Genomic DNA, 140,359 nt, shown 5'->3' with positions numbered 1-140,359 from the left:
CTACAATTGCTAAAAACGGGTAAAATAGATGAGATGAACGAAATAGTCAAAACTGCTGAGTCAGCTATAATGGCTTGAATAACTTATACAAGTTTTGGTAAATATAGCAAAAACTATACAACTGTATAAACGGTTATTCTCACAAAGCCAAATCACAGTATTTACCACACCGGGATAAATGGTAGCGAATAGCTAAATGTGAAAACGTTCAACTCGGAAGACAAAACTAACAGAATTTGTATGTATATATTTACATCTGGCTGCATTACTAGTAACCATTGACCTTGTTTCTTTCAATAAAAAAAAAAAATCTCTACATCTGTTTATGTTTGAGCCAACGTTCAGTGTCGTTGAGGTTTCCGACCTGAAACTGTAAATATGAGATGAGAGGACGAGCGCCGGTTCCTCCGACTGTCCTCCCGGTCCAGCAGTGGTTACGCAACCACAGCAGTGTGTGTGTGTGTGTGTGTGTGTGGAGCAGGAACGGTGGTGATGCAGCTAGAAGTGAATGCAGACTGCTCCGAGTGACTGATGGAGGTGTTTGGTCGGTTTTGTGTCTGGAGTCCATGTAGGGCCTGTTGCTAGGAGTGCGGCTCGGCTCACACAGGAGGGGCAGGGAGGCGAGGTAGGATGTGGCGAGGGAGGGGGGGGGGGGAGAAACCCTCAATCTCAAGAAGAGGGTTTGCCCCCTGTTCGGAGCGATTTGGACAACCTTCAAAAGAAAAATCCAGCAAGAACACAGACCTGTCGAGACATCTGCAGTCACAGTTTGAGAAGCAAGCAAGAATTTATGGAATTTCCATTAAAAAAAAAAAAACCTCAAGCTTGAGTAAACCTCAAGGTTTACCTCGTTCTGCTGGATTACGACAGTCCACATTTTAGCTGAGCTGGCTAAGAAGCTGAGCCCTCGGTTATCTGGGTCTCTGGGCTTGATGATAAGTAACTTCTGCATCATGCACGTCCTGCAGGGTGTTAGGGCGAAGGACAGACATCATGTAGAAGACGAGGGGGTTCGCCTATCACTCCAAGTTGCTTCTTTTGTTAAAGACTCAAAAATAAAGTCTTCAGTTTCTTTCGTATGAATTAACAAATGCCATTTTGAAATGTTGTACGGCGAATGTTGCATCCAAAGACCATCAAGACTTTTTTACCTCTTCTAAAAACAAAAACAAACCCACTCAAAACACTTAATAGTGATCACATAGGTCATACAGCATCTTTTGGGGAACACAGACTGGCTTGACATACAATCTGCCAATGTGTAAAAGGCAGATAATATCTTCTGATGATAATATGGGGAACTCCCTCTTCACGTAATCCCTGTAGCAGTGGAGATAACACAACACCTCACTACTATCTCACCTCAACATAAGTACATTGTAAAGGATCACAATGACCCGTCTTCACCAAATTAAAATATACGATGAAACAGCCACAGGAAATGATCAATGACGTTCTTAAAAGAATCCAACTGAACCACACTGAGAGCCATTTCCACTGGTGGACTGTGTAACGTTGGATATTTTGTGATGTGCTGCGTCATGTTTTCTGATGACGGTCACCCTAATCCATAAATTGCTGTCGGGATTGAATCAAAGCTGCTGGAATGCTCAACGCAGCCCCAGGAATTTCACGGTTTACCTGTCGGGGGCGAAGTAAAGCCAGCAAAGCCTTTCCTCCAGCACCACGGTGGCATTATTTGACACGGTTTATGCCGTCCAGTAAAGAATATTCAGAAGATTCAGAAGCCCAATACGTTTGTCAGAAATTCCCAAATCCACATTTGTTTTTTCCATTGCATCTCAAGGGAAAGTCGCTCTGAAGTGACATTTGCTGAATAATTTCCATATTGGTCAGCATGCTAGTGTGCAATCATTAAATGGGTGAAGAGGAAATCCCCAAGCTGTGTTTCCAGTCAGGTATGTGAAGCTGGACAAGAGACAAAAAAGAGACGCAAGAGCGGTGACGGCGGGACGAGAAAAGAATGAAGATTAATGAACAACTATTGGTGAGGAGCTGTGTTATCGCGCCGCATTCTCTTCTTTTCGTCTCGTATCCTTTTATGGCCTCTTCGCCCCGAACGGAGCAGCTGCAGATAATGGAGGTCCGACAATAACACAAGTCATGGAAAAGCTTTCTAACGTCTCCAAAAAGAGTAACGGGAGAGCAAGAGATGTTTTGCGCGCCGTCCCCCATTAAAGTTTTATTAAATAACACGGAGAGAAGACATGTGACAGGAAGGCACATAGCAGCCACTCTGGACCCTGTGCAGAGATCAGATGAAGGATCCTGACGAGACTACTTTTCCTTCAAATGACTACAAATTAGATATTTAATGAGATACATGTGATATGTAGGCAGAATGACTACATTGATAGCAAATTACTCAACAATCAGAAAAAATTGCTCACTCTTAAATTTGGCCATAATTTGAAACACTGCAGGTCTATGCTCGAGTTTATTGTTGCTAAATTTAACCACGACTCCTTCAGCTCAGAAATAAACATTGAAAAGGTGTTTGTAGCATTTCAGCATTATGGTTGCATGGCAATGCAATGCTATATATTAATGTATTAATGTAGGTTTTGGTATTTTTGACCTCAAGTACCAGTTTCAATCAGTACTCGTCCAACTGCTTCAAACGAGTTAAATGACAGTTGCAGGACGATGTTTTGTCCATGACCTCTTGTTCAGGCTAACTGTAGCATTATCTTGTGGCTCTATAGCCAAATGTGACTCTTTTGCCTCACTGTAGTGGCTCCCAGATGTTTTTACAAAGTTCTATGTTAATACCTAAAACAAAACACGAAAAGGCTAAAATGCTTAATGTTGCTAATCTTGCTAAAACTACTAGAAAGGTAAAAAATAAAAATGGCAAAAAATTATGAAAACTGTCCAAAAAATTAAAATCTTCCAAAAAAATTTTTAAATTACTACAAGTAAATCATTTAAAACTGCTTAAATATGTTAAAACGATTAAAATGGCAGATAAAGGTAAAACTGCTTGACATAACTAATATGGCTATTGGCGGGGGGGTTTAATGGCTTAAGCAAAACTGTCTTGGACATCGAAATCGACTTAATTTGTTACAAAGAAATGTTAAAACAAATGGCTACAATTGCGAAAACTGACTAAAAAGGACAAAAAGTTAAAATTCCTACAAAAGAATTCAAATGACTTAAAATTGTTATGGATATAATTTCTAAAACCTACAAAAAAAGAAATTAGTTAATTATACTATTATAATGGCTAAATTTGCTGTAATGGAAAATTGAATGGGATTACAAAAGGAAGAAAAAAAACACGTACAAAAGCAAAAACATCTATATAAAATAAAATAGAAATGTTTGTGAATGGTGAGCTGGACCGCTGACAATGGAGGAGTTCTGAATGAGTTGGCCCTGTCTTGGTAATCCCTTCACATCACTGCGGAGTGGAGGAAAAGGAAGGATAAAAGCCGGGCATCCGAGGCAGGGAATTAGCTGCGGCTAATGCTATTAGCTTGATTTCACTGCGGACGGTCATCGATCTGAGCTACACGTGTTTCTACAATCACATCTCCATTTAATCAGGTAGTGGTGGGCAAATGCTGCATATTAAATCTGAAAAAAAAAAACCTCTTACTTCCTGACAACTTTCAGTGCATCAATTCCCTCAAGACGTGCGAATATCTAGGTTTTAGAGCATCTTCCTCCATCGTTCAGTCAGGTGTATCAGTATCAGCTGCCTCTCTTGTCTCGGTTTCTTTTTTTTGAAAACTTTGTCGTAAACCTCTCTCCCTTCTGGTCTGATGAATGGATCTGTTTTTTGGTTTTTTTGCTGGCTCTACACCTAAAAGATATTTCCCCAACGTGGATTAAACATGACGTGTGTGCTGGTGAGTCACCACAGCGATCCCGTCTCCATCAATACGTCGACGCTTTAAAGACTCTTTGTGTCGTTTTGTCGTGAGGGTTGTTTTCTGTGAATGGGCAGGTCCACTTCGGGGACGGGAATGTGTGACGGAAAAAAACAGAAATTTCATTCATAAACGCTCACTAACGGCCCTCACATGACTGTGGGTTGAGCTCCACAGCTGCACAGCCAAGGGCTTGTCTCGGTCCGGGTCTAATGGCGTTATCTGGGGGCCGAGGCCACCGCGACCCAGTCGCAGGGTTTTGATTCCGCATTCGAATTGTGGTTTACTTAGAAATATGGCTGCCATAGGCGACACTTCGCCGGCCTGTTTTTTCCCACCGTCTGCTGCTGGTTCTCTGTAGGCCCCGATACTCTGCTGCCCCTAATTGCTGTGGTAATGCAATCATCTGGATATTAGCCTGGTTTAGCTGCTGGAGCAGAACAATCAGGACCGGAGCAGCCGGGATCTGGGTTGTCCAAACACAGTCCTGAAACAATACGTTACCAGATCAGATTATTCTTTCTCCTCAGACGGAGTCCTGAAGGGGCGTATTAGCCAGATTAAAGGCTAAGTTTTCGATAGAATCGGGCACAGTAGAAATCTATTCCTGGATCCAATGAATCCACTGGGGCTAATTATCAGACTTTTCCAGGATTAAAATGGTACAAATCTTTTCACAAGCTATTAAAAAAACAAACATATTATTCTAATGATTAGGAGAGTTTGTGTTGTGTTGAAAAATACTTAAAAGGCATTTATTATTTTATTTTGACGTAGGTTTTAACTTGCAGGGTCTTGTCTCTTTGAAAGTTTTTCATGAATTCAAAATAAGTTTACAGGTTAAACTTATATAATTATATAACAAATGTATATGGGATCAATCAAAGAGAGGTACAACTGGGGGAAAAACATTTTTCAGACAACTTGAGGTAATAACTACCCATTTTTGACCCTCTGGCCTTTTAGCTGACGTGACGTAGAGGCAATGACACAACCCGAACTCAAGTGGTTGGCCTGAAACGCACAATACAGACGAGTGGAGACGGCCTGCGTCAGGGGTCGCCACATGTGATCCCATCACCCGAAACGCTTGGTGTTGCCCGGTGTCAACGGGCCCTTTATGTATCTGCTCATCGAAATCCGTGTGTCTGTTCATACAATCAGATACCAGGAGTCAAACACGGTACCATCGGTGCATCAGCTCCAGGGACGAGGTGCACAATGGAATCCTGTGTTTTCTGAGGCTGTGTCATGGCTGGTGGTGGTGGAAGGTGGGGGGGCGGGGGGGTCCTCATTGGACCTCGATGTCAGACGTCTCCGTCATTGCTGACAGCAGCCAGTTAGTCAGCACTGTGAGCCGGTGGTGCAATGAGTCTGGCGGCGCTTGTTCCATTCAGAGATTAGAGCTGTGCCCGGTCGGGTCGGATTTGCTTTACGTCACGGGGACTAGAAACCTCCAGGGGACAGAGTGAAGATCCAGTCATCAGCGGCAGCCCGTTGTTCTTGTCTGCAGACGTCACTCCCAGCCCTTTTAATTTAGACTCCCCTTCACAGCCTCGGCTGACGCTGGAGGACGTCACTGAGGATCATTTTGGTGCTGTTCTGTGTAAATCAGCTGGACAAACAAGACTTGACAAGAGCAGATGGTGTGTGTGTGTGTGTGTGTGTGTGTGTGTGTGTGTGTGTGTGTGTGTGTGTGTGTGTGTGTGTGTGTGTGTGTGTGTGTGTGTGTGTGTGTGTGTGTGTGTGTGTGTGTGTGTGTGTGTGTGTGTGTGTGGTATTTGGGTACTAATGGGGTTATTTCAACTGTCGAACAAAGCCAACCCCCCCCCCCAGGTCTGAATACCTCCACGCGCTAATCCACTGTTACATAATGAGGCCGATACACACACACACCCACACACACACACACACACACATACAGACTTTCAAAGACTTCCAAATAAAGCTAATGATGTGCTTGAGAGTGTTTACACAGCATGCACACTAATACTGTGGAGGGATCAGTATCTGAAATAAACAGCTGGCAGGAAAATGTCACAGAGCAATGCAAACTGGGGGGAAAAAAGTTTGGAGCGTGTGAAAGAATTCTCGTATGAAGCAGGCACTCGAGGCTTTAATGTGGTTGTTGTGCTTTGGATAGTAGGCGTTTGAATGTTTGGCATGTGTTTACTGATCTCAAAGCAGATTCCTCAGGTTCCACACACCGTGTTCAGTACGTGACATTGGGCTACAGCCCAGGATCTGAAATGAGCAGCATTGGATCTAGAAGGTTGTATCAGTCTTGTAAAGTCGGCTGCTTCTCAGCAAATCATTAAAAAATCATTTTCACTCCTTTCCACTAGTGATTGTGATAAATATGTTCTCTGTTTAAAAGCGTCACATTGTATGAAGTAGGCTAACGGTTGTTGTATTTTTGATCCTCAAATTAAACACCATATTCTTAGAGAACGAAGCCACTGTTTTGATATATATATATATATATATATAAATTTTTCTTTAAATTATGTCAAAAATTAACTTTTCCACTCTTTTTTGATCATCTTCTGAAACCACCTATTTAAAAAAAAAGTATTTTAACATGATGTCCAACAGAGGAAGGAACTTTTTTTTTTTTTAACACACAGAAATAAAATTTCACCCCTCGCAGTCCAATTTGTGTGGAAAAAAGTAAAGTAACAAACAGGAGAGACACGAATTAGTGGCAAGAGAAAGAGCACTATTATCTCGAAGAGGGCTATAAGACGTCAATATCCTCTGCAGCTGTGTTTATATCAGCACAAATCATATTGCTATTGAAATACTCAACAAGATGATTAAATAAAGTGTTCACATCACGTTGATTTCAGGAAGAAGCCTTCCGCTCTCTCCCTTGTAATCATAAACAACCAGGTCATCGAGGAGAAGACGGCACAAGAACTCTTTTGTTCCGACGGCTCAATAACCGTCAATAGATTTGTTGATGTGTGTTTTCCACAAACGCTCTTTTCTCCCGTAGATTGTCCAACTGCTGCGCTACATATTGTCCTTCTGAAATGACAAAGTTATTACGGTGATATTCTGCAGCCACTCTCCCAACTGGCTTGTTGTAGTTTTGATCGATGCTGGCGCTTTTCTCTTGACGATGTCCGTCCCGTTTTTCTTTTGGCTCCTTCATATTCGATGGACCTCTTGGTCTTCAGCTCAACTCGTATTCCCAATAGGAGGAGAGGTCGTCTTGCTTCTGACTCCTTGAGGCATGATCAAGCCGAAAGGTTTCTCCGTCTATCACGGAATGACCTCTTCAGCTCTCGTTTGGTCTCGTTGGAACTGAAGGTCTCGTGTGCAGAACTTTAGTTTCCTGTCATACTTTCGACCAAGGGTCTTTGCAATACATTCCTGTGAATGACTGTCTTCTTTGGAATGTGAATGATCAATGCAGCCCAGTTCTTCACTCCTGCTCCTGTTGTTGTTATTTTTTTTGTGTGGTGTTTGAAGCACACATCCGACTGGCTCTTCTGTCTTCCTCCTGTCTTCATTCTGCACGGTCTGGCTCTCTTTCAATGACTTCATTCGTTCTTGTTCTACAGTTAAAAACACTGACCTGTTTGTCACCGGCGCGTCGTTTTTCTTGGCTATTGAAGTAATTTGGGGCACAACAGTGGGTTTTAATATACAGAACCGAATAGAAGATACTTTATTCATTTTAATATGCCTAAAGAAAATGAATTTGCCCATAGTGATGAAGTGAAAGGATTTTGATTGTCTGTGCAAAGAGAAATATTCAAAGTTAAAGTTTTAAAAATAAATAATAGCATTGTATTTTCTACATTATGTGAGCCTGGGTAGAAGACGGCGTCTGTGCCGAGTGGCTGCTATTCTTATTCTGTGTTTAATTGAGAAATCTGTATATTGACAGGCCCGATTTAGAGTAAACAACATGTACTTTACCCAGAAATCAAATACCAGGGTGACCTCTTTCCTGCTCAAGATGCTCTCCACTTTACATCGCCAAGTGGGTGAACCCTCACTTATATGATTACCTCGGAGTATAAACTGAGCTGTGGGTGTGCCATGAACCGTAGTCGACCGAGTCTGAAGCCTTTATATAATTATTCGGTTTATACTGCAACCTCAAATGCTCTGCCACGGCAGACTTTAACTAAAGTCCATGAAAGCCTTCCCGAAGTGCGCTTGCACTGAATTTGAAAAAGCTGAGGCATCATGTATGAAGGTCCAGATCTCCCAGGTTGACAGGTTCCTTCACTATCAGTGTTTTTTTTCTGTGTGGGATAAAGTAACTTCTTTAGGCTCTTCTTACCATCTTTGGTTGAAACCCTCATTGCTCTCTTCCTCTGTTTACTGTAAGTCTTTTTTTCCCCCCCTTTTGTCTCTTCGCTTCAATATTCTTGTGTTTATCTAACTGACTCTTCTTTTCTTTCATGCTGCTCTTTCCCACAACCCCTCTCCTTGACCCCTCTCCTCCCTCCGTCTTGTGTTTGGACCTCCCCCATTTTTTTTTCTCACCCCCTCCCCTTTCCTCACTCTTTATTTATGTGTTTCCCCTCATCGGTAATTCTTACCAATCCGTCCCCCGCTTCTCTCTTTTCCCTCCTTCCCGTCCCGTCCTTGTCGTCCGTCTCATAGATGAAGCGGAGGATGTCACCGTGGGGAGCCAGCTTTGGAAGTGGGCGCAGGTCAGTCACTTTGAGCCCTGACACCCCCTCAGAACCCCCACCCCCCCCATCCACCCCCCAGACCATCAAACCAGCCACAATAGCTTAGAAGTAGCTTCAAATCCTTCACAGTGTGAATGCCTGAGAGTCGTGACAGCATGAGGCAGACGGATCGCACGCTCTCGTCTACGGTCGGTACTCACCTACAACCGAGGGTTGACTACTTGAAACGCGTCCTTTTCACATTTTCGGTATTTGTGTAGTTTAATTAGTGAGGCCTCGGTACAAATCGATGACGCAATCATGACGCAATCATGATGTAACCCAAGCCAGGGCTGTCGGCATCAACGTGATAGAAGATGGTACTTTACGATGCTTTGCTGAACTGGATATGAAGAGTGGCCCTTTTGTCCCTTCAAAGCTCCCGTAGGCGAACTTATGCCAAGTTCCCACTGCTACCGGCTGATTTCAACCCTGACCAGTCGGGGTTTTATAGCCGTTATTGTGAAACATCTTAACCACAGACGTGTCATAAGACTGTTACATTTCAAAAATGTGCCCAACGCTTCAGTTTTAATGTGAAAAACGTAAAAGCCACGTGTTTTATTTCAAAACATTTGCTGATCCGACAAGTCAAAAGTAATTTGCAACATGTGTACATTTGAATTTAAAGTTCGCCAAAGTTTGAATTTGCCATTGGCTAAATGGCTAACGGGAGCGGCTCATAAGGTTTCGCTGGTTCTTTGCACTCTGTAAACATTCATGCCTGTAGCGCGCATGCTAAGGCTGTGTTATGAGTCCACATCTCACAAGTGTGTGTGTGTGTGTGTGTGTGTGTGTGTGTGTGTGTGTGTGTGTGTGTGTGTGTGTGTGTGTGTGTGTGTGTGTGTGTGTGTGTGTGTGTGTGTGTGTGTGTGTGTGTGTGTGTGTGTGTGTGTGTGTGTGTGTGTGTGTGTGTGTGTGTGTGAGATCATTTATAGTGTTCTGGGTCGTATGAAACATATTTCCCAGTTTAGCATTGAGTAAATTTACATTTAGTGGAGAAGTTCTGCCATGAATCAGTTCATCCTCTGCTGTCAATGACGATGACGATGATGATGATGATAAATATGAAGTTCAAGGGTTTGGTTGATGATCACAGTTTGATCACGTCATGGTTACGCTGACAAACGACTCGAGCATGTCAACAAACCTCACGGAATGTTCCGTCTGTTTCTTACAATACACAACTTGCTGTAAACACAGTCCACTTGAAGCTCTCCAGCCGCTTCTTTCATGAAGAGGGAGAGAGCTTGCACTGGCAGAAATCTTTAAAAAAAACACAACAGTCCACCTTCTTGAGAAGGAATCAGCCATAAATTATCCACCAGATTACTCCATTTCTGTGTTTTCCCACCGTAAAAAAAAAATCCAACTCTCATGTTGATTTAACAACCTTTTCTGGAACGTAAGCAGATGAGTTTGCTGTGTTGTCATGGAGACTATTTGGTTTATACAAGCACTGTAAGGCTGGTATGATTGTATTTTGATGTGCTGTGAATATTACAGGATGTATTTTAAAGACCCATAAAAAGCCAAAGAATCCACTTGAATACTGCAATGCTTATCTCACATATAACTTCACCATCAGGATTTTTTTTTTCTCATGTCTTTTAACCAGAACCCTTCTTTGGATTTTTAAAAACTATTCATAATCTTTGGGTCATTATGAGGTTTTGACCTGAAACTGCCTCCTCCAATTGTTGAAAACACATTTGCACTGAAGTAGTGGTGACGCAGCGACGACGACCCCGACGTATCAGTTTACTGGAAACCACATCAGTAATGACTCGACTTCCTGCTCAACTCCAGGAAATCCTGCACATGCAGCGCAGACGAGGAGGCAGCTAATTGGATTAGAGGTGAGGATAGGGAGTCGGGTAAAAACTCTGAATTAATCTGAAACTCGCAGGAGACAAAAGATAGTTTCAGGGTTTGTCTACACTGGAAAAGTTATTGTTTTGCTCTTAAGCATGAGCCAAGTTATTTGTGCTTTTTTTAAAACAAAGTTTAAGTTCATATTGTAAAGAGTATAAAATGCTCAGTTTTGTGTTGGAATGCTGTGGAGAAAAGTAAAAAGTCAGAACACAGTCGAGATGTTTCTGCTGACAGCAGCTGTTTGGCACTCCGAGTTGCCTGGTTGCAATTAATCATGATGACTTTATTATTTTAACACGAGTTTCTCGAGATGATGATGTTGTTAGACAATCAGATCTGGCAACCCAGACTGTTGTGATGATGGTTTTGAAGGACTTGTGACGTTTCAAGCTGAATTTTGTCCATTTCCTAATAAAAGAAGCAGCTTTTTGAAGGGTTGTGAAATCGATAGTTGCACTTGGCGGTTATATAAGAGCTTTTCAGACTTGTGTAATCCTCGAGAAGTACTTCTCTGCGCCTTTGTGGTCTCAGTCCCTGGTAGGACTTTAATCACCACGTGATCCAGCCGGCCTGATCGCACTGCAGGTAGAACGACATCCAGCAGGTAGAATCAGAGAGTTCTTCTAATGTGCTCCTGTTCTGTCTCCTGACCCGGACTGGACCTGACCGAGATTGAATACAAACATGAGGATCACACACGCTGACCATCATCTGTGCCTCTGCTTCCATCCCAGCAGCGACAACGTCGCCATGGCGTCGGGAGTGCCGGAGGTGGCGGCCAATCAGGAGCCAGCTGAGATCCAGGAAGAGTGTTCAGGTAAAAGGCCTGCTGGAATTTCAATAACTCTATTTTTTTAAAGCTATTGTTCAGTTTTGCTTTAACACAAAGAAGTCGCAGGACATTAAGAACAAGTTAACATTTATTACATTTGTTTTGCGGTGATGCGAATGCTATCCTGCAAGAAATAAGTCGGCGAGTTTCCACTGATAGCACGGCATAGGAATTATCAACGGCAGCTAAGTTCCCTTGATGTTTTTTTGAAACTTTGCAAGGTTACTATTACTACTCTACCAAAAACGTGGGAGAAGGCAGCCGAAAATGCTAAGATCTGGACCCCCGGAGGCCGGGAGAATTAAAATACTGGGAGTGTGTGGATGGTAGCACATGAAAGTGTGCATCATATCAGATCCAGAGGAGATCAGCTCAGCTTTAACAGGCTGAATCTGCCTGCAGCTGGCAGCAGGAAATGAACACACACACACACACACACACACACACACACACACACACACACACACACACACACACACACACACACACACACACACACACACACACACACACACACACACACACACACACACACACAGATGGGCAGCAGCACATATGAAGAAGGAAGGACCACATTAGAGGGTCACTGAGGTGTCCGTGTGGGTGTGGGAACTCCGTCTTCAGGGATTCCTGGGAGCACATCCGCAGTGGAAATGCTCTTTAACGCAGATGTGCTTTTTATCAGAACATATAAGTGAAAAACCATTAGATTTAATACTGCGGGAAACATCAACTTTACCATCATTTCATCTCCATTATTGACGTGATCTTCTGTGTGTGTTCAATCAAACACTACTAAATATGACATCTTTAACATGGCAGTTGGAGTGATTGTGACTGCGTTTTCATTTAAACTGTGGAGCACTGGTGACCTGCGCATGATGTACCTCATAATGGATAAACCAATCCTCAACTATATCCTCAGAAGTCGAGTTAAGCGGCTCTAAGCATTGGTATAATCCAGCAACATGTAATCAATGTCTGAAAATAGATTTGTTTTTTGATAGATTAAACAATCTGTTGTACACAGTTCACTTTGGATAAACCTTTATACTATAAACACGCCTAATAAAGCGAGTTTGCGATTTCCTACACTGTTTGATTCAAGGATAAATTGATCAATGTTTTTCTTTTTTGTATCAAGAACTTTGTGCGAGAAAAAAGGACTCATTTAGACCTAAGAATCAACCTAGTTGGTCTTATATAATGCCATCTGATTGCATTTTAATGTTCTTCCATAGTTAAAATATGCTCATTGATATCTGGTCTAAAGACAATATATTACAGTTTCCACTCGCTGGCTAAAGGGGCGGGTGCTTCTTCTTTGTAACGTTTTTCTTCCCCTCTGGTCAGTGTTTGTTTCGGGCGATAGCGCCCCCATACGAGCAGCCGTTGTAATCGTGCGACGTTGTCCAGGCGGTTTGCCTGCTCTCAAACGGTGCGTCTCAAACGTGCAGCGTGAAAAGCAAACCAAGTCACATGGAGGTGTGAACACCCCTCCCAGTGGAATAACTTAAGATCATCATGCTGATGGTAATTCTAGTAATTGCATGTGATGAGTGCAGATGATGTGGAGAATTGATTTAACCCAACGTACTTATACCTCTTTTTTTTGCGACTCCTGATTAGCATCAAACCAAAAAAAGACCCTGAAGCTCCGACAATGTTGCCGGAAAAAAGTCCCGAGTCCTTCCCCGTCTTTTCCACGGAACATTGTTTCTTTGAAAGGTCACAACGTTCTCGCCGTGTAAAGAAATCAGCTCCTAATACTGCTATTCTATTAGACAAGTGCATGTTGGGTGAATCGCAGTACAAGGGTCCTGTAGAGCAACGTTGACCTTCCACTCAGGCCCGTGGCCTTTTTCAACCCTCTGTTGGTTCAGACCTTTAGCCTAATTGTTGTATTGTTCCTTAAATAGCAGTATAAATGGCACTGCTGGGTGGTGCACACTGGCCTCTGGAGCTCCATCAAAACACACGCTGGAAGCTCCTCAAGTAAAATGTTTATGTTATCAGCCAAGAGGGGGAGGCCTCGTCCAACATTTCATGGTGCAAACCAAATTAAATTTACATTATAATCTGTGTGGTTCACTGGCAGCGAGTGAAGAGCTTAAAAAATAGTCTCTCACCTCTGAAGAAGCTTCTGACTTAAGTTCGCCTGGGATCTGTTGTTTGTGTGAGACTTTATTCCGCTGCTCTTGTATAATGCGGAACATTTACCATGTTCTGAAGCATTTTAACCCCAGATTTACATGCCAGACATTTTTCAGTCGTGATTTAGCTCAAACCAGAAAGAGTATTTTTGGAGGAGGAGGAATGCTGAGGCATTCCCCACAGGGAGCAGGACAAGACTTTTTAAAGTCTGTTCCACACGTGACTTCTCGGCGTCGTACGATCCGTGATCGTTTTTTCTGGTTGTGCTTCAGATGTTGAAGAACGATGAGGTTCCAGCTTTTCAAAGAGCACCCGTACTGGTTCGTATTGTACTAATGTAACTATCACATTAAAGGGGAAACACAAGGGAAGAGAATTCCAATGCACAACGAGATGAAGACGTGATGCATGATGCTTGCTGAATGTATAATCTTTATCCAGTTAATGATGCATTGCTATAGCGAGACAAACAAATCCAGAAAATCCAGGTAGGATCCAGAAACCAAGGATCAAATGATGAATAATCCGACATTAATACGTATTAAATGTAAAGTGGGATTGATGGACACAGGCACAAAACAAACAAACAACATAAACCAAAATCCTCTCATCTACAGATGAGATGAGGAGATGAGACGGCTCCCAGGACAAACAGGAGATATAGGCCCTGTTTACTCTACATTTTCAAGTGAAGGTGTAAAATCCTTTTTGTAGCCTTTTGGGTGTCTGTTTACATGTTCGGAGACAAAACAGAACTTTTGTAAAACGGCTCCCAAGGGGACAGGGGGGGCCCGATCGTGAGGCCTGCTCTGAGAGCCTGGCCCGGTAGACCTCTAATGGGACGTTACCAAGATGTCCCAACCACCTCAAATCGCTCCTCTTTAAAGTTAGTGGCTCAGCTTTGATGGTTGAGCTGCCACCCTGTGGAGAAAACCCATTTCAGCTGCTTGTACTTCATTCTTTTTGGTCATGACCTAAAGTTCATGACCGCAGGTGAAGTGGGGGGGGGGGGGTGGAGATATGTAAGCCAATTACTAAACGGAGAGCTTTTCCTCATGGCTCGGCACCAAACCTGCAGCTGATCAGACCCCAGGGAACACGATCGACATGCAAACGACTGGTACGATTGCAGGACGTTCTATGAATTAGAACAGAGTATTAAACATCAGGTTGACCACCAGTCATTTATAAACAGAAGATTTGTGAGAGCAGGTTTTTGTGGCTTTTGCAGAGACTATTTACCCAAAACTCTACAGGAAGAAATCAGATTTACTGGAGTTCACTGTAGGGTTTTTTAGTTTTTTTTTAACATCAAGGTTCACGTGTTTCAGCGTTGCCAGTAGTTCTCCTTTGTTCATTTTCTGTATTAATGAATGCCACGTTTATGCAACATCAGTGCGTACTTGCACGTGTGTCGTGTTGTTTAAATGTGGAGGTGCAACAGACAAGCCACGGAATTGAGCAGAACACAAGAAACGCGCTACGTTAAAGAAGAAACCTGGATTTCAGGTCGTGGTTTGTGATGAAACACTTTATCGCAGCACAAAAGTTTTGTGGTCATGGGAGAAGATCCATATAAATCAAATGTTTTCAGTATCCGTGCAGAGGCGACGTCCAGACATGCTGCTTCATGTTGAGATTAAGCTCCAGTTTAGCTTTTACCGTCTATCAGGTCGTTGTGAGTCGTACATGTTGATTTAAGCATTTCTGCAGTAGTTTGTATGTATTTAATTAGTGTTTACCTGCACTACAGCGGTGTTGGATCACACAGTCAGGACTACTCTCAGTTAAATAAGGCACTCCGACTGTCATAATATATATTTCTCCTGATAAACTTTGAATACAGATGAACTGATGGGTAACTTTCTTTTTTATGACGGCAGAAAAAGATTTAAGTCGCCCTTAATCCATGACGGCTGAATTATGACTAAACACTTCCATTTCAAGGACACATCGGCAGTATGGTGGCTGATTTTATAAGAATTTTAGTTTATTTTTTCCTGTAATTGAACTAAGGGTTTCCTCTTCACAGCACCGAGGAATCTCACAATGATGTAGTGTCTCCAACTAACTGTAACTTCAGCCAACATCCAGATTAGAGAACATCTTCGTCTACTCACTTTCAGGTCATGGAGGATCTTCCTCCCACCATCTCGTGTCACGGCAAACACTGCAATAAAACGGCAACGTGCACATTAGTTTCATCTCCGCGATAGTCGTTTCTTTTAATTGTCATGAACTGGCGAAGTAACTCCACTCCGTTTTGAAGAGCTATTTCCTGTAATGAAGTATTAATCTTCAGTCCCCTGTGGCCTCTGGAGGCAGACGTTGGCCCCGCTGCACAGGGGCCGCCTAAAGAGCGCCATTAGAGGCCACTGATGAGCTGCTCGGTGACTGACAAGCAATGAAAGGTGTTTTGTAGGTGTTTAAGCGGCTATAAAGGAGCTGTTGAGTTTTCCACCGCGGCGCGAACAGGCGTGGACTCCCCGCAGGGAGGCTTTACAAGTGTGTGTGTGTGTGTGTGTGGTTCCTGCATGGCTGATTACCTGCCAACACAGGACTAATAGCTCTATAACTCCAGGTCATATCAGAGGGGGGGTGCGTAAAGGCACTGTGAGAGTAATTTTCTCATTATTACATTACTTGGGGGGGATAACGATCTTCTTTTTTTTTTTTTTGGGTCTCCTCAGGAAAGAAGAAGTCCAAGTTCCAGACGTTTAAGAAGTTCTTCGCGAGGAAGAAGAGGAAGGAGCCGGCGGCGGCGGCGGGATCAGACACGGCGCTAAAAGCAAGCCAGTCCAGCGACAATGTCAGCAAAACATCGGAGAACAACACGCTCACCCGGGCCGAGAAGGAGAAGGGATCAGGGTGAGGTCACCACACAAGACCCGGGGGGGGGGGCACAGGAAGGAGGTCTTCATGTACTTCTAATTGAGCGTGATTGTAAATAAAGCAGAGTCCAGCAGCACGTCAAGGATTCCTCTCCTTCCACTCAGATATTTATCTTTCTACTTAATTGAAGACAGGAAGATGATGTTTTTACTTCCACGTCCAGTTGAGCTCAGATCACCTCAGTGGACGCTGGTCACTTCCTGTTTTTCTAACTCAGACGGGTTTTTCCTGTGGATGATTCCTGACTTTCTGTTTTCCTTAACGAAACTGTGCCTCTTCCTGGTTTGTCTGCACCTCGTTTGGTCCGCCTGTAAAATAACATTTGTACATTTTTGTTTCAGCAAAATTTGGCATTTACACCGCAATGTTTGGAAAAGGATGCAGTTTTCATTTTGGTCATTTTTGTAATGCAGTCAGAGTACAATACGCTATAAATATTAACACTGGGAGCACACAGACGTTTATATAAACAAACAACTAAGTTTGATCATTATTACGGTGACTCTCAACTATAAAACTACAAAGTCCCAGGAGAATATGAACTGGGAGTCATGATACTCTGGAGGCAAATATTCTTGTTATTGTCCATCTACTGAGCATGTGCAGAAGAACTATTTACTATGGCCGTAGTGTATGTGCCATAGTAGTATTTCGGAGAAGATGTGTGTTTCTCCATTTCCACCGAGACAAATTCTGAGTCCTTTTTTAAAATAATGTTTTCCCCCTTTACATGGAGGTGGACTGTTTTCCAAAAGTCGCATTTTCAGTGGCTCCGAGCACCGTTGCCATGTAAATGGACAACTGAAACACAACAAAAGTTTTGCGTTTTCACTTGAAAATGTCGTGATCTATAGGTCTATATTAAATAACCAAAATGAGAAAAAGCTTTTGAACACGAGTTTGTACATTGTGTGTCATTTTTTCTCTCTCACAGATCAAAGATCAGCCTCGGCGGCAAGGCCTTGTCACATGACTCCGTCTTCGTCTCCGACTCGTCGGAGGCCAACGAGGCTCTCGGGGCGTCTCAGGACAGCATTCATGGCAAAGTGAAGTCCCTGCAGGTAAAGACGCACAAGAACTTGACTCCAACTGCAGAAATCTTCACGTATTCCCATTATTCCTGGTCAAAAAAAAGGAGCAGAGTGGTCATCCATTGAGCTTTCTGAAATATGAAACTTATTTTCCTGTCACTTTCACAGGAGACTTTATCTCTGAGATAAAAAGAAATGTTCAAAATATTTAAAATGGATGAAATAGTTAAAACAGCCTAAATGTGCTAAAGGTGCTCAATTTCTTTTTATAATCCAAGATGTAAAAATGGTAAAACAGTTTAAAAAATAAATGCTTAAATGCTTGTGTAGCTGAAAAAGGCTAAAATGGGTAAAATAACTTCAGATAACAAAAATTTCTCAAATATTTAACAATGGGTGAAAAGAAATCAATCAAAATTAATAAAATCAATAAACATCTAAAACCGCTCAGCATCTACGTGGCTAAAGTAGTTGGGTTTAATTGCATAACTTTACTAAAAATGGTAAAGAAATAAGGTTTTGTGGCTCTAGATGAATTTTATTTGGTGTAAAGTGGCTCGTTTGGAGATCAAATCCAAATCTTAAAATCATTTTAGCACAAGTCCCCATGTGTACTTTACCGTTGATCTTCACATCAGTAATATTGAGGTAAACTGGGAGTTAAAACCTCTTTCAACAGAAGTATTTTCCATTTTGAAGTTGTGCAAGTGTGATCAGACAGCAGTGGCAGCTATTAGCTCACCATCAGTTCAAGAGAATTTGCTTGAAAAATCGAACGTTCTTTGGCAATTCAAAAGAAGTGTTTGATTTGCAGATGAGACATAATCAGCGCAATAATTCCAGGTCATCGGTGCAAACGTGGAGCTGCTCCTGAAGGAACACGGCTCAGATTTGGAGGCGAGGTGAAAGGTTGCTGATACGTTGATTAGAGTAACAGAATTGAGCAAGTAAAACAATCTGATGGAGATTTCCTGAGCTTAATCTCGGGCTCTGAGGCGAGCTGCTGGTTTGATAAGCAGAATGAGGCCATGGCGGAGCCAAATATAGACCCATTATGCAAGGATCGATATGGGGAGGAGCAAACCAAGAATCAACAAGCACTGGAAACTGCAGCTCGAGCACTGATGTCTCTTTTTTATACCCACTTTTTACTACGCCTGCCATCAATCATCGGTTTGTAATACAGATGTTACTGGTGCTATGAGCTCATTTTGGTCCATATTTTCAAGAGAAATGCTACTCAAATGACACAAATCTGTCTTTTCTTGAAGGATAGTGCGTGTGTGTGTGCGCGTGCGCGTGTGTGTGTGTGCGTGTGTACGCGTGTGTGTGTGTGTGTGTGTGTGTGTGTGTGTGTGTGTGTGTGTGTGTGTGTGTGTGTGTGTGTGTGTGTGTGTGTGTGTGTGTGTGTGTGTGTGTGTGTGTGTGTGTGTGTGTGTGTGTGTGTGTGTGTGTGTGTGTGTGTGTGTGTGTGTGCGCCGGCGTCCTGCCCCGGCTGCATAAGAGCCGTATTGTTCTGTGTTTGCTTTGCTCTCCAGCAGAAAGAGTTCATGATCGACTCCTGCAGGCTGTTTGAGTTTCTGTGATACACACACACACACACACACACACACACACACACACACACACACACACACACACACACACACGCTCACAAAGCACTTTCCCTACAAACGGCAGTCGACTTCTCTCCGTCACCCTTTCTGTTAAAGCTGTGATGTATTATTAACCTGTTATAGGTCAGTGATGCAAATACTGAGTCATTCAACCCCATGACATCATTCAAAAACTTTATTCATTAACTTTAGTGATTTTTGTTGCTGTTTTTTTTTAAAGAAAGTTGGGGAAAAAAAGGCCATCTTAAGCCTGGCACACACTGCAGGATTTTATTACATCTTCACAGATCAAGAGACGCACTTGATGATCACAAAAGACAGATCACACAAGATTTTCCTCTTCTGATTTGATAGTAGTTGGTGTGAACTACGGAGCTCACCAAACACTAACCGGTTCTTCATCAGGCTCTGCACCATAGACTTCAGTCAAACGTAACTTCAGTGTGAAACACGGCATGTAAACAACATGCTGCCACAAATCAACCTGGGGCCTACATTATATTACGACTCAGGATTATTAGGAGTGTTTAGATCTTTATGACATAATAAAACAAATCCTCGTCACTGAGGCTTTGAAGGACGTTCTTGTTCTTGTTCCAAGTCTGTTTGGCTCCATGAGGGTTTGTCTGGAATAATGAGGTTAATAATAATGGTTACGTCTGATATAACTGCAGAAACTATGAATATATGGCGCGTGCGTCTACTCCGCCGTCACGGTGAGGAATTAATATCCCAACACTAAATGCATTCACACCGAGGGACCGGCCTCAAAACAAACTGATGGAAAATCTAAAGTTAAAGAAGAGCAGTGAGGGAGAATAAAGTGAAACAGTGATCACCAAGCCGTGCAGGTCCGCTTATATTGTCCAATGAATTAATGTCATATAATCTCATGAAGTCAGGCATTAACAAGTCGGGAACCTTCTGGCTTTGGCTGCAGCAGCAGTGTTGCTTTTAGCCTGGTTGGTTTTCATACCAGTACTCGTGACGTCACACACCATGCAGCTCGGCTCCTCAGGATTTCACCTCGCAAATCTTAACGCTCCCCACACCACAGGAAGATCGGACACGATTTGTTTTTGCAGAGATAAGTCTAATGATAATGGTAATAATATTAATATTAATCAAAATCAGAGTTCACTAGAAGTGCGAGAACCTTCTGACTCTGAATCATGAAGCATTTTGATCGTTAAACTATGTTAATAGAAACGGGTGGATTTGTGGTATTTTCTTTTCAAGATTTTTCTAAATTATAGAAAGACATTGACATTGCATGTGTAGCAAATAATACTGTAGCAATGGAATATAATGCGATATTTCCGGCCATTCTAAATGCAATAAAGCCAATAATAAAAATGAACATTAATTCTTCTCGCTTTCCAATATGATGTGAATAAAGTTAATACTTAAATTATTAAGCTGGTTAAGTGCAAACATACGCAGGAGAAGAAGAAATTGAATGAATATTAGATATTGTTTTCCCGCTATAATTAAAAACGAATCTGTATAATTTAGATTTGTTTGACTATTAAGATAATATGAGCTACTTGAAAGGCTTCAGTTATATATTTAAGAATAAGGAAAATTATATCTTTCCCTGGTTAGCATTTTTCTGTTATTCTATAATATTTTATTACATTTTGAGGAATAAATGTGCAATGTTGCTCTGTTGTTATGTGTGTTATTTACTGTCTGCAGTTAATGCTGATACAGCTAATATTGTACAAGCCTAATAAATGTGTGCATGTGTGATCAGCTGCAGTTGAAGCAGGCTATCAAGCTGGGCTCCCCCCCGTCTCTGATGTGTGTGAAGAGGACGGAGGACGCAGGAACCATGTCAGAGGACGATGGTCTTCCCTGCAGCCCCCCGGAATACACGGCGCTGCTCACAGCCACGGTACCTCCATGTTCTCCCTCCTCCTCCTCATCCTCCTCCTCCTCAAGGTTTTTATCTCTTAACATTCCAACTGTGGGTCTGTGTGGCGTCTTCCAGAACCAGGCCCAGAGGAACAGCTGCATCAGTCTGGAGGGGACGGACAGCGAGGACGAGCAGGTAAATGATACATTTACTGGAAACGATCTTAAGTCGTGTTTTCTTCTGACTTTATGTTGGTTCAAACCACAATACATAAAGACCTACTGCATGCAATGCACATGAAGCTCCAGCTTCTCCATGTGGTTTAAAGTGTGTTTGTCCACCACTGTTTGTCTTCATGGCCATGTTTTGGGGGTCTGCAGCTTTTCTAACAGGCAGTCAGAAGGTTTCCAGTAAAAAAAAGAAGATGATTAAAATGAATATATGCCACCATGTTACATGGTAGTACTATTGGCAGGTGTGAGCAAATTGTGACGTTTTAAGGCATATTAGTCACTATTGGATAAAAGTGTAGTTTATACTAACTTTGCAATCCGTTTTGAGTTCAGATCGTAGTGAAATGACACTAAAATCACAGACTTCTCTGAGAAAAATGAAGTATTTTTTCTGGATTTCTTTAACACGTTGCAAACGTATCCCACAGACGGCTCTATGGTAGAGCTATAGGCACACGTTGAAATGGTTAAAATGTACTTATAAACGACATAAACGACATGAAAACAACATTAAAACACTTCTGCTTAACTGGACTTTGAAGCGATTTCCCCACTGTTGGAGCTCAAATTGAAAATCCTTCCTCCTTCGTTTGGTTTCCAATGGTGTTCCTCTTCTAATCTGCTGCATGAATCTCTGCGGCACAAAGCCTTTATAAAACGAGCCAGTTCATGAAAACAAGAATATCCCAAAAAGCCTCAACTCTCCTCTCAGACTCTCCGGGTTATGAAGCAGACTAAATAGCACAGTCAGCAAACTATGACAAATGAGCTTTTAATGATAGTGCCACTTTTGCGATTCCAGGAGGGTTTTCAGGCCAGTCGTTTTCCCACTGGAAGGAGCCACAAGTGGCCCACTATAAAGACATCAAAAAAAATGTGAATGCCTTTAGAAGTGCGTCCCACACCGGAATAAGTTCAAGCTGGGCTCCAGTCACTTCTGAGTGATGGCTGCAGAGGCGTTTAACTTTTTTTCCTCCCTCTGAGAGTTTGTGATCGACTTTATAGCAACACAGATCATGTTGATTGAGATTGAGATGGTGTTTTAGGACTTCAGACCCGTCTTGGACGCGTGTAAAGCTAAAGAAGCTAGCGCCAACAAGCTTGTATAAACTAAAAAATGTTTGCCTTTTAATCTCTTTGGCTCTGTTTTTTTTTTTTTTATTCCGCTTGTCAAATTCGTGCTCTTGTGAAGACGTAAACACTGGCAGAAACCTTCTGCTGAGCACTAAAACGCAGACGTACGCTAGCAAGGTAACATTCACATTAGCATGCTAACAGCCAACGTCGACTTATCACTCCCAATGAATGCTAACGTTGCTTTGAATAATATAATGTGAAAATATGTCCTTGTAACTGTTGAAATCTAAATTATTAGTGTGCTAACATTTGAATTAAAATAACTTGGAGCCTGGTTTACTAAATCTTCTGTGAATTGTAGTAAATTTCACGCAAATAGATTCTGCTTTCTGTTTGTGTGGGTTTTTCACGTGATCAATTAGGAATAATACATAAAGCATTTAAATGTTCAACAATTTTCACCTGTTTATGCACAATATTAATAGTTTCTTATGCAAACAAGCACGGCCTGTTGTAGTTATTCATCTCTTGGGATATAAATGGAACAGTTTGATGTTCAGACGTTTCCTAAATTAGATCAAATTTTCCGTTTTCAAAGGGAAATCCATCAAAGGTTTATGTGCAGACGTGTTTCAGTTCAGACAAGTGGTGTAATAGATGTGGTCAATGTGCAGATAATGAATGGACGTGGGCCTTGTTGGGGTGTGATCAGGAGCAGTGGTGGATCACACCTTAAATGGAAGTGTGTCGTTTGGCCTGCTCTCCCTGTGTGTGTCACTTACCTCTCAGGCCGACTCTTTCTGCGCGTTATTCCACTGACCTGCATTCCTCTGGTTCCTCGGGCAGGCAGCAGGTCTGCTTGCAGTTACAGTCGGACTCGACCCGCTTCACTCGCACTCGCGCACACGCATCCAACACAATCTCACGTTTTCTTCTAGAAATGTATTGATACACATTTAAAAATCTGGATTTTTGTCTCCGTATTGACTAAAAGTTCCTTTTAATTGATAGGCTCTCAAATTGTGGGCCGATGACGGCCCGCAGCAACATTTCTGGCAGCCTGTGTTGAATTAGTGGTAGTTTTAATGTCAGAGACTTCTATATAACTCTGAGTCTATGCTCCCGCTCTGCCTGATACTTGACAAATCCAACATATCACCTTATTAAACCGACTAGTATCAGTAGCTCCTGCAGCTTAAACCTGGAGCATGTAGTCCACCACTGTTGTGGTTATATCATGGCTTTTCTTTACATTTTAAAATGCTTTAAATAAAGGTTTTGACCGATTCCCTGGTGTAACAGTGGTTTCTGTTGTCGGGCTGTGAAGCTGAGGCTTATTTCTCTGCAGATAAGAACAGCTAATATTGATACAGCTGCACTCCCCCATCTTTTCTCCCCCCGTCTCACTGCTGCTCTCTGCTTCCTTCACTCTTTTATTCGTATTTTTTTTAATCAAATTTTTAAGTCCTTGTGTGCACCCACAAATTAAAGTTCCTCCTGGATCATGTGCACATGTCACATGTGGACGGTTCCCGAGCTTTGGGGTCCACATGGAGCTGAAAGATCCATCTACCAGTTTCCACAGAAGATGAAGAAGTGTTTCCTCTTTAATTACCTGGGTAGTGTTTGAATGTTTCTGTCCCTGTCCCCCAGCTGTCCTGTGCAGGCTCCAGCAGGGCGATGAGCCCCCTGGTGGTCCCGGGTGACTTCAGCCAGCCAGCCAGCCCCTTCACCTGCCTGGATAACTCTGCAGCCAAACACAAGCTGGGCCTCCGACACAAAGCCTGCAACAAGAGGAAACCTGCCAGAGTGAGACACACACACACACACACACACACACACACACACACACACACACACACACACACACACACACACACACACACACACACACACACACACACACACACACACACACACACACACACACACACACACACACACACACACACTGTGAATTGCTTAATTCAGGCGTTCAAGATTATTTGTTGCAGGTGTCTAAAATTCAGCACGTACATATATTTTGGCCAAATATACTTTTTTCAACACTCTACAGAATAAACGGGTAAAAATCCCTTCAGAAACACACAAAATGTGAACAAAAGCCTTTCCAGAGGAGTGAAGGAGTGCAAAAATGAGACTCGGCTTTATATTTGACTGTTTCAGTAGAATATTCAGAAAGTTCCTGCTGATGTAACAGAATAAAGGTGTCTGGATATTTTTGTCCAAATAATCTACATTGTCCATCAAAGTAGCACTCGTCAAACATCACGTGAAGTTTTCTCCATTTTCTAATTCACCTGATTGCTTTATACATTTCCCTGAATTTCTTCACATAATATCTTTATTACCTTTCCTTCCGAAAGACCCTGCCTCTCCAAAAAGCTCTTTTCTTTACCCAGCCATGTCACCAGTGAGCTCAAATAGCTTCAAAATGTTTTTCCAATTGGTTTATGAGCACGTTTTTACACTTTTTTTTCCACCTTTGGTTGCACTTGTCACAGCTTTTTAGAGATGGGCCACTGTTAAATTAGCTTTTTAAGTTTTTTCAATAGAAAAGCCAAGTGTCGAACATTTATCATCTGATTTGTTGATTGTGTTCCACTTTACGCATCACATCACTGCAGCCTGTTTTCACTTATATTTTGTGTGTGTGTGTGTGTGTGTGTGTGTGTGTGTGTGTGTGTGTGTGTGTGTGTGTGTGTGTGTGTGTGTGTGTGTGTGTGTGTGTGTGTGTGTGTGTGTGTGTGTGTGTGTGTGTGTGTGTGTGTGTGTGTGTGTGTGTGTAGCAGTCAGAGGGCAGGTCTCTGCTGGAGGACACAGTAACACAGGAGGACGAAGCCTCAGAGGAGCCGCAGACACTCAAAGGTTCGAGCGCTTGGTTTTCCTTCCTCTGTGACTCTGCATGTACGGATGCCTCTGAGAGACAAAATTAGACTAAACGCACTCAATTAAATATACTTTACTCATTTCTGGAATTTCATAATGCAAGGTTGTTTAAAAAAAACACAAAAAAAAACCCAAAGCACTCAGTTTACTTCAGATGTTTGGGGAAATATTAGTTATATTTTTTGAAATTACATTTTGATGACCTGCGAATTGTTCAGAATCTCTTTTGGAAACTGAGAAAGAAAATAAAAATGTCCAGATTTTTAGAAAATATTTAACGCAGTACACTAAATATGAAAAATACAAATGCACAAATTGTCACAACATGTAGAATTGTGATCCTCATCAGGTCTGCTCTGAAGTCTTCAGAGCAGGCACAGTTAATTCTATTTAATGTGAATAAAGTTAAGTAATAGGATTAATACAGTTTTCCTATTCTATTCCATATTGTGCTTGAGACTCAGAATGAACCGATTCTGATCATCATCAATTATTTTAAAAGGTTAAACTGACATTTTGACTATTATTTATATTATTTATTCTAATCTTGAAACAAATGAAAACATTTTAACCTTGTGGGCTGCAGACCTTAGTTTGGGATCCAGTATGTTGATAATAAACTCAACATGTTGGACTAGAATATAATTTTTTTAATTGTCATTGTAGAGTTTATTCACTCAGAGATTTCCTGCCATATGGATAGAGATCAACTCCAACTCGGGTTGAAGATGATGGAATATTTCCTGTTTTATTTTAAAATTGTACATATCACACAGTCACAATCTAATAATACAACCTCCTGACTAGTTTCCTGGTTTCATTGACTTTGTAGATTCAGATGTAAACACGGATCAGCCGAAACCAAAAGGGGGAGCGAGGGAGGAAGACGAGGAGGAAGTTGAGAATGAAGAGCAGCGGCAGACTTCCAGGCGATCCCTGCTGTCAGATAAGGAGGGACGAGGAGGGGGAGATGGGAGCAGAGCAGGAAGTGTCTCTCAGCCTGGACACTTCCTGTCCTCACGATGATGATGATGATGATGATGATGATGATGATGATGATGAGGAGGAGGAGGAGGAAGAAGGAGAGGGGGGAGAGGAGGATGGGGGAGAAGAGGAGGAGGTGTTGGACCTACAGCCACTGCACTCATCCTCCTCCATGGAGGGTCCCAGGTGATTTCCTCCTCCACTTCCACCTCTCTCTCTCTCTCTCTCTCTCTCTCTCTCTCTCTCTCTCCTCTCTCTCTCTCTCTCTCTCTCTCTCTCTCTCTCTCTCTCTCTCTCTCTCTCTCTCTCTCTCTCTCTCTCTCTCTCTCTCTCTCTCTCTCTCTCTCTCTCTCTCTCTGGTCTTTTTATTTTTTCCTCTCATCTTATTTTTCTTGTTCTGTAGCGCGACACTGGAGCCCCCTGCTGGTTCCCCTGAGAACTTCCTGACTCCTGCAGGTGAGGAAAACGCTGCCGGAGGAGAAGAAGAAGATGGACTCAGATTGAAGGAGGAAGAGGAGAGCTCCTTCTTATTGGAGGTGCTGAGCTCCTTGAAGACTCCTCTCTCCTCCTGCTCTCTGGGCATGGAGATGGACGATGTTGTCCTGGAGCGAAAGGACAATGAAGAGCAAAAGGAGGTGAAGGAGGAGGAGGAGAAGGAGGTGCTGGAGAATAGAGGAGAAGAAGAGGTGAGGAAAAAGGGAGAGGAGGAACCTGTGGATTATCAACGACCTTCAGTTCAAGTCCTGTCAGATGAAATTACACAGGAGGAGGAGCAGGAAGAAGAGGAAGAGGAGGAGGAGGAGGAGGTGCAGGAAGAAGAGAAGGAGGAGGAGGAGCAGGAAGAAGAGGAGGAAGAGCAGAGAGAGGAGGAGGAGCAGAGAGAAGAGGAGGAGGAGGAGGAGCAGGAGGTGGTCGCTGCTTCTAAAACCAAAGAAAAAGTAGTAGAGGAAGAAGAAGAATTGTTTCTTGCTGAAGAACAGATAAAAAGTGGAGAAGAGGAAACCAAAGAGGAGCGACTCACTCATCATCACGTACGTCCCCGTCCCCCCACCCCCCCCCCATTTTCTGTATTCTTCGCCTTTTTTTAAACATTATTACACATATTTATTCAACCTTCCTCAACTTGTCTAAATGTGTGTTGTGACGAACCACACAAAAAAAACAAAAATCATGATTGATCTCCTTTGTTTCCTCCAAATTCACACGTGATTACATGAAATGGTGCTTTCATGTAATCTGTGTACATACACTCGAGAGGTGATGAGGCCGGTGCCAAATTACAAGCACTTAAAGCTGATTGTCAGCAGAGCCGATGCTGTCACAATAAAAGAAAGTTATGTATTCTTCAAAAATGTGCCAATGAGACCTGAAAGTGTCATTACGAGTAACCCGCGTCCATAATAATAATTATGATAATAATAATATTAGTCTGTTTTTAGTTCTACTCATTCTCAAAATTCAGAACATTCTTAAAAATCATGATGAACTATATTTTTTGTGAGGAGTCAGCAGAAAGTGATATATTGAATTTGAAAAAAATTATAGAAGAAAAATAATAAGTCGTAAATATAAGTGATGTAAAAAAAAAAACTTTGGATGTCGATTAGATTTAAGTCACTTTTTGTTTGAATTCACTGGCTAAAGGAAGGATTTTTACCCATAATCCTTTGTTAGTATATGAACGTGGCTTTAGTCACAGGTAATGAGGAAGTTCTGCTTTTACATGATAATTAATTAATAAAAAAAGTTTGTATATTTAAATTTAAGCAACATTTGTGTTTTTCTTCCAGGAAGAGGAAGAAGAGGAGGAGGAGGCAGAGGAAATCAAACCTGAGGAAGAAAATATCACAAGACAAACAGTCATCCAGGCAGACGAGGAGCCGATAGAGGTGGAGGAGGGTGAGGAAGACGAGGGCGAGGAGGTGGTGGCAGAGGAGATGGCTGATGAAGATCAGGTGACGGAGGCGGTTCCTGGAGAGGAAGCTGAGGATGAAGAAGACGACAACGGAGCAAAAGATGCTGGTGAGATCAGAGCAGACCTGCGAGGAGGAGATCTGGAGAAACATTCAGCTCCGACCTCTGAGGACGAAGAGGAGGAGGAGGAGGAGGAGAAAGAGGAGGAAGAGGAGGAGATCGGCCTCATTGAAATACAGCAAGAACAAGAGGAAACGCAGCAGCCTGATCAGACTGAAGAGGAGGAAGATGTTGAAACGCCGTGTCACTCAGACGAGGTGGAACGAGACGGGGAGCCTCCAGAAGAAGCTGCTGTTCTCCTCAAGCCGTCTTCCTTGTCTCTGGACCGGGACAGCCAGCCCCCGTCTCCCAGTAAGACCACCACCCTGCAGATCAACCTGGCCTCCCCCGCCTCCCCCACACCGGCCGCGGCCCACAAAGTGTCTGAAGAGGAAGAGGCGCGAGTCGACGCCGCGGGTGAAGAAGCGTCCTCTCCCCCTGCGGCCGCGGAGGAGACGTCCCGCAGAGTCCGCTTCACCGTCGCTCCGGCCTGGCAGAGGTCGCACAGCCCGAGTCCTCCTCCCTCTCCGCCCCCCGCCGCTCCTTCAGGGGAGGAGGAGGAGGAGGAGGAGGTGGAGGTGGAGGAGGTGTTGAGCCCCAGCAGAGGACCAGCAGCTCCAGAAGGTAGGCATCCTCTCCCTCTTCAAGGTGAACGGCTAAAAAAAACGGATCCCCAGATAACTGTGAGCCCCGTCCCGCCGCAGAGAGCGCCGTCGTCCAGGAGGGGAACCCCGACAGTCCCTTCGGAGTCCGTCTGAGGAAGACGCCGGGGCTGCTCCGCTTCAGCTCCGAGGAGGAGAACATGGAGGTGAGGCTCCGTCAGTCAGTATGGGGAAGATGCTCTATATAAGTCTGGATGTTAGTGGAAGATGATCTGTGATCTGGACGTCGGTGAGACGACACATTTCTGAGCTGATCGTGAGAAGACGGAGCAACAGATCAGCTGAGACAAACTGTTTATTCATAGGATCAGCTGGTATTTATTTCCTGAAGTCATGTGGATTTGTGCTATAAAGCTACTAACAGTGGGGCCGAGGAAGATCAGCGAGGAAATAATGTCCTGCTCTCATTTGCGAGGAAATAATGTCCTGCTCTCATTTTATTTACTCTCTGATTTTCTCCTCTTTGTTGTGTCATTCAGCCTCCAGGTGAGTTGCCCCCTCCGGACCCCCCCCAGCCGGTGAGTGTGAGGCCCCCTGTGAGTCAGCCCATCAGCAGCAAACCCGCCCTGGCCAAGAAGCCAGACGTCCACGGAGACGGTTTGTCCAAACTGAAGCGCGTCTCAGGTCAGTTCATCTACCGAGGATAGATGTAGCGGTTTAAAAGCCTCACACACACACACACACTCAGCTGATAGTGTGTGTGTGTGTGTGTTGCAGACCCGGCGGTGGGGCGCAGCGTCCCTGCTGTGTCTGATTCTCCCAGCTGGATCTCTATGGCCAAACAGAAACAGAAGATCTACAAGGAGAACTCACTCGAGGAGATCACTGTTAAAAAGGTGACGTGTGTGTGTGTGTGTGTGTGTGTGTGTGTGTGTGTGTGTGTGTGTGTGTGTGTGTGTGTGTGTGTGTGTGTGTGTGTGTGTGTGTGTGATTTTTGATGGTTATAATGAAGATGAAGACTCACTCCTCTGTTGCTCTTCGTCATCAGGAGGAACAAGAGAGGAAATCCTCACTGCCAACGTACGTCAGCTCAGCGGCAAGCAGGGAGCACAGTGTAAAAACAGGTACACAGACACGCAGCACAACAACAATTAAATAGGATTCATTTTTTCTAAGACTCGTTTGTCTCTTGTTAATGTTTGACCGATGCAATGCCGCTCTCTTCTGGCCAAACGTTGCTCCTGCAGCTCCGTTGAGATTACTGATGAAGCTGCAGTTCCAATTTAACAGACTCCTGGCACTTTACATTCAGATAGAATGTGTAGAAAACCCCAGCAGGATACGCAAACTAAAGAGGCCCCTTGTAGATTTGTGTTGAATCTCATGGAACAGAATTTAAACTCCATTTGTGTCCATGAACGTACAAAAATGTAATAATTGTGTTGGAAAAACTACAATAAGACTTAGTAATAATACTGATGGGGTTGAAACTTCTTATGTACATAATGTACATCTTCTTGCAGCTCGGTCTAAACTACGGGTGTCAAACATAAGGCCCATGGGCCAGAACCGGCCCACAAGAGGCTCCGGTCCGGGTCGCCAGACCACCAAGACAAATTGTGAAGATTTCAATAGAAAACATCCTCTTTTTTTTTTTTTTTTTCTAAACAAATTTCTAAAGGGTAGCGAGAATAACACAACATTGAGCTGGGATATCGGTGATGCTCCCATGACAGGTAACAAACTAGCATTAGCCTCAAAGCCATGCTGTCAGGGTGGGTTTGTTAAAAACATGCGTAATGAAACCGCTTTTTTTTTTTTTTACATTTCACTGTGTTTTGCTCCAGAAGGTTTCATTCACATTGGACTTCATGATGACGTTGTCATTTTTTTTTTTTTTTTTTGTAGTAGTAATTGTTTGGTTTCCTGTAAATATAGACATTTTCATCACGTCTGCCCGACAACAAAGAAAAACTTTTACTTTAGAGGTTATTATGGCACTATTTTACCGGTCCGGCCCACGCTGATGCGTTCGATTACCGTCATGAAGCCGCACAAGGTGGCTAATTTAACCGAATAGACTTCCTGTTTCCATTTCATAATGGAAGTCTTTCCTAAAAAAAACAAGTTTTAAATGGAATCTGTACTGTTTTAAAGGTCCAGACAGGTTCTTAAGGGTTGTTTTTTTTTCATTGTTTGGTGTCATTGTTTATGATTTAACTGGATTCCCATAGCAACCTGAATGTGTGTGTGTGTGTGTGTGTGTGTGTCCTCAGTGAGTCAGATGGAGATCAGGAAGACGTCTGCAGAGAAGGAGGCAAAGAGATCCCTCTCTCCTCCGACCCCGGTGCCCCCACAGCCTGCGAAGCCCCAGCTGCCCCCGTGCCCTGTTGCCCCTAAACCCACTCTGCCCCCTGCCACAGCCCCGAGGACCCTACCCCCTCCTACTCCGGCCCCAGTCCCGCTCAAACCTCCTTCCTGCACGAGCCCGCCGCCCCTCTTCAAGCCTGCCTCTCCGGTCACGTCCCCTCCGTTCTCCTCGAGGACCCCCCCGGAGAAGCCCGCCACCGTGCCTTCGGGGCAGCCCGCCCCCGCCCAGCGGGGGGGGCCGCCCCCCACCGCTCTGCCCCAGGACGAGCCCCCCTGGATGGCGCTGGCTAAGAAGAAGGCCAAGGCCTGGAGCGAGATGCCCCAGATCGTGCAGTGACGGGGCCTCAGAGCGGCCCACCACTCTTTTCTCAGTGTTTTTCATGTTGCACAGCCACGTTTTGATTAGACACCGGGTCGTACCACACAAGTGGAAACGTTCCCAGAGCGAGAGGAAACGCGTAACTATTTTATCCAACCAGATAACCAGAGGTTGTTCGGCGAAGGAATGAACCCGATGCTTATTTTCTCTTACATGTGTTTTAAGGAAAAAATGCACCCGCGTTCCTCCCGAGTGTGAACTTGGACGACGACCCAAGCTCCTCCAGATTGTTCATGAGGAGCTTTAAAGAAGCTGATCTTCTTTCCGACGCTGTCTGAGCGCCCCGCGTGTTTCAGTCTGTGCAAATTGCGTTTTTTTTTTTTTTTTTTATTTCTCCCTATGAATCATATGAACTCTCTTTTATTATGTGGAACTTAATATCTCCAGGTTAAACTGCAAGCACCTCCAGAACCCTCCGACCTGCACGCTGGTGAGGAATCAGTAAGAAGTATCGTCACACTGGCTTTTCTTATGGGTTTTTTTTTTTTTTTTAACGCTTTTTTGGGGGGGGCGTTTGGACTGTGAAATAGACTGAATCAGTTTGGAAGAAAAGCATTGCAGAGGAAGACACGCGCACCCTTTTTATCTTTTGAATCTGTCCGACTCACCGTAACTACATAAGTCAAGCTTTTGGGTTTTTTTGTATTGCCTTTTGAGAATCTCTTTGTACATACAGTGTACAGTAAAGAACAAATGAAACATTTGATTGTGTGAGACATTTTTTTTCAATCTATTTTCACTCGGTTTAAAGAGATAACACACATTCACAGCTAGTGGCTATTTAGAGTCACCTTAAAAACATGTCCTCGTGCTATTGGATGAAGCCAAGTTCCACTTCCTGTAACAGCGTTACCTTGTTTTTATATTTAACCTCACTGTGTATTATGATTGTAGCTTTGAACATGGGATCACAAAGTCTTGTATAGACGAGTCGGCATTTAGTGAAGTTATGTCACAAACGTTTACGTGTAAAAGTGTATATAATATGTTGTGAAAAATTTTTTTCACTTAAGACAGATGAACAAAAACAGTTTTGAGGTCCAGTTAAAGGTCCCGTATTGTGCAAAATCCACATTATAATGATTTTTCAATGATCATATATCTCCCCATAGCCTGTTTATGAGGCTCCAGAACTGAAGAGTCTGTCACCCCCTCACTCCCTCAGCTTTTCAGTGAATGTGTGCTCATATGGGCGAATCAGTGATTTTCCCTTCGTGACATCACATGGGGGAAATAACCACTCCCTCTTGCAGTGGTTCTGGTTCAAACTGGTCAAGCTGAACAACAGTGTTAAACCCAGTTTTAGCAGTTTTAACATCTACTGCAAACAGTGCATTGTACAGGTGTTTTGAATTAAGTGGTTTCCCTGTTAAATGGTGACCAACTTTCTTCAATGCCCATCGGTGCCGCTACTAACAGCATATTATCAAATACGACTCACAGAAGGTACAACACTTGGCAACGCTGTTATAAATGCTGTTAAATTGCATTCGTCAGGACAGGTATGGATTTCCTTCGGGGTTTTTTTTACATCTGTTATTGGCAGCAACCAGGGATCCTAAAGGGTCACGGGTTAACAGGGAAACCACTTAATCTGAAACACCTTAAATCTCTTCTCTCTGAGTCAGGCCACTAGAGGGACTGGCTGAAATTCGGGGCCAAGGCTGAACTTGTGGGAAATACACTGTGAATACAATGTTGTTGGACCTCTAACACGCATTTGCAATTGTTGAAAAACAAAGATTGAACTTTCAAGTTTGCCGTGCAGCAGGACGTTACACATGCACAGCGTGAAGGCATAAGGAACAACTGAAAAAAACACATCACAGTGGAGTTGAAACGAGTTCATATTTCTAAGACATTATCTGGCAACATCCTGAAACCCCGGCGGTTACGAAACCCGTTATCAAGTCCCAAACCATTCGCTTTCATGGTCGGAGAGATTTTGGCCAATAAACTGGAAAAAGGGAGTACAGTTTCACAAGAGAAAAGAGTTTCACTCAATATTTTTCCTCATTCTTCTTCTTCTTCTTTTTAAACACACACAAAAAAAGAAAAATGGGTAGTCAAAAGTTTTTAAATATTTTGCGAGGACATGAGATTGGGCGTGGCTGGTAGAGTATGGGAAGGTTGCAGGTCTGATTCCCCGGATCCATATGTTGAAGCTTCCTTGAGCAAGACACAGAACCCCCAACATGCTCCCAGTGAGTGGACTGAGTGCTTTGCAGGGCAGCCGGCTCCATTGGCATGTGAATGTGATTAAAAAAAAACACTCGTGTGATGGTGTAAAGAGGCTTTCCCTTCCTGTGTGTGTGAGACCAACGTTTCATCTTGCACGCCACGGCCCTGTGTTATGCATGTGTGTGTGTGTGTGATTGATGGCTGATGTGCACACCCTCACAGGAAGCTGCAATCAGAGCGCGAGGGCCAAAACCCCCAAACTCCCCAGATGTCTCCTCTGGGTGAGTTAGGTAACATTGCTGCTGCCGCTGGCCTACTTCTAACGCACGCACGCGCACGCGCACACGCACACGCGCACACACACACACACACACACACACACACACACACACACACACACACACACACACACACACACACTGTGTGTGTGTGTGTGTGTCCATGCCAGGTATCCATGGCGATGACTGCTGGGTGTTGACCTTCTCATTTACAGGTTATATAACTAACCAAGTTGGCAGGAATCAGGCGTAGTGAGGTGAGGGGAGGAGAGGGAGTGTCGGTGTGGACTTAATACTTAACAGTATAAAGTTTTACGTAAGAACTTTCTGCGAGACAATGACGGTATCATTGTCTCGCAGAAAGTTCTTACGTAAACCTTCAAAAACGAATAACTTTCTTCACACAAACATCAAGAACCTGAAATCTAGGTGACGTTCACTCATTGATTCCCCCATTCATCAAACACAAGAAGTCCTTTATCAGGACTTTTTTTTGACTTGTGTTATTAAAATGAATTGATCATTTAACAGCAGACTAGAAATGTGTCTTTTGTATTTTCTTTTCAGTTGCGATAATGCTGCTAACGTTTCGAAAATGATGATCCGTTTAAATGGAATCGGCAGAAATGCAGAAAGTGATGTCGTTTTCATGTTGGGCCACAAGTTGGGTGTTGTTGGGGTTTTTTTGCAATAAAACCACACCGAGCTGCAGGATATGCTATAAACTCCAGCTGACGTGTTCGTGAGACTGGAAAGAGTCAACCAAAATATAACCAACAGGCTGAACATGCAAAGTAATTTTGACGTGTGCTCAAACTCAGTGGTTTAAAACAGTTCAGTCAGACCAGCCAGCGCTCAGTATGAACCAGAGTGACCCTGCACGAGGCCGAGTTTCATTTCGCGAACAGCCATTGTTTGCAGTGACATTATAGCCGACCACCGGATCGCTGCCACAACAATGGCCGCCCCGACTGGTTTCCACAGGGAGGGAGAGCTGACCTGTGGAGCCATCGGTAGAGCGAAAAAAAATGTGAGCAGATTAGTCTTGACACACCTGGACCTGATGAAGGTGGATGAAGGTGAATGTCGGACCTTTGAGAAGTGAGCAGACGTTTGCAGGTTTGAGTCCCACTGACAGTTTGAAGGCTCCCTGACCATGGACACTGGACCATGTTCACCAACTGCTCCCAGCATGGAGTTAAGGTGAACTCCTGTAGTAATAATAGTAGTACCCGAGCTTTCAACATAACCTTGCTGCTGTTTTTCTTGTCATATCAACGATGCAGGGGAACCTGTGTGTCCACATTGGCCAAAACTCTTTTTGTTCTGCAATTTCCCTTCTTGCATGTGGAAACTATCGAAGCGTCGTTTCATTAATATGTCACATTTGTCACCTTGGCGTCTGAGATAAGAGTCTTATTGACAGATAGTCTGGTGTGCAAAAATAAAATGCAAATGTTATGCACATGTAATTGCTGTGAAAACCTGAGGGAAGGGTGGAGCGGGGCTGAAGAGTCATCCTCTTCAGCGTTGTGTAAGAGGGCGGAGCTTCTTTGTTTTGCCCCGATGACTCACAAAAACAAATGTTGGGAAACAGTATAACGTAACAGTATAACGTAACAGTAAAACATAGAAACGAAGCAGTTTCCAGTCGGTTATTGTTTATAATAACCGACTGGATATATATAATATCAATAACCCCCCCACCCCCCACCCTTTAGTCACTGTTGAGAAACGGGAACAACTTTAATAAACCTTAACAATCGACTTCCTGGAGGGGCTGGAATAGTTTTCAAAGAAGTTACATTGGACGGTCGTCAGTGATTCATTTCGAAACAACTTGCAGGATTGAAAGTTGGTGTTGTTCTTTTCGGGAGGATTCAGGAGAGATACAGTGTGCTCAATGTCCACATGTCTATATTTAGAGATTCTGTGGCTGGTTATGTGACTACACTGAGCTACATTTGCTAATTTATGCTGTAATTACATTGTTATTCAATACTGGATTAGAAAGACTGATGTATTCGAGCTCTGCATTCGCTTCTTTACCAGTTTCAGTCCGTCTGCTCAGTCTCTGACCTACTGACCTACATTTCCACTGCTTGCATAACCTCCCTTCCTGTCCTTGATGCCTCCCTCCTCTCTCTCTCTCTCTCCCTCTCTCTCTACCCCTCCCTCCCTCTCTCTGTCTCAGTTCAACAACCTCTGTGTTTATTCTGCATGACTCCAACAAGTGAAGGCATGTCATTATTTTCTAAAAAAAAAAAAAAAAGCTGTAACCTCCTCCAGACTCATGCATTCTCTCCTCCGGCATCATTAACTTATTTTCTCTCTCATAGTCTTTTCTTGGCTTCTCGTTGGGCTTGTTAATTCTGTCTTGTTTACCACAAATCTCCACTTCTCAGTCCCACAGTGTGTGTGTGTGTGTGAGACGATACTGATATGTATATTGTGATGCGGTCCTTAAAATTGGTGATGGATTTGTTAACTGAATGCTCAGAACTGTTTTCTATATATACCTCAAAACAAAACTTTAGCACACGTGTCCATTCGTCAGTCTCAAACTCAAAATTGTTTAGAAATACTGTATCTTCTCAGAACTGATGACAGATTGATGTTTGTTTCCTAAATGTTACACATTAAAGGTGTAGATCCTTAAGGTGCAGGATGAGAAGTGACTCTTTCCCATCAGAATTCTGAACTTTCAATAGCAGGAGTGTCACTTTTAATGGATTAATGCTGCTTATGTGCCCCCTATTTATTGTATTTAATTGGCTTTAATTTGATTTTATTACCTCACACACTGTACTGTATATCTTGCCTCTCACTGCATATATTGTAATTTTTTAATATAGTCTAACTTTATATGTACATTAGTTTTAATTCATTGTTTTTAAATCTACTTTATCAATGCACCATCCAGTGGAAGCTATTTAAATCTTAGTCATGCTCCCATGTATGATGACAATCAAGCCATTTAATTTAATTAAATTCAGTTCAATTCCAGTTTTTACCCAGATAACTGTTCCCTGCATGAAAATCCCAAGCTGGAGTTTAGAAATCGCGTGAAATTATTAGAAACCGAGGACTCGTGGTCTGGTCTTGTGAAAGCAGTGGGTTGAGATAAAAGACAGTGAATCGTCTGGTGAATTATTGAGTCTGACCTCTGTCACGGAGCCAGTAAAGTGAACCGCTGTTTTCCAGGAAACTCAGCCGACCCTGAAGAAGGCAGACAAAGGAGCCGGCGGCCTCACGTCCACTGCATTTATTCAGTATTTTAAAGTTTTACTAATTAAAAAAAACAGATGTTAACAAAAAAACAAGAAATAAAACAACCCAAAAAAAACCAACATTAGATTTCACAACACACATACATTCTTCTTGTGCAAAGTTTGAGTTCAACAACCTTTGAGAGGAGGATCAACACAGTAGCTGAATGAAAGTCTTTTTTTCAGAATTCCTTTACGGATTAGCAAGAATATCAGAGGTCTGGAAAACATGACGGCTCAGGAAACGGGACTTTCAAAAGTGATAAAACTTCTAATTTAGTGGGGGAAGAGAAACTAAAGAGTATTTCTTTTTTTTTCCTTTTCCAGAAATGGAATGAAGATCTGCTCAAATGTAGAGTTTCTTGGCAGTGGGAGCACTACGAATGCTTGTCCTCTTCAGATGACACCGACGTACACAGATGAAACAACAGTAGGAAAAGAAAAACACACAATCAGGAAGCTTTTCCTTGGAAGTGTTCAGACTATAGTTGAATTCTGAAAGGTTGAGATGCCAGTGCGCTTTAAGTGCTCGTCTTATTCTTATTGCATAGCTGGATGATCCATAACCATCCAGTTTTCGTCTGTTTGAACAAACAGGAAGTGGCGAAGCGGGACGCTCAGTTTAGGTCAGCGTTAAAGAAGTGTTCATAGTGTGTCAGGGTGATCACAGTTCCAGTTGAAGTGCTACAATTTGTATTTCTTTACACTGGTCGCAACCTTTAAGAATTCAACACGCGACACTGAAAGAAGTGCCACTGCATTCACATCTGGACTGGGTCATAGCTTATAGCGCGTCGAGTGTGACATAAACCTTCTGATAATCCGTGGGGATAAAAGAATCTAAAAAATGGCAACAACAAAAACATTTCTACACGTTTAAATAGCACAGAATGAGCAATCGGAGGAGTTGCTGTGATCACTGTCCGGAAAACATGTTTGTCAGTGAGTGAAAACTAAGCTTAGAACTAGAAAAACTAAAAGGAAAAACTAAGCCCTACATAATCGGTCGAAGGTGTTAGCTAAGAGTTTAGTTTTGTATAGAACAGCACCCGATATTACATATATGTATAGGTTTGTTTGATGAAATGGTTTCCCCGACAGCGTGGACGAGACACGTTTTGTTATTTGGGGGGTAAATTATTGGCTTTCTTACCAGAATAAGTAACAGAAATAAAAGCAACTTTATATGATCACTGGGCAAGATATTAGACATTTTAAAAGCAACATACATAGGAATATAGCGTGTAAAAGGAACGTGTACTACTCAAAATATAAATGTGCATTTTATGAGAACTTGGCATCGCTGCGACAGTTTTCCAATGTTTAAGGCTTACAAAGCTATCGTTTATAGCCAAACATTCAATTTAAAAGAAAACGTGTCTGTTAGTATTCAGGTTGTTTCCTCAGAATGAAGTTAGAAATGTGTTTAAATGAGAAAATAAGACCGGGACTTATATTTAAATGTACATCCCAGCAAGAAAAGCTAACAAGATAAATCCCCCAAAATGTTTTAAATAGCTCAAAAAAAGTAGCTGCTCTCTTGTCTTATATATTTAGAACTATAGACTTGAACTAATATAAAACAACATAAATCCTAATTATTTGTAGAGTTAGTAAACTGGCGTCACCCTTGGAGCCTCACATTAAAGCGGATGGCGGAAAATATAATGGGAGCGACGTCGCTAATGTTCGCGATATTGCCAAGTGACGCGACTGGGATGAGGGCAAATGTGATCAGAATAACGTCAGGCAACAGTTACGGAAGTTTTCACTGCGATCGAGGTGAAAATGGAAGAAGTGGAACTTAAGGCACAGCTGTAAACAAACTGCTGACGGATCACGATAAGATCACTGGCTCGTTACGGATCGAAGATTTGTTTTTGTTTTTTTAAATGTCAGATCGCTTCCTTCTCCCTTTGGTTGACAAAACCGGAAAGACTTTTTTTTTTTTGCATGAATATCCGGGAAAAAAGTAACGTACTGTACATGTGATATGTCATTACAGTGGATGTGCTGTTATATATATCGGACGCACGGCTCTTCCCTTTTTGCTATTCGCGAGTCACTCGACTGCGTAATCGACCAGAGTAACGTCACACTAGGTAGTATTGCTGATCGACTCCATGTCGTATTTGCGGCGCTCTGACCGAGGGCGAGGAAGTTGAATCGTGACCCTAACAGACTTGTCCGTTTCGGCGTCACTCGGCTTTGGCCCTTCACACAACAAATCGGGGGGTGGGGGACGACCCCCCCCCCCCCATACGAACACGCATGGAATACAGAGTGAAGAACGCCAGGACATACAAAAGAACCTGATTGACGTGGAAGCATGTAAAATCAAACAACATCTTCAGAAAACAATACTTCTTTTTTTTTTTTTTTAAATGCAAAGCTCAACAATCTTTTTCTTCAAGTCAGCTTGTCCCATGTAAAAACAGTCATGTCAGACATCAGCAAGGCCTCGTGTTATTATTTTCTCCAACAACCATCCTCAAAATGGGCTTCTCTGGTTTGTGAAATCCGTGAATGAGAAGGGAAACGAGCGTTCACACTGCTAGTGGAGAGAAGGCACTGGCCTTGTCCATGAACGATAACACTGCAAAAAAATGTAAAAAAATAAGTGAGGAAATGTGAAATTTGTTGATTTTTTTTTTCTTTAAACAAAAAAAACCAAAACTTAACACTTATTTCTCTTCTCTCCCAACATGTTTGAGTCAACACTGCACCGATTACACCCAATAAAAAAACGATTGATTTGGGTCCGTGGTAGTCTGAGGCTCCGTTTCCACGGCAACGCTTCAAGCGAAAACGTTTTCGTTTCAGAAAAGATTTGTAGTTTACACGGCAACATTTCGAAAAACGGAAAAAGCGCGAAAATGTAGGTTTCATGTTGGGCCACTAGTGGGTGCTGATTCCCATGTGCAGAGAATAATAAAATATGATCAGTGTCATGACAATCAGATTTAGAGTATTTTTGAAAAGTTCCACCTTGGAAGCAGTTTTCAAAAAGTTGTGTTTTCAGCACCCAAAAACGCAACGAAAAGTTTCGATTTTTCCACGTGAAAACGTCGTGCAAACGGAGCCTGAGAATAGACGCTATTGGATGGAAATCTGCAGCTTTGATCTTCATGTGCGTGTTTGTCTGTGTGTGAACTCTCACTGCGAGTCAAAACACAAGAAGCCTTTGGAAATCGAGCAGCTCAGTATCTCTCTCTCTCTCTCTGAAATGTAAACAATATCACTGCATGCATAAATAATGACAAAATAAATAAAAAGGAGGGGGTAAACAAAATGTAGTAATCAGATGGAAAAAAACTAAACAACACATGAACAGGAGCTTCAAAGGAGGAGGTTCAGTCCATTGCTTTTCAGGGGAAATAGAGGAGAAAAAAAAAAAAGGAAGACAGAATATCTGATAGAAGTACTTATTGCAGGGTAGGAGCAGCAGTTTTTCAAAGTGTGGAAGGATAATTGATAGTTTCATCTCTTTTTTTTTTAATGGTGATTTTTTAAGTGGCAAATTGAGCTGGGAAAAGGCGCTTTCCCTGTTTTAATTGAAAGCACCGATCCAGAGAAAACACTTCTATCTGGAAAACGGCTTCATTCAGAACAAATGGAATCTTTTTTTAAAAAATTACAAATACGGTTCACTCGTCTGGACCGAGTGCAGGTTTGCATTGGAAAGACGCCTCGTCTTTGAGACCTGGGATGAGGCTGCGGCGTGCGGGAAGGAGAGCAGAGAACAGTGGGAGCTGGACAGGTGAAGACTTGACTTGTTCGAAATGTTCACGGAAGCAGGTTGCTGCAGTTAAAAAATCAACGGTCTGCTCATGAGCTCCAGTTCCTGTTTTGAGGTGTGTGGATGAAAAAAAATTAAAAAAATCATCCGTGCTACAAGAATGTCTTTTGTGCGCCGCGTGCGGAGAGCAGCAGGTTGGACCGCTGCGTTCGGGTGGGGGAGGGGGGGGGGGGACGCCTCGTCACCGATGTCTGCTGTGCGCCATGAAGAGCAGCACCTTGCGGATGCCGCTGAGACGGTCCCTCAAGGAGGTGAGGGCCACGAAGGGGAGCTGGGCCCGGCCCTCCAGTGGAAGAACGGCGAGGAGCCACCAGCACCACGACGGCCCGTTGGGACTGGCCTGGCGGGAGCAGAAGAGAAGAACGAAAACATGAAGGGCTGAGCTGCAGGGGCCGAACACGGCTGTGGAGGTTCGCTTCGGCAAGAGCGGGAAACAAGAGGGGGTACGAGTGCCGTCGTTCTGATAGGTTCGTTACCACAGTGAACGATGTTTGCTCTAATTTGTAATCTGATTCCTTCACAAACCGACTCCTCTTCTGACAAAGTATAAGACTATGGAGGACCCTTATATACTTTGTGTTTTATAATGAAATGTGAAGAATAATATTCAACTTGAACTAGAAAAGCAGCAAGAGACCGATCCAGATTGTGAGTCTTCTTATCTTTTTCCTCAATATTGTCGATTTTCTGAGCGACAACATGCAGGATGAGTGCAGTGACTGTGATCCGTACTAAGCTACGATTGAAGCATCTTTATATACTTTATATGCGCTCTGATGGATGCAGCTCCATTATTTAAAACTCTGATGGAGATCAATCGATATTTAAATTGATCAAAGAAAAAATGACAACGTGTTTATGTATTAAACTAATTGAAATTTATAAAGTTTACAATAAGTCTGCTCCATATGTGGAGAATCCTGTGTTGAAGGAGATATAACTTTGCACAATACACAAAAAGACTGACTAAAGTCCATTAAATTATGTTTCCATGCACTGTGCGCTCACGTAAAATGACAGAAATGTACATTTACTAATTTATACACGTGACTCACAGAAAAATGCAAAAATCCTTTGGTTTCTCCATGTGTTTCTAGAAGGAGTAGGATGAAGTTTAAAATACCTACTAATGTTTTTATATCAGATGTTGTCGGCTGTCAACCTATTAAACCTCAGTTTGAACCGACTGACGATGAATTGTTGCAATAGTAATACTTCAGCAACAGTAAAGAAAGAGAACTTCTATTAATTCACCCACAATAGCGTGTGTGTGTGTGTGTGTGTGTGTGTGTGTGTGTGTGTGTGTGTGTGTGTGTGTGTGTGTGTGTACGTACCTGAAGTTCGAATTCTTTCTCCGGCATTGGTCCAAAGTGTCCTTCGATGCGTTCCTTCTGCTCGGCCTTCAGAGAGTTGACCCAAACTAGAGCCTGGTCGTACACGATGTCATGTAGAGACTGCAGCTCATGCTCTGCTGCTCCTTCCACCTGCACACACACACAGAGACACACACAGTCAAGCTTCAGCTCTCACATCCTCCCTCCTCCAGTCTGCGACTGTTGACCTCGTACCTTCGCGTCCTCCAGGTACTCGATGTCGGCCGTGTTGTATCCGTCCCTCTCGCTGTGCTGGACCACTTTGAACCTCCGCCTGCCGATGGTGTCCACCACCGAGCGGCCGTCCGAGAAGAACTTGACATCGCGGATCTCCAACAGGCACCCGTAGTCGGCAAACCTAGAGTGGGGAAGGGAACATTTTTTTAAAACAAGGTTCAGTTTTGTGGATTGGAATAGCCGGAGTGAGACGGAAACACCCGAGCGGACACTGACCCTTTGAGGTCGTCTCCCAGACACATGCCGAAGCACTTGGTCCCCGTCTCCATGCAGCGGCGGATCATCAGCCTGTAGCACGGCTCGAAGATATGGAGAGGGCACGGCACAGTGGGGAAGGCCATGGTGCACACGAATATAGGCACATTCTTGTTAAGACTGCAGAGAGAGAGAGAAAGAAAGAAAGGTCACAAATGAGGACACGAATACCACTGGACCGCCGGTCAGTGGGGGGCAAAACCAAGAGGGCCAAAAACTCACTTTGAGAGCTCCGCCATCTCGTCCTGGTGGATCTTCTGTCTCTCCGTGAGCTCCGAGGGAAGATACTTGGATATCAGCTTCTCCATCAACACCGTCTTACAGTACTGCCTCTGCACCAGATACTAAACACACACAGACGTCGGTTATCTTCACCCGTCAACCAGCCATGAACTCCGCTTCCGAGTCCCGGTTGAGGAACAGTTGACCGTACCTCGGACAGCTCCTCTTTACAGAGGGGACACTTGGGGTTGTGGTCCAGACATCGCTCCAGACACTGAAGACAGAAGGTGTGACCGCACGGCGTGGTCACCGGCTCATAGAACAGTCTGGAGACGAAACAAACAAACGCAGGGTGAAAACTGGGCCCACTCCTTTACATGCAGCAGATTGAACGACCTTCCATTAAGAAGAGAGACGATTTAAAAGGGGATCTGAATGGTTCTCGGTGCACACAGCGCCTACTAGTGGCCTGACCGGAAAAGTTCAGTTTTATTGTACTTGCGATTGAAACGTTTCCGTCTGAATGTGAAACATTTCTGGAAAAAAAAACCATGTTTCCAGTCGATTGCTGTCGTGTAAATAGCCTGAAATCTTTTTTTTTTTTTTTTGTTCAGCTCTTGGTGCGAAATGCTTGTAATTTGACACGGCCTCGTTCCGGGTGCAGTTGTTTACAAAGCAGATAAAAGATAAAAGGTCTTCTGAGACACTGTGATGAAAGCCGAGCTTTCACAGGACTCTTACTTTCCAAGCGTCGACTCGGATCGCGTGAAACAGTGTCTGCCGGGGTGTAAACACTCACCTCATACACAGAGAACACTCCAGGTCTGTTGGGTCCAGGTGGTCCCCCGCCAGCGGACCGTTGGTGGACTCTGCACTCGGAGGACACCAGACGGTCAGTAACACACCGGTGCTTCCCGGACAGACAGAAACACCGCGGAGGAAACTCACCACACTTGGATCTCTTGTGACTGCGACTCCTCTCCTGTTGGTCCTGCTGCTCCTCGGCGCTCCTCCGCTTGCGTTTGAGGAGGAGGCTGGTCTCCAGCCGGTCCGCCTGCCCTTTGACCCCCGATGACCGCTCGGGCGCGGGGAACGCGAAGGCCAGACTGAACTCTATGGAGCCGTGAGCGAGGCTCTGAGGGAGCAGACACGGAGAGAGGAGTGAGGCAGAGCTCCAGTGGGGTGATGAAACGTTCTCCCGGTGAGGAGACGGGCTTACCTGGAGAGGAGCGCGGATGCCGTTTTTGACGTGCGTTCTGGAAGACAGAATACTGGAGCAGTCGGAGATATGTCCAGGGACCTGGTCTGTGACTGGAGCCAGGAGGTCACTGAGGAGCTGCGGAGGGGGAGGGGCAAGTCGTTTAATCACAGGGATCCTGGCGTCAGGAGTGGGAGGGTTTTATTTTGAGGATCACTTTTTTTTTTACCTTGTGAGCCTCGGCTTTGGCCAGTCGACAGTCCGGCTCTATGGAGAGACAGAGCAGGTACTCCCTCAGAGCCTCCTCCGTCCGGCCCAGCGACACCAGGGCCTGAGCCTTACGAACGTGACCCTGCAGACGGACCGCACACGTCTCACTCAGCTTTCTGGTGGGGGTGGGGTGGGGAATCCCCGCATGCGTTCATCAAGTGTTCATTCACTACGTACCTTGGACCAGTGAGGCATCAGTCTGCAGGCCACCTCGGCGTCTCTCAGGGCCTTCTCGTACTGCCTCAGGCTGGAGTGGATCTGGGAGCGGTTGCTGAACAAGATGTGGTCCATGGGCGCTGAGGACGACGAGGGCAGCAGTGAGTGAGCGTGCAACCACACGGAGCCATTTTCCTTACATTTACACTCCAAAATATATACTGATTAATCCTACGTTAGTGTATAAAAACAGAAAAACCAATAACTAATAGCTCAATGGGCTAATAGCTATTTCAATGGTTCCCAATGTAGGGTTTGTGACCTTTCGGAGGATCACAGGGGGTCAAACAGTTTGCCTGTTCAAATAGCAAACAACTTTTTAAAAAAGTTTACTAGAGTGGAGATTCCACCATTATTTGGCTTCACTGTAAAAAAAAAAAAAATTGCAAATCAGTGACCATTAGAATACCGTAGTCTAAAGTCTTTTTTATTGGATAAACTCAGATGGAAATAAGGTGGGAAATCACTTATTTTCTTTAAAATATAAATTCAGTTAAAAAGATCCCGAGCATGAAGATAATGAAAAAAAAGTTTTTATCACTGCAAGATAAAAGTTTTCAATGTATTTAATGTCGCTACCTGACATTAAGAGAAGTGTGATAATATTATCAAAAATCACAATCTAAATAATGCAATGGGTGATATTCCTGATAAGCTGTTAACAATGAACCTATTGTTTGTTGCTTTCGAGTTCGAATGACTTATGTATTATTCAATAAACAAGGGACAACAGTTAAACTGAAAACAGCAGCACAGAAAAGATAATGGCATATTTATCCATTAATGGTTAAGTCTAAAGCATCTCCAAAAAAAAAAGGAGACGATGTCCATTTTGAAGCCGTTAAAATAGCAGCTGTGGTGAAACCGTCCCGAATCTGAATTAATACACCAGATTATAACGTCTGAAAACGGCACATCTTCAACATCATTCTTAAAGAAACAACTCCTCTTACTGTCTTCTTTTCTTTTTTGCATCTTAAAAAGCAGATTTAATCACTAAAGCGAGGCTGCAAGTTGTAAAGCGGAGGAGCTGTGTGCAGGGGATCGCCGTCTCCCTTTACAAAACATGTTATGAAAAAATGTGCAGCCTTACAAAACCAATGCAGCACTATCAAGGTCACCCACATTCTCAGGTTTCGTAACTGCAGAAACTTATGCAAATGTTGCAGTGGGCCCCGGTGGGAGTCGGCGAGCCCCTGGACGGAGACACAGGTAGTTAATCAGCGACGGGGAGGAGAGGAGGCGCCCGGAGGGGTGATGAAGCCGGGGGGGAAAGATCGCACGTGTAAAAAAAACGCTTTCTTTGCAAGTGGAACGTTAAAGAATACCGATCGGAATGGTCTCGACACACGAAACGCCGCTAATTCTACCTCCTGAAGTGGCTTTGTGATTCTCCATAAGCTGAGATTCAACACCACCCGTGGGCCAAAGCCCAATCTACACCCAGCTCCCTGCTCTTACGGCACCACTTTAACTCATTTTGTAAGGTTACAGTGAAGGTTAGGCTTCTTTTTTTTTTTTTAAACTGAGGATGCAGGATGACAGATAGGAGATTTGAACTGAACAACCAATCCCAGCTCCTCCGTGGCCTGTTAATAAACGCTCTCCTGGTGGAGTACAGTGGAATAGCGGCAAGCACCCTCGCCTCACTTAAACAAATCCACAGTTCGATTCCGACCTTAACTATTATGATCCATCGTGAACTATTTCTTCCAGAAGGTGGGGAGTCGAGCCTGGCTGTGCCTGCAGCATTACAATCCTGGTTAACCCTTGACCTCAGCTCCTTGGATGCAGAAAAACAGGGATTTCCTCCAGGGGATTCATGCAACATAGTTAGTCTAGACTAATAGCTGTTGGCACAGAATATCCAAGAATGTCCTTTTCTGCCCAAGGGAAGTTTTTTTAAAACTTGGATTTCTTTTTAAGGGCTGGACTGAGAATAACCCGTGATAACACCCATCAGCTGTCAAACGCTCAGTAGGTGAGAGGTAACTGTGGCACTCTATTTACAAACTGTGTCAACAGTCAGTAGAGGACTGGAAAAAAGCAAAAAAAACAACAACTTATACAACCAGCCTATAAAGTGACTTGCAAAAACACCCGCCGGCAAAACTAGAGCATCCCGGACAATACAAAGTGCCCAGATGATGTTTTGATTGTTTTATTTCCCCTTATAAAACACACACACATGCTGCCTAGCGGTGACCTGCAATAGTTCCCTTGACCCACATGTGTGACGTTATACAATGCGCGCGCGGGGGAGGGGGGAGGGAGGGGTGATGACGTGCTTACGCAATGTTTGGTCCAGTGGCCCAGCCTACATAACGCTGTTACCCAACACATGGTGCAGCTGAAGCCCGGCTGACACGCTTTGACACTGCCGCGGCCACGAAGCGTGACTCCAAAGTGACTGGAAAGTCCGAAAATGATTCAAATTTAAAAAAAAAAAAAAAAAAAGTTGCACACACGTGTATTATGACCGAGTGTCCTACCTATGAGTATGGCTTGGTTGTACTTCTCCAGCGCAGCCTCCATCCTCTTTTCCGCGTACAGCCCGTTGCCCTCCCGCCGCAGCCGCCCGGCCCGGAACGGACCGGGGAACCACTTGGCCAGCAGGCTGCTGAGCACCACGTTCACCCGGTAGCTCGGCACGTCGGCCAGCCTGCAGCTAGCCCGGCACTCCCTGCATGCCGCCGGCCGCTCCCGGCTCTCGCGCTCCAGGCACCGCTTGCAGAAGCAGTGTCCGCAGGGTAGCGTGACGGGCTCGAACAGGAAGCCCAGACAGATCCGGCACGAGAACAGGTCCTCGTACCCGCAGCCCGCGGAGCTCCCAGCCTCCGTCCTGCCCCCCGCCGAGCCGCCCTGCCCCCGGAGGCTGCCCGCGAGGCACCCCACCAGGTTATCCAGGTGGGACGGTCCCAGTCTCTCGATCTCCGACGCTCGCCGGTACTCGCCGAAAGCTTCGGGAATATTGCCCCCGAGCGCGAGCGCGTCCGCCCGCTTCACCGTGAGCTCCAGCCGGGTCTCCGGGTCTCCGGCACCCGCCAGCTGACACTCGTAAATATCCGCCGCCAGCTCGAAGTTCTTCGCCTGGAAAGCCTCCGCCGCCAGGTGCAGCATGCTCTCACTCTCGGTCCCCATGAGTCTCTTATCCGCCGCCGTCCTCCTCGGTGCTGCTCCCCGCGGAAAGTTGCTGCCTGTTCGGCTGCGCTCTCATGCTGGAGTCCGGCGGTGCTGCGCTCCGCTGGTGTTATTCTCAATGGAGCTCGGCTGAGGGCAGGGGGAGGAAAAAAAAAAAAAAAGGGTTACATAAAAAGTGGTCACGTGACGGCGGAGAGCCGCTGTGATTGGTGGAGTGCGAGAAAGCGTTACAAAACAAAGTGCCATGTAACAGTGACTGTGTCGGGGGCAGGGGGCAGCAGTGTGTCTGCCCCGCAGCAGAAAAAATAATAAAAAATGCTCTGAGCTCACACTTACACAAACTGGAAGCATGACTCACTCTGAGATGTGTCTCTCAGCCCGGACTGTGACCTCCATTGCTGGAAAGTAGGCTGATCAACTGTGTAATATGCATTATGAGCCAGGTCACGCCAGCAGCAGGGCCGGTCCCACTGTCACAGGAGGGCACAGGAGGGCAGGAAGGGGCACCCACAGTCACACAACTTTGTCCAGTTTTAGTTGAAACGTTAGGATGAATACATTTCGGAACAAGAAACCTGACCAAAGTGCCTATGATCAAAACACTAGTAGAGCTAGACATGGTTAACTGCTTCATTTCTTATTCAAAGATTTATAATACTTTATAATACAAACCATTTTTTTTCAAGAAGGAATGTAAATGTTATTTGTTACTTTACAAAAATAATTAAATTCCCCATGCACAAGACCCCCATCACCAGCTTCCCCGAGCCCCATACTGTGGCTTCCCTTTGAAGGGTCACTTTGGTCAAGAAATTTCCCCAAGGGGATTAATAATGTACGTTTAAATAAATATATACAGAAATAACACTTCAGAACAACAAAATCGGCCAACATGTTTTCCATCCCTGCAAAATGTTAAAATTAATAATTCCGTGATCAAAATACTGGAGGGGCTATGACCAATTTCTATTGCCACTTCTTTTATTTATCTTCATATACATTTAGAAAAATCTTCAATTTTCTCATAGCAGACACATAGTTTTTTAAGAGGGAATCTAAAATTTAGTTCTGTCTTTTTTGTTTTTGTTTCGTTGTTGTTGTTGTTGGTCTGAATCATATTAACTGGCTGTGCCCCTTCTCTCTGTTAAGTTTTGTTGTAGTTTGTTGGATCTGTTTTAATGAGAACTACAGGGGAACAAGCTGAGAGCTATAGCATCAGCTAATGTGGGGTCCTTTGTAAATATTAATAATAAGCCTTTATGATCATAAAATGACTCCAAATGCTACCAAATGTTAAATGTGCGTTTTGTTTAACCACCGTCACTCCGCATTGATAAGCTGCAAACCCAAATCAAGAAAAATATTCCACTTTTCAAATTGACTGAATTGAAAAGCTGTATTTTAAATGTGTGAATGGAATTTTACAATCTGTTGGATTAAAATAAAACGTAATAAACCTGCTGTTTGCCTACAGTGAAGAAACTACTACATTGATTATTATCTTCTGTTTTTGCCCTTGACCCACTGAAGACAAGCTGATGACCCACTTTTGACTCCACAGGTCTGCAGTGGTGAAACGATGAGGGTCACCGGAGTGTGTCGCCAATAAAGTATCACTACGAGCTGTGAGCCTGTGCCGTGAAAAGTTTTAAAACCTCAACAAGAAAGCACCGGGGCTGCTACTACTACAGCTACTACAACTGTTTATGACCCCCCTCCATTTATCTCTGACTTCTGACTTTTGTCTCTTGTAATTCTGACTTATTTCTCAGATTTCAGACTGAATACAATGTTTTTGGACCAACGAGACCATGTGAAAGTGTTGAAAAATTGTATAATATGATTCCTTTAACTTTTTTCTTGAGCCTTTAATTGAAGTCATGCAAGCGACATTTGTTTCTGATGTTTATTCTGTGAGAATCTCCTGTTTAATGGATATACCTGAAGTGTTGTATAATCATGGGAGTTTTGATTTGTATGTCCTTTAGTAGCCGGTATAATGAGTTGAGTTTTCCCATGTTGCGACTGGAGTTGAGGGGAGGTCTTCATCACCTCTGTGTCTTCGTCCCCCTCAGGTCCCTCTCCTGGGGGTCAGAGGGTAAACAAAGCCCGGTCGGGTCAACTGCTGCAGCAGTTTCACTGAAAGTTTGTTCACCAGTCATGGTTGTATAAGAAAGTTTGCATAAATTCAGAGTCACGCTGTCTGGAGTCTTACCTAAGGCAGAGATTGATTTCTCACCAGGAGCAGTACGTGATTCATGGTGACTGTATTTCAACGGGACAAAGGTTTTTGTGTTTTATGTATGTCACTCAAGTCTACAGAGCTTCCTCTTGACGAAAAGTGGATCATCGGATCAGTGCGTTCAATTTGACTTTCAAATACTTTGAATTGCAAATGAAGAAAGAAACTATGAGACGACTGAATAAATTGAACATTTAAATTCTCTCCGGCTGTTTCAACTGATTAAGCTGTTCGTCACAACCACGAATGTGGTAATAATGTGACGTGTACGTAATGGAGCTAAATAGTAAATGATTGTTTGTATGCTTTATTATTTTAATTCGACAAATATTCCATCCACTGCACCTATTTTTCATGTGTGTGAGAAATTCTGCCCTATTTATGCATTATTACAACATTAGCTGCACTTATTACATTTTCAATAGATTTTTTGTTGTTGTTGTCAATCCTGTAATAATTTATAGGCAGAATGTTACTGCGATAATTGATCAAATGTCCTATTATACTGTATCATTACATTATTTTGTGTATGACATTTAAAGAGGCCAAAATTTTGAATTCATTGGTTGTTCCAGTCATTGTAATGCTGTTGTTGATTGACCTATTTAAGTTTTTTTTAGCCAGTGTTTGAATCTTTTTCGCTTGTCTATCACTTTGTTATTTGTTAATTCTACTCCACATATATGAATAGTGATAAAATAGCATCAGCAGTGAAAGCACACTATAAATCTCTTAATTTTCCTTCAGAAACGCTTCATTATTTAGATTTATCTGTTGGACAGTCACCGGTGATGCCAAACTTCATTTAAAGTGTGAGTTAGGACAAACGTAAGAAGTGTGCAAAGTTCACCTCAGGGCTGGAGTAGAAGTAGGTTATGGTCCAAGTCAGGGTTTAATGACCTTATCTAAGACACCGCCCCAAACGGCTGAGATACTATAACCTGTGGAGTATTATTAGCCTGATCTGGAGCCTGCTTGCTGAATGATGTTTGTAGTGTGTGTGAGTGTGAGTGTGTGTGTGTGTGTAGGGATTACAGGCCAGCCAGTCAGTGTCCACTTCGGGGGGGCAGCAGCTCATGCTAATATAGGTCGGCCGGTCTAGCCTGTGAACTCAATCCCGCACACAGACGCTGACAGGACTGACACACATGTGCAACAGACAGACTGACATATATGCAAATGAGGACACTTGGAATGTCTTATATAAAATCAGATAAACGCGCACACGGACAGACGCACCTTGAGATGTTGGTCTCTAAACAGGCCGACAATACATACGGCCGCATTGCTTCAATGGCATGGCTCTAATGTGTGGACGTGCAGGGGTGAAATAAAAGAGAGATTTTTATTATATAGAAGAAATCAGTTTGAGGTGTTTGTAGATTGGTATGACGTTGAACACAAAGTAAATCACCTGCAACCTCAATTCCAAAAGGGTTTGTAAAATGTGAAGAAAACAAGATGCAATACAACATTTGTGCCATATTACATCACAAATACACAGTTTATTTACCGTACAAACCTGGATTGGAAATAGGTCAGAAACATGAGTTGGTATTAAAAAAAAGCCTCTCAGAGCATCAAGTAGAGATGCTTAAAGGTTCCCAGTGCTACCATATGTTCTGGACTATAATTCACACCAGTGTAGGTCACATCTGTCAAAAAATGTCATAAAAAGGAGGAAAAACATACATAAGTTGTATTTATTTTTGTGTATTTGTATCGTTAGTTAACTGTCTGAACAGCTAGACAGCCAAATTAAATAGTTTCATTTATAAAGTACAGTCTACTATAGAATAAAAAAAAAAACTATGTATAAAGGTGATGTATACAAAGCTACTACTTTACTTTTACATCATAATCCAGCACATGTTGGAGCTCAAAGTGAAAAAAAAAGAATGAATGTAGATATTCTATGTAGAAATGGATATCTAAAGTTCATTACCATATTAGTAAATGACGTAATATTTTATATTGAGAACAATTCAGGACACTCAATGTCATCTAATGTGAAAGAAACATCACAACATGAAATGTAATAAATATAGAAACATAAGAGACCAAAAATAATATGTGTAAAGTAGTAATTTAATTGTACAAAATCAAGATCAATGACTCGCAACTCGGTAAGACTTTTCTTGGGCAGATTTCCAGACTTGGGAGTCTTTAAGGTGTTTCATGATACAAAGACACAAGTCAAGTACAAAACAACTATAATACAGTTGAAACCCACATTTTGGAACATAATTTACTGGAAATGTAAAGAGGATTAATTAAGATTTCCTTTTTTTCTTTCAGCATTTCGGCAAAAGTTAAGTAATTAACATAAGTATGTGCAGCCAGTTTATCAGGTGAGCTTGAAATAATCATACACCTGAGAACATCTGCTCCCAGCATAACGTCACGTACGCTTCAGCAAAACTTGTTGGATGCCAACACCACCAGTGTCAAATCAGTAACAATTTCCAGATGAATTCTTATATTTGATCACGTCAATGTATAAAACGTCAGTCCAGGATCCTAAGAATACTCCTCTTCTCCAGATCGTTCATCTCTTTGAGGATTAAAGCGACGTTGTATCTCAGGTCCTGGAACTTGGACACCGGCACCTGCAGCAGGGAAATAACAAGACGTGCTGTAAATCTGGAGCTGCTCGCTTCCTGTCTCCAAGGCGTGTGTGTGTGTGTGTGCGTGCGTGCGTGTGTGTGTGTGTGTGTGTGTGTGTGTGTGTGTGTGTGTGCAGCTGTGGGGGATAACTCCTGACAAGGTGCAGATCAGGTGTGTCCATCAATAGAATTTGAGCATCGGATGTCGCCGCTAATCTTCTAATTCTGCCGTAATCTGATTATGTAAGGGATGCACCTGGTGCTGTAGTAGGAGTCCCCCTACACCCCCCCCCCCCCCCCCCCCCCCCACATCAGAGACCGTCCCCGATCCCCAAAAAATTGGGACTAAAACTGAAAACGATGTAAAGGTGTCCAGGTCTTGATGACTTCATCTGTTCACAAACAACTTGTGATTGTGAAACAGCATCAGTGTGAGTGAAGTTTTAAAGGCTTAAGACTAAATCAAACTGCAGTCTTTATCTGAAGCGAGGGTCACATTACAGCCCTGTTTCATCTGCAGAGGACCAGATCAGACATATAACCGCATGACAACGTTTAAAATGCACATTTTTGGTTCAATACAGAGGTTTCCTTTTGTTTTATTGCCGAGTGGTGAGAACAATTTGTTAAAATTACAAGCTGAAAGATTTCCAAATGTCACAAAATGTCCAAAATGTTGCAGAATGTATGAAAGTTTTTGCACAATCCTCCCTTTCAGTGTAGATTTGATGCAGATTATACTTCACAGCATGTTAGCTGACTCTTACTGTTGTGTCTCTGATCTCTCGGCTCATGTTCTAATAAAACACTGAAAATCCGCGCCACATGAATGACTCCGATTGAAATCTCCACACTTCTCATCCTGCAGACCGGATTAGACCCTCTGGTGGGCCTGTTTCAGCCCCCAGGCCTTTTGTTTGAAACCCCTGTTCTTGAGTCATAGTGCTGCTTGTTCTATTTGATTTGTATCAGACACACACATGGAGACACCGCAGGTCCCTCAACATAATTTCAAACAGAGAAACAACAGCTTTTACAATCCATCAAACACTATTCCGCTGTGATGCACTTACATAACAACTCAAACCGACCTACATCGGAGCTGCTGCCTCTAATGACTAACCTCTTTAAACCAAGCCGACAATACAAACTACAATATAGGACTGGTGTCATCAGTCATGTGGGGGGAAAAGAAAACTGCTGCGGATTCCGCCTGTCCATCTCACGCTCCATCTTCCCCCTATTCATGACCAAGACCATGAGATACTTGAACTTGTTAGTTTTGCTGCCACAAACAGTCAAATTTAATTTTGACTGGTCTGGACCGGTAATATAAAGCCACGATAACCTTGAAAATTTCAACTTTAAACATTTTACTTGTTGAAGACCAAAGTGTATATGTAACGAACGTGTCTATATTTTCACAAAACCAAACAATTACTACAGAAAATGACTACAATCTCAACTTGAAGCCAATTTTAATGAAACTGTCCCAAAAAGCTCCTCCTATAGCTATGAATGTTTTGTTTTTTTTACAAACTCGCTCTAACAGCATGGCTTTAAGGCTAGTGATCTTTCATGGCATCATCATCGACATCTCAGCTCAATGTTGTGTTCACTACTCTTCAGAAATTTGTTTAAAAATTTTTTACGTTTTCTTTCAATTCTTTACAAATTCCTTTATGGTTTGGTGGAACACATTAAAGCTTCTTGCGGGCTGTCTTTTGCCCACGAGCCTTATCTTTGACACTCCTGGTCTAATGTGTTTCAGCTTTGTGCACATTATTACATTCAGTCATATCTCAGTGAATAAATAAAGTGTTCTGATTGTATTTCAAAACTAATACTAAACTTGAAGAAAGATACTCTGGTCTTGTGTTTCTGGAATCTGCGGATTAATTCCACAATGAAAATGTATACAACATTGGAGCAGAATGTAAAAATCACCTCAAATCGATGGAGTTTCCCATCTGACAGCTTCATCTGCATGACAACAGAAGGCTGCAGGGCTCGGGCTAAAGAGCTGTGAAGAAACAAGACGCACGCAGACTTCGTTCAGGCACATTAACATCTCGAATCATGCAGACTGAAAACTAAAGACTTTAAAACTATAGTTTGGAGGCATTTTTCAACACTGTCTAGTATTTTTTTCCAAAGTACTTCACCTTGTAGAAATAGCAACGTCGACCCTCCATTTAAAGTCTTCCATTCTGGGGAGGTGAGGGTCGTTTTGGGAGGCGGATGCTTCCATCGCTGCCCGCCTGAAAAAACGACGACTCATCAGATGCTTGCTCAAAAACAAATACAACTTGAAAATTACAAAGTCCTCTGGAGTAAATGTATTGCACAGCCATCAATCTCACTGTGAATACAACGAAATGACATCTTTAACATACCGACTTCCAAAAACCACGCTGGACAAATCTGCAATGAAGTCCTCAGGAATCCTAAAGATACAAACAGGAGTGATGATCTGAGCCCGAATAACAAGATGCTACAGAAAAAACACCCAAAAAGATCATTCCTTACCTCAGTTCTCGTAGATCTTCTTTAAAGGTCTAAACAGGGGCACAGTGACATTAGATTTATTTTTATACTTACAAAGTAAAACATGCCACATTCAAACACGGGCACAAGCTGTTACTTTGTTCTCAATCCACATATTTTAAGTTGGGGCTCCAGTTTATAGCCATTTAATTGTAATACATTTGTTGTATCAGTGACATTTTTTGCTTTTCTGGTAGTGACGACCAAATGACGAGTCAATAAAGCTTCATGAACCACTGTCTTTATTTTATGAAGCCACTAGATGGCGCTGTCTGTTCAACAAAGGGTTGAAAACACGTTTCTTCCCCAGTCTTTCAGACTTTCAGCAAACGAAAGAGCGCCATCTGGTGGAGTCAGCAAATATAGAAAGTGGTTCATGAAGCTTCATTTTGGCCATCGCTGGGGCAAAGCTGCAGTTTTTTTTTATTTTACCGGCGTCTCACCTCCTGCCTGAGCGATGTCGTGGGGATGCGGATGGCCTCGGACAGGATCCTGTGCATCCCAGCAATGATGTGAGCGAGTCTCTCCTGCGGGACGAGGCTGCTCTCTGCGATGGACCTCATCACCTCTCTGCAGTCCTTCCCCTCCAGGGCACTGACCACAGCTGGACACACAATAACCCACGATGTCATTAATTCTACTCCCTTCCATTGTGAGGACCGGGCTGTCATTCTGAACTTCTGCGCGTCAACACAGGCCGTACAAACAAGGGATAAAACACTCCCAGCAATAAACTGTATGCTTACCCTTCAGTATTTTTCTAAACAGCTCTTGATCCACATCTTGCAGGTTTTTGTAGAACGACTCGATTTCCGGCGGTATCCTTCCTCCCAGGAATCTGCAGTCCTTCGCGTGGCTCGCAGACATGGCGACCTTTGCCCTAATATGCAGCACGTACCGATTATAACGTGACACTTTAAAATAAAGAACTTTATTTCATCCGTTCGTCTAAATTCTGTTTATGTTCCGACTTCCGCCTCCGTGTCATGTGACTCTTCTCGCCACCTGAAAGTCTCGCGATATCCCGCCGTCTTACGTCACCGCTGAAAAGAATAGGATCGCTAATGGAGGAGGTGAAAATATCCGCGGTTTGAACGACGAAAGGTCGGTGATTTCCTCGCTGTAGCTTATTGAACACGACACCGTCTGCTTTTTAAACTGTCTAGGTTTGGGTATGTGCGTGAAAGAGGTGGTTGTATGCTTTAGTGGAGGCTGCGTGGACATTTGCAGCGGCTAAGCTAACGAGGTTAGCCTGTGTTGTGTTTGGTGACAGGATTAACTCCTGACACACACTTCGGTCTTATTTAACCTCTCTTTACACAATATATCAAGTTCACACTGTCTTAAAACCTGCCAGACTATTCCAGAAAGTTTTAGATCAATCAGTGAATACAGTGACGAATGACATTATCATGTTGGATTATTATTTCACATTATTTCAATACTGAAATGGTGATTAAAGCCAGAAATGGAACAGTTAGTTTTAGTTTAATTCCAGGCTTGTCTTTCACTAGGCACAGCTTCAATGCTGGTTCTACTTTTGTTGTAGTTTATTTTGCTCATATCATAGATTGTCTTCGATTTGTTCTATAAGCACACTTAAGCTCGAATCTGTTTCTGTAGTGACTCAGTTTACATACACTATGGGAGAAGATATACATGCAAACCTGTGTGATTAATTACACTGTTTGAGTAGATGCCTAAACTAGTGTTTTTCAATCACTGTGCCGCGGCACACTGGTGTTCCGCGAGATGTAGTCAGGTGTGCCGAGTGAAATTATCCAATTTCAAATTTTTTCTAAAAAAAACATTTACTCTCACAGCCTGTGAGAACAGTGTGCAGAGTAATCGTGTATAAATAATGTGGCGAGCGCCGCGGAAGAATTGCTCTAAGTCGAAATTCTATTATGCCAGTTGAACACCAGAGGCTTTTATGTTGACATGAACACACGCAACCGGAACTTCATAACAGAATGACACTCCACACAACACATTTCTCACTCATTGTTGCACACCAACATCCAACAAACCAAACTAGACGAAACAATTCACTACAGCTCGTAATATAAACAACCCACCAATGCCTGTCCGACACCGAAAAACGACCGGTTAGCTCAGCTGGTTAGGGCGTTGTGCTATTGACCCCAAGGTCGCGGGTTCGATCCCCGTACCGCCACACAGTTTTTTGCCCCCAATAGAGAAATTCAGTTCTTTTTTTAACGCTTTAACCTGCTTTCACCTTCTTACGTAATGACGAAGGTGTAAATCCTAATTTTTACTCAAACTAGTCCAGAAGAAGTCAGGTTTTTGATGAAACCTTCCATTGCTAGCGCAACATAGCACGTCTGTTCGATTCTCACACGTGGCTCTGAATGTTTCAAAGCTCTGTAGTTAAACTGAGTCAACGCGGCTTCAATAAACATGTGTTAAGCCATACGTGCAGCTAAAAAGCGCTGCCTTCTTTAAACTTAACCAAAACTAGATAAAGACTAGATAAAGGTTACCACGATACAACGCAACCTTCTGTAAATTAATTTTTCATATTGGTGACACCAAACAATTATATGTCCCAGCACAGGAGATCTCATTCCTCAACCCACACTCAACTCAGTCAAGTTTTCACATCTCAGACATTTCTATTAACCATCTTTCCTGCATTTACACAATGTATTTTTCTCCCCTGTCAAATTCACATTAAAAAAATCGAGCGACCTCCGTTCAACACATGACAATTGGTGACACCAATCACAGTGAATGAAATACATTAAAGCAGTGTTTTTCAACCACTGTGCCGCAGAACACTGCAAGATATAGTCAGGTGTGGTGGGAAATTATCCAATTTCACATTTTTTCTAAAAAAAAAACCATTTACTCTCGCAGCCGCTGTCAGCTGTGAGAGCAGTGTGCAGAGTAATCGTGTATAAATACTGTGGCGAGCGCTGCGGAAGAATTGCTCTGAGTCGAAATTCAGAGTTTAAAATTTTACCATTTTCACCAGGTGGTGTGCCTCGAGGTTTTTCCAAAGAAAAAAGTGTGCCTTGGCTCAAAAAAGGTTGAAAAACACTGACCTAAACAATCATTTCTATGGCAATGCTTGCATAATTGTGTAAACAGACGTGCGTACACATGCTGCCTTGAAGACGTTTCCTCTGGTTGACTTGCTCCCTTCTCCACCTCTCCTCTGTCAGGTACCTGAAGCCATGTCGGAGTCTCTGTATGAGAAGTTCCTGGCCCCGGAGGAGCCGTTCCCTCTCCTCTCCCAAAGAGCCAACCTCAGTGATGTGGGAACCCTGGATGTCAGTGACTTCGGCTGCCAGCTCTCCTCCTGTCACAGGACGGACCCGCTGCACCGTTTCCACAGCAACAGGTGGGTGGAGGCTGTTTTTACACACGCGTGAGGTTTTCTGTCTCGAAAAGTCTCCCATGACGGCCTCTTCTTGTCTCTCCAGGTGGAACCTGACCTCTTGCGGCACTAGCGTCGCCAGCTCGGAGTGCAGCGAGGAGCTCTTCTCCTCCGTGTCTGTGGGCGACCAGGACGACTGCTACTCCCTCCTGGACGACCAAGAATTGACGTCGCTGGACCTCTTTCCGGAGGGCAGCGTTTGCAGCGACGTCTCCTCGTCCATCAGCACGTACTGGGACTGGTCCGACAGCGAGTTCGAATGGCAGGTGGGTCAACGAGGTCACCATTCCGTGGTGAGTTAGCTGGGAGCCCCCCCCCCCCCCCGCTGCTTCATCATCGGTCTGTTTGCTCTCATAGCTGCCAGGAAGCGACATCGCCAGCGGAAGCGATGTCCTCTCCGACATAATCCCGAGCGTGCCGAGCTCACCGTGTCTGTTCTCCAAGAGGAAGCCGAAGCCCCACGCACACCGCAACCTGGACGAGCTGCCCTGGAGCGCCATGACCAACGACGAGCAGGTGAAACGCAGCGTGAAGCACGAGGTCAAAGCGGGCAGGGTGTGGTCGATGATTCAGACATACAGAGGAATCTGTTCCCCTCCCCCCTCCCTCCGCAGGTGGAGTACATCGAGTACCTGAGTAGGAAGGTGAGCACGGAGATGGGCCTGAGAGAGCAGCTGGACATCATCAAGATCATCGACCCGTGTGCTCAGATCTCTCCCACCGACAGCGAGTTCATCATCGAGCTCAACTGTCTGACCGACGAGAAGCTCAAACAGGTGAGCGTCGGCTCCGAGGCCGACCACGACTCCTCCAGCCGTCTTCCTCCTCCTCCTCCTCCTCCTCCTCACCCACGCTCCATCAACAGGTGAGGAGCTACATCCGAGAGCACAGCCCGAGGCAGCGGGCCAGCAGCATCAGGGAGGGCTGGAAGAGGAGCAGCCACAGCAGCGCCAGCACGGGCGGCGTGAGCAGCAGCAACGCCAGCATGGTCAGCTCAGCCAGCTCCTCCACCGGATCCACAGCCTCCAATTCGGTCGCAGGTGAGACGTCGCAGTCGTCTGTCCCTCGAATCAACTTGGACTCGAATACTTCGCTCTGAAACTATCAACAGAGGTCGATTGATGTATTTTTAAACATTTAATTTGGGATAATTGGAGCCTTCAATGGACAAAAGCAGTCACTCAATTGATCTCTTCATTCCAGAGGCACCATGCTAGTACACTGTTACACGACGTGATGCCAAATTCCTAATACCGAAACCGAGATAAAGAATAAAATGCAGAGTAATGTGAAATGTAACATAAAGAGGCACAATATATACAGTGTTTGCAGTGGTAAATACGTTGTAATAAAGCTAAGGTATACAGAAGTTTTTCCTGTTTAGATCAGTTTTAGAAAGACTGAGTGAAATTTAAACTTTTGTCTGTTTGAAAAATTGTGTGTGATGGAACAATCCAGAGAGGAGAAACTGTTTTAAAGCAGGATGAAGACGGTCTGTATTCACTCTGGATTCAATCAGCCACTGATCATCATTGCAACGCTGGTCGGATTTCCAATTATCTCTACATTGAGATGAATGAGAAGCTTCAAGCTAGTTTTACAATAACAATAGTTATATAAAGTTTTTAGATTGTGAACTGACAATTAGCTGCGCTGAAGGTTCCTCTGAAGCAGAGACGATCGCAAGGTTGAAGTGTTGTTTGTGTTTGTGTTGCAGGCGGCACGGCCTCGGCCTGCAGCGGCAGCAGCGTGGCCAACATCAGCAGAGCTCACAGCGACGGGAACCTCTCCAGCGCTGCCGAACGCATACGAGACTCCAAAGTGAGCGGAGCAGATTGGCGTTCCTCTCCCCCCGCGCGACGCCGACGCCGTCAGTCACTCACCCACCTTCTTCCCCCTTTTTTTTTCAGAAACGGTCGAAGCAGAGGAAGCTCCAGCAGAAGGCGCTGCGCAAGCGGCAGCTGAAGGAGCAGCGGCAGGCGCGCAAGGAGCGGCTGAGCGGCCTCTTCCTGAACGAGGAGGTGCTGTCGCTGCGCGTCACCGAGGAGGACGACCACGCCGACGACCTGGACATACTGATGTGACAGCAGTGAATCACTCAGTGCTCCCTCTACGCCTGCTCGCCACCGCATAGACCGCGTTAACAGTAGCCTAGATCCGTCGCTCGCTTCCACTCGCGGAAACAACAAAACAACATGACGCTAAAGCCGACCGCAGAAAACGAAGATTATGATTTGGCGTTCTGCTTCTCGGCGCACTAACAGCTTCTCCACCGCTACTAACAGCCGCCGGCAGAACGACAGATCGGACTGAACGAGACGTCTGAAGCCGGTCTGTCCTTCTCCTCGCCGCGGTCTCATTCTCGCCCCCCCGAAGGCTTAGAGGGAGCACTGAACCTCTGCATGTTTCCACCCATCACACACACTGTTGAAGGCTTACCTTGTGCTGTAAATAACACCCTACCGACTGCTCGCTCTCAGCTTTTACAGACTTGAACTGACCTTTTTGTGTTTTTGTGTGATTATACTTATTATCCGCCCCCCCCTAGTGGACAAACTTGCTCCTTTTCCAGCTTCGCAATATTTAGTCTTCTCCCGATGCATCTGATTGTAGTCGCAAGCTCTTAAGTCTTGATTCTGTGATTACCGTGACGGGTTTCAAGCATTAAGTCTTACCCTCGGAAGGTTGTTGGGATCTGCTGCTGGCGCACTGTGGGTTTTGGTTCAGGGGGCCAAACGGTGAGCTCTGCTGTGACGGAGTGACGAGGAAACCCCACAAAGCAGCCGTTTGCCGTCTCACACCTGCCCCCATTATATTCGTTTGTGTCGTTCTTCTTTTTTTTTTTCTTTCTCCTCTTATCTCCTGTACAAAACGTTATTAAAAGCAGCTTTATGTCCTCTGTAGGAATGAATTAGTCAAACTCTATTTTGGAAATTAAGAATTTTGAAAATAAAAAAACTGTGATGCAACAAAAGTGACTGCTGAAAGCGGATGGTGTTCTTAAACCTGCTTTAAAGGGAGCTTGTCCGGAGCCGACCGGCGGCATGTTATGTCTCGCATTGACATTGTGAGTGTCGCCTCGCAGCAGACCTCTGGAGAACATGTTCTTTCCCTCTTGTCACTCCTCCTCCTCCTCCCACACATTGTCAACTTCACAAATAAAACATACATTGTTGCATCATCATGAATTGTGTGCACGTCTGTGTAAATCCCCCCACCCACCCATATTGTTCTTACAGCACGAAGGTTGAGGTTTTTTTTTTTCTAGATTAGGTGTTTTTAACAGTCAAATTAAAACTTTTTTTTTTTTTTTTTTAAGGCTGGACCATTATCTGATGGTCTGTATGATTTCTTTTTATAAAGTTGATGGGAAAGGATTTGGGTGTTGGAAATAATCTTGCTTAAATCAGTGACAATTGGTTAACACTGCTCATGGAGTGCAATTAGATGATGTGGTGCGGTCACCTCAGAGTGAGGGATTATCAATGTTTTAAATCCCAGATTACTTGCCGAGTTTCTAATATTCTGCCTGCGCATGTCTAGTTTTTTTTCTTTTTTTGTCCTCAAATTGAAAAACATGCACTGAGTTGGTTACTATAAACTGCCTTTCTACGTGACTGAGGGAATTCTTATAGTTTCGCAATTGAATACGTGAGAATTTGAATTAAATGGTCTAAAGGATTGATGGACGGTTCCGGAAGAAACTTCTAAAGTAAGTTAAGAGTTGTTTTGAGCCTTCGTGAATTCCGTGTGGCTGCAGTTCCGCGCTTCACCACACGGGGCGCAGCACCGCAGAGAGAGCGGTTCTGACTGAGGAGAGGAAAAATAAGGCAGAGGAAGAAGTCAACGCGGACATAGGTCTGTTTACAAAGCTCGGTGAATTTCTCACCTTTCCCTCCCTGTCGTCACACGTCTCCCCGGTGGATCCGCTCCAGGACGCGGGGGTCTCTCCATGGGGGGTCACGGCGGTTTGGGGAGCGAGCCGGAGTCCATCGACTACTCGGTGCACGAGGCCTGGAACGAGGCGACGAACGTATATCTGCTGGTGATCCTGGTCAGCTTCGGCCTGCTCATGTACCTCCGAAAGTACGATTCTGTCTCGATATAAACACTCTTTTAAACTGGATCCGAGGCTGGATATGATATCACACTACTATCCTGGCACTGTAGAAGGTGTTCGCGATAGTTAAGATGTTATAGCTCACAAAGTTATCGCGATAATTGTCAATGCGCGGTGCTAACGCACAAAGAGAAGATGATATGCAGACAATTAAAAATAGATAAACTCATATTATAATATAATGTCATCACGATATTATGACATCATAATATGTAGATCTTGAATTGATGTGATCACAACGTTTACGGCATCGTGATAGGATGCTATCGCGATATCAAGATATTCTAACAATATTTGGATTGTCATAAAATGCTGATGCTATATGATGGGTTATAATCTAATTTTGCGGTGAAGTGACTATAGCATTTTTATATTATTGGACTTATATCGTGATATTATTGAAATGTGAGGTCATGACAGCTCCTATATTCAGATCTCAGTCCGAGGAAACTTAAGAATAGCTCCAGCGTTATCGCCATACGTATGGCGTCATGTTACCACGATATGACGTATGACATCATGATGGTGCTTGGATTTTGATGCATAGTCATCACATATCAATTCCTAAAGCGATGCTATTAAATGATCCGCATTACGTTAATTACAAGCTATGATACTATAATGTTAATTTTGACATCGTGCTGTTTAGACCTTTAACTCAATGTGTATTTCATGACGTTAGGAACAAGAGGAAGATCATGCGTATCTTCGCTCTCCCTCCCACCGTCGGCACCAGCCCCGAGCCAAACTTCTACGACAGCCTGCAGAAGGTCCGCCTGCGGCAGCAGCTGGAGATGTACTCGCTGGGTGAGTACGGGTGGAGACTCACTCCACACGTCATTGCGTGATTGGTGGATTTAAAAAAAAAAAAAAAAAAAAAAGATGAGGTGACTCTTAACTGCTGCAAAACAAACAGTGGTGCACTTAGGTCTGCTCATGTCAGGAATTGTCAAACGCTTGTTAGATGCTTGGCTTTTTGGTTGTCGGTGTAATATGGAAGCGAATGTCCCCCGTTTGTCCTCCGTGTCGCCTGCAGCCAGGAAGTTTGAGCAGCAGCAAGGCCAGACGGACAGCGTGCAGCTCTCCATGGAATAACCAGACTCTGAACAGGATAAGCAGGATCCAGACAGAGACTGTTGGGAACAAACTTGGGTGTCGGTTTGCGTCTCCGCTCGCCTCCTGTGGTTCCCTGGGGACTTCTGACAAGTGAAAGGATGAACCACAGCAGTGCTTTCCTGCACGGGACCAGGGGAAATCCAGCATGAAGTATTACTTGCACACGATCTTTTAGTTTTAACTCAAGCTCCACGTGTTCCCGCTTCTTTTGTGTTGATTTTAACTTTTGTTGATAAGCTTCGATTAATTAAAATACCGTTTTCAGATGTGAAAATTCGGGAAAATCAACCTGAAGTGAGTGAATAAATCATTTGATCATCGGGGACATTAGGTCTTTGACACATTGTGTAGTTAAAGTTTAGTTGAAATATCTTGTTCTAAATGCGTCCTACCAGTGTGCAGTGAGAGTCTAACTATCCTGCTACATATTAGGTATTGCAGTATCGTGATGTGAGGCAATGATCAGAAGACTTTGTCATTTTCATATTTAGACACCAACCGATAAACGAGACAGGACACTGTTGGAAATGTCTCATCTTGATAGTTTGATGCTGGCGTCTTGTGACACGTGACTCAACATCTTCCAGTGTAGCTTTGCGATCTCAAACTGAACATCTTTATTGTCACATAAAATCAGTTAAATGTCTCATATCACAGTATCTTGGCGGTTATCGCGATGTCATGATATGCGCTGGATATTGTCTTAGTTGCTGTATCGCAATTTCAGAGGAGATATTGAGGTTTTAAAGTGTAGACATCATTATTATTAAATGAGATGATATAACATATCAATTGATTAAAAACTGAACGTTGATGTCGTATTGTTGGGTGATTTTAGATTTTACACTAATGTGATGATAAACACGGATTTACATTATTATTTCACGAAGTGTTAAAGGAGTTCAAATGAGGTGGTTTGAGGGTAGAATTCTGAATGTGGAGGGGGAAAAAATGGATTTTCAAAGATCAGGAAACATTTTAAGATCACTTACCAGAGAATAGATTTTATTATTAAAACCAAACATCTGATAAGCTGCGCTTTGTTCCTCGGGCAAACCGGGAGCCTTCAAGACAGCGGAAACTAAACTAATGCCTGCAGAAAGCCAGTAAAGGCAGTAAAATCCAGGTAAAAGTGAGCTAAGTGGGTCCATGTTCAGTCTTTAGAATAATATGTACATGAACGGTGCGCTGTAAACGTAGCTGAGCTCTTTGGAGGCGCTTTTTTTTTTTTTTTTAAAGCTTTGCACCAACGTCCATAAGCAAAAATGTACAAAATGCTCCAGGCATGAAAGAAAGTTGCAGTTTCCTCATTGGAATCGACGTCAGATCACCACAGGGTGTATAAAAAAATAAAATAAAAAATAACCCCGTCGGAATGAAATCAAACGGCAAATATATACAGAATAAGGTAGCGGTGAAGCAAACGAGACAGAATAAGAAGTTCAAGTAGCAGGAGGGGGTGGAGAAGCACTCTACAGAGGACAGGGGTGCGGGTCGTCCACGGAGAGCGGCTTGCTGTACGGGGAGCTCCAGTCCCGGAGGAACAGCTCCTCCGCCTGGCTCTGCAGCGTCTGCTGGCCCGGACCCACGTCAGAACCCGTCTGGTTCACCACCAGACCCACGCCGGCCGTGTGAGTGAAGTAGTTCTCCGACCAGTTGGACGTCCCTGAACACACCGAAGAAAGAAACCGGGGTCATTACCACCAAACCCTTTTCAACAACCTGTATAGAAAAACACAAGTAAATCTTATTTATATGTGATTTAAAAAAAAAATCCGTTGGAAAGTTTAAACTTCATTACTTCTACGTTGAAAATAATCACTTGTTTCTTGCATTAAAGTGTTTTTTTGTTGTTGTAATTATTAACTTGTAGTTTTAAAGAAACCAGAAAAAGCTGGAAGTGGTTTAAAAAAAATGCCGCGAAGGTCAACTGTTGGTTCAGTGGTAGAGTAATGTGATTTAAGTGTTTTTATGCATAAATGACTTGAGTGAAGTATCAAAAATGTTGAGATTCGACATTTTCTGCTGCAAGTAAAATTTGCCGCTGATTTGGAAAGCGATCACAACAAAACGGGATAAAATAAAGAGGTGGTTTCATATATATATATAAATAAATGTCAGTGATTTGAACAAAGCTGATTTTATGTTTATTTGGAAATTGTAGAATAAACAGAAGTTCAAATCAAGATTGATATTATTGAAAATGTATACTTCTAGGTGTGTTATTTAATTCAATTCAACTGTATTTATATAGCGCCGAATACAGCAAAAGTCATTTCAGGACAGTCTTACGGAGAAAAGACAACAAATCTGGTCAAACACTGAACCACAGATGAGCTGCAAGTCACAAATAAGTCAAATATTCAGTCAAAGATAGCATAATGCATAATAACGTGGGCTTTTGGGAGTGCACCAAGACACATCTGGTCAAATTTAAAACAAAACTAATTATGTTTAAGGCAAAAGAATAACTCAAATTCAAAGCATCTTACCGACGTAGAGCACTCGGTCAGTGACCATGTACTTGGCGTGATTGACTCGAGCATAAGGGATCTTCTTCTGCTCCGGAGTGGAAGGAACCGTGAAGACGTTCTGGAGAGGCAGAAAACCAAGAATTTAGCATCAGAACTTTTGTTTTAGACAGATTTTATACTTGGCGTCATTCCATCTCCCACGACTCAAAGTCTAGAGACGTCCGAAACGGAAATCCATCGACGTGACCAAACGTACCACGCTGATGTCACAGTCCAGCGGAGGCCTGTTGAGCACCAGCAGCGACTGCAGGAAGGTGAACATGGAGCCCGACGAGTGCTGCCAGCAGCTCACCATCAGCCTGACGTGCACGCCTCTCGTGCACGCCGCGGCACGCAGCGCCGAGTCGATGGCGGGCCAGAACCTGCACGGGGGACACATCAGACATCGGGTCGTTGGTCAATTTCGAACCGTGCAGCCGTTAAAAAAAACAAAGGTGCGTCGGTGGTGAACTCTGCAGTGACGCTGTCCAATATACTGAAGGTGTTTTCACTCCGTCAGCAGCTGCTCCATCTTAATGAGAGAAGCTGCTCCGTCATCGCTCCAGAGCCCTGCACACTCAGTGACTCTGCAACCAAGTCGTGTGTGTGTGTGTGTGTCTGTGTGTGTGTGTGTGTGCAGCGTACCGGAGGGGCTTTGTGTACTCGGACATGGGCAGGTAGTCCATGACAGAGATGTAAATAAACTCCCGGGCGTCGTCGATGACGGACAAGATGGAGGAAAGGTCATCGGCGCGGCCGCGGGTGGATATCTGTGGGGGGGCACTCTGGAGGAGAAACACACCAAACGGTTGTAAACGTCCCAGTAAATTAGGACTGAATCCTATGTTTTTTTTTATTAAGTCCTAGAAAGGAACTCAACTAAAAAGGGTAGAAGTGCAACACAAAGCCTGGTTGGACGGTCCCAGAGTCAAGGTGGACTTACAGATAAGTAGACCCGGGCAGGGACCCCGTTGAACTTGAGGTGCAGGGGATTCTGGGAGTTGGACAGGGCGGAGAGGCGAGCCGGCCAGTAGGGAGGCAGGGTGGTGTTGTTCACTCCCCCGAGGCTCCAGTACACCCCGAAGATCCGGAAGGCGTCCTGAGCCAGGCAGCTGCAGTCCTCCATGGACAGACCCACCTCCTTCACCTGCGGTCGAGATGAAGAGGTAAACACACTGAAAAGCCTTTTTTTTACGTTCATGAAATCAGCTTTGATCATTATTTTAGATGTTTTACTATTTAATGTCTTTATCTTGGGGAGAATGGCTCAGCTCTTTAAATTCAACACCCCATAACGTGGATCATTTCCCTGCAGCGTGAAATAACAGGCGATATTCATTTGCAAAAAAAAAAATCAGGTCAGAATCCAACCACCTGCTTGATATCTGAAACCAGACTTTCTCCCGACGCCCATTAAAATACACAGAAGAGACAATTAGGTGACATCAGCACCCGCGGCTCGTCTTTGTGATGTGATACAAAAGCACGGCGACTTTGATCCCGAGCGAACGGGACTGATCACGCGACCGTGGGTGAGGGCGACGCGTCTCCTCTCCGTCCGTTCTGTGCTAGCGGGGGACAAAAAAAAACGAAAGGCAGGCGTCGCCTCGCAGGCCTCCTGGACGTACCTCGCTGAGAGAGCGCCAGTCCATGTTGGCGCTGCCCAGGTAGAGGTGCTTCTGGTCCACCACCCACAGCTTGGTGTGCACGATGCCCCCGGTCACAGCCTGGAGGTCCACCTCTCTCACCTCTGCGCCTGTAAACATATACACTTGTTTCATTCCATAAGTCCCAGAAATCCCCCACCCCTTGAACACGTATGACAGCGCTAACCCGCTGCAGCCAGCTCTCCCGTGTCTCGGATGGACTTCTGCGGGGAATTGACCGCAATCTGGAGCTTGACGCCTCGGGACTGGAGCCGCTTCAGCTGCTGGAAGACCTCTCTGCCCTGCGTGGAAGCATCGAGCAGGAGGGTGAGGAGAGCTGACAGGAGTGACGGTAGGAGTAGTAGGACGGGCCGCGCGGTGCTACCTGGGCGTCGGCGGTCCCGCTGAGGTCCGTGTCGCTGTCCCGCAGCGTGAAGTAGAAGGCGGCGACGTCCACGGAGCTGTTGGCCCGCTGCAGCAGACGCAGCCAGCCGTCCGCGATGCTGCGTCTGGGCGGAGGGGACGACCCGTAGAGGCCGGCCGGGATGCTCTCCACCAGATGTGCCCTGTACAGAGAGGGAGGTTAGCGGGTTCAGATATAAACCACATTCAGCAGGGAGACGTCAGGAATTGCGCTCCGCGACGACCGTTTTTTTTTGCTCACCGGCAGTCGGTGCTACAAGGCTCTGGGATCAAGCAGAGGCCCTCGAGCCAGTGCAGCTCCAGCTGGGCCGTGAGCTGGGCCACGGACCTGGGGACCCCGTAGTGCCAGGCGTGCAGGCCGAAGCCTCCGAGCAGCAGCAGCGTGGCGGGCAGGAGGAAGAAGAGGGTGAAGCCGGGGCATCCCGACCGCTGTGAGACAACACGGACAGCAGTGAGTGACGGGGAGCAACATACCACAGCTGCTCCACCGGGGCGTGGTGGAATTCCTTCATCGGACTCCGACGGCAGCAGGCGACAGCAAAGTCACAGCTCAACATCAACGCCTCATATAGATATATAGATATTAGATGTAGATATAGGTGGATAGTAGCGCTTCTCACCTTGTCTGAGTTGGCCGACGTGACTTTTTCAAGTTTCTCTGAGGCGACAGGAGGGCAGGACTCCTCTAGTTCAACACTTTTCTCTCGGATCTTTGTAAACTGGGTCTTTAGTGGTGCCCGAGGCTGCTCCTCCACCTCCTTCTTCACTTCCTCCACCTCCTCTTCTGCCAGATCCTCCTCCTCCTCCTCCTCCCCCTCCTCTTCTGCCAGATCCTCCTCACATTCTGCTTCTGATGAAGACCTGCTGTCCCTCAGGTCAGCTACCTTCATGGACTCCTTCTCCCAGGGTGGCTCTTCATCCATGATGGCTTCCACCTCCTCCTCCTCCTCCTCCTCCTCTTCCTCCTCCTCCTCCTCAGCTGTGGGGACACCGAGGGACTTGTCTCCTGAGAAGAAACCGCTTGCTAGCGCAGCCCCGTCCCTCCCCGGTGTCTTCTCCCACAGCTTCTGGCTGAAGGAGCCTTGGTATAGAGGACGACTGCCGGGGTCTTTCGGTACGACCTCACCCTCCGACCCTTTGTCCCGTATGAGGGCGGGCCGCGGGCTCGCCGTCATCAGAGGGGACGGCGCGGACTCGGACGCGCTCCAGCTCCTGGGCGTAGCGATCAGGGAACTGTGGATTGCCACCGCTTGCTCCGAGCCGCTCGGCACCGAAGGGTCTTCAGACGTGCTCTTGGGGACTCGGACGGACGGCTGGGGGAGAGACGTTTCTCTCGTCTCCGGGGCCTTCGATCTTGACGCTTCCGCACTTAAGCTTGCAGCTTTCTCGTTAGGCTGAGGCTGAAGGGCGGAGGTCTCTCTTCGGGGAACGGGCAGCTCAACGCCGTGACTGGCGGGCCGCTTGTGGAACGTGGGGATCCGAGAGGTGGATTTCCCACCTTTGCGGCTCATGTCTTCTTTCTCTTCCAGTTCGTTTCTAGCGAGTTTGTCTTCGGCGTGGACACGGTCCAGCACAACGCGACAATGCTTCAGCTCCTGAGGAGGACAAAGCAGCTCAAATAAGATATCAGTGACTAAACAACTCTCCTCTCAGCGCGTGTACTTACAATCAAGCCTGGTTAAAAGGTTAGCAGCATTTCCTCATTCAGATCCAAAGCCCTTTTTCCCCCTCTCGTTTCGATGGTAAATACCAATAACGCTATGAGTCTCTGTGCTGCTTTGTGATGTTTCCGTACCACAGCGCCGGAGTGGCCACACCCATTCAAATGAGCTGTCCTGCTGCAGGCCCTGCATGTTATGTACCTATGTGACAGACGCACGAGCACAGCGACACAACCACACAGCTTTGGCCTTTTAATGCAGTTTTGCATTCCTCTTGCTTTGCTTCGGGGCTCTGTCTGTTTGTCACGAAAACTCTGAAACGACACAGCCGCCATCCGTCTGAGCTTTGAAGAGGTCGAGGCCGGTCTGATGTCCCTCTACTGTGGACGCTGCAGGAACATCAGGACATCACGCACCGCGGCCCTCACTCAAACAAGGCGGAGCATTTACCAACTGCTTCAGACTGTTAAAGCAGGAATCAGACCCTGAAGGTCATGACCTCCTCATACTTTAACTCACGTGAGGGTACCGATTTATTATCACGTTTTCACCAGAGACCGGCAATTAAATAGCCGTTAGATTTAGACAGAGGTGAACCATCAAAACAGATGCAAACAGCTTCTGTTCCCTTTAATCAACACAATCCCATCAGTAGGACGTGTTTATTAATCAACTCATCCCACAACTGATCAGTATTTTTCACATATCTTCCAACTTTTGGTCTCATCTTAGTTTTATGGATGCTGCAGAGAGAAATATAGTCCCAAACCTGAACTGCTTCATACAGGCATATCTTCAACATCGGATTGATGAACAGATGGTTGTTATGCCTACAATGTGCCTGGGTTTTAAGTGTATAATTAGAGGTTTGCATTTCCAGAATAAAATGCAAGTGTGAATGCTGAAGCTGAATAAACCTGAACTGTGATGCTGGTGAAGCTGAAGGAAGTGATAAGGGGTCTGCTTCGATCCCCTCCATGAGATGCCTCTCCCATCTGCTTTGTATGGGACATTTTAACATAGTTTTTTGTGTGTGATTTATTCAGAAAAGGATAAAGACATGAAAAGCATAAAACAAAGCAGCCATATCATGAACAGGCTTTTGATATTGGAATGGTTTAAATCAGTTAAATATTGCAGGAGACATAATAATAATAATAACAATAAAAATTTGCTTAGCATCAACTACTTTCTTTTCCACATATCTTCTTGACATGTTGCATGGAAAGGAGCTGCTGAGGGGATGGAGATGCATCAGCTGTAGTAGTTAAAGTTGTTATTATTGCATATATCATGTTTAGGAAATAGTTCTGAGGTGATGATGAATATAAACAACCACGAGTTATGAGTCTGTCCTCAGATCTCCAGCTCCACTGTTTGAATCGTGTCAGTTCTCCGTAAAGCAAGGTAAAGTCAATAAACCCATTTCCGGCTTGGCCTGCCAACGGTTTCCTGGTGAACGACTTCATGCAGCAACACAACAGTCACAAAGCATTATTTCTTCCGTCATCAGAAGGAAAGCGTTGACACACCCAGGCCTCATAGATGTCTCCGTGCCTCAATCTGCCTCCTCAACAGATCAGTTTCTACCAGAGCCAAGCTATCAGGGGAGGGGGCCTGAGGTAAACCACAGCCAAAACTCACCGTTACATCTGCTTCCTCCTCCGCAGCCTCCTCCTCCTCCTCCAAGCCGGCCGGGGAACCGCGGTGGAGCTCCATCACTGCCAGGCTCTGGACGGACTCCGACTCGCACTCGTCTGAATCCTTGACGGGAGACACGAGGGGTTAACAACTCAGTTAAAACGAGCGAAAGCCGCAGTGTAATAAAGCCGCGTGCGCCCCGCAGTGTGCGGCGAGTCACCATGACACTAACGCAAGTAAATAAAGACACAACATCCACACAAACAAGAGTTTGTTGGTGTTTTTACACAGAGAATGAACACAAAAAAAACACTTACCATGATTCAGAAACTTATCCGGTACTGCTGAATAACTTCTCGGCTGGAGTTTTTTTTTTTTAAAGTCAAAGCTAATAACAAAACGAGGCGAACGGGATTAAGAGGGTTAAGAGTTAGTCGGTATCCGTGTAGAAGAGAGCGAGTCTCGAGCTTCAGTTAGCACGGAGCCGTTAGCCAGCGAGCTACGTGGCTGACTGTGAAGGTTCGGGCGGCGGAGGAAGAGGAGGCGGAAAGGCTGAGTAATAAAAAAAATCACCCACCTCATACGTAGTACTCCACAGCAGGCGGGTCGACCGTCTCGACCGTCTCGGGGAATCCAGCGACTCGACCTCGGTCGCCTGTCCCGGGCCGACGGACCTCCGCGACCGCAGCACCATAGGCATCTCGGACGCCTTCAAGAATGCAACACCTAACGGACGCGTAAACAACGGCCACTAAATTATATATATATATATAAAGTAGGCTCGCAGTGAAACTGCTGAGGACTAAAATACCCCCCCACTAAATCAACTACACGTCATTTCGATCACCGATCTCAGTGAGGATTATACCAAAAATCGCGTATAATCGGATTTGACTCGCCGGACAAGTAAACAATAAATTGAAGAAACCGCGATTTCCTGTCATCGCTGATTGGCGGTTGAAATCAAAACTCAAGCCCCGCCCACCAGACGTGACGTAGGTTTGCGCTACGCGGAAGTGTGGGATTAATCGAGTTTCAGCCGTACGCAGCCGCCTCCGGAGCTCCACCGCGATATCAGGTCTGTTTTTTTTATTTATCTGAAAGACGCCTAGAAAACATCACGGGCATCCCGCAAATATCACCCTCTTTTCCAAGAGACGATAACACGGCTCACCGGCAGTGACAGAAAGTGTAAAATCCGCGTCACTTCGCAGTTAGTAGCTGTTTTTAAGCAGGTTGTTTATGCGTTCAATGTAAAGACCGAGTGGGTCCAAAGGTCGCAGAAATGCCCACAGACACACGTTTACTCTGTTTTAAAACTGACAAATATCACACAAGAGAGGCTTTAGGCAGACCTGCGCTCTTTCTAGACGTCGAAACCTAAAAGAAAGTGGCGCTACATTAATGTTGTTGTTACCCAGTCTCGTGATCAGGTGACTGGCATCTTCCTCCTTGAGTCTTTAATGGTTTATTGAGATTTACTCAAGTTTATAATGGTTTTTTTGAGGGTTATAAAGCTTTATTGAGGTTTATAACGGTTTATTATAGTTTGTTAAGATTCATTAAGGTTTATAGGATTTGAAAAGGTTTCATTAAGGCCCATTACGGTCTGTAAAGGTAAATGCAGGTTTATTAAGGTTTATAAAGTTTCATTAAAGTTTTTTTAAGGTTCATTGGGGTTTATAAAGCAATGTTACCTTTTTTGAAAGTTTGTAAAAGTTCCTAAACAAGGCAATTCAATGTGCTTCACGAAGGCAAAGAATTACAAAAAATACTTTAAAATCATAGAAATAGAACAAGATGTTAATGAAATAAAAGCATTTAAAAGACAAAAAGGGACAACAGGACAATAAGTATTGAAGAAATAAAATGGTGCCCATAAAAATGAATTAAGAATAGAATTATGAGGAGGCTGCAGTGAACAATAAGGTTTTCAGGTTTCTAAAGGTTGATTATGGTTGATTAAGGTTCTTAAAGGAGAAAATGGAATCAACACAAAGGCTGAGAGGCGAGAGGAACTGTGGAGATTATGATGGTGTTACATCGTTCTGAGTGGTAATAAGTCAGAAACAGATATACAGCTATCTGGTTTGTCCTCAAAATCCCATTTTGTTTGAAAGATATAATCCAATGATTAAATTAAAATGCAAGGACTAACACTGACGTTTTAGAGGAGGAGCTATCAGAACAGCTCCAAGATAAAAGCAGGTCAATTCAATCAGTGTGGATGATTTGTTCCAGCCTTCCCTCGCCAGACATGTTAAACTTGATATATGTGTTAGACGTGTCTGTGTTTTGTTCATACCACGATTTTTGACATGTCTGGATCGAATAATAATAATGAAAAAAAATTAAGCTGTTGAACATTAGTCTAAAAAAAAGAAGAAGCCAAAACTGTCTTTTTTTTGCACTTCAAACTGTGTAACGTCAACAAAATATTTAAAGCACTGATGTGATGTACCGTGCAGATCCTTTCATAAGTCTTTCTGTCTTTCCCAGGTCTCTCTGATGTGAGGATTCGGCGTGGCTCTCTCTCCCCCTGCGATGACCGCGCTCAGTTAACGCCTTTCGACCGCGCCCGATGGAAGCCCCGCTCTCAGCCACCCGGCCCCCGCCGGCGCCCCTGCAGCCGGCCGTGGCACCGTCCGTGCAGCTGGGCTTCACCGCCCTGTACACGGCCCTGTACGCCGGCCTCTTCCTGGTGGTCTACGTGCAGCTGTGGCTCCTGCACCTCTACAGGCACAAGCGGTGGAGCTACCAGAGCATCTTCCTCTTCCTCTGCCTGCTGTGGGCCGCCCTGCGCACCACCCTCTTCTCCTTCTACTTCGCCAACGCGCTGGAGGCCAACCGCCTGCCCGCCGCCGCCTACTGGCTGCTCTACTGCTTCCCCGTGTGTCTGCAGTTCTTCACGCTCAGCCTCATCAACCTGTACTTCACTCAGGTACGGCCCGGGGGGGGGGACAGCCGGAGACCTGATTTTTTTTTTTGGGCTTCCAGCCTCATCGTGACTGACGTGTCTTGTTGTCGTTGCAGGTGTTGCTGAAGGTGAGGGAGATGTACGGCTCCGACAGGGACCGAGGCCTGTAAGTCTTTGTTTGCACACATGACAAGTGTCACACTCAGTGTACTCCACGCGGCGCAATTCCATCTGAACTCGGTGGGATCTTTAAATAAAAGCATGATCATCTATAAATTACTCGAACTCTGACGCTATGTCTTTGTTTTAGTGCAATTAATTATTTTAATATCCTTTTACAACACGTGACTAACCTGAAATTTGAATGACAAAGCTGCAGATGCAACAGTTCACTCTGCTTTACAGCAGTGGATCTTCATTAAACTATTTACATCTTTAAAGGAATAAAACATTTGGTCACATTTAGCTGGAACTTACAGATATAGTTGGCTAAGCTCATATTCTGAACAGAAGAACCTCCCAAACTCTGCAAATGATCGTCAATGTCAACACATTTCAACATCTTTAATCCTGATCAACTGAACTGACTCACCACGAAATAGATTAAAGTGCGCCCCTGGTGGTCAGAACGATGCATTACAGTTAATGTAATCATTTCTCACAGCCGGCAGGTTAGATTTGGACCCTCTCTTGGCCATGCAGGTGTAGAAGTCTATTTTTTTAAACATGTATTACCAAATTAAAGTACTGCAAATTGCTGTAGCCGTCATCAAAGACGTCCGTCCCCTTGTCCTCCGCAGCTGTGCGGCCCGCTGCGTGTATGGCACCATGAGCGCCGTCTTCCTGGCGGTGAACGTGGCGTGCGCGGCCCTGGGGGACCGGGGCCGCGGCGGGGCGGCGGACGACCTCACCTGGACCCTGGTGCTGGTCCGGGTGATCATCAACGACCTGCTCTTCATCCTGGACGCCGTGCTGCTGGCCGCCCTGCTGCTGCTCCTCAGCCGACACTCCCGCTCCACCAGCCCCTACCTCATCAGCAAGGTGACGCCACACGCCCGGAGAACGGCCAGAACGGCCCGAGAGTCCCGAGCAGAGGAAGTCCCGAGGGGAATTAAATGGGAATTTTTCTTATCATAGAACACAAGGAGTGATCTGTAAAATAAAATCCCATTTTCTAAACATAGATTTTAAGACAAGCTATTGAGATGAACCGACGGCGAGATCTGCGGTGAAACCGCTTTGACCGCCATTAATTCATCTCACAATCCCTATTGCGCAATAAAAATGTTAGATTACTTGGTACCAAACTGTGCATGATTTTAAGATACGACTTTAAACACAATCGTATAAGCCTCAATTCTAATTTGTTTTTAAACTTGGATTATGTTTGGGTTTATTGCACTGAAAGATTCAACTATTGCTGTAATTTAGTGGAGCAGTTTGTAAAATATATGTATTATTATTATTTTTAACAGATCGACTTCAAGTTTTAGGATTGCTTTGATCTGTGGTGTTTGTGTCTGAAATAATCAAGCTGAATTAGTTTTATTCCACATTATATTTAAGATAAGGTAATTAATTCTATCTGGATTTTATTGATATGTAGTTTGTAAGTATTACTCCTGTTTTTAAATCATGTTAATCCTGGAAAACAGGGAACTTCCAACTCGTCAAAGCTGCAGAAATTACGGATTCACTAAACTAAGAGCTGGTGAAGGTGGGACTCTGAGAGTAACAGTGTTGTTGTGCTCAGGGGACCACGGTGTGCCGGGTCGCAGCGTTGGGCGGAGCCGTCATCTTCCTGTTCGCCAGCCGCGCCTGCTACAACCTGACGGTGCTCTTCCTGTCCCAGAGCCGCCAGGTGGAGTCCTTCAACTTCAACTGGTACAACGTGTCGGACCAGGTGGGCGTAGCGGGAGTGGGAGGGCGGGGCTCGCCGCGTCCCGGAGTTGGGAGCCCCGACTCAAAAAGAGCTTGTGTTCCCCAGGCGGACCTGCGCAGCGAGCTGGGAGACCGAGGATACCTGGCCTTCGGCGCCATCCTCTTCGTGTGGGAGCTGCTCCCCACCAGCCTCCTCATCCTCATCTTCAGAGTGCGGCGGCCCGCTCAGGAGGTGACCGCGAGAACACGGGGCGGGGGGGGGAGAGAGAGAGCGGGGCGTTAACCAGTGTCTCCCGTGTTGTGGTCACAGAGCAGCAGCATGGCCATCAACAACCGAGCCCTGCCTCGCCCGTACTTCTTCGACGACCCCCAGGGCAGCGACGACGACGACTACGCCACTCCGTGGACCCGGGCGTCGCCGGCTCACACCAGGTAGAGCCTACCCATCGTGCAAAGCGCCAGAGAAACGACTGATGTGCAGACGTGATGTCCTGACGTGTATAGAAGTAGAAGCATCCTGCCTGTTTTGAGGGAATCTGTGCGAGATCAGCGATTTTCAGAATACTCTCTCTCTTCCAGCTGGTACGGATCCGAGACGGCTCCTCTCCTGTTTCCCAGCAACCCTCCAGACCAGAGCTACCAGCACCACTCGTTCTACTCCACCCCCCAGAACTGACCCCCACCCCCCACCCCATCCCCACCCAGCAGATTTGCACCTAAACTCTCAGGAAGTGACCAGCCAGTGAAATGCACCTTGTAGTTTCTTTTTTGTATTGCTCGTTCTAAAAAGGGAACAGACTTGGGAGGTGAAACGTCTCAGAAATCCCTGAAGACGGCACAATTCAACTCTTTGATCGCATTCCTTTTCCACATGTGATTCCTGCAGCCGACGAGGCCGGTGTGGAGCTTCGGTCCCCATTAGATAAGCTAATCCTTCTTCTTTTTTTTTTGCACAATCAACTGACCATTTTGGGCATTTAACAGCAAAGAAGCGTTAAATATTCTCTCACTGTCTGATTCCCTTCCTGCTGCAAGTATTACTGTTTTCCCCATGTTTGTAAAAAAAGTTTTGATGAGTTGAATCTTATTTTTTCCTTCCTGTATGATTGTATTTTATAAGTTTTAAGTTATTTTCTATCTTAACATTCCACATTCAATTGTAGCACCCTCATGATTGACCACGTGAACAAAGCGATAAAAAACATGGAAAGTGTTGGACGGACCAGAATACCGTTCAAAAGCCACTTTAGAAAGTTCAAGATTGTCTGATGGTTCAAATGAAAGAAGTTGGTAAGGAGGACTGAATGATCCCGATGTTTTTTATAGACGTTCAGATTTCTCAGATCAACAGTTTTAATTTCTCAGCTCGGTCTTTAACTTAAAAAGGCGACAATAAAGTTGTGCAAGATAACAACCCTGACGAAAAGGTGCTCCCGAGTGCTTCACTGTAAACGCGCGCACTGAAACCCAACGTACATGCCGTGCCACTGCCGTTTCAGTCTGTTTATTCTGCTTTATGTACAGATTCATCCTATTAAAACTCTTTATACAGTATGTACACATCCCAAGAACTCGGTATGTTACAGTGTCTGCAGTGGCAGCATGTGGAGAAGGCCCACGAACAGAAGAAGAAAAAATAAAAGCGGACTAGATGATTGGTTTCACGGGGGGGGGGGGGGGGGGGGGACCGAGTGGCTGCGTCATCGGCCCCCGCGCTGGGTGGTGGGACCGACCCAACACGCCGGAAGCGGCCGAACTGGAACCGAGAGTGCAGGCAAAGACGTCACTGACAGGCGAAAAAACTAGCAAACTCAACTCTGAGCTGCTGCGTCGGCGGTTTGAGAAGAGCGCTCATCAAACCCTGGACTGGTGCAGGTGTGCTGCTCGGGGGAGGATTAAAGCAGAGAGGAAGAAAAAAAAAAAAAAAAAAAAAGCGAGAGGTGCTATTGCTTTCAGACACACAAACGGTCCACGGGTGTGTCTCCTGACAGCTCGCCGTGGTCAGTGGGAGGGGCCGGGGGCGCCCCGCTGCCGAGGAGGACCGCACATCCTCGGAGAGATCAGCTCAGAGTTCATGTTGGTCCGGAGCCGTGAGGCCGAGTCCCGAGCTGCTGGGTCAGTTGTCCGGAGGGGGCGGCGACGAGGAGGAGGAGGAGGACGACGGCGGCGCCGTCTCCAGCTTGCGGAGGCGGCGCCGCCTCAGCTCGGCCGCGTTGGGCTCCCCGCCCTCGCTCTCCGCCACCTCGTCGCTCGGTTCTCTCCTGTCCGCGTCCGAGGAGGCGGAGGTGGAGTCGGCCGGCTGGGAGGTGACGGTGGCGGCGGCGGCGCCGGGCGGCTCGGCTGCGGACAGAACGCCGGCCTGGTTACTCGGAGCTCACCGGGGAGGATGGCTGGAGGCGGTGTTACTCACAGACGGAGGAGTCGTCGGGGCTGGGGCTCTCCGTGGGAGCCGGCGCCGTGTGGTTGGCCTCTGCGGCGACGCTCTCAGTCCGGGGAGGACTGTGGAGAGAGCAGACAGATGTTGGATACGTGTGTGTGTGTGTGTGTGGGATAATCTGGCGTGTTTGATTAGTTCGGAGTTTACGTGAGCGTGGCGACGGTGCTGAGGTAGTGGTGGATGTTGAGCATGGCGGCGTCCAGCAGGGTGTGGATGTTCTGGAGACACTGCAGCCGCGCCTCCAGGCCCCGCCGGCCCTCCGCCTCCAGCTCCCGCAGCTCCTCCTCCGACAGCCGGGACAGAGACGGGGGAGGGGGAGGCATGGACGACACTGCGGGACAGGACAGCACACGACCTGTCAGCTCCACTTCGAATGGGTTGATCTGTGCGACAGTAGGTGACATTAATCAATTTGAATCCGAGGAGCGACGGAAGCTCACCGAAGGGAGGCGGCGGCGGCATCGGCAGCCAGGGTGGCGTGGGGAAGGGGGGAGGGGGGAAAGAGAAGGGGAAACCTGGGAGACCCGCCCCCGGTGGGGCCGCTGCTGCCCCCGGAGCAGCATCTGCCCCGGACGACGTGGACTGGGCGGAGCCTGAAGGAGTAAAAAACATTTTTAAATCGGACTGAATAGAACAACAGAAAAAAAAGTAAAGTAATCATTGAAAAGTCTCTACTATATTTTGAATGAAGGAAAAGTGTCAGCAACAATCGCCGAGAATTGAAATGGTTGCCTCAGAGTCGGTCTTGGCTCTTACCCGCAGCCTGCGCGGCCTCCGAGCTGCTCTGGGGAGCATCGGGAGCCCCCGGAGCCGGAGCTGCTGCGGCTGCAGCAGGAGGAGGAGGGGGGGGCACCGCGGGGAAGGGGCCCCAGAAGGGGAGGATGCCAGGAGGGAAGCCCGGTAACATGGCTGGACCCACTGGAAAGAGAGGGGAAGAAACATCCAAACGCGTCTCAGAGGGTCAAGCGGACAGAACCAAGTTTGCGGAGGCAACATTCACCGTTTGGGGGCGGGGCCGCGGGGGCGTTGGCCGGGGCGGCCGGTGCAGGGGCCGGAGCCTGAGCCGGAGCCGCCGTCTGGTTGTTGTTGGACGCGCGGAGCACGTCCATGCGGCAGGTGGGACAGGTCTGCTGCCTCTGGAACCAGGAGCGCAGGCAGCTGCGGGGAAACAAACCACGATGAAGGACGTGGCGTCGGGGAGGAAACGTCACGGAGCGGAACCGGAGCAGGCGGGCCGACCTGGAGTGGAAGATGTGGTTGCACGGCAGCTTCTTGGCCCCAGTCACCATCTCCTCTCGGCAGATGATGCAGACGTTGTCCGACGCCTGCAGGTCCTCGGGGGTAGCGTCAGGGTACCTGGACGACGGCAAAGACGTTATTTTAGCCAGAATCACCTGTACCTCAGCCTGCGCCCCCACAACAACCTGTTTCTCGGTCTTTAAAGACTCTTATATTGACCCAGTTCCTGTAAAAGCATTTAAAAGCATGAGGGCTATTCCGGACTATCGGGGACGTGTTGCAGGTTTGACGGACATTTTCAAAGACAACATAAGAAGCAGCGGTGAACTTACAGTGTGTTCATGTTGCGGATGGCTCTCCGAGACATTATAGCGTCTGTTACAGCTTTCTTGAACTGCCTGAGAGGAACGTGAAGCAAAACGCCAAACAATGTTCAGTTATATTAACAAACGTATTCGTTTTTAAATGAAACGAGTGGCAAAATAGGAAATATTAATGAAAAGTCTGTATGTATCAAAAAGGACATGCAACAACACAAATGATCTAATAATGTTATGTTAATGTTTATTGCAGGAGGTAAAAATCCATTAAAATTCAGGGTATTATGAAGAGAATGAAATCAAAACTGCAAAGTCATAAAAGTCAACAACTCCTCATTTTTATACAATTAAAGGCAACAAAAAAGATTTTTTTTTCTTTGATGTTTAAGTATGAAGACGTCAAATTTACAGTATTTCTTTGTAGATTATTGACAAACGACTATTAAAAAAAAAAGGATTTTGTTCTGTGATTGGAGGAAAACTCTGTGAAGTCGAACCATAAAAGAAGTATTTATAAAAGATAACCAGCTCACCTCATGGCCAAATACATGGGCCGGATGGCGAACAGGGGGAAGGTGTGGACCTTGATCATGATGGTCATGAAGGCGATGTAGAGAAGCACTTTGATGAAACCTGGAATTCAAAACAGCGTCAGGAGCGTTTCAGTAACGGGCGGCCGCGGCGGCAAAACGGAGGGAAACGCGCCCTGCGGCGGCAGCACCTGTGAAGAGCTCGGTGTAGAGCATGTAGACGGCCTTGTTGTCCCACGGATTCTCGCTCTGCAGGTCCACGGTGTGCAGCACGTACTTGATGAAGGTCGTGAGCACCATGGTGAGCAGGATGGCGTACTGAGGACACAAAGCGTCGGAGCGTACTGCGGCGTGGAGAGGAGGAACGAATGGCAGAACACATCCTGAACGACCGCGTGACTAATGAGGCATGAGCCTCTTACATCATCTTACAAAGGTTCCTTATTGTCATTTTTCTTGCCGAAGATTTACAATTTCATAATCAGAATCTACATCGATCCAATTACGACCAAAAATGTTTCTTTGTTGTTGTTTATTATTTTATTTTTAAATGGGTTCCAGAGTGGGGAAATTTGAAAACACTGCCTCGGCTTTGATGTGTGGAAGAACAAGATGCACATTTGTCACGGAGCTGCAGAAGCTGCTGATGCCATTTGGTTTTAATAAGAGGAGATGTTGGATTTGGAGGATGAGCAGGAATGCTCCGTGGCTTCCTCTGAGCTTTGGCGTGTTCCCGTGGCAGAGTTACAGCGCCTCCTAAAGGCCTGGCATATGTACTACATTGCCATGTGGAGGGACATTTTTTTTTTTTTTTTTTTTTTTTAAAGAGCAAAAAATGTTTGTATTGGTTTTTGTGGATGGGGCCAGAGAACCACTGGCCTGGATAGTAAAACAACCTGGTAACTAGAAGGTTACTGGTTTACATCTCTGTAGTGGGAAAGTGAAAGAAGCGGCTCGTCTTTCCAGCTACACTACTGCACATGACACATGAAAGTTCGCTTATTACTCCATTCTTTTTAGGATATTTTTGCGATGCTTGTTTTCATGCAGAGGAAATGTTGGGGAAAATGAGCCGTGCAGTGGCCAATCCTGTGATATACAGTCACACAAAGGCTCATTCAGATTCAGATTCAGATTCAGATCAAATTAGCCGAATACAGAATATGTACATTTCCTTGTATGCGATCCACGCATCCACAGTGTTCATACTACACTCAAACCTACTTCAGAATTTAAAGAAACATCCTAAGATTTAGGTCCTTTAACGTCCCAATTCAGAAAAAAAAGAACAAAACAGTTACCGTCTAATCACATTCAATAACTGAAGCGTGAACTCTGCTTCAGTGACGTCTTGACAAACCTCAAATCCAAAGACCAGCTGAACTGAAGCTCCCCGGGTGATTATACTGTGGCAGGCATGGTTCACAAACAGGAAGTCCATGACACCCAGCAGTCCCATGAGAGCTGCAGAAGATACACAAATAAAAAACCGTTACGAGAAAACACAGACATGATGTTAAACTTTAACCGATGACTCTGCATCACTGGAATCAGTTTGAATTGGCCTGGAAGTACTTTGTTGTTGACTATTCAGTCCGCGAATACATAATACAACTACTGCAGAGATTTTATTTAGTTATATTTTAACTGTGAGATTCTCTGTGGTTACGTTAAAACTCCAGAACACCTGGCCTCATGTGCAAAATACACAATTTACATACAGTTTCATTCAAGTGGAGAAATGATTCTGGCTTGATCAAATGTACTTACACAGCACTCTCATGTGGAACAACCACGATATGTTTGGACTCCGTTCCATCTGACACAAAGAGGATTACAACACAGATTAAAGGAAGCAAAAGCCATTTAGAGTGACACCAACGGAGAGAACGAGGAAACTGAGATGCATGCCGAGTTACAGTAGCCTAGTGTAAATATGCGAGAAGTCAATAGTTGTAACACAAACTCAGCAGACTCATAAGTGCAGTTGAGGCTTTTTGCACCTGGCTTGTGTATATTTACATAGTAGCGAGGAGAAACCTCCTCAGAGGAAAGAGTGTCTTCTTGACTCCACTGACATTTCTTTCGCAGCCAATTGGACAAAATGTGCATTTAACAGCCTTCTCAGTTTGAGCCAACATCCAGAATCAGTGCAGCTGAAATAGGAGATCCCCCACCGGAGTTCTGGATGAGTCATCACACCCTTGACACACTTTCACTTTAATAATTTAATGATCAAGAAATAAATGAACACTGTCCTGTTGTCCCACAGCTCATTCATGCCTCCACCTGTGGAGGACAGTGAGAAAATGTTACGACATTAAGCTATTTATTAATGCTCGTGACTCACAAAGTCCACCCGGTCCTCGGCCAGCCAGTGGAAGCACTTGAGGAAGAGCAGGAGGGTGAAGAGGGCCACGAAGCGAGGGGAGAAGTCATCCCTGAACACGGTGAAAGCCAGGCACGTCTCGGTCACCGCGTACCAGGAGCGCTCGATGAGGTGCTGAGGGGGCGACACATAGACGCAGGGGCGACGTTACGCCGCGGCAAAAAAACTTGGGAATCGTCTGAACGCGACGGACGAGGAGAAACCCTACCTCCATTTCCGCAGCCCTCAGCTGGCCAAAAAAGACCTTCCTCATGAACTTCCCCAGCAGAAACACCAGCACAAACGCCTGAATGTAGAGGATCTGACACCAGACACGGCAACGATACCGAGATTTCATCAAACCCTTAACATCATTAGACGCACAATTCACTGTTGAGCTCCGGTCTTACCGCCATGCTGGGGCTGCTCTTGGTGAGGTAGACCACCGTGGGGTAGAACTGGTGCTTCAGGATGTAGGCGTGCGCCACCACCGCCCCAGTAAGGGCCAGACTGGTGGCCGTCACCAAGGCTGTCCGTACCATTTTGGACTCCGTTTTAGATCCTGTGGAGGGACGGCGAGCAGGTGGGGAATGAGAGGGTGCAGTGTGTGCGCAACCTGACCGATGGAGTGGAGCAGCAGGCAAATAAAAGGCAGCTCAAAGATATACTAGCACGATATTGAAGGCAAACACCAGACACTGAGGCTGGTTGCTCAAGAAAGATGTGGTTAGAAGTCCATAAAAAAAGAAACAATCAAGCATAACTACTGTGTTTGGTAACATATCAACAAACCACCCATGGAGTGAATACAGGCTATACCTGTGTATTTACGAGATTTCCAATTAAGTGAGAGAAAAAAAAATATTTTCTCTGATTTCAGTTTCAACTATGGATCAGACATCAGGTTTATGAATTGTAGTGGTTGTTGTTTTGTCATTAGTGAGCTCATCTGTCATTACAGAAACGCAGCTTTCCAAGTGAGAAAACATATGACGTTATACCTGTGTTATAACAAATAAGATACGGAACACAGCTGCAGAGAGCCTTTATCAGCTCACCTCAATGTTTGAATTGCTAAAAGTGGGCGGAGGCTTTTTATGGCAACATCTGTTAGCCCATATGAACAAATGTATCATTCAGGATGATTATTAATGATAAGTTATGTTAAAGCGTATTAAAGTTCAAGCGTGTTGCCATAATGCATTCGAAATGACTCTACCCACCCCGGCTTCAATTCTCCTCTCTAAAAGTAAAGTGACGGCAATTACCTTTTTATCGAGCTGCATGTTTCACTGTTCCAGCGGTTCGTTCATCTTTTAAACAGTCGTCTATTGACGTGTGAGCCATCGTTCATGTTTAGTTTGAAGAACGTGCTCGTTTGGCTGCATTAACTCACTAGCCGCGAAGCTAACATGCTAAACGAACACTTTACTGTCTGACGTCCGCGACACCGTCCTAAGAAAAGAGTGAAACTTGGAAAAAAGTGAAGAAAAGACACCGACACACATCTTCCGCGGTTCGGTTTGGGAATGTTGAAGTTATCTTGCCCCTCGGAGGAGCAGTTGGAGGGCGGCTTGGAGGAGCTCTTAGCCACCGTTAAGCTAGCCGTGGCCGCTCCACGGGACTCACCGACTCGACGCCTGCGGAAGACGAACTCCTTTCTCGAACCGAGCGATGTCTCCTTTCCTGCCGAAACCTGGAGATTCTCGCCAGTCACTCCATGTCCATGATTTCCCAGCCGCCTTCCCTGCAATATGGGTTTATCTTCGCCCTGTATGCCTGTCTACGTGTTTATCTTTGGCTTGCTCCTGGGGAGCCACCTCACGTCCGGTTCTTACGGTAAGACACGCGCAAGACGAATTTCATGCATCGCCGCGTGCCTGGCAGTTAAGGGCCTCGCATATAATAAGCGCGATAATCGCAGACGAAATATTCTTCAAGTTACGTCACATTAATATGTAAGCTGTTGTCTCCGCGGTGAAGCGTGCAGGTGCAATGTTCTCGGCGGCAGTGCTTTTCAGAGGGCCCCTCGTTTAGGAGACTTACGGTACATACGGACGTGGACCAATGGGAAGTTGCGTGTCCAGTTGAGCCCCCTCACTTCATCCCAGATTGTAAATGATCCTTCACAGCAATCTGAGCTTTCTCAAGCTTTGTGCACGTTTATATTTAGAGGGGAAATCCCTCCTGCAGCCTGATGGGCCCCAAAACATTTACTCTGACCGACTTGATGAGAAACTCATTAAAAAAAAAAAAACGTGAGTGCATATAGAAATACCAACATGCAGCAGTTTTTTTTACATGGAGACAAATAACATTTTTAGAATCTAGAGCAGAGCCTTGCCCTTTATGTTAGTGTGAAGAAGTATTTGACTTCTCTTACACATTTGAGAGCTACTAAAACAAGTCAAATCAAACTGTAGTGGTTGATCTAGTGACTGTTTGTGTCTCAGCCTCAACTAATCATGCTTTAATCCTCTTGAGTGACGACAGTTGGGGAAAAAAAAGAAATGTCCCCATTATAATTTCTAGGGACCTGATATGGGGGTGTCCGCTAAGGGCACCCACATTGGTGACTTGTCCGCTGTGGGGATAAAACCTGCAAACTTCTGATACCATATCTGCTTTTCTGACCTCTTGGTCACTCAGCAGTGCACCGCAACCAGGGTTCTGGAGTGCTTCTGTAGTAAGCTTTAATTAAATTATATATATAACACCATCTTGTTTTTAGCTTATTCATACACCAGTCATTTTCAAAAGGACTCTGAAAAGGGATTTAAAGAAAATGTGGGTAAAATGGCTAAAACAATCCAAAATGGGCAGAAATGCTAAAACATGGTGAAAAAAAATAAAGCTTAGAAATTAGGGAAATACACAGATAATTGCTTAAAATAAAACCAAAATGGTTAAACAGCTGAAATGTCTGAATTGTTTAAAAAGGGTGAATCCACCAAAATCTAGTCTAGAAAATGTTGAAAATGCAATGACATTTTTAACATTCTAAATTGAATTTGTGCTCATATCAGAATTATACGCGAGTTTTCAAGCCGTTTTAGCCTCAGTTTAAAGCTGTTGGACATAAATGTCGCTGAGCCTTGACTTAAACCAGTGGTTCTCAATTATTTTCTGTCATGCCCCCCCTAGAGGACAAAAAAAATTTCAGCCCTCCCCCACCCCCCACCCCGAATTGTACTACCATTGAGAACCTGATAATATTTATTTATTTATCTGCATAAACCACTGTATGAGTTGTTGGCACCAGCATTCTGCATACAATCGCCTGATTATCAAAATAAATTAATAAAATGAGCTGGAGGCCCTTTTTTATCGTTCAAGCGTCAATAAAGACACTAATACTGAAAGTCACGACTGCCTCACGCCCCCCCTGACACCCCACCACGCCCCCCCAGGGGGGCGCGCCCCACCATTTGAGAAGCACCGACTTAAACCAATGAACGTAGCTGCCACATATAAGGTGCGCTGTTCATCCAGTGGGACGAGTCAGAGCCTTGCTCAAGGACACTTCGACATGCAGACAGATGTAGATGGAACCTGCAACCTCCCGATTGAAAAGACGAGCGCCACAGCTGTCCCATACGCGACGATGCATCATAGTATTGCTGACACGTTTGCGACTGAAGCATAAAAATCAAATAAATCAGTTACCAAATAACCGGTTTATTTCATTGAGCTAATGAAGTCAATTATCTAACAACATAATGCCTTGGTACCCACGCCAAAAGCTCCATATGCCTCCACAAACCAATGAGTGCACATTATTGTTAATACAGTGAGTATGGGACATGCAGTCACTCTTACTTGAACTGGAGAGTACAAACAAGAACTGATAGCAAAGGTGTCTGCGGTCTGATTATATCATAGGTGACTACTTCTATTCCAATAGATGTAACATTCACAATGTTGTTAGCTTATGGCATGTTAAACTTGTTCAGTGATTGATCTCCCATATCAAAAAAACAAACAAAACAAAACAAAACTACCATGTTGGCATACATGACTTCTTTCAAAGGCAGTAGCTCAGTGTTCATTTCTAGCAGTAGAGACTATAAAAAGAAAGCATTTGTTATTATATCCGAGTCTAATGGTAAACATATTTTTTTTCTATATCTTATCTGTAAATATCTGACATTGACACAACAATGTAAGAAAGGGGGTTTTTTTTTCCGGAAGAATTCCAATTGTCTGTTGGACATAAGGCAAAAAAAACAAAAACCTTCTGCTTCATTAAAAACTACACATGTCGAGAAATAAAGTCATTTGATGAAAACAATAAAAGTCAATGCAAAAAAAAAATTAACAGTGGGCAGGTCCGAGCTCGTTGCTGGAGCACTCGATTCTTGCACGTGGTAGAATTGTCAAGCAGTAGTGTGTCCCTCTCCTCCTCCTGGTATTTACTGGAAAACGCTGGATCCTGGCTGCTGGTGGACTTCCAGCCAGACGCTAAAATCCCTTCCCAAATTAAGTGTAAACAGTTCAGTCATTAAGACCGCTTTAAATTATAAATCGTCAAGGGGGAGAGAGAGAAAGAAGTAAAAAAAAAAAAAAGTAAAAAAAAAAAAAGGTAAAAAGGGGCCTCTGTTATTAGGACACGGAGGAGATTGGGTTGAGAGGCGAGCCCATCTGTGTTAGCACTTTGTCCAGCCACTGCAGGGGTCCGTGCAGGTGCACCTCGATCCAGCAGGGGGTGCTGGTGACGTCCTGACGGTGATACTCCGCTCCCCAGCCCTGAGGAGAGGAAACACACGTGTCACACAAGCTGCACATGCACATGCATCTGAATCGTCAAAGACAACTTGGTCTCCCTTCATCGGCAGGTCTTCTCGCCCTCACCTTGACAAAACTCATCCGTATGGTGCACATCTTGGTAAGCTCGTAGACGGCCTCGAAGCCGTGGTTGACCGACTGCGCCAGGAGCTGCGCGAACTCCTGGTTGTTGAAAATCTTCAGGCTGCAGCCGCTGGGGATCTTGCAGACGGTGGTGGGGTGGAAGCCGTGGTGGTAGTTGCAGTTGCGACTCTGGACAAAGATGCTGGTGTCGCTGAGGCACTCTGCGTAAACCTCGCCTCCCACGTAGTACAGGTGGACTCCTGGGGAAAACACAACACACCGCAGGGGGGGGGGGGGGGGGGGGGTCTGAATCACGCTTGCCTTGCGCCCGCCTTGTGTCTGACCGACTCCGTACCTTTGCCGATGTGTCTGCGGGTGTTCTCGATGGTGGAGTTGCGGTTGACGTTGGACAGCAGCCCGAGGCAGAAGCGGTTCTTGTTGTTGGAGGGGTCGGTGAAGCCGTCCACGAGCACGCTGGTCGACGAGGCGTGGTAAGCCTCCCCGACCCGATTGTTGAGTTCATAGTAGACAATAGAGCACCAGTGGCTCGGCTCCTCGTATTCCACCGGCTGCACATCTGTGAACACATCGCAGTAGAAACAGAACGACTCTTATTCAGGTTTATTTATCGTTGAGGCATTTCCAACAGCTTCGGATTAGTTTATTCTAAAGCTAAATATTTTCCCTGCATCATATGGCTTTTATTTTTAACTTATATTACAATGAGCCCGTTAGTCATCTTTTTTGTTTTTTAGCCATTTAAATGTTCACAATGTTTCTGTTCAGCCTTCAGAGAATGAGTCAAGCTACCAAATTACACTGAGTTGCTTGAAATGAGCTATCACACACATTTAAACCACTGTGCGAATTAGCGTAATGTGCATGTAACTGAACATTACTATAATGGTCACAGTCATCCACACATGAGATTTAAAAACTTATCTTAGCCATTCATTTAAATAATAAAAGAAGGCGTAACAAGAGCTGAAACAGCTGGAACCAACTCACTACACAGCCCAGTGCATTTTTTATAAAGTCTTCAATATGGGGCTGCTGATCAGAACTTAATATATTCACTCAGGATTGAAGCAGATCTGATCTTGTTGCAATAGTAATGTGGTATAAAGTGTCTAAACATTGGGGGGGGGAAGAAACATGCAGAGATTACAGTAACAATCTGATCATTGTCAAATGTCAGGAGTTATTAGATTATTTAAGTAATGATGTGAGAAGCATCATGTGATATTGTTCATTAAACAATGTGGAATAGGATTAACACACCAAGGTTGTTTTTTCTAAACAGGTTTAACACATAAATGTATTAAACCCATTCATTTATTCAGGCCATGTCCAATAAACAAAGAAATAAATGCGTTACGTTTGAATCTTACAAACCAAATGTGTGTGCGCTCAGAAAAAAAAAAAAATTTAATAACTGACTTAAACATAATAACCAGGATTTCTGAAGTGCATGTCAACGTGTCAGACCAGATTAGTACAATTATGTGATTACATTCTATGTAAACGTGCTCATTGCAACAGTGGTTTTGTATCCTGGAGGTTGGTCCTGCATGTTTGAGCGTGTCGCCATGAGGCTCTGCTGAAAACCTCACAATGAGCTGCTCATCACAATCGGGCGGATTAGAAAAGGACAGTCGTGTTTCCTTGTGAGTCTGTCTAAACCACCGAAATAAGGCTTGCGGGCCAAAATCGGCCAGCGAGTTATTAAAAACATGCTGAATTCAACAGCTATAGAAGAATCCTTTTTTTTTTTTTTTTTTTTTACAACAACAAAGAAAAACTTTGACGTTTAAATTTAAAAGGTTATTACGGCACCGTTTTACCAGTGCGGCCCACTCTCGATGAAATTGTGCTGAATGAGCCGAAATGAGTTTTCCCCTCCTGGGTTAAAGTATATTACAGAAAGAATGGTTTGAAGTGGTCTCTAGCCAATCAGAACCATGGATCACGCCAGACCGTGTGCACTGCCTCACCTCCTCTGGGCATGTTCTGTGGTACCAGGCTGCTGCTCGTCTCCATGGACTGGCTCTCCTGCCCCAGCTGCTCGTCGGGGGGCATGTAGGCTGGGGGTGGGGTGTCAGCTGAGACATTAAGGGAAGCAGTTAGCGAGGATGAGACCAGTTGCTGCCGCTGGCAAATGGTCTTTCACACATACACACTACACTACACTCCACTCCACTCCAAATCTCCGGAGACCCAAACAATCATCACAGGATCTGAAACCCCGGAAATGGTGTCGGGTGACACACATCCCTCAGTTGCTGAGCCACATGCTAACCCATTCCCTACGGAGATGCAACGTGAGCCGCTCGAGCCTTTGAGGCACGCGGAGGAAAAAAACAAACAAAAAAACAACGTACAAGACATCTAACTTGGACTGCAATTAGCAAATTTAGAGAAGCGATGTCATTTGGCGTCGGCGGCAGGGTCAGGCACGGGAGGTGTACCTGGGAGCTGGAATGGACTGGAGGGTCCCGAGCTGGCAGGAGAGTTTGGATAAGTACCACTGCTGGCTGGAGAAGGGGGGTACGGAGAGTTGGGAGAGATGGGGAAAGAACCTCCGCCCCCTCCTCCTCCTCCTCCTCCTCCGCCGCCACCGCTGGTGGTGCTGCCGCCGCCGCTGTGCGGCTGCTGGAAGGACTCTGGAAAAGTGGCGTTCAGGGGCATGTGGGGCTCGTTGTGGGTGAGGTTGCGGAACTGTACCAGCAAGCTGTGCTGCGGGTTGAACTCGCTGTGGCGCGGCACCAGGACCGGAGGGAGCACTGGAAGGACGGGGGAGACATTGAATGAACATCAGAGCAAACACTCACAGGAAAACATTTTAAAAAAAATAAATAAATAAAAACTGTCTTTCTAAGTTTTTCTGGTTGTGCTGTTCTTGTCAATAATAATTTATTTTACATCAACAAGGAATCTAGGAAACGTCTTGAATTGGTATCCTCTTGAAAAACCCTCTGAGCGTGCAAACGACGGCCACAACCTTATAACCAATAGAGTAGAACCAGTGTACAGTGAAAACAGTACAACTGACCATTACGGCGGTAAATAAAAGGAAAACGAGCGCATATAAACAAAGTCAATGGTTTCCGTTCTAATGCATTTAAAGTCATCAGACTAAGTTCCAATGAAAGTAACATATGATATGACAGTACTCATGACTTCTCTAATTGCATCAGTTTCCAACATTCAGCGCATACCACAGCTCAACAACAAGCACACATTCCTCACAAGTCACTTCAGACCTTGGTAGACAAACAACAACCACCAAGGTCTTCTATATTTGTTTCCTCGTCACCTATGCCAAAAGGATTGTGTGTACTTCCACAGCCTTGATGCTCATCTGCTAACATACGGAGTCCTGGCTTCAAGGCTCCCGATACGAGCCTGCGAGCTTTACTTTTGAGCGACGCAGGCTGCAGCCTCTCCTGACCGACATGTGATCCACATCCTTGAAGCGGTCAATACGGGACTAGAAACTCCAAACCGGCCGCGGTGTCGAGAGGGGCCGTCCTCTCAGGGTCATCGTGAGCACATGTGATGGGGTGTGTGAGTGGAGGACCGGCAGAGAGGGAAAGTGGGAGTTTATCCTGAGTGGTTTTATGCATTTAGCGAGCCGCTCTCTGATGCCACACCCCAACTGGAGTGCCTGAGGCGTATAATCTAATAAGACTCCTACAGCTAGCGATATTGATTTTTCTGTGAAATGGAAGGGGGCGGGAAGACCAGGCCCGCTTGATGACAGCCTCCTGACCTTTGTGGATTTTTTTTTTACGGGCTCTCAGAGATCTCGGGGATGTGGAGAGCTCGGCAATGTTTTTCAGTTGAAGGCGAGGATGCTATTGCGGATCAGGGTATCGCAGTGTTATTAATATTTAAGACAAAAAGGAAGCCAGCCTCAGACGTAGTGCGCACTGGCGTTTTACAACGAAGTGCAAAATTATTTGAAAGATAACCAGTTCGTTCACAAGCACCTACCAGGACTCTCCACTCGCTTGTAGTGATATGGGTTGATGCAGACCTCCTTCTGCTTGGAGCCAAACGGGTATTCACACACCTCCAGGGGCTTGAGCTCGTGGTGCGACTGGAGGTCCGGCCAGCGCCACACTCTGCAGTAGATGACGTGGGGGAGTCCCTTCCTGTGGGAAACCTGCAGCCGGCCGTCCAGCGATCTTGGAATGGTAACGCACTTGCTGGGTTGACCGGGGCAGCTCAGCGCCTTCTCCAGGTCCTCCATGGCGCCTTTCTTCTTCTTCAGCTTCTTCACCAGCGCATCCACCGCCTTCTCGGCCCATTTCTCCTCCTCGTCCCCCTGCTTCCATCCGAGCAGGCGTTTCACTGCCGGACTGGTGAAGGAGAAGAGACTGGACATGGAGGTCATCCTCTGGGCTGTGGCGTGTGTTTAAAAAAAAAAAAAAAAAATGTAGAAGTGGTGGACGGTCAAGTCCAGATCTGTCGAAAGGTGTTTAACTCGTCTCCTGCTGATGATCTCCAAAGAACAATAATGGCCTGAAGAAGTCGGCTGAGCGTGTGGAGCTGCTTGGGGTGTGTGAGTATGAGGAGCTGACAGAAATGAGGGGTGGGGTGGGGAGAGGAGAGGAGACTTTAGCCTTGTCTGACCAAGGACAGGAAGCAGGGGAGGGACGGGAGTCAGCAAGCAGGACGCAGCTGCTGCTGCTCAGGAAGGGCCCTCCAGCAAGCTGTCCGGAGCTGGGTCACCACCACTGATGGAGGGAGGGATGGAGGGAGGGAGGGAGGGAGGGAGGGATGGTGCTGTGCGGGCTGCAGGAGCTTCGATCAGGACCGGTGTGCAACCGACAGGCTGCGCCAGGTCTCACTGGGGCAACTCTGACACAAGTCTTATAAGGAAGTGATCATTGCTCAACAACTCCCAGGTCATCTGCCGGTTACCTCTCCAACCGGGACAATAGGTTTTGGTTTGACGGCTATCTGTAAGAAAAGGAAAGAGAACAAATGAATGTAAACAAGCCACCTCTGACACCAGCTCACACAGACACGGCCTCAATCTACAGCCAGAACCAGTAAAATTAGAACTTTACCGCGACATCATTTTAGAAAGTCTCAGTTTTGCATTTTAGAATATATATTAAAAAGAAAGAAAGCGTTTTGAAAATTGGTGCATAAAGATTGTTGTTGGCTTCCTCTGTTCCACATGTGCTTCCCTGATTCGTCACACCCTCATCACGTCAGCCTTTGACGGGAAGACAAATGGCTAATCTAACATGCATTACATTTTTTTTCTTTGTCAACTTTGATTTTCATCATTGCGGGTTTTTTTTTCACATCATCTGGCATAGAAGAAGTGTCAGCATAGAAGGAGATGACGCTTGAACAGAGGTTTGAAACTCATTTCAGCGCAGGGTTCCACATACATTCACCTCCAGTGGGCCGTGTCAGCCGAATGACGGGAACAAACAAACAGGATTTTTAATGTACAAATATTGGGATGCACCGCTACCGAAACCAGTAGATATACATCTAAAAAATGGTGTTCTGATAAAATATCAATATGAGGCAAAAGCTAGTTTGTACAACACTAGCAACTAAATCACCAGAGACATTTGGACCAGCAGAGTTAGCCCTATGTCGTTGATTAGTTTCACTGCTCAGCACTTAACTCAGCGCCGTGCTGCATGCTAGAGAGTTTCTGGGCTCACACACCAGAGATACTACATGCTAAACATTATTCAAGTATGACTGATAGACATTAACCGCAAGCTGGAGCAAGTGAGTGAGCTGCACGTCGCAAACGTGGTCCCACACATAAAGCAGAATGCCTACCGTCGACCAGGGGTGGGCAATCCTGGTCTTCGAGGGCCGCAACCCTGCATGTTTTAGATGTTTCCCTGCTCAAGCACACCTGAGGCATCATGATGAGGCTCTGCAGAAAGATTGATTACGACCCAATAACTGGTGTCAGCTGTGTTGATGTGAGGACACATTGAAACTGTGTAGGACTGCGGCCCTCGAGGACCAGGATTGTCCACCCCTGCTTAAGACTGTAAGGCTTTTGGAGTTGAGCGAAGCATTGATGTAGAGCAAGGGTCTCAAACGCAGATCTTGGAGGGCCGCAGCCCTGCATGTTTTCCATGTCCCCCTGCTTCCACACGGCTGACTGCAACGAGTGGCTCGTTATCTGACTTTGTGCTGAATGTGGGGATGAACCATCAGGACATTGAGGTGTGTGAAAGAAGGGAGACATGGGAAACATGCTGGGCTGCAGCCCTCCAGGATCTGAGACTTCTGATGTAGAGGCTGTAAAAAGGAGGTTCAAGGCGACGCATTGCCTTCTCATATCGTTTTCGTATGGAGTATTAATTAGGCTTTATGGCATTTAATATGTAGTCATATTGGTACTCAGCATCTGCACATAATTAAAGGTTAGCACAATTTCAACAACATGTAATATTTAACAATGCTTCCTTGTGTACAAACCAATAAAATGCCCAAAAAGACCCATCTCCTCCAAGTACTTAACTATGTGCTTCCTTGAGTAAAAAGACCTCAAACCTTTTCTGCCACGGTATCTTTTTAGAGTCATGCAAGTAAAAATGTGTCTCTTTGCAGGCTGCATGACTTCTGCATCGTTCATGTTTTCTCAAAATTCCCATCGAGTATGGCTTTGATGCGATTATTATTTAACTATGGCATCACTGACAAACCCAGTTCAAACTCCATGAAGAGGAAATCCCAGCAGGTTATAGATCGACACCCAACTGCTCCATCAAGCACGAGTTCTCATCAAATCCCATAGAGGCCGTCTGCGTCACAGTCCATATCATCCATGTCGGACCAGATGAGCAGTGGGTCGAACACATGCAGCAGGGGCAGCTGTTCGGGGGCTTGTGAAACCAGCCTGGTCAAAAAGGATGTAACCACAAAGAGCAGCTTCCTCCTTCATCCCATCTCTGCCCGATCCCTCCCTTCCAACACACAGCTGTCCAACATCATTGCACCAACTCCCACGACTCATTGTTCTGCACGCACATGAAAGCGGAGGGAAACCTCCACAAGTCGGACATGGAGGCACATACACACACACACAAAAAAAAAAGATCATCCTGTAGATGTTATGAGTTCATCTGGCATCCACCGGGCTGCGTTGCAGTGGTTGTTTCAACATATCCTGATAAGATCTGGATGGGCCAGGCCTCTTTTAGAGTGGCTCAGGAGTGATTCACCAGCTTATTGTTGAATTAACAATGACATTTAACTGATTTGTAACGTTGGGACGCATCCAATCCGTGTGCAACATGTAGAAACACTATTTTGGATTTGTCCACATGAACAACTAGAGCTAATCTCAACGACCGAGAAGATCATTTTTACATGCTGATAGTGCTTTGAGATCTCTACATCAAAGGGTCCAGAACAAGCTAAAAGTGTGTTACAAAGTCAGATTGTTAGCATTAACTGAAAGTGCTTTATTGATCAAAGATAACTTTGTGAGCATGGCTGCTGATGATCTGTGCTTTCACAGATACTATCAGGAATTCCTGAGCATATCGCCGATATATATTTTGTCTGGACAATGACCTACATCTACGGTCCCAACAACAAAACCTTTTGACACACATTCGGCACCACTGTTCAGAAGGGAGGCATGTTGTTTAGCTTTCCTCTATTTCAACATTCAGTGACACTGAAAACCTTAGGCAAGAAAATTTTTTACAAAATGACGAAAACACATTTCAGGTTTCACCACAAAGGGATGAAACCAGTAAATATTCACATTTCAGATTGGTACTGGTCCAACAAATTTGGATTGTCATCAGATGCACCATTTGAAGTCTGCCATTTGAAAACTGCACAATTAAAACGCAAGTAAACTCACAGCCTACGATGCATGCGAGTTGACATGACTGAGCAAGAATGAAATGTCATAAGCGTGCGCCATCCATTCACAAAACAGAAATTAGCGAAACATGAATGGAGCCCTTGCCCTTGTGGTATTATATTTGGAGACAAATCCCCCCCAAAAGTTTTTGTTTACATCCCACATGCTTTCTGTGACACGTTTCGCCGTTGTAGCCACAAAGCATCCATTTGGGTTTAGCGCCAGTGTCACGCTGATCAGTGCACCATTTCATATACTGGATTTCTATTGGTTAGTTAGTCGATGTAGGTGAGATCAGCAGCCACCATCACCTCAAACGTCTGAGTGTCAGAATGTTATTGCAGGTCGTTATTGGTTGCAAGACCATGATGTCGTTGAACCCATCTCACAGTGCGACGTAGGACCAGCGATTTAGAGCCAAGGCCAAGGATATCGCCACCATTCTCTCACAACTGCCATATTTTGATAGGGACAGCCGAAAGTCAGTGTATGGCAGGCAGAAGAGTGCAAAGACAACCAGACTGGTGACACACCGCTGATGATCGCCACAAATGTAACCATTTTTCACCCAAGCTCATGAAAAAAAGAAGAAAATAAGTCTTGCTTTTTATATTCAACTCAAGAATGTAAAAGCTTCTGACCTTTTTTTTTTTTTTTTTTTTTAGATACACCCGTTTCTGTACTTGCATTAGGATCTCTCCCATCACAGGTTCCTTTTACAGTCTTGGGAGGCATTCCTGTGTGCAATTTGCATGTTCTCCCTTTGCCTGCATTGACTTTCTCTGCATTCCCTGGTTTACTACTGATGACCAGTTACTGTGTATTTCTTGAGTGTGAGTAACCACCTGGCACCATTTGTCCTGTGATGGACTGCATATAGACCACGAGTATCAGCTCCAGCATGAACAAATCAATTATATCTACAACTTATATTCATATATGTATTGACATGAAAATAAGACAGAACTATAATAATGTCCAAGTCTTGTGGTAGTAGCTTAAAAATAACCCTGCGATCCTTTCACGAAATCAATACAGGGATCTATGAAACACAAAAAGGCACTATATGCTCACATGTACTTCATGAAGTAAAAACAAATTAAACCAGCCAAATCAGGATTATATTACATTATGATTAGGAACTGTGTAAAAATAAAATTTGATGCTCTGTCACTCTTTTCAGTTCTATTTTAGTCTTAATGTTTATTCGTCCATTTACATTTGTTGTGTAGGCTCGATAAGATCAACAATAAATGTATACTATTCAGAGTAATTTGAATAGTCATAGAAGGTACCAAATCACAGCATGTGAATTAAAATTCTGATTGATTGGTCCTCGAATGAAAACAAACCATCCTTGATGATTTCAGGCAATACAAATTAATACACGCAGACAAAAACATAACCTTCTCCCAACTTTTGTTAGCGAAGGTAATCGCACCAGCTTTATGGAGCGCGAGTAAATAGGCCTGGGCAATAAACCGAAAATTTACCGATACTGAAATTTACGAAAGTTACCAACGTTATTTGGCCAATGTTGGTATATGCAGTGTTTAAAAAGAAAAGAAACGTTGGATTTGATTGTGTGTAGGTAGCATGTCCCTTTTTAGACGCTGTACTGTGTCAGAGACGTGACTCCACCCCATCCAGTCTGTAACAATAATGGAGAGGCGAAATGATGATGGACGGTTCAGAAGTTGCAGCGGCTGCTGCGGTGGCTGAAGTGAACGGCTTTCGAAGCGATCGAAGCAAATCGTCCGTATTTAGAATCAGCGGGCAGAGTGATGCGAGCTGCGGGAATCCACGCCTCCATCGTGGGCAGAGCGCCGTGTAGCGACGCGCCGTTCGTCGGGCTGGACGCGAAAAGTCATTTTACACACAAAACGTCACTTCTTTCACGAGAATTAGGTTAGATAGGTCTTTTTTCAAACTGTGGAGAAATCCCGTGTTTTCAGGTGCAATACAGACGAAGTCTGGTAATCTGTGCGAATCAGATCATCAATAAATCTTAACTAAAAGTACTTAATTTGTATTTTCTTCATTTATTTTCAGACTGTGTAGTTTTACGGTCCTTTAAAGTGGCAATAAGGAACCATGCTATCAGTATAACTGCTACATCTAGAGGCCATCTGTGCAGGGGGCGCAGTGGAGTAGCTATCGTCCATTTATCGTTATCGAGGTGAACTGCTCAATATATCGTGATATTGACTTAAGGCCATATCGCCCAGCCCTACTGGTCAAGAAATCCTGCACTTTCTGAATATTTTAAAACACATTTGACATCATCACGTTGACACCGACAGCAGTGACAATAGTGATCATGTTAGTCATAACATTAATTACGACCAACACATCTAATACTAATAAAAGCAGATTAGAAGCTAAACTAAATGGAGACGGTAAGGAAATAGCCAGCAATGGCAGCTCTTCATCACAGCTCAACTTCCTCAGAGGAGAACTGAGAAATCCCTCCTTCCAACCGGGGTTTTAAATACTCTTACTGGTGCATGTCCTGCAGTCAGGGGTGTGTTTGGAGTCGGTTGGAAAAGCTTGACAAGTGTGAAGCACAGGGAAGGAGAGCAGCCCGGGAGAGCAGCGAGCACCCCCCCACCCAGAGGAAGAGAGGAAAAAAGGGGGATTCAGACAGACGCATCTGATGTTACACAAAATCCCCCAAACAGCAGTAAAAATAGCTTTTAGAGCTGCTCCAACTTCGCCGTGCCACCAAAATACACGCAGTCAATAACAGAACCCATCAGTTCGGAGGCATTAGCGGGCTGGTATGCAAGCGGGCTAATGCGAGGAGCATCGAGTTTGCTAACTAGCTTAGCGAGCTTTAACAACTTGTCTAAAGTTTTAAACGAACACCTTGGGGAAGTCACTAACTCGTGCTGGTCACACGCCCGGGGGATTCGCTGTTGGCATAACACGTGGCGGTGTTTAAAAGTAGTTTTTTAGCTTGTCCCGGGCTGTCTTCAGCCTTCCTCCTCTCCCTCCGTTCCATTAACTTTTCGGAGCTGGATGCTAAGCTAAGTGCTAACCCAAACCTCTCAGACGGCGGCGCGGCGTCGAGCCTCCGCACAGTCCGCTGATGTCGCTCCCCGCACTCCCGACCACCCAGAACCACCCCGCAGACACCTACCTTTCACGGGCGCTCGCGAGCCATGTTTGCTGCCTCTCCCTGTTAACTTCTCTTTTCCGTTTTAAACTTTCTTCACTGGATTTAATGTGTTTTCTTCTTCCAGCGGCGCTTCCCTCCGTCGCCCCGTGCCAAGTCCTCCAGATCCCGGAGACTGCTGGACTACTGGGAAGGCGGAGTGCATATCCCTCCGCACGCCATATAAACTAGTGCCCACTTTGATCGTACATTACAGAACATTTTTTTTGTTTGTTAATTAACTTTTTGTTTTTTTAAAGTAAAACATTTTAGGATCAAATATAAGCCTGGATTAATATTTTATTCCAAACATTCCTGTTTTCTTCGCGCACACTTTTGAACACGCTCCGACTGAACCAACTTTGTTTTCTCTAAAAACTGTTTATAATGGAGGTGTCGTGGCATATTAAAGCGTATGATAGAATAATAATAATTTAAAAAAAAACCAGCACACGTGTCTTTTAAAGTGTGTTTTCGTTGCCCGTGGAGCGAGAAGTTGCGGGTCTTACGGTGGCGGTGCTGCGGCTCTGGGACGTCTCACAAGTTGCTGGCTCCACTCAGTCTGGACTCGGTCTCCTTGTGTATTGTTGTCTTTTGTGGTCCCCTCGTTTCAAACCGCGTCCCTCCACACGTCGTTAATCCCTCGGACTTTAATGATCCGGACTGATGGTCACCGCCGAACACGTCCCCCGGGTCGCACTGGGCTCTCTTCCCCGTCAGGATAACGTTCGGAGCGCTGAGTCCCTCCGTCAGTCCGTCCCTCCGTCCGTCACAGTTTTTAATGAGGTGCAGCTCTCGTGTTCAGCCACTAGCGGACAAACTGATTCACCGCTGTAATTCACCCGTTTTCTTTCTTTTTAAAATCTTTTTTTTTTTTTTATTCCATAAAAGCAGTGCAGTAACTCACTCAAACCAGTCAAGAGAGCATCATGAAACTACAAGGTCCCGGGCCCTGGTTCATTTAAAACCCCACACTTGTTCAAAGTTCATTCTAATTTAAATCGGAAAACTGTTCAAATAATATAGATAAACCATAATGTTCTGGTCGGGGATATATTTCAGTAATATGCAGGTTTATGCCGATGTAGCTGTACTGTACTCAAGGATACATTTATAAATGTAACTAGGAATGTGACCATGTTCACATGATGACAGTATACATGTGAAATATGTGATGAAATAAAACATATCTATCTATTTCTTACAATTTAGTTGCAAATGTGTATGTTTGAAAGCTTCAGTTTCAGTAAAAAACATTTTTGTTCAGGTAAGCCTTTGACCTGTCGTTGCTCAATTTAGCTTTTTTGTATAACTATGTATGTTTTTCTTGCTTCGATATTTTAAATGATCTCATCGCTGTTTATTTTTTTTTTCTGTTTTTAGTGCTGTAAAGCACCTTGTAAATCATGTCTGTGAAAGTTGCTATACAGTATAAATAAAGATCTATTCTGTTCTGTTCTAATGTATAAATGCGACTTAATGGATGTGGCTATATAAATGTAATTGTATGATTATGATTGTATAGATGTGACTGTTTGCATGTGACTGTATACATTTGACTATGAATATGACTTTATAAATGTGACTCCACACATGACTGTCTAAATGTGAATGTATATATGGGACCATGCAGTTGTGACTCTTTGATGACTGTACAAATTTAATTATATAAAGATCTGGCAAAATAAATGACTGCATCAGAATCTACAGTGTGGTTGTAGATGTGTAAATGTGACTATATGAATATGACTGTATAGACTTCCTTGAATCTGACTAAATCAAAGACTGAATTTGCATTTACACTGATTCATTTTTTTGTCATTGCTCAAACAATGAAGATTAGTGCGTATATACAGAGTAAACAGTGACTGCCAACTGAGTCCCAACATCACACCCGAGTATATCCTTTAAAATGCCAGAAACTGAGGAATAAACATCATTAACACAAGATTGAATCAGTAAAACCGTCTTCTTACTTCACAGGTTTTTATTCCTGAGCTGGGTATAAAAGAAGGCTGTCAAAAGCAGGGTTGATGGTTTGATTCCTGAGACACTGAACCTTCAGTTCCTCCCAATGAGAGCACCCGGCATGGAGTCTGATAGAGAAACTTAAGTTTCCTGAAGGTCGGTGGTGGAAAACGTTCAGGGAACAGATTCCCGACAGGATCTTTCCCTCTTGAATTTAGCAGCAGAATTATCTTAATGTTCCCAGAACATGGTTTTTGTAATGTTGCCTGTAATGTGCCTATGTGTCCACTTGTTGTCTAAGTTTATGTATATATTCATTATTTTTTTTCTTTGGTAAACTGGTTAAACAGCTAACATGTTTGGGATAAATAACATTACCTCTACTTGTAACACATGAAACACTTTGTGCTGCATATATCACATTTGATGAGTCTATGAAATGTGTTTTATAAGTCAAGTTTATCAGGATAGAATGAAATGAAACTTACACTCTGTATCAGCAGCCTCTGAAATCACAGTCTAAAACTAACCTTCAAGCCATTTACGTGCCCAGTTTCAAGTAGTTTTATAACAGACTCCTCTGAATGAGTCACATCTGCCATATGTGGTGTCACAACATTGTTCAAACAGAAACATTTCTATAAAACAAATGTAAAAAAAAAAAGAGGTATAGTTGTATCCAGCCCTCCCTGTTGGCACACTTTCTGTAACCTATATTGTGCAATCCTCACACAAGGATGATTTCACTCATCCTTTCCACAAGTTATTCCAGTCTTTGCAAGTCGTGTGAGATAATAACCACTTTGGTATGTATGACTATGTTTCACTGTGAGTGTGTGTGTGTGTGTGTGCGCATGTTACTGATCAGTCATCATCGTCAGCGTGGCCTTTAGTCAGCCCACAGATGAGCTGTCAGTCTGACCGGTTTGACTGACAGCTGTTTAAATTACTGCCATCAAAGGTCAATAAGCTGGAGTTGTACAGTGTGTAGAGTTCATATCCTTTTCATATCAGTAGCACAATTTATCTTCCTCCGAAGTGTAAATGTCATGGCGTAACACATCTGCTGAACTCAAATCATTTGAGTTGTAGTCCCTCACTTCAAACTGAAATGATAATGCAGTATGTGTTTTCCTTCATTATAAAACGACAACATAAAACAAACCCGACAGTACTGCGAGAAATTTAGTTGGTTCTCACTTTTGTGAAGCTCAAGCAAAACCAGGCTTATGTCTAACCGTCATTGAATTAAAGAAGATAATTATACAGTATATGAGGCTTTTCATTACGTTAACGTAACGCGGGCGTACGGTGAGTCTTATTTGATCACGTGAGAAAAACACGTGCAGATTCACAGCATTATCTTACCGCCAATCATTCCACATTATCGCCAAACGCACAAGCTTGTTATCTAACCTTCAGAAAGCAGAAATATAAAAACTGTACGCATATTGCAAAGGATGCACTTTTAAACAGCGCCGCACATTTAGATAAGTTGCGAGTGACAAATACTTTGTGTTACTTAGTTAAGCAAGTTTCATTTGAACAATAAAACAATACCAAATCGTGCAAATCTTGCATTTTGACTGTTATATTTTCAACGTTTTGCATTCGAGGTTCAATGGTGAGTGGAAATGTCCCGTCGGTGAGGACGTGATGGACGACTTTAAACTCTTATAAGCGTCCCTCAACGAGGACACATGGATGGGTCAGTTTTGTTTATTAGAACAATTCAAACACGAACCACGACTTCCAGTCAGACCAATGATATTGCACCACACCCGACATTTTTCATCCTTTATTCTCCTCTTCAATGTGACAAGGAATGTTTGCATTCATTTTCTATAGAAATGTACAGTCCATATGACCACAGCAGAATGTATTGATGTGTTAAAAAAAAAAGACTTTTTTTAAAATTATTTTTTTATTAAATTACACACTCAATCAAGGAGAAAAACCAAAGAGCCAGTGTCTACAGCAGTGCACCTCTGTCCCACCCTCCACAACACCAGTGAATCATTTCAGTGAACATATTCTGGGAGCCGAGCGCAAACTCAATGAAACGACGTTAAGAGTGCAATCGGTACATTTTGATCCCCGAAAATGGAGGATGAGCGTGAAAAGAAGCATCGTGTGAAAGAAGGATCAGAATTAAAAGTCGTGTCAACAAAGTTACGCCGTGTCCCATCAAGGTATTGCTTATATTCTTCGCAACGATCACGTTGAGAAATACAAGAGGTTCTAAATTCAGAGCGGCCGATTTGGATTTGCTGACGCACCTCAATGAATGTTTGATGATCCATTATCGCGGGAGTTCCGCCGTCACAACCCGACTCATTCGATGGTATTAAAAGGTATACTGGGATAATTCCTCCATGTTTTTTTTTGGTCGATAGTGTATCAGGTGTCTGCGTTACGCTGCGTCCCAAGAGGATTTCATATATATACCGGGCGAGGCTGACGTCACTGCAGATGGTTCCGGAACGTGCAGTAAAAGATGACCGGCGAGGTTTTCTGTAAACTCACCCGGCTGACTTCGAGGAATTTGCGATGACTGAGCCTCCAAGCAGCGCCTATGTAATCTCCTCACTTCTGTTCAGAAAACATTACAAACCAAAGTTCGTTTGAAGAGAAAAAAATTAAATAAAAGACAGTTGGCTTTGGCTTCTTATAATATGCATTACTGATTGAGGGATGACTCGACCATACGAAGGTGAGAACACCCAGACCGCCTCGTGGAAAAAGTCTTCAGACCCTGAAGACGGTTGCTTTGTTTTCCCACAGTGACTTATTTAAATGATGTCAATTGAGAGTGTGCGTGATGTCACAACTGACAGCTCGTCTGGGCGAGGTGGCCGCGAGCGTGAGTCAGGTGGGCGGGAACTCGGCAGTGCGGCTCCGCCGACCGTCGGCCATCTTTTAAGTTTCTGTAGACTGGACTGGACGTCCAGCTGATTTTGTCCAGCTCCCAAAGAAACCCGATGTGGCCCATATTTAGCGTTAGCTTGTAACGTCCCCAAAGAGCCTCTGTTGTTATAAAACCTGTAAAACCTTATTTTTGTGTCACTGTACAAGATTGAAGCCGTCGTTACCGACGGACCGTTCATCAAGTCTCGAACTAAAAATCGGTCGGGAGCAAGGAAGGGACCGCATACGCACGAATGTAAACATATCTCCTGGTTGTAGGACTCCTTCCTGCTGCACTCGGTCAACAGTCTTTGGTACATGCAGCTTTGGGGATATGTAAACATTATCCACCTCTGTACACGCCCGTTGTTTACACACTGAGACAAACCGTCATCCTACAATGTTTGGACGTATGCTTCTTCCGACGTCTCCGTGCTGTAACTCCCGTTAAAGTCTTGCGCTCTAAAAAAAAAAACCCAACTGCCCTACTCTCATAAATCAAGTTTGATTGTGGCTGCTGTGCATGAAAGCAAAAGTGAAGGACGAGCTGCAGCAGAAGAAGAAGAAGAGTGTTTTGGTCCCTCAAGAGACGGTTCTGCTATGAAACAGCCTCGATGGGTCAAACGCAGGACATATTTTCTTATTGGGACTATAAAAGTATACCTTGATAAATGATCCTGCACCATCGCTTTCCATCTCAGCCAATGAAATGAGTCCACTGGCAACTTCCAGGTGTGTGTGTGTGTGTGTGGTACAAGCACTTACTGAACAATGTGTGGAGGATTATGATCCTTCATGTATGATGCAATGGGCATTTAGCAAATGAAGGCACTGAAAAAAATGAGTGTTTGATTAAAAACCTGGCCACACTGGAGCCGCGGCGTGGAGACGCGGCACGTACCCGCGGCGTCAGTCTTCTTACAGAATACCGAGGGACAAAAAGCTGGTGGGCTCCGACCCGAAGACGGCGCCGTGGTCCGGGCGTCCCCCCCCCCAGGTCGCCGGCCGGACACTATCTGTCCTGATTGTCCGCCTTTAGGCCAGAGTCCGAGGCGGCGTCCTCCGAGGGAGTGTCCAGGACGGGATTGACGAAGCCTTCGAACTCGGCGGGCTCCTCTGGGTGGGTGCTCACGAAGTCGTTCTCCCACTCCAGCGCCGCCGAGTCCTCGGAGGCCGAGGTCGGCCCGCTGGTCGGCTGCTTGCCGCCGGGCCGCAGCGCCGCGCGCAGGATGTCCTCCTCCGTCCGGGACCGCTCCCAGGCCGGCAGGGCGCGGTTGATCCCTAGCAGCGACACGGCCACGGCGGTCAGTTTGGAAAACCACCACGCCCCCCCAACACTTTCACTCCAAAGTCAAATGTCATGTAAACTTCAGTCAGTAGTGAAAAAAAAAAGAACAAAAATGCAAAAATAAGCCATGTGAAGAGTTATTCAACTTAATTAAGGGCCGATTTCAATCCCGGTTTTATTCTCCCTCACTGCTCTTCTTTAACTTTAGATTTTCCATCAGTTTGTGTTGAGGCCGGTCCCTCGGTGTGAATGCATTTAGTGTTGGGATATTAATTCCTCACCGTGACGGCGGAGTAGACGCACGCGCCATATATTCATAGTTCTCTGCAGTGATATCAGACGTGACCATTATTATTAACCTCATTATTCCAGATAAACCCTCATGGAGCCAAACAGACTTGGAACAAGAACAAGAACGTCCTTCAAAGCCTCGGTGACGAGGATTTGTTTTATTATGTCATAAAGGTCGTTCCAAACCGGGGGGGGGGGGGCGGCGACCTTCAACACTCAAAGACTTTCTTACAGAAACATGCTTGTCAGGTCAAGTGATGGGACCGATATGGATGTAATATCGTTGTGCAATATCGATTGTGCTGGACCACGAACGTACCGCAGTCAGATAACGTTGATGATCCTTTGATAATGTTGATGTTTATTTTGTTTGATAGTTCTTGCACTTTTAATTTCAAATATTGAATTTGAAAACATCACAGTTGTTGTATTGTGAAGCCAACTGAGTTCAAAACTCATTTTAATCCATTTGTTTGGGTTGCTTTTCGGACTCAGAGTTGAACTAACAACTTCATATAACAAAAACTCGGCAGTTTACCCCAGAGACCGTTTTTGGACCTCAGTTTTGAAAGCCAGAACTCTCACCTTCCTCGTCTTCCCACTCGAGGTCCAGCGAGGTCCCGTCGTCGTTGGTGGAGCGGGTCTTGGTGGTGAAGTCCCAGCTGCACTCCGTGTTGGGCGTCACCACGTTGGTGTCGGAGGGGAGTCCTGGGAACACACACAGACCGTCATTGTCAGCGACTCCTCTGACGGGAACAAACACGTGATAAGTGGAATAGGAGACTATAAATATCTCGGTTAGATTACAAAGGGAAGCTTTATGAAAAGGACACAAAACAGCCCGTTTCAATTGGAGCTTTGGAGAAGATCGCACTTTGGACGTTGCGGACGCAGAGGAAGTAGGTGATGCGCACTCACTGCTGCTCCGGAATGCTTCGGATTGAGCTCTGATGTTCTGGAGGTAGACGTCGAAATCCTCCCCGGGGGTTTGCCTGAAACGCACAGAAGAATTGAATGCAAGGGAAACAGATAAAAGGGACAAACAGGCGGTCTACAAATCTCCCTGCTTGCTGAGAACTTCGCACCAGAACCTGGTTTTTATTTTGGAGGGGGTGAGCGATGAAACTCGATACTGCTCCGGCCTTTTGTTATCCCTGCTCCTTTTTCATCGCCTCCGTCAAACGGGGTGGGGCTTGTGAGCTCGTGAAAATTAAGTTAAGCATCGAATTTGGCGAGTTGATACTCCGCCGCGCTTTAAAGACCTGCTCTGCAGCCGACACGCTGCGGCAACGCTGGCGTCATCAAATCAATGCCTCTCCCGAGAGGCTCGCTTCTCTTGCAAACTCCCCACACGCATCTGACGGCAGAGCTCCCGGCCACGCCGCGGACGCTCGGCGGTGCCGCGCCGTGCGGCCGCGGCTCCACACAAGCCTCCCCGTTGTCTTGACGAGCCGCGCTAACTCACTTTCTTTGATGCGCCTCGCCGCCGGCGCCATCTGCTCTGCCCCGTGTCCTCTGGGCGGACAGCTGCTGACAAAAAACAGCACAGATCAAGTAAACAGATCAGCAGATCCTCCCATGATTAGAATACACAAATAGATATAAATAAATAAATAAATAACAACTGAAAAAAATGAAAATTTTCTGGCGTGACACAAGAAAAAGACATCAAGAGAAGCACAGGCGTGGAGCATGAAATAGTCTCGTCTTCACGAGATCATATGGACAGGGATTTTTAAAAAAAGGTCAATTTCAGGCATTTTTTCTTGAAGAATTGGGGAAATATAAAACCATGAAAGTTTGGATTGCAATTATGATTTATAACCAGGTGTCTAAAGAAGTGAATTGATGCTGTAACGTCCAGGTGTATGACAATCGGAGAAAAGCTGAATGTGTTGAAATGTGCAACTAAATTTAATTTTAAATCTTATAAAATCAGTTTTCATCGTCGTTGTTTTTTTTTTTTAACTATAATTTATTTCAAAAAAGTTTCGACTTCTTTGGATTTTACTAGTCACATTTATTGCATCTTTTAGAATAGAACACAATCTTCCTTAGATGACATTTAAAGTGCCAATCGGTGAAACAAATGGTATACACTATAGTGAAAATACTACAATAAGTGAAGAATAGATAAACTAAAAGATTTGATCTCAATTCTACTTACTAAGTTGTTTTAGAATCCGGAGCAATGTTTACCTTGTTGGGCTGCACTAACCTGTGTGGACCTAGAAATGAAGTTGAATTCAAATTAAATGATAAAAATGTGCCTTTTTTCCCCCCGATTGGCTGCCTGGATGCATGAAATAGGTATAATAAGTGGTGAGAATTAATCCGTCACAGCCACTCTTGACATACGACTTGTAATGGAACGGAGGCACTGAGACACAGGACATCCATCAGAGATGGGGGGAGGATGAGCAGTGATCCCTGAGCAGCATCAACACACAGGAGGAGGAGGAGGAGGAGGAGGAGGAGGACCTGCTTTAGCCCGGTGCCGCCTCACCTCCAGCAACTTTCGCTCACGTGCCAGCCTGGCGGCTTCGCGCTGGGCCGCATTTCTAGCCTCCTCTTCTAGCTTTAACTTCTCCTCTTGTGCCGCTAACTTCAGCGGGAATAACAAGAAATGAAACAGGAAAAAACAAAGCACAGGAACAGAAAATTAACAAACAGAACCAAACAATGCAGCAAATTAAAAAAAAAGGAAAAAAAAAGTAAAGAAAAGAAGATTCAAATTAAAAAAATAAAAATAAAAGCCACAAGTCTAAAAACGTAAAAGGAGGGGTTGTGTCACCTCCGCCTGCAGCTTCTGGTCGATCAGCACCTGCTTGTCCGAGATGGCGGCGTAGCGATGTTCTCGGAGGTGTTTGATCTCGTCTTCACTGATGGGCCTGGTGGGACGGTAAAGACGGCTTTCAGTTCAGAAAACACCACGGTATGTTTTTCTTTTTAAAAATCAAGGAATGTGGACCTCTTTACCTGGGGCATGGCTGTGGGCTCTCCGCCTGCAGAGCAGCAAGGAACACGTTAGCATCACACACACACACACACACACACACACACACACACACACACACACACACACACACACACACACACACACACACACACACACACACACACACACACACACACACACACACACACACACACACACACACACACACACACACACACACACACACACACACACCCTGTATCAGCATATATTAAACTTATAGAAACACATCTTTATAAACAATTTAGAAAGTCATATATTCTGCATGCTGGCCTCAATACGATAAATCAATATAAATATATAATCAATAAAATGATTACTAGCTGATACATATTGACTTGATATGGCCACAAATATACAAAATATAATGACCTCTAAATGCACACACACACGAAACAAACTTACTAAAAACCACAACGTGAATCAAACGTACCTCATCACTTTCTACCAGGTTTTCAAACTGGAAAGCAAAAAAGTCACAGTTAGAAATCCAGGCGGCCTGATGGGAGTGAAGAAAAGACGAAGAGCGCCGTCGGTACCTCTATGGTGTAATGTTCCCCGGTCGTGCTGCTGCGGAAGTATTTGGACCTGTGGAGAACAAACCATTTGGTTTTCACATTAACGAGATAAATGACGTGTCCTGGAGGCCGATAAGGACTTTGAACATTCACTCTGAGATGCTGCACGCTGACACCAGGGTGTGAGATGACTATGTTCTATTTTAACGACAATATCTACATTTTTAAACAAGGTTTTTCGGTTGATATTTGCTTTTCTTTAGTTCTGTAAGGTTCCTTTCTTACCCAGTGATGCTATTGGTTACCAACTTAGAGACCAAGACTTAAGGAGAGGATGACGATTATGTCCTTGTGCAATTTCTCTTCTCTGAAACCAAATGTAAAATAGGCTATAAAAGACTTTGTGAAAACAGTATTAGAAGTAAATACATTAGGGTTTTTTTTGGCGTGTAAAATACGAGGTAAGTAGAGATGCAGCTACCTTTATTCATCTTCTATACCTCTCAGCTCATCTTATTGATTATGCTGAAGGCAGGTTGCACCTCAAAGACAAGTGAAACCACCGATAATGAATGAATATGACAATTATTCCATCCACTGAACAAAACCTGGAAATAAAAAACTTTGAAATTTCAAGAAATCCAGCTTATTTATGTGTTATTACATTTTGAAAGGACTTTTTTTTTTTAAATGTCACTCCTTCATTCAATACTTTATAAGATTACTGGCTAAACGTTATTATGATAACAGATGAACAAACCTATAATACTATTGACAAGTTATTTCATTAAGTGTTTATTAAGTGTTTATTACATTGACAAGTCGCCTGAATAATGACATTGCTAAAAGGTATTACACTGATATATATGTAACTATTTAATTTTTTTAAAATCCCAAACACCTTCCCTGTGATGGAGCTGGGAAATATGAAAGGTCTCGTTCACACTGCAGGGAACTGTGACCCAATTCACTTTTTTTTTTTTTTTTAACTCACAAGTGACCTGTTTCTGAAGCACCTATTCAGACGTGTTTCACTGGAGCCAGGCCTCGTTCTTATGTGGCACCAACCGAGAGATTTTTCTACATGTGACTGTTTCATCATTGACATGTGACAGACGTCACGGGTGAGCGCCGGAGGAAGCAGCTCCGTCAAAATGCTAAACGCTGTGCTCTCTCTCTCTCTCTTTTTTTTAAAAATTCATGTGGGTTTTACGTTGTTTCGGAGCCACATCTGGCAAGTCTGGTGCTGACCGGGCGTAACTTTGTGTCATTGGGCTTAATGCAAAAGCCCCAAAAGGGAGAAAATGGTCTGGATTATAAAGAGAAAACAGTCTATAAAAGGTTTGAGACACTTGCAAACCATATTGCAAGTGACACCAACTAGATAATTTAAAAAGCTTCATGTTTGTGAAAGTGTTTTGAGTTTGTAATTTGTTTTGTGGCTTTGTAAAGTAGATCACTACCGGATGTTTTGTTTATCAAGGCATAATGAAGAAAAAACAAGGTTTTAAAAAAAAGGAAAGTCCAAAATTGATTATTAAATTCCCAGATGTGACCAATCGTGTCATAAAGACGTCTTAAAGCCTCACGCCTGTGGATGTTTTCCTGCTTCACATGAGAGATGATTTATTTCCTTGTTTTATTGCCGTGAAATCAGAATTATCATCGATAAAGGACTTCAACAATTAAATATTTAACAAGAAGTTAATTGCAGAAATATGTTAAATACATGATCTCAACCTTCTTTCTCCTAAAGAGGATCCTCATGGAATATTAAGTGTAGTTCTACTTTTTAGAACAATATAGACTCCATTGTGTTTCCACAATAAAGCCCGTCTACTAATGTTCAAGACGTCTGAATGGATGATTAGGCACATATAATATTCCATTTATGCTGACTCAGTTTATGTTGTTAAAGGAGCAGCTGATGTCAGCGGGCAGAGTGGATTTTAAATGACCAGCCTCACATTAATCCCACTATAACCTCATCACTGTAGCTTTTACCTCTAGAACCGACACCATAATGATGATTATTAACTTATAAGTGTTGATATGAAGGAATTTAGCTGATTACGTTTCCAAATGTTACATTTAGTGTGTGATGGGATCAAAATTGGAAACACTAATATCAGATTATAAATCTGCTATTAAATCCGCATCAGGTAAACTTTTCAAACATTTCACATACGACTTCAGATTTCTGGGGGTATTTTTTACACTAATCTCAAAACAGCTCGAACATCATCTTTTGACAATATTAGCCAGCGATGGCCAAACGAAGACTCACGAACCACTTTCTATATTTCCTGACTCCACCAGATGGCGCTCTTTGGTTCGCAGATCGCGTCTGAAAGACTGGCAATGAAGTGTTTTCAAACATTTGTTGAACAGACAGCGCCATCTAGTGGCTTCAGAAAATAAAGATGGTGGTTCATGAAGCTTCATTTGGTCGTCACGAAATATTAACACGTTTCCACCATATTACAGAACAAGAAACATGGAATGTACAAGATGTAGGTGGAAAACTTCTAAGACAATTAGGGAGAGAAAAACATTAATTATAAAAGTGATTAAAAAAAAAATTTTTTTACTAGTCTCTTGAAATTAGATATGAACGGATTGACAACTGTTGTATTATGAAATGTATTGCCAATTAATAATACAGAGATTCACCTTCATACACAAGTAATGACAAAACTTTGTTTTATGATAGAATAAAACTAAAAATGTCCTTCTGGACATATAAAAGTACTTCTTTTCTATTCTAAATAACAAAGCACTTTTTTTTAAAAATATTAAAGATAACCTTTATCCTGTTTGACTGAAGAGAACATTCTATATATATTTTAAAAGTGTTGTGCACCCCCTAATTTGCTTCAGTAACATCATTAGAAGTGAATATGTCTGTCTGCTCCAGTGTGCAAACATATGGACATGACTATAAGACGCTTCTTGTTTGTAAACAAAGCACCGGAAGCGTTCATTGACGCACACAGGTGACATAAATAAGAGTGACACCAATTATCTGCACGAGGGGGTGCCTGAGCCGCAGGGGGGGCACTTGAGTCTTTAACACAGCTCAGTGTGAGACCCAGTGTGTGTGGATGATGTCGCTCCAGTGTGTGTGTGTGTGTGTGTGTGTGTGTGTGTGTGTGTAGAGTCCATGTCCGGGATGACAGCTGGGGTGGGGTCTTGTTTTGTGTTAGGGGCGCCTCACGCCCCTCACGTCAACACCCTCGGCTTTCTGCCCGGTCAGTGAGGTCCAACACGGAGCCACCGAGACGTGGAAGTGAAGCCTCTCTCCGGTTCTCTCCGCGCAAACCGGGCGCCGTAACCGGAGCTGGTTCACATGACGATGATGATGATGATAGGCTAGCTGCGCGTGCTAACTCACCCGCCGCCTCTCTGGATCCTGCTGGCTTCCCTCCGGAACAGCCCCGCGCAGTAAGCCCAGCAGTTACCCATCGCATTGTCGAGTCACTTGCTCGTGTCTGGCGGCGGCCCGAGCGGTGGTACGGTCCAGACAGCGGGGTAGTTACATGGTCTCCAGGTCCCGGTCGGTCCCTTGCTCTGCCCCGGCAGGCAGTCACTTCCTCATCCTCCTGCTTCTTCTCCGGTTCATACCGAAGTACTAACGAAACATTACCACCTAGCGGCACCGTCAGGAACAACAGGAGCATTACACTTGTAAATGTGTGTCGTATCAATACAATACAATACAATACAATACAATACAATACAATACAATATAGTATAATACAATACAATATAGTATAATACAATACAATACAAGTATTTTATTAATTAATAAAATGCTTTGTAGCGTTGCTCAACATGGAAAGAACACACAATAGATAGCATAGAAGTTAAATATATCAATAAGACAGAATACAGATTAAATAAGTAATATTGAATGTTAATACATACAGGGTTAACCCTAACCCTGCGTTTTTATTGTGTGTATAAAGGGGCCTCTCATTCTATTAACGATGGGGAAAGCAGGTTACACCCTCAAACATAATAATTTGGCCGTAATGTAATACAATAGTAAAAGTCTTTTACAGCCATAATTGAGCTTGTTCCAGAGTATATTTCTTCAATAAACATGACGGCTATCCTATCCACTATATCTGCTGTATTTTTTGATGAGCAAACTTCACAAAATCTGAAGAAGACCTTTTAGGTTCAAGAAAGCGGCCCTGTGTAAGTATCATTGTATTATTGGCCAAAGTTATTACATTTTAAAGTATTTATCGCTCCTGCTACTGCAGGAACCACATCAGCTTTAACCCTCCGAATCTCGACCTTGAGTGTTGCTGTAAAAACCAGCCGTGTTTATGTTGAAAGCTGGATGACTTGTAGTAGCAACTCCTTTAAGAGAACAGTTACATCAAAGTCTTACTGTTGTACTTGCAGACGGCATTTCATAACATCTTCTATCCACCCAACAAGTCACCAATTCATGGGTATTATATTTTACTCCTCTCATCGCTGTGGCTGGTCATCACTTTAGTTATAAATGTGCAAAACATTAAAAAATAAATAAATTCAAATGCGGTGTTGCCTGAAAACTTTATTGCTTAACTGTTTTTTTTCGAGTTTTGTCTTCTTACAACATACAAACTTATGAATGAATCACTGGTATTGCCTTCTAACACGGTGTGTGTCTTTGCATCATGCTCCTTGTTCATTCAGTGTCCTCCTCGGCATAAAACAGGTATTCCTGCAGCTCGTCTTCATTGTCAGTGTCGTCCATGTTGCTGACTTTGACTTTGCGGGAGACAGGCATGCACCTGGGCATGAGCTTTCGGCCCCCCTGAAGGAAAAGAGATCAATTCACATTTGACTCTGCATCCAGTGCTGGTAATATGACGCCAGTTTTGTAATAGTGCAGTGTGAATATAGAGCTCTCTCTCAGCATAAAGAAGCTCCTTAAACATGTGGTTGAACTCATTATTTATTACTTTGGCTGAGCTCAGTAGTCAGCGTCAGTTGAATATACAGATGTATTTCATTGAAATATCTGTTTTCTATCACTTCACTTCACAAAAGCTGCACAGTTTATTACAACATGATACTCTATGTATATTTACTGGTGGTTAAAACTGAATTCAGGATGTTGTTGAAGAAGAAAAGACCTTACAGTTTTCTTGGAGTCGGCCAGCGATCTCTCCATGTACCTCCTCATCCTCTCTCTCTGTTTGTCTCTCTGCTGTCTCAGCTTTTCTTCTCTCTCCCTACAGCAACAGGTCAGGACAAGGCGTTTTCTGAATGTCATCTGGTTATGAGTCAAATAATAATATAGGAACATCTTGAGAAACATTATTTACTTTTTCATTTCAGTTTAAAACCAATGGAACAAAAAACATGATATCTTCTTAAACAAAAAGGTATTTTAATATGCTACAGACTCTAAGATTACTTTTACCTCTCAGCTAAAAAATTACTAATTTCACTTTATTTTAAAGTGCAAAATCTGATAAGTGACAACCAGCACACTTCTCAAAGTCCATCCTGTACTATACCTATGATTTTCATCTTTTTCTATTTCACGTCCAGCCAATATTTATATATACGATGTCTTATAGTAGTAGTTGATTCACTAATTGGTAACCTGTTATCAAGAACAAAATGTGATAATTTGTTATGATCTGACTCAGTCCACCTTCCACCTTGAGACCGGGGCTTCACCGTGTTGTATGACTAGCAATATACATTTAATGACATAATTTTACTATCTTTCTACTTTGAATTCAGATTTACCGAAACCAGAAACTCAGTTTCTCCACAGCAGAACTTCACCTATATTTTCCTCACTCAAATCTCCTCTTTCAGACATCACAAAGTGAATAAGCTGGGTTTTTTTCAACCTTAAAATCTCCTATCGATGTAGCGGTCAGGCACTTAGGGGTGATCACTATCTGATTGGAGAAACATACAATATTTGCAGTTCACTTTATCACAGCATGTATTTTGAGGGTATTGCAATATATCTGAGACTTTACCTGAACAGTGATACTGTCTTATACACTAATTTAATCTTGTAGCTTTTAATTTACATAGGGGGGTGAAGATGAATCTGTAAAACAAAGATATTAGTTTGGCCTCTTTTACTGTACTCCGGATTGTAGATTGCCTCCAAAGCTAACGGCTGTCTTCAAGTCAACACAATGCAGAAAACACTGCGATAAAGCTACTTCTTCCTTATCTCTTCCCTGCATCTATGACAATTCACACACGGACATACCTGCTCCTCCTCTCACTGTCCTTGATCTTTTTCGTCATCTCCAGTTTGTCTTTAGGAATGCTCTCGAGGCCCTGCAGCAGTGAAGACATGCACCTCTCGATATTGGACAGCTTCTCCAGCGTGTTCAGGTTGACCATCCTGTCGTCGATGCAGCTGCGATGCACCTCGGCCACCTTCTCCCCGAGGGCAACTAGCATCTCATCCTGTGGGAGCAACAGACATCCTGTAGGCTTTTATATTTGAAAAGAGTAGAAAAAAAACATGTAAAAACACTGACTTGGTCCTCCGTGCTCAGCGACACATGAAGTTGAACCTTCTGTTCGAGCTTGAGTCCTCTTGCCTTCTCCTTGTCGATTCTTTGCTTCATGCTGTTCACCTGCACCGTCATCCGCTCTTCTTCCTTTTCACTAGAGACCAACGACAATCACACGATAAAGGGAGAAGAGATCAAGAGGCCAACCTCATTTTTCCCTACATTTTCTTCCTGGTCGTGTCCATCGACTGCTGGAGTATCTTCAGCGTCTCCTCCATCTGGGTGGAGTTCTTAATCAGAGACAGGTTCTGCTCCGTCAGCGTTGTCATCAGGTCCAGGAGCTGCTGCGGGTCAGTGAAATACAGCTCCGGCTCGCCCTGCCAAGAGGCGACAAAGCAGAACGTGTGAGGGGGAAATCCTCCAGATTAGATTTGATCATTTCAGTTTGCTGGTGTTTAGATCCTCAAACTGACCTCGTATTCTGAGTTGTCCTGATCCGCCGCACACGACGGGCCTCTGAAAAGGAGCGTGTAACAGGGCAGTCTGCCATGATCGGGCATCCCACAGAGCAAACACAACAACCAGACATACAGCTACTTCCTGGATGCACTGTATGTCTTTGTGCAAAAGAGTTTACAAGAAGACAAAACCACTACACTATTAAACGAGTTTAATTTGCTATTATACCTAAGAGCCTCTCGGAATTATGCAAATCTACTGATGCACATATGTGTAATCAAAAAGTAAATGTATTTTAAATGCAACTGCTGCCCACAACAATCCCTGAAAACCCGTGACTGGCGTCAGCATCGGATCTCAAATAATCAAAGCAGTGGGTTGTGTGATTTCAGAATTTCTCTCATGAAATTAGGCTCTTTCTGTGTTGCCTCCCAGAACCTAATGAGTGTTTGGCTGATTAATGATTCTAAAATGGCCCCGATGTGTGTGTGGGATAAGAAAATGGACGTTGAACATGGATTGATGATAAACAAATGAGTAAAAAAATGTGGATGAATGAACTGATAAATGGATGACGAATCAATTAAAATCTACTAAAGGATGTGCAGTAGAAAGACTGTTAACGTGAATCTGCTGCTGTTTGTTGGGGTTTTGCATACAGAGTGCTGCCGTGGGCCGGGGAGGCTCTCGTCTCTCCGATGGAGGGGAGCTCTCTACCTGGGCTGGACACATTTTTCCCCGAGTCTGCGTGTCACAAGAAGAACTAGTTGAGTGCCGCTGTGGTGCCTTTTCACCTCGCACAACGATAAAGTGCCGATCCCACCTGCCATCTCCTCTGTCCTCCTGCCCTTCATGTTCCGGGCCTCCTGCCACTCTGGAGGAGACAGTTTGAACAGGAGCGCCTGGTACTTCTTGTAGTCTGCCAGGGTCTCTTCCATCTTGACAAGTTCACTATGAAACAAGCAATCTCTTCAATGCACGTTTTAGGGTAAATAAGCAGCTTTGACTTTTGGAGTTTTACCTTTCTATGATCCCTATCTCCGCGCTCAGCCTCTTGATCTCTCTATTCTTCTGCTGTTTAATCTGGGCCTCCTGCTCAAAACTGACGACACAAACAAGACACCGGAGCGACGTCATACCAACGTCTCCTGGTGAGACAGTGTCCATGCAGGACTGAGGCGAAACAGAAGCAGCTCCTTACTGTGTTCTGGCCTCCACGGACTTCTTCTCGTTCTCCCGGAGAAACTCTTCAAAGCTCAGGTTGTCTCTCTCTATGGCCTTTTCCAGCTTCTTCAGCTGTCTCTCTTCCTTTGCCATGGCTTTGTCCATCTTCGAAATCTCCGACCTCTTTGTCATCAGCGATAGCTGAGCGCAGGAGGACGGCAGTGAAATGAAACCGTTAGCTAATAAAAACATTTCCAAAAGTTGTAAAACAGACTTAAAGTGTCATCATGTTTCTCTAATCTGTATTAAAAATGAAGCTTTTATCATCCATAGATCAAAGAGGGGAAGGACAACTCAGTCCTTTTGATGACGCATAAGCTAAATAACAATTATTTACCACTCTGATGGGTTTTTCTCTGGCTTCACTCCAAAGACCATTCAGACTATGAGCTCGCTTGTGATCCTGCCTCCTCACCTTGAGGAAGAGCAGGCTAACATGTGCTTATGGACACAGACCTTGTACAGAGTCAGTAGTTTCAGAGTGTCTGATTGAGGGACGACAGCTGTTTTTCAGATGGCTGCACTTATTTTATTTTGGTTTCTCTTTGCTTTTTGTTGTTGTTGGGATTTATGGTTGGTAATTAGCATAAATAATTACTGTAAGTAATGGATTACTGAAAGTAATGGATTACTAAAAGTAATTTAGGGAAAATTGGAATTACTAATGAAGTAAATGGTTAGTTACTCATCAGCAACTCCTAGAGTAATTGAGTAATTACTCAAAAGTTAATAAATTATCAAAAATAATTTATTAATAAAAATTATTAATTTGCATAAATTGGTTATTTATCAAATAATAATTAAATCGGGGCACCACCAGCTAAGCTGGAAATAGCTAATACCAAATTTCAGTCTCGTTTGTCAAAAAGGGTTATTTAAATAAAGTTAATATTTCTGTGTAAATATAACAATATTAAATAACGAGGAAGGTGTGAGATTCGAGCACAGACTGTTACAAACCAGTGAATTGTCAACAATAAATACACAATGATAACCAAGAATCGATCAATTCAGTTAAAATGCGTTTATTAACAAAAAGTATTTATTCAAAAATAATTCATAAATTATTTATTAAAACAACACAATTAAGTAATAAACAATCAAACACGAAGATCTAATCTATTAAACAGCAAACACTATGTACAAAGAAAGAGGGTGTGTGTGTGTGTGTGTGTATGTGTGTGAGAGTGTGTATGAGTGAGTGTGTGGAAGCCTGAGTGGGGTGTAATGACCACGAACGTCCACTAGATGGCGGCAGGCGTCTAGTTCGAGGCAGTAACCGGAACGACCACTAGGGGCGCGGCGGCGCACGGAGGGAGAATGCAATGACTCGACTTGTCCACCGAGTGGCGGTCTTTCAAGAGATTGCAATCACCAACGCGGCCACCAGAGGCGCTTAGTGTACTCTTTCTGGACAGCGTGACGTCACTGTGCTCGTGCACGGCTCGTGAGCCTGCTCGGAGCGCGCCTGGGGGCTCGTGGCTGAGAAATCCCAGGGACAGTGAACTACACACGGTCACAGAAGCGGGTGCAGCAGCGCTCGTTTATGAGGAGGAGAGGAAAAATGAAAAGGAGGGAGGGAGAAGGGCAGTGGACAGAATATGTTCAGCTCTGCACACTGTCTTGGACTCCACAGTCTGGGAATGGTCTGTGCAAGTTGAGAGAGCGAGCGAGCGAGCGAGCGAGCGAGAGAGAGAGAGAGAGAGAGGAGGTTCGCGTGGATGTAAATCCAACGCGCAGACACAGATTGGTTGGAAACACGGGATCGGCGTCCCTGACTTCAACACAATAATAAACACACAGCAATATTACAGTCACGTTATTCTCATTGCCTGCCCAGACTCTAAGCCTTACTCAGTTTGATGAGGGTGAACGTGCTGCGGCGGCCGGGAAAGTGCGTTGATTTCCCGGCTGGAGTTTGTTTTCTCTGGCGTCCCAGGTAAAACAAGCTAAAACTGGTCTGTGGACAAGGAAAAAGTCCACAGGATGATCAAGCGCTTCTTTTGAGGAGGGGGAAGAAGAAGCGGCTTCAGGTCTGCATGCGGGAGGGCGGTGCGGTGGCAGCTGCACACTCGGACTCCGGTGAAGAAGAAAAAAAAGGAAAAAGGGAAAAGTAGACGTAGTTCCACGGTGGTTGTCGGCTCGTCCGGCCGGGTGTGGAACTCCGGCCCGGTCAGCGGGCACACGTGGCACTTCGTCTCCGTGCGAAACGGATGCGTCCGTCTTTACGCAGGTTTCAACATTGGAGAGGCAGAAATCACGTCTGCGGGGGTATTTTATACCTCTTGTTGTGGTTTCGTGTTACCAGCCGGCTCTGGGTCATGTGGACCAATCCTGACGGAGGGCCCGCCCTGGACCTTCCAGCTGGTGAGGGAGCTCTCAGGCTCCCCCTGCCGTTGGCCTCTAGTATTGCACCTTGGAAGGGGGGGTCCAGGGGGTGATCACGTGACCAATGGCAGACTTTTTCAGTTGTAGGCATGTGGTCCTTTGTTCTCAAAACGTGGTCTCCCCTCCCCCTTCCATGAGGTTGAATGGCCCCCAACATCCCCCCTTTGGTCCGAAGAGTGGGATGCGGATCTCAGGCTTTGGAGCAAACCTGGGCCGAAACGTCTATGAGTCTGTGAATGTCCCAATGTCCTGTGGAACACAAGGTCATTTTCTGTCCAACAGTTCATACATGAGGTTATTGTCCGAGCAGGGCAAGGCTAGTCTGGGCAGGGTAAGGCTAGTCTGGGCAGACCTACTATTCCTGTTCTAACTATCTAAGCCTTCATACATTTCATTTCTTACAAGTGCATCACCAGTGAACATGAAAGAGGTAGGAAAGGGCAGGAAAGTTGAAGAACAGGAGGGAGATGGGTTAGTAGGCAGCTCGAGGACAAGTTTACAAAAGCGGAGGTACCGGATACACGGAGTAGAGTCTGATCTGTAAACTGTGGATGTGGTTGCACCAGTGAGCAAGTGTCCAAAAGCCACCAGTCGTCTGGGGTTTTGGTGCACCTGCTCCGGTGAGGAGTGAGAGTGAAGTGTGGTGTGTGGAGGTGCACGTGTGTGTTCCCTTCCAAAACCCAACTTTCACTACAGAGGCTTCAAACTGTACACATTATTTCTGTTAATAATGGCTAAGTTTTGAAGAAATCACAACTCTTGGCTCTGTGGTTTCACAGAGGTTAAAATAGCACTGCCGAGACTGTCAGATGTATCTGTGAAGGTTGTATAACCGTGGTGGTGTTAGTCTTGATGAATTGTTCAACCCGGGTTAGTGGAGCTAAGTAAGGTGGTTCTACCTGTACTGAAGCTGCTAACGGAGGAGCTAATCCCCTTCGATCTCGTGTGAGATCTCTGACTACACACAGGGGTTATTTCTCCTAACCAATACTCGACTGAGTCTAAGGCATGCTAAGTGGTGTTAACAGAGCTGGATATGAGTTTACAGTGACTATATTTCCCTGAATGGTTCAACTCGAGCTTTGTAACTGCTCACGTTGTCTAAGGAGGCAGGGTTAGATTTCTGATGGTGGCAGGGGTTAGTACATGCACCTGATGGGAATTGAGCATGCTGGCACTAAACCCTACTGATTAAAATCTGTTATGCTCCTGGAATGGAGGTTCTCCTCCCTCGCCAGGGGAGGAGTTGACCTTACTCCGAGGGAGTAACTTGATTGAGTGGCTCTGCGATGCAGGCCGTGACCACACTGACCTCTTCTGGCTGGTCCAGAAGGTGCAGTGTAAGGTCATTTCTCTACCAGTCATTCTTTGGAGGGAGTGGAACCTGTGGAGTGGTGTATGGTGGACCGATTGGTCACCAACACCCGTTGGAGGCTCACGTCTCCATCTGCACCACCGCTGTTGCCATACCGGAGTATGTGGGTGGTGCTGTGGTTGACTCGGTCAACCTGGGAAAATGACTAGGAGTGGTATGGTGAATGGAGGTTGGCCTCCATTACCAAAATGTCGTACAGGGCAACCATGACACTGCGTGTGGCATGTGTGCCTGTCTGAGTCGACCAAAGATGGGAAGCTCCAATGGCTGAACGCTTGGTTCAGAAGGAGGGCAGCAGCCGGAATGGCTGTGTCAAGATGGAGGCTCCCAAGTTATGACACGTTAGTCGGGCTCTGAGGTTTTGACTGGCGTGAACTCTCCCTGCTGGGGGTTCAGTCCCATCAGCGCCACCTATGAGCCCAATGAATTCAGCTTTGGTGCGGCCTCCCAAACTATGCTGAGAGCAAGTTTGGTTCACGCTACCAGAAGTTGATAAAGGACGCGTCGTGTCTCGGCTAAATGTTCCTCACAGGTGCAGTGACGCATGAGGAAGTCATCCACATAGATGAGGGTTGCCGTGAGCAGCAATGTTACTCATCATGGTGTGGAGAAGGATGGTAGACACCGATGGTGGGTCTAAGTAGCCGAAGTGGCACCGGTTCCAGGCGAACTGGCGGTTGCCAAAGGAAGAAACTAGCTGCTACTGGTTAGCGGGGACCACCTTCGTGGTCCAGCACCGCTTTACCGCGTATACAGCTAGAAAGAGTATGTACTGGTGTACAGAAGATGGCGGTGCCTCGAGGTCAGTGGGGACGCACGCCAGGTGGGGGTCTATGACCCCCCTTTCGTGCGAGACCCGCGCGAAGATCGTGTGATAATCGCGGAAGACCTCAATGACTGCATCTCCTCGTTTCTGCTGTGTAAAGCGCTAGCTTTAGCAGGGTGTGGCTCGGTCTTTGACTCGAAACCTGAATAAGGTTCTTCTGGTACAGACGCGGTCTGTTTCCCTGAAGTGTCTGTATTCTCTGGTTGAGTCATCGGAGCGTGCACAACCAGGTCACCTTCAGTGCTCGGTTTTGTTCCATGGAGAACCTGGTCAAGGTTAACGTGGTGAGCGCTGGTGATGGTTTTGGTTGTGGGAATGAGGAGAGCGGTGTCATGCGTGTCGTCACCGGTGGGGGACGACTGCAGGTTGTCAGTGAGAGGCACCATCAGTTCAAGATTGTGAAATGAACTGTCAGTTGACATCTCTAACGGTGGAAATGCGGTCACTTTAATCTGACCGCGTGTCAGATTGTGGACCTGCGGGTTGGCTGAACGATTGTTCAGCTCCAGAAGAGATGTGTCACAGATCACCGGCACGGGATCTGGACAGCGAGTCGAGGAGGCACATGAACCAGAGACCTTGGTTAAGGTCTGAAGTGACCGTGCTGAAAGTGAGCGGTGGCTCGGAACTTTAAGCAGGCCGGCGTCGGTGGCCGATCTCTCGGACCAGCGCGCCAAAGGTGCCTCCGGAACCGAGGTTCCATCCATGTGTGCACCCCCCACGGTGTGGTGGGCGTGCAAAGAAGTACTCATGTACAAAGAAGAACTCACGTCCTTCAGTGACAAGAGTAAAGAGTGGTGTGCTTGAACTGGGTCTCGGCTCGTCACCTGCAGCGGATGCTGACTGTCAGGGAGCCTTGAAGTGGATTGGCTGGGGTCAAACTCTGGGAGAGACCCAAGTATTGGTAGGGGACCTCTGGACTGGATGGCATCGACTCTGCTGTTGAAAGCTTGGTGGCCTGGTTCAGGGCCAAGGGGAGTCGGGCTGGTGACTTGGGACCAAAGGCGCCATTGGTTGCAGTCCATCAGCACGGCCAGTCGGTTTAAGAGGTCCTGACCAATAAGAAGTTCCTCTGTGTTCAGGTCAGTGACATAGATGGGATGTGTCACCGACATGTCCTGGAAAGTCATGTCGACCCAGACACGTTTAGTGATGGGAGACACGTCCTGAGTGAAGCTTCTGATGTTTATGCTACACTCTTCCACCTGAAGTGGCTTTCCTAGGGCACGCATGGTTCTAGCAACCTGCGTGAAGGTGGCTGAACACATGAGGGTGATTTCTGACCCAGAATCAAGCAGGGCGAGGGTGTCTACACCCCCTGCCATCACTGAAGTGTATACGCAGTTGGCATTGCCATTGCGTACAAGATCACCCAAGAATGTCAAAGGGGGCTCCTCTGTTGGTTCTGAGGGCCTCTTTGACCTCCTGGATCTCCTCCTCCTCCTCCTGACAAAGCAAACTTTGTGTGCGGAGGGGAGAGGCGACCGGCCTAGTCATGTGGTCAGGGGCCGGGAGTCCGGTTCCTCAGGGGAGTCGGGTCCCTTCTGACCAGGCGGGTCCAGGTCCCGCATCACCTCCTTGAGGCAGGATTTAACCCACTGTGGGACGTCTGCGTCCCAGTGGTTTTGGGTCTGACCTCGGCCTCGGTTGTGAGACTTACCTCTCCGCTGGGAGTGGTGAGGTCTCGGTCTGCCTGATCTCTTACCTCTGTGCCGTTGTCCACCTCGTGGTCGAGGTTGTGGACACCTAACGGGTCCCCCATCCACAGCAAGTGCGGGGGAGGGGACCTCGTGACCTACAGGTGCCAGGTTCGTGTTTCCAGTCGCCTGCGTTCTCAGGACGCCTGCGTCACCATCATGGTTTTCACCTGAACTGTGACGCAGCTCCCACACCATCTGCGCGTGTTTGCGGAGGTCTTTCATGGTGGGGTTTGTAGTCCTGCAGAACAGAGCGACATCGAACCGCACACTGTTGTGGAGGTTGTTAATGAAGAGCGACTTTAAAGTCTGGTCTTCATCCAACCCCGGTGCACTGCGGCCTTGGAAGTAGGCGGCCCTAAGGCGCCTATAGTACTCTCTGGGAGGCTCCGCCTCCTTCTGAGTAATGGCAAGTGCACCAAAGGTTGCAGAGGCAGGATCATTATACAGAGAATACTCTTCCCTAAGTGCATGACAGAGGGATGAGTAATGGTCTCTGACGGCAAGTGGGAGGGATTCCATGTAAACATGGACGCTCCTGGACGTCGTCTTCCAGAGAAGCTTCAGCTTCTCACGTGACGAAGGATGAGGCAGGTCGAGGAGGCAGCGTTCAACCTCCCGGAGGTAGTCCTCTATACTAACCTCCCGGTTGTTTGGGTTGAACTGCTCTATGTCCTCTGCAAGGGACTCAAGCTGGCGGGTCCGAAGACCACGTTCCCTTGGGGGACCGGAATGGTCCGAGTCATCTGGGCTGGACCCCCCTGGTTCTCTCCGGTGGAGAGAGTGAGGGTCATGATGACCAAGAGGGTCTCCAGTGAGTGGAGGACCAAAGCTGACAGCACGGTGAGGTGCTGCAGAATAACTCCTTTCATTCTCCTGGACAGGAGTGAAAGAGCTGTGAGAGCGCATTGTGGTGCGGCTAAGCACCGGTGGATGTGTGTCAGAGCACACCGGGACCCTGCGGTCCTTAAAGTGAAAAGCTGGGGGGACTGGGTGTCGGTTCAGTGGGATGCAGTCAACTCCCACAACACTGGGCAGGTGTCTTGTGCCACGCCCCCCTGGCTGTGTGTCAAGCCCCCCCCTCGCCATGGCTGCGGGGAAGCTTGATGCAGTCTGTCCCCCTGACGGGACAGCTCCAAGTCTACACTCACCTGTGGTGGGCGGTCCACCTGACTGGACCACCTCAGGATTGTAGAGACCTGGAGGAGGCTGTCCACCTGACTGGACAGCTTCAAGAATGCGCATAACTGGAGTAATTTGTCCATCTGACTGGACATTTTCCAGACTGCGGAGATGTGCTGCGTCTCTGCTGAGAGCTGCACCAGGTTTTACCCCAATGTGGTTTGGCTCATTGTGCTGAGAGCCATAACCTGACTCATCGTCTGACGAATCATCAGATGATGTGTCTGTTTTGACTTCTTTCACAGAAGTTCGGGTTAGTAACCCAATAGGTTCCGTATAAGGAGCCTGATCGTCCCTAGCCTGGATCTCCTGTCGCAGGCGGGAGTTCTCCAGCTTCAGCTGGGCAGTGTTAATCCTCAGCTGCGAACTGTAAAGTTGCAGCTGGGAGAGCTGCTCTTGAGCTTCGAGAGCTTGCAGCTCGGCCTTGCGCTGGTAGAGCAGTGCAATGTGGCCTAACACATCCGGAATGGTAAGCTCTACCTGACCAACCGGGTTCCTCATATAGCTTAACAGCTGCCTGATCTCTGCTTCACAGGTCTCTAAGCTGTAGCTGTTGAGGTTTCTTCTCTCCTGTGTGGAGAGGCATAGGAGCCCAGCGACCACAGTCTGCAGGGCTGGGTCATGTGGCTCCCGAGGAGTCTCTGCTCCGAGCACGCAGTGTCTCTGACTACTCATGGTAGGAGTCACGCGAAAGCTGTGTTTTGAAAAGTGCCAAAATGTTGTTAATGCACAGGTGATGGTTACACCTGTAGCTTACAACTCTGTGGGTTGCTAATTGCTCTAACTGTAACCTCTCTGAAGTTAACAGGGTGGTGTTAGCACCTTGGGTGAGCAATAGCGGGTAAGTGTACATCTATCTCTCTGCTAGAAATAAAAGAATGCATGAAAATGCAAGAAAAAGAAGGCTTTACCACTTCACAAACACAATTGACTTTGCTTAGCAGTGCTGTAACGTGTTCTTCGAAAAACTAAGTTCTGAGAGAAACAAAGTTATCGGTTGTAAAACTAAACAGACAATTCTGGATAAATTATGCAGATATTGTGACAATACTGGTTTTAAAACAGCCTCACACGGGCGGCACCATTATGTTGGGATTTATGGTTGGTAATTAGCATAAATAATTACTGTAAGTAATGGATTACTGAAAGTAATGGATTACTAAAAGTAATTTAGGGAAAATTGGAATTACTAATGAAGTAAACGGTTAGTTACTCATCAGCAACTCCTAGAGTAATTGAGTAATTACTCAAAAGTTAATAAATTATCAAAAATAATTTATTAATAAAAATTATTAATTTGCATAAATTGGTTATTTATCAAATAATAATTAAATCGGGGCACCACCAGCTAAGCTGGAAATAGCTAATACCAAATTTCAGTCTCGTTTGTCAAAAAGGGTTATTTAAATAAAGTTAATATTTCTGTGTAAATATAACAATATTAAATAACGAGGAAGGTGTGAGATTCGAGCACAGACTGTTACAAACCAGTGAATTGTCAACAATAAATACACAATGATAACCAAGAATCGATCAATTCAGTTAAAATGCGTTTATTAACAAAAAGTATTTATTCAAAAATAATTCATAAATTATTTATTAAAACAACACAATTAAGTAATAAACAATCAAACACGAAGATCTAATCTATTAAACAGCAAACACTATGTACAAAGAAAGAGGGTGTGTGTGTGTGTGTGTGTGTATGTGTGTGAGAGTGTGTATGAGTGAGTGTGTGGAAGCCTGAGTGGGGTGTAATGACCACGAACGTCCACTAGATGGCGGCAGGCGTCTAGTTCGAGGCAGTAACCGGAACGACCACTAGGGGCGCGGCGGCGCACGGAGGGAGAATGCAATGACTCGACTTGTCCACCGAGTGGCGGTCTTTCAAGAGATTGCAATCACCAACGCGGCCACCAGAGGCGCTTAGTGTACTCTTTCTGGACAGCGTGACGTCACTGTGCTCGTGCACGGCTCGTGAGCCTGCTCGGAGCGCGCCTGGGGGCTCGTGGCTGAGAAATCCCAGGGACAGTGAACTACACACGGTCACAGAAGCGGGTGCAGCAGCGCTCGTTTATGAGGAGGAGAGGAAAAATGAAAAGGAGGGAGGGAGAAGGGCAGTGGACAGAATATGTTCAGCTCTGCACACTGTCTTGGACTCCACAGTCTGGGAATGGTCTGTGCAAGTTGAGAGAGCGAGCGAGCGAGCGAGCGAGAGAGAGAGAGAGAGGAGGTTCGCGTGGATGTAAATCCAACGCGCAGACACAGATTGGTTGGAAACACGGGATCGGCGTCCCTGACTTCAACACAATAATAAACACACAGCAATATTACAGTCACGTTATTCTCATTGCCTGCCCAGACTCTAAGCCTTACTCAGTTTGATGAGGGTGAACGTGCTGCGGCGGCCGGGAAAGTGCGTTGATTTCCCGGCTGGAGTTTGTTTTCTCTGGCGTCCCAGGTAAAACAAGCTAAAACTGGTCTGTGGACAAGGAAAAAGTCCACAGGATGATCAAGCGCTTCTTTTGAGGAGGGGGAAGAAGAAGCGGCTTCAGGTCTGCATGCGGGAGGGCGGTGCGGTGGCAGCTGCACACTCGGACTCCGGTGAAGAAGAAAAAAAAGGAAAAAGGGAAAAGTAGACGTAGTTCCACGGTGGTTGTCGGCTCGTCCGGCCGGGTGTGGAACTCCGGCCCGGTCAGCGGGCACACGTGGCACTTCGTCTCCGTGCGAAACGGATGCGTCCGTCTTTACGCAGGTTTCAACATTGGAGAGGCAGAAATCACGTCTGCGGGGGTATTTTATACCTCTTGTTGTGGTTTCGTGTTACCAGCCGGCTCTGGGTCATGTGGACCAATCCTGACGGAGGGCCCGCCCTGGACCTTCCAGCTGGTGAGGGAGCTCTCAGGCTCCCCCTGCCGTTGGCCTCTAGTATTGCACCTTGGAAGGGGGGGTCCAGGGGGTGATCACGTGACCAATGGCAGACTTTTTCAGTTGTAGGCATGTGGTCCTTTGTTCTCAAAACGTGGTCTCCCCTCCCCCTTCCATGAGGTTGAATGGCCCCCAACATTGTTGAGTCTCTTGTTTTGATCTAACTCGGTCAAACTGCAAATAAGTTGCTTTATGTAAAACATTAGATAGGGGCCGGATTGTTCCCATGGTTCCACCCACGCCCTCCCGGACCCGTTTACCTCCAGCACGGCCTTGTGACGCTCCATGGAGATCACATCATGTTTGCTGTCTTTGGTAACGCTTTCTGTGGTCAGACGCAGACAACAGTTGCAACAACTTAAATCTTTGGCAAACAGCCATATCAAGATTATTTCACAAGGTGTGAGCTCAATAAATATTTGATTGATTGTGACATCCACTCACCCCGTTTTAGTCTGGTCATTTTCACTTCACGTCTTCCTGGTGTCCAACTCGGAAGAGTTGTTTTACTCTTGATTCGTTTTGAGTCTTCAATCTTCTTATTTTCCTCCTCCTCCTCCTCCTCTTCCTCCTCCACTTCTCCCACCAGCTCATTCTTCAGCTTGGCCGCGGTTCTGGCAGCGTGGGTCGTCTTCTCCTCAATTGGCAGAGCCAGGAATTTACGCATCTCCTGAGCATGGAGGCGAACAGCAGGATGACTCAAGCACAGCAGGGACGCTTTATTTGATTAATCATCTGTTAAACAGCGGCGCATGGATGGAGAGCCTCCGACACGCACGGCCACAGTTGTGTTCAAACCGACACACGGACCTGCTTTCGGTCCTCTCCGTTGTTGACACTCATTAGAAGAACGCTGTTACTGTCTGGCACCTTGAACGGACTCAGCTGTGTCTTCATCCTCCTCCTCCTCCTCATCTCTGCACACACTTAGGGTGAAACACAACAGAGCATCTCGTTTTCTCTTGTTTCATCACATCCATAATATTCCCACTGTACCTGGTTTGTGTGATTTTGCAGGAGGCTCTGACGCAGCAGGGCTGCCTGAAGACATGTCGGCTCCTTCTGTTAAAAGCAGGTTGTTATTAATAGTTGTGATGAGTGATGAATCACCAGCCTGTACTTGCATTGGGACGTGAAGCGTTTGCTATCTTGGCTCAGGTGACGACGTCACTCTGGGTCTTCTTCCTTTTAGTTTTGGCGGCGGGTTTTCAAAAGAAAGAAAGAAAGGTCATTGAGGGCTTAAGGTCATGCAGGTGTAGGGGTTGTGGTTTAGTGGTTTACACTCTTGCTTCACTGCAAGAATTATTCCCACTTTGACTCCAGGCTTCGGGGCCTTAGTGGAGGTTTTCTTCAGTTTCCACACACAGTCCAAAGACATGCATTCTGCCATTTTTCACACGTGGGACTAATAAAAGTTGATCTAATCTTAAAGGTAAACTTATTTAACTCTGGATTGGACGTATCAGCAACCTTCCTCAAGTGCCTCTCCAGCCCCCTTGAAGCCCGAAATTGGATGAAAGAAGGTATAAATCCTCATAAATAAACACAATGTCACTTTTTCTGCTGTTGTTTTTCTTGGTGAAATTCTTCATTTTATATCCCTGATGTTAAAGCCCTCAAAAGATTATACAATATGGACCAGTTACAACTTCGTATTGCATTGATTTATAGTGCCACAGGTGATTTTCCAATGTCTGTTTACAACTATAAATGTTCACTCACTTAAAAATCTCTTCAGATGTCGTGGCTTTTGCTTTCCAGAGTTACCTATTAACCTTAGCCTGTAGGAAACCAGAAAAACAGCCACATGTGCCACTCGATAATCATTGTAGAAGGTTTAAAAAAAAAAAAATTTTCTTGCATGATTGAAACAGTCTTTTGACTTACCCAAAAGTGTACTGAAAGGTTACAGACTTGGTTAAGTGATGCACATGCTACCTTGACGTTGGGTTTTCAAGATGAACGTCTTGTCCTATACTACACATATTTTAAATATAGTAACACTTAAAAAAGAAGAAGAAATAGTGTCAGGAATGAACAAATGGGCAAAATCGAATGCTCATATATTCTCCTAGACCTGGGGTTTGCAACCTTTATAACCAAAGTTGAGTTTAACTGGTGTTGAAAAACACGTTGAACCTTTAAATTGAGGCTGACAGCTTATAAAATTTCATATATACATTAGTGTTGAGAAATTTACAAAAACTGTATGTATGCATTGATGAAGCTTCAATTACAATTCAGCATGGTGAACATCTGATCTGGTTTTGTACTTTATCAGCATTTTTGTGTGGACAATTTCAAGATTGCAGCTGTTATAACCATTTTGGCTCTCTTTAATCTGTTTTGAAGGAGCATTTCAGGGTTGTTTTTTTTCCAAGCCACATAAAACAAAGTTCCTATAAAGAAAGTTAAGGGAGACACTTAACAAAGTTGAGCTTCATCACACTGCTTGACTTCTTCTAAGATTCTAGCTATGATGGTTTCTGAGAGGCGTCTCAGTCCAAACTGTCTGCTGCCAGACAGTCTTCTTTCTCCCCTCCCACTGCTGTTCTTTATCTTCTATTATTTGATCACATCACTCCATTTCACCCGGCCAGTGTTTTTTTTTATTTATTTTTTTTATCTCCCAGAAGAAAACAAAAGTGGCGTTTCTTTTCCAGACACAGTCTGACTAACGAATTTCATAGTTTTTATTCACGTCTACAGTGACGGGGTTGACGTGCGTAAGCAGGATACGTTAAGGACAGGTCATACATTCACAATGAACACATGTTTTCTGTGGGTTTAAACAGGAGTGCTCCTAAAGCAACACACGGAGAACAGCAGGATGACAGAGCACACTTATTTTTGATGTTACATTTTAAAATAAAGAGAGGTTTTTAATTATTTTGCACATTTTCATTTATAGATCACATTTACATGATCATGCATAATTCATACACTTTGAGATCATGAGCAGCAATCAGAGCATAAAAAAAGACTACAACTGTAAATTAAACAGTGAAACATACCACTGTGTAAAATCAATTCTGATTTGCCTCACTTTGATCCTTGTTTAACTCTGTTGGGACCCCAGATGAGGTAAATTGCACCTTTTTTTCTTTAAACCTCAGCTTGAATGTGTACTCTTACTGTGCTGTAGGTTGGCTGCCAATGACTGGTTTTCTCATTGAGTGTTTTGATATTATAATTAAAGGTATTTTAAGGAATAAATATGCACATACCCTTCATCTATGGAAACTAAATGAACATGGTAGCGAGCTGCACTGCCAGCAAATAGTTCACTTAACTTAAAAAACAAACTGAAAGCCGCTTTAAGCTGAAGAACAAGTTTGCAGATGGAGGATTGCACCTTTTATAGTTTGGTTCTGCCAATAAAAAATGGTCTCACCTTTTAAAAAAAGCTCTTCAAACACCTTAAAAGTGGAGGGTAATGTCTCTTCTCATGTTTCTCTTCAAATGGAACTGTTTGTGTACTGTCGCCATGGCAACCGTCGCCTTCACATAACACGATATTGACTCCATTTTACAATTATATACTGCGCCAACTAATTTTTTTTTAGCCAGGTGTTGCAATATAACACTGTATTATATTTCCGTTTTAATTAATTGTTTGCAAATTTGTTTTCTGTGAATATTCGTCTTATAGTTACAGTTCGCAGAACAATTGATCATCAGTTCTCCACTAGATGGCGCAAACAGATCACACAATCCGACATAGGGAAACTATTTACCAGCCTGCTGTGACAAGAGGAGCCCAGATTTGAACATTCATAGGGATGTTGCGGATTTTTTTTTTTTTTACAAATGTACATCTGTGCCAGTGATCATTTTCCTCCAGAGCTTGATCGCCAAACACTTGTTGTGGTTTGTGGTGTGTGAGTATACTTAGAACCTGATGCTGTACATCCCCTCCCACGCAACCACACATGACCCTGCACATCTCAGCTCTAGCCAGGCAGCCCACACACACACACACACACACACACACACACACACTACACTTGCTTGTAGGAAATCCCAGTGTCAGATTGTTGGGTTAAAGCGATGCAACCACATGGGGGAGTGTTGGCTCACACAGCAGAAAAGGGCACGTTGTGTAAGAAGAGATGAACAGTGTTTTTTTTTGTTTTTTTTCCCATTTAATTTTATTCAGATTTGGAAGGTGCAGCTTCATGAGTGTTGCTGGAGAGAAAACCATTGTTCTCTACATTATTTCATGGCATCTTTTTCAAAGTTGCCCACAAACTTGTTTGTAATACAGCGTCCAATTCTTTTTGCACTTTCTTACAGATTTCTTCGACCTCCTCTGCTCATGCAGCCCGAACACGAATGACATTTGGCCTTACATAAGAAGTGAACATCTCGCCTTCTATGATGAGACAGACTTTTCTTTAATCATATTTCACGTTGCCACCTTCACTTACCTTCAAAACATTTTTTTTTTACTCTATCCTGAAGATCAGATCAATAAACACACATTAAAGGGGATACATTTCTCGAGTGCCATATTTATTTCAAGCCTGTCTGAGAAGTAGTTTAAGACGGATGAGCTCTTTAAAGGCGCTCCTCTCCCAGAGGTCTCGTGGTACGTTGAGGTGGTCGAGTTCAAGTAAAAAAAAAAAAAAAAAAAAAACACAGCAGTGAGCTCCTGTCATGAAACAAACATTAGAGGAGAGTTGGAGCCGCCATACCACCAGGCAGCTGCTGGGGAGGCAGACTGCAGACTGCGCTCTGGTCCGTCTGCCTTCTGCTGCAGGGTTTCACATTCAGCCAGGATTTTAGAAAGCATGTCTGCTAAAACTCCATTTTTTGCGTAAATCTTATTTTATTCTTCTTCTCCTCCACAGATTCAATAAGTGAGCTACCCAGCAGTTTGTAAAGCCTCTGATCCCATGATGCAAGCACAAATGATGGCCCTGCCTGTTATTAATAGCTTTACAGTTACAAAAGCATCTGATATAATTATTTCCACCTAAAGACGCTTTCTGATGATACCAAAGATAGGAAAGAGCAGTCAGATCCTTTTTTTTGAGGTACGAGTACAAATAAAGCTCTGAGTCCCACATGAAAGGCATTTTTCAGATAAAAATACAAGCGTATTGGCTGAAAAAAGTGTTTAAAGTCGTGGGGAAGAAGCAGTGGTTTGATACCTCTGGGTTATATACTGATTTGTGGGTCAGTGACGACGAGAAGCAAATTAGAAAAACCTTTTAACAAACTTGTTCTCAAAGCTCGTGTCAGGTTTATTTAAAATCGTGGTGGTTTCATGTCATTTGACGTGACACTACAGCAAGGAACAAAAAAGATTTTGATATTCCTCACTTTTTTCGGTTACTTTCATGATTTTTTTTGTCATCTGTGACCTGTTTCATTACTTGTTTGTAATGTTTTTTTTTGTATTTTTTAACTGTGTTCCCTCTCAGTGTTCTTGTTTGATTTTTAAACAGAATTTCCTCTGGCCTTCCTTCCACTCTCCAGCACGTTTCAGATAATGTACAGTGACCCTAAATTGTGTGAATGTGAGTGTTTGTCTGTGAGTGTTTGCCCTGTGATGGATGGTATGTCTTCTTCTGCCCTCACCATTGCTCATTTAAACAGTTGACTCATTTAAAAGGTAGTTCAAAAGCTAAAATACATATTGCTGCATATAAACCATAACCATTTTGTAAAAAAAAGACTTTAATTTTCAAATATTTACATTTGAGAGACACAACACAAAATTCACAAAAGCCACAAAAGAGAAAAAGAATGTTCTGGACTGTTTTAAGCTTTTCGCATGAGTAAATAATAAGTAGAAAAGATACATCCAATAAACATATGATTAAATGACTGCCGCCACTTATTGTCTGCATGGAAGCTTTAACAACGTGTCTGCAAGTCTTTTTCATCCAAGGGTAAAGTTTTTCAAGTACAAACTTTGTCCATTTCGGGAATGATGGCGCTTCGGATCAAAAGTGAAGCTCAGGCCACAACATCGACTTGTAGTTTGGGGATTTATACATTCTGATGAGATATGCCCAACAGTGTTGCTTCAGGTTCTGTCTGCAAAATACTGTAAATACTGCAAAAGGTACACTGTATAAGGCTGGACGTGTGAAGAACACGTATCTCTCACTGGGCCTCGGCTATACCTATATACTATAGTCGGACGAATCTGGCTAATTTAAATCATTAAGATGGTAAAACTGACATCAGTCAGTGGGAGGAAAATACTCTATAATCTCAATATTAGCAGTTTATGAACGATTTGGGCTTTGGAATTATTGGCAAAAACAAAAAAGGTACAAGAAAAGGCCAATAAACGACCAACATGCAGAGACAGCAGCTCGACAACATGTGAAAAGAAATGAGCTACAAGCTCACTGAAACATTTAAATTACACTGTCTTAGTAATTTACAAATAGTAAAGGCAATGCGTTTCTGTGAAAAGCTGTGCCATACCCAGGTCTTCCACTTTTGTGAGAAAAAAAGGAATTACTATCAATTACAGACACACAGCTTAAGACTGCAGCTTGCGAATGACCTTCAATTTTTTAATTAAAAAAAAGATATATACTGTTAATGTATTAGAGGCAGGGGTCCTCTTAAAGGTAATCGATTATGCATGATAAAACTTGTGGACAAATGCAGCAGAGTTGAAAAGACCATACTTTAATGTGAAAAATAGTATGAAAGTGAGATTCTGCAGTAAGAGTTTATCCACGGTTAATACTGTGGCTCTAATGGCAAATCTGTCTGTGGGACAAGTGAGATGTGTATTGAATTGGCTATATATAGTCTTCAAAACAGAGAAGGTGGTTGTGTGTAAATTGCAGTGTTAAAGGCTGAAAACTAGACAAAAATACTTTTTTTTTTAATACCGATGAGATAATGAATACGGATCCCAAGTCACCTGGTTTGACTTTCATTAAGTCCACAGTGAGATTTCAACCCTTGACCTTCTGGAAAACAAGGGAGATTCTTACTTCTCTTAAGCCCCTTTTACACGACTGCATTTCAAGTGAAAACACGTCGTTATTGGGTTTTGCGTTGACACTGCAACATTTTGAAAACCCGACCCTCTCACCTGGAAACAGCGGAAATGCTGAAAACGATGTAAGTGTTCATGTAGGGCCAGTAGTGGGTGCTGTTGGTTGTTTCTGTTATGAAACCACACACACGAGCAGCAGAGAATAATAAGCTATAAACATTAAAAATGGGAGCTCAGGACAGACGACGAAGTCGGATTGATTTTGATCGTCATGACAGGCTGGAGGCAAACGTTGTTGTTATTGTTCATTGATCAGAATCTTTCTGTTTTCACTAGAAAGTGTTATTGTGAAAATGTTCGTGTAAAATGATCTGGAAATACTTGATGGAATTGTAGTTAATTGTCTTTGTTGTACTGTTGGTTCTATCAACTGAAAACACGTCTTTGAACTCCAAGAATAATATCCACCGTGTCACTTGTAAATATTTGATTAATGCCGTAAGGATTTGTTCGGCAAAGCCTCAAAATTCATTATTTTGTATGTTATGAAGATCCTCTTCTGTATTGTCAAGCCATTTGTTTAATTGGATGAATTATGTACTGTAGGTTGTGCATTTAGAAAGACTCTTTCTAAATATGGGACTCTCGGAAGCATGTCTAACGTCAGATTGTGCAGAATAATTATTTACTGGAGAAATGAGTGAAGCTTTAGCTTGACATAAAGCAGTGAAATTGAGACATTATTCAAATCCTCCAAATGTCTGACAATCAGCGGTGCCAGCGCAGCGTAAACCTTTATTATAAATGGTTGCAGTATTAATATTTTTTTCATTTTCCTGTACTCAGAAATAAATATTAAGAAAAAAAAAAGTGATTAAAATGAGCAGCAATTGTTTGACAGATGTGCTTAATGTGCCAAACGTGGATGGAGAAATAAGCAGAACAACACATTTATACGAATAATTAATGTCTCCAGAGTTGTTGCGCTAATGTGTGGCTTTATTGTTTTTGTGAGGACACACGCTATAAATAATTCACAATAAATTTAGATTCCTCTGAATTCATAAATCAGGTTAAACCTCGCACAAAAATGATCCGTAGAATTAATTAAGTGTTTCATGTCCGAACAATTCAATTATATTCATGCTACACCGTCATATTGATCATAAAAGGGATCTCACAGGGATTGTTCTTTTTTTTTTAATGTGAAGATATGTGAGTGGCGCTTCTCTCAACATTTGAGATCTTTATGTTGTGCTTACTTTCGATTATATTGCACAGTTTACACTGCGTTTTCCTGTTCCTTGGCTGAGAAGAAAACGTATCCATAAAGCTAAAATGCTAATTATTGGCAAGAAAAAAAGGTTTAACTGACTCCAAATGTGGAGGGAATCAGGCCAGAGACCCGGTTACACAGCCACAACGGACAAACCAACCAATGAACCCAACTCTTAACTTACAAACTAACGGACGTATCAATCGTGAATTTATGCCTCTGGTTGTCCTCAGGTTGCTACTGGTCCAGCATCTCACAGTGTGGAAGCTGAAGGACTTCGTTTAGAATGGAATAGGATAGAAATATTCTATTAACCCCAGAGGGAAAATTCTTTCTCCGTTTGATAAATTTAGTACGACTTCTAGAGTCACCGGAAGTCGGGGGGGGGGGTGTTGCACCGGCTTACACACTGTGACTTTGAGGTTATATATTCAGGTGTTAATGTGCTGCATTAAAATAGGAGAAGTGAATGAAGAGATTGGAGCAAGAGAAGAGGCCTCGAGCGTCGTATGGCTGCACTAACCCCCCCCCTCTAAAGCTGCCCCAGTTTGTCTTCCCCAGGTGCAGATGTATGCTTTGGACTACATTTTTCAGTCCTTATATGGTACAGACATATAATTGCAAGAAGTAACACACATCTGCTTTCATGTAGAGATTTGTCACGAAGGACAAAGTTTTCATAGCCGAAAACACGACCAGGAGAAACAAAGAAACGTCACAAATCAGAGGCAATCTGACATATGTCGCACCTTCACCCAACATCCATTCTATCAATTAACACTACATTTCCCCTGAGTCCTGTGAGCCCCAATTAATGCTTCCTTGTTTACATTTCCATTTGCAGATTTGGGAACTTGTGAATGATGTGTACTTCAGTCAGAGGGGATGTGCAACTGAATATTTTGGGGGATCCGTCCATGCCTGTCGGCTTTGATCCCAGCAGAATTAATCCTCATATAATTAAAAAAGTCGTTAGCAGACAGACGCCTGGTCTTGTCTGGAGAAAATGCGGTCTGTGCCCGGATATCCGAGTGACAACTTGGCAGCCAAAGGACATCTCGGAGGGAAACGATTAAGCGGCGAAATGAAATTGACATGAAAGTGTTTGTATTGCTTCCTGGGCTGTATGTTCAGGAGCTCCTGTTGAGGCTACATGCCGGAGCCTTCCATCCAGTAGCCGGCGCCCACTGTCCCTGGCTGACTGTTTAATATATCAAGAAGCAGTCGTGTTGTTGTCACTTGTCATGCCGGATCGCACCAGCAGGAACGTTAATTGCCACCGAGACACCCGAGGATTATTGGATCCGCCCCTTGAACCAAACCTCTAATGACAAAAGGATAATGAGCTCTTTCACCTTGGCCCATAATTTTGCTTCATTTAAAACTATTAATCGTCCCAAATCCAGACTCATTTACACCGGGATGATAATAATAGCCTTTAATGCGTCCCATCAACACTTGGATGTTTGTTGTTCCTCCAGTGGGATTGAAGAGATAACGTGACTGACTGACTTTAATCACGTAAGTGGTTTTACTCTCGAGCTTTAATTTACCGCCCACCGTCTCTGTTGCTCGTGAGTTGTGTTCGGTCACCGCAGCACGGCGCAACGCCGAACGATTGTCCTGCGACTTAACGGGGAAAAGTTGGAGGAGTTCGATTGTAAGCAGACACGTCAGCACACGTGGCTTTGAATTCCGCCGGGTTTCAGTGCGTGAGGAGCTTGTTTCGGCCTTCGGCTTGTAAAAGCTCATCGTATCTGGTCTATATTGGACCAGGGCTTTAAATGAAGGACCTTATAGTTTCACCATTAAGGTGTAAAAATAGATTAGAATTTAATCAGAAGACAATTGCATGCAAATCATTTCCCCTTGAAGTGCTATGACACTCCTGGGACTGAAATTGAAGGCGATTTGGGTTAGATTCCTCTTGGCAGCCATTTTATTCCACTGAGAATTTATGGCTTTTTTTTTTTTTAATTCTTTCTCCTTTTTTTTTTCCCACTTTGTGTCAGACGTAACTGTAGCTTAGTGAAACACTGCTCACCACATCGTTTTCAGCATGTTCTGTGTAAACAGACATACTTTTTCAAAAAGTTGCTGAGTAAATGTGTAAATAAACACCTAAAATACACGCTGCACTCAGGCCTCATGCAGCATATTACAGATCTGGAAAGACACCGTCAGGTCAACGTTGATCAGAGCCCTGTAAATAACATCAAAGTCTTCGGGGGGGGGGGGGGGGGGGGGGGGGGGCATGTTTGTTCATGCAGGATGTAATTGTAACAACTCAGAAGAGGGATTAAAAAGACCAAATAAAGCGACCTGCGCACAGCGTTGACGATAACTGGCACGGATGTCGTGGCAAAAAGTAAATGAGGCATCGAGGAGCAAATGGATAGAAAATGAAGAAACGCTTTAGCCGCCGAAGGAAAAAAAAATCATCAGTGCGACACTGTGAGCTGAGCATCTTTTAGGAGAAACATGCTGATTATGATGATTTTTTTTTTTTTTTTTTTACACTCCCGCTTCCAGTTTAGTGGTGAAATGTGACGGGATTCCTCAGAGCATGGTTACCATGCAGATGTCTGTGCAGCTCTGGCCTATATCTCAGCGTTTGGAAACCTGGCCGTCGGTCCGGGCCCCTCTCCTGAGAGGCTCCACTGAGAGTGAAGGTCTATTTCCAGTGTGCCTATTTATACAGCGCCTGTCTCAACAGAGAGGCGAAATGAAGTGAAGATCTTCCCGGCAATCAGGGCAGGAAAGTGAGGAGAAAAAAAAAAATACACGTGAACTTTTCCCAGCGTCGCAACAAGGCAACAGTTTCCAACAACCACTAATCAACTTCACATCCTTTCTCTCTGAAGGAGGGTCACAACAGGGAGCAGAATAAGAAAACCATACTGACGACGACTGGTGTTAGAATATGAAAGTGAGAGCTTGGGAAATCCCCAATCACATGCAATCACATAAAAACAAGAAAGGACCAAATAAAGTCGATATAATCTACAGGTCCGCCTAGAAATATGGAAATATTGCTATTTTTTTTAATACGAGTAAACTCTTTTTCATATAGAAGCTACGGAGCCCCCTATGGAGCCCCAGAAGGGACATGGAGAAAAAAAAAAAAAAAACGAAGAGGAAAAAAAACTAACTCTCTTGGGATCTCGCAAAACTATATTGTTATATATGCGCATCGTGTATGCGATCGACTAAGTTTGTCCTTTCAGAGACACCGTACACCCCACTGTTGTTGAGAAAAGCTAAAGCTAATGGAGGACACCCACCCGTACGAGAGTTTCATTGAGTTTTATTTTGAAATCGGCCTAAAATATAAAGACATTCAAGTAGTGCTTAGCGAAAGGACATGCTTTTGCGAGATCCCAAGAAAGTTTTTTTTTTCTCGCAAAAGTTATTGCGAGATCCCGAGATAGTTTTGCGAGATCTCAAGAAAGTTTTTTTTTCATCTACTTTTTTTTTTCTTCTCCATGTCCCTTCGGGGGCTCCGTAATAAAGCCGACTCTTGCATTTAAAGTAGTAATTCGTGTATCTTCTGTAGCTGTTTTGTCCAAGTTAGAGTTGAAAGGAGTCGAAGTCTGTCGTGTCCCAGCTGACAGTGGGATAAACTCCAGCGACACGCAGGACCAGAAGTTGCAGTAAAGACTTTTTTTTTGTTGTTGTTGCCTGTCATTTTGACTGACGGAGTCACCGCCGCAAATCTGCCCTCCGTAATCTAATCTGCCAAAAATGATGGACAGCCTTGCAAATTATCTGTCAGAAGTTAAAAGAAAATCTAAATTTCCAGCGATCAGCTCCACCTCTGCCTCGGACACGAGGCAGAAGAGACGATCTACCTCACACATCGATATCTGACTAAAAGCAGTTTGGACACTGTCAAACCCCCATGAGTTCAACTAAAACCCACTGAGGGCAGTGACTGTATTAACCCAACTTGTTTAATCATTGGTTATTGCTTAATTTGACTCACATCAAACCTCAACCAGTGGCTCCATCATTAAGAACAAAATAAAGCATGACAGAATACATGTGACGTGTGACATATTTGCATATTTAGCGTACACAGTGTTGTGTTTGAAGGACAGCCACTAATCACAGCTCTGACTTCCGTGAAGTTATTTTCAACCAACTCTTCTTTTTTAAATTTTTGACGGCCTCATATTCTTATGTGTCATCTCGCTTCATTAAGTTCCCTCCTTTGTCGTTAATACA

General features: G+C 44.6%; 11 protein-coding genes across 15 annotated transcripts in view; 4 read left to right on the top strand and 7 right to left on the bottom strand.

Annotated features, from left to right (window-relative positions):
• Positions 1-31,974, top strand: part of LOC308134877 (uncharacterized protein) — a 44,737-nt gene extending 12,763 nt beyond the window's left edge. The window contains 16 exon segments of the mRNA XM_080502717.1: positions 11,206-11,288; positions 16,148-16,325; positions 17,284-17,410; positions 20,753-20,893; positions 20,990-21,049; positions 23,818-23,973; positions 24,954-25,032; positions 25,886-26,030; positions 26,032-26,223; positions 26,441-27,068; positions 27,828-28,674; positions 28,755-28,858; positions 29,192-29,336; positions 29,430-29,548; positions 29,701-29,776; positions 30,929-31,974. Of these exon segments, the coding sequence (XP_080358843.1) occupies positions 11,206-11,288; positions 16,148-16,325; positions 17,284-17,410; positions 20,753-20,893; positions 20,990-21,049; positions 23,818-23,973; positions 24,954-25,032; positions 25,886-26,030; positions 26,032-26,223; positions 26,441-27,068; positions 27,828-28,674; positions 28,755-28,858; positions 29,192-29,336; positions 29,430-29,548; positions 29,701-29,776; positions 30,929-31,359 (3,511 nt within the window). The 3' untranslated portion in view covers positions 31,360-31,974.
• Positions 31,975-37,110: 5,136 nt separating this feature from the next.
• On the bottom strand, positions 37,111-47,930 carry LOC308134462 (LON peptidase N-terminal domain and RING finger protein 3-like). The gene is made up of 12 exons (XM_080502206.1): positions 47,192-47,930; positions 44,661-44,779; positions 44,443-44,565; positions 44,235-44,351; positions 43,964-44,150; positions 43,815-43,884; positions 43,227-43,341; positions 43,016-43,137; positions 42,755-42,913; positions 42,497-42,659; positions 42,263-42,412; positions 37,111-41,268 (listed from the first exon to the last, which is right to left on the bottom strand). Exons 1-12 carry the CDS (start codon positions 47,838-47,840, stop codon positions 41,110-41,112), a joined length of 2,133 nt encoding a protein of 710 aa, XP_080358332.1. The 5' UTR covers positions 47,841-47,930; the 3' UTR covers positions 37,111-41,109.
• Positions 47,931-52,210: 4,280 nt separating this feature from the next.
• commd5 (COMM domain containing 5) lies at positions 52,211-56,187 on the bottom strand. Its single transcript, XM_080502249.1, has 7 exons — positions 55,982-56,187; positions 55,679-55,839; positions 55,218-55,246; positions 55,085-55,135; positions 54,854-54,949; positions 54,636-54,711; positions 52,211-52,691 (listed from the first exon to the last, which is right to left on the bottom strand). Exons 1-7 carry the CDS (start codon positions 56,100-56,102, stop codon positions 52,590-52,592), a joined length of 636 nt encoding a protein of 211 aa, XP_080358375.1. The 5' UTR covers positions 56,103-56,187; the 3' UTR covers positions 52,211-52,589.
• Positions 56,188-56,272: 85 nt separating this feature from the next.
• Positions 56,273-61,822, top strand: fam199x (family with sequence similarity 199, X-linked). Of its 2 annotated transcripts, XM_080502626.1 has the most exons (9): positions 56,294-56,339; positions 58,234-58,287; positions 58,424-58,602; positions 58,685-58,904; positions 58,996-59,154; positions 59,253-59,414; positions 59,504-59,678; positions 60,356-60,459; positions 60,549-61,822. In XM_080502626.1, exons 3-9 carry the CDS (start codon positions 58,436-58,438, stop codon positions 60,720-60,722), a joined length of 1,161 nt encoding a protein of 386 aa, XP_080358752.1. In that variant the 5' UTR covers positions 56,294-56,339; positions 58,234-58,287; positions 58,424-58,435; the 3' UTR covers positions 60,723-61,822. The 2 variants fall into 2 exon arrangements, with proteins under 2 accessions (XP_080358751.1, XP_080358752.1); XM_080502625.1 differs by lacking the exon at positions 58,234-58,287 and having other exon boundaries at positions 56,273-56,339.
• Positions 61,823-62,473: 651 nt separating this feature from the next.
• On the top strand, positions 62,474-64,755 carry smim19 (small integral membrane protein 19). The gene is made up of 3 exons (XM_080501943.1): positions 62,474-62,724; positions 63,441-63,565; positions 63,795-64,755. The coding sequence occupies exons 1-3, from the start codon at positions 62,591-62,593 to the stop codon at positions 63,851-63,853; spliced, it is 318 nt and encodes a 105-aa protein (XP_080358069.1). The 5' UTR covers positions 62,474-62,590; the 3' UTR covers positions 63,854-64,755.
• Positions 64,756-64,850: 95 nt separating this feature from the next.
• Positions 64,851-72,458, bottom strand: pld7 (phospholipase D family, member 7; the record flags this gene model as incomplete). Its single annotated transcript, XM_080501773.1, has 12 exons — positions 64,851-65,540; positions 66,367-66,466; positions 66,605-66,770; positions 67,033-67,172; positions 67,331-67,534; positions 68,016-68,143; positions 68,221-68,335; positions 68,419-68,599; positions 68,698-68,885; positions 69,077-70,051; positions 71,762-71,881; positions 72,336-72,458. The coding sequence occupies 12 exons, from the start codon at positions 72,456-72,458 to the stop codon at positions 65,347-65,349; spliced, it is 2,634 nt and encodes an 877-aa protein (XP_080357899.1). The 3' UTR covers positions 64,851-65,346.
• A 337-nt stretch (positions 72,459-72,795) lies between these two features.
• Positions 72,796-78,110, top strand: gpr137 (G protein-coupled receptor 137). Its single transcript, XM_080501819.1, has 8 exons — positions 72,796-72,836; positions 74,258-74,699; positions 74,792-74,841; positions 75,476-75,716; positions 76,429-76,578; positions 76,663-76,788; positions 76,867-76,988; positions 77,136-78,110. The coding sequence occupies exons 2-8, from the start codon at positions 74,340-74,342 to the stop codon at positions 77,230-77,232; spliced, it is 1,146 nt and encodes a 381-aa protein (XP_080357945.1). The 5' UTR covers positions 72,796-72,836; positions 74,258-74,339; the 3' UTR covers positions 77,233-78,110.
• syvn1 (synovial apoptosis inhibitor 1, synoviolin) lies at positions 77,302-85,243 on the bottom strand. Its single transcript, XM_080501818.1, has 16 exons — positions 85,080-85,243; positions 83,861-84,012; positions 83,680-83,772; positions 83,433-83,585; positions 82,853-82,901; positions 82,443-82,546; positions 81,274-81,400; positions 81,086-81,185; positions 80,565-80,630; positions 80,233-80,349; positions 79,994-80,151; positions 79,750-79,911; positions 79,434-79,586; positions 79,141-79,324; positions 78,967-79,055; positions 77,302-78,896 (listed from the first exon to the last, which is right to left on the bottom strand). The coding sequence occupies exons 2-16, from the start codon at positions 83,990-83,992 to the stop codon at positions 78,673-78,675; spliced, it is 1,911 nt and encodes a 636-aa protein (XP_080357944.1). The 5' UTR covers positions 83,993-84,012; positions 85,080-85,243; the 3' UTR covers positions 77,302-78,672.
• Positions 85,244-87,108: 1,865 nt separating this feature from the next.
• smad5 (SMAD family member 5) lies at positions 87,109-99,987 on the bottom strand. Of its 2 annotated transcripts, none has more exons than XM_080502650.1 (7): positions 99,841-99,987; positions 92,295-93,266; positions 90,767-91,081; positions 90,293-90,400; positions 88,654-88,875; positions 88,302-88,558; positions 87,109-88,196 (listed from the first exon to the last, which is right to left on the bottom strand). In XM_080502650.1, the coding sequence occupies exons 2-7, from the start codon at positions 92,695-92,697 to the stop codon at positions 88,053-88,055; spliced, it is 1,449 nt and encodes a 482-aa protein (XP_080358776.1). In that variant the 5' UTR covers positions 92,698-93,266; positions 99,841-99,987; the 3' UTR covers positions 87,109-88,052. The 2 variants fall into 2 exon arrangements, with proteins under 2 accessions (XP_080358776.1, XP_080358777.1); XM_080502651.1 differs by lacking the exon at positions 99,841-99,987 and adding an exon at positions 99,317-99,433.
• Positions 99,988-103,138: 3,151 nt separating this feature from the next.
• On the bottom strand, positions 103,139-112,871 carry ap1ar (adaptor related protein complex 1 associated regulatory protein). 3 transcript variants are annotated; one of them, XM_080502683.1, is made up of 10 exons: positions 112,696-112,871; positions 109,323-109,371; positions 109,217-109,243; positions 108,765-108,790; positions 108,580-108,676; positions 108,312-108,390; positions 107,251-107,312; positions 106,704-106,777; positions 106,371-106,493; positions 103,139-105,487 (listed from the first exon to the last, which is right to left on the bottom strand). In XM_080502683.1, exons 1-10 carry the CDS (start codon positions 112,764-112,766, stop codon positions 105,022-105,024), a joined length of 1,074 nt encoding a protein of 357 aa, XP_080358809.1. In that variant the 5' UTR covers positions 112,767-112,871; the 3' UTR covers positions 103,139-105,021. The 3 variants fall into 3 exon arrangements, with proteins under 3 accessions (XP_080358809.1, XP_080358810.1, XP_080358811.1); XM_080502684.1 differs by having other exon boundaries at positions 105,081-105,487; positions 107,251-107,315; positions 108,292-108,390; XM_080502685.1 differs by having other exon boundaries at positions 105,081-105,487; positions 108,292-108,390.
• A 1,117-nt stretch (positions 112,872-113,988) lies between these two features.
• Positions 113,989-128,795, bottom strand: cfap100 (cilia and flagella associated protein 100; the record flags this gene model as incomplete). The annotated part of the gene is made up of 13 exons (XM_080501772.1): positions 113,989-114,117; positions 114,445-114,538; positions 115,549-115,751; positions 115,826-115,955; positions 116,024-116,178; positions 116,275-116,317; positions 116,920-117,004; positions 117,084-117,211; positions 117,282-117,362; positions 117,462-117,625; positions 128,141-128,205; positions 128,325-128,550; positions 128,691-128,795. The coding sequence occupies 13 exons, from the start codon at positions 128,793-128,795 to the stop codon at positions 113,989-113,991; spliced, it is 1,608 nt and encodes a 535-aa protein (XP_080357898.1).
• Positions 128,796-140,359: the final 11,564 nt, after the last annotated feature.

The sequence above is a fragment of the Blennius ocellaris genome (assembly GCF_963422515.1).
Source record: "Blennius ocellaris genome assembly, chromosome: 9".
Lineage (NCBI taxonomy): Eukaryota > Metazoa > Chordata > Actinopteri > Blenniiformes > Blenniidae > Blennius > Blennius ocellaris.
The sequence above is the reverse complement of the archived record's forward strand: the minus strand, read 5'-3'. Positions and strand labels throughout refer to the sequence as shown.

Coding starts and splice junctions, on each gene's coding strand:
- LOC308134462 (XM_080502206.1), bottom strand. CDS start 47,840: ATGGGGACCGAGAGTGAGAGCATGCTGCACCTGGCGGCGGAGGCTTTC. Junction 44,780..47,191: donor CAACCAAGCCATACTCATAG/GTAGGACACTCG, acceptor CGTCGTCCTCAG/CGCCCATGGACCACATCTTG. Junction 43,342..43,814: donor GAGTGTTCTCTGTGTATGAG/GTGAGTGTTTAC, acceptor TTTCGTCTCCAG/ACTGTTCTATGAGCCGGTGA.
- commd5 (XM_080502249.1), bottom strand. CDS start 56,102: ATGTCTGCGAGCCACGCGAAGGACTGCAGATTCCTGGGAGGAAGGATA. Junction 55,247..55,678: donor CGACATCGCTCAGGCAGGAG/GTGAGACGCCGG, acceptor GCCCCTGTTTAG/ACCTTTAAAGAAGATCTACG. Junction 54,950..55,084: donor AGCGTGGTTTTTGGAAGTCG/GTATGTTAAAGA, acceptor TCGTTTTTTCAG/GCGGGCAGCGATGGAAGCAT.
- fam199x (XM_080502625.1), top strand. CDS start 58,436: ATGTCGGAGTCTCTGTATGAGAAGTTCCTGGCCCCGGAGGAGCCGTTC. Junction 59,155..59,252: donor CCATGACCAACGACGAGCAG/GTGAAACGCAGC, acceptor CTCCCTCCGCAG/GTGGAGTACATCGAGTACCT. Junction 60,460..60,548: donor AACGCATACGAGACTCCAAA/GTGAGCGGAGCA, acceptor TTTTTTTTTCAG/AAACGGTCGAAGCAGAGGAA.
- smim19 (XM_080501943.1), top strand. CDS start 62,591: ATGGGGGGTCACGGCGGTTTGGGGAGCGAGCCGGAGTCCATCGACTAC. Junction 62,725..63,440: donor CTGCTCATGTACCTCCGAAA/GTACGATTCTGT, acceptor TCATGACGTTAG/GAACAAGAGGAAGATCATGC. Junction 63,566..63,794: donor GCTGGAGATGTACTCGCTGG/GTGAGTACGGGT, acceptor TGTCGCCTGCAG/CCAGGAAGTTTGAGCAGCAG.
- gpr137 (XM_080501819.1), top strand. CDS start 74,340: ATGGAAGCCCCGCTCTCAGCCACCCGGCCCCCGCCGGCGCCCCTGCAG. Junction 76,579..76,662: donor GGTACAACGTGTCGGACCAG/GTGGGCGTAGCG, acceptor TGTGTTCCCCAG/GCGGACCTGCGCAGCGAGCT. Junction 76,989..77,135: donor GCGTCGCCGGCTCACACCAG/GTAGAGCCTACC, acceptor TCTCTCTTCCAG/CTGGTACGGATCCGAGACGG.
- syvn1 (XM_080501818.1), bottom strand. CDS start 83,992: ATGGTACGGACAGCCTTGGTGACGGCCACCAGTCTGGCCCTTACTGGG. Junction 83,773..83,860: donor AGAGCAGCCCCAGCATGGCG/GTAAGACCGGAG, acceptor GTCTGGTGTCAG/ATCCTCTACATTCAGGCGTT. Junction 82,547..82,852: donor GTTCCACATGAGAGTGCTGT/GTAAGTACATTT, acceptor TATCTTCTGCAG/CTCTCATGGGACTGCTGGGT.
- smad5 (XM_080502650.1), bottom strand. CDS start 92,697: ATGACCTCCATGTCCAGTCTCTTCTCCTTCACCAGTCCGGCAGTGAAA. Junction 88,876..90,292: donor ACAGAACATGCCCAGAGGAG/GTGAGGCAGTGC, acceptor ATGTGTTCACAG/ATGTGCAGCCGGTGGAATAC. Junction 88,559..88,653: donor CCGCAGACACATCGGCAAAG/GTACGGAGTCGG, acceptor TGTTTTCCCCAG/GAGTCCACCTGTACTACGTG.
- ap1ar (XM_080502683.1), bottom strand. CDS start 112,766: ATGGGTAACTGCTGGGCTTACTGCGCGGGGCTGTTCCGGAGGGAAGCC. Junction 108,791..109,216: donor ACCTGGTAGAAAGTGATGAG/GTACGTTTGATT, acceptor GCTGCTCTGCAG/GCGGAGAGCCCACAGCCATG. Junction 108,391..108,579: donor ACCAGAAGCTGCAGGCGGAG/GTGACACAACCC, acceptor TTCCCGCTGAAG/TTAGCGGCACAAGAGGAGAA.